Here is a 144179-nt window from a genome sequence, read left to right on the forward strand (position 1 = left end):
GAAAAAAAAATGCCACTGCTAACAGCAGCCAACACACAGCTATCAGTGGCCCTAATAAGGACCTTTGGGGGGTCTTGAAGCCTACACTAACTACCAATTCTTTCCCTACAGCAGCTCCGGTATAAACAGCACTGTCCCTCATCTAACTCACCAGGCATCTGAGGCGAGCCGCGGGAGGGGCCGACTTTTATATTAGGCGAACACCTGATCTCGCCAGCCACTCACAGCAGGGGGGTGGTATAGGGCTTAAACGTTGCAGGGGGAAGTTGTAATGCCTTCCCTGTCTTTCAATTGGCCAGAAAAGCGCGCTAACGTCTCAGGGAAGGAAGTGAAAGTAACCAGAACACCGCATGGTGTTCGTTACGAATAACGAACATCCCGAACACCCTAATATTCGCACGAATATCAAGCTCAAGCTCGGACGAACGCGTTCGCTCATCTCTAATAAAGACCTATCAGCTTTCTGTCTATTTTGGCATTTGTCATAAAATAACAATACTAGAGCGTCTTTTCTTGGAACTCTGCATTGTCCAGATCCTCTGTTGTTCCTCGTAGAAATTTATGAATAAATTGCTAACTGAATGTTAACAGCTGGAGGTTGGTGGTGGCCCTACATAGTCTGTTATTGTCCAATCAGTGCTCAGAGTCAGACTGTGTAAGGACCTGTCCCTTCCACAAGCAGAATACTAACACCCAGTAGGCAATTTTTTCATCTATATTCAGGAGGAATTATGGAGGAACGACACAATACTAAGTTCTAACATGAGATAGCCCACAATTGTTATTTAATGGGGAATACAAGTATTTACTAAGGACGTTCACATGCAGTGGAAAATAGTGTGGATTTTCCATGGCAGAAAATCTGCACCAAAATCCAGATAAAAAAATGTGTCAAAATCCATGCCGTTGGTGTGGATCTGCAGTAGATTTCCCTTTTTCAAATGAAATCTATTGTGGATTTGTATCAAATTCGCACTAACTGCATGGATTTTTATGTGCTTTTTGTTGCGGTTTTGATGTCGAATTTGATAAGGATTTTCTGCAATAGAAAATCTGTCCAATTTTCTGCTATGTGTGGACATACCCTCATCAAGATATAAAAGAGATTTGTAGTAGTGTCGGCACTCCAAATAGGAGAAAGGTAATGAACAATGCAAATACAAATAGTGCATAGGTGGACTCACCTGGTGTGGGGCTTGTCGGATGACAGGGCTCCACACCTATGGTCCAAGTTGGCCTTCATTAGTCACCACAGGCACGTACTCCCGTCACACACAAGCCACAGACATGGGATTTGTATGAGATCTGTATGAGAGCCAACTGCTGAAAGAGCAGCTTGGGGCATGAGTTAAAAGGAATGAGAGGCTCTACAGTGATATCATCTACCTCATTAGCATCCTCAATTGGAAACGCTCAGACAGTGATTTCAGATTAAAGTAAAGGTCTTGCACTATAAAAAAAAAACACTTTGCCAATGTGTCCTTAACACACTTAGTACAGCGGTATTGGTAGCTTAGGTAAAAAAAAAAACATGGTGACAGGTTCCCTTTAATATTATTACTCTATTTATTTAAATGTGTACAGAAATAATGATCTGTCCTTACTACTCAAATTCCAGAAATTAAAACTAAATTACAAATTCTGTTGTACACCGAGGAATGTAATAAGTTATATGTTAACACAGATACTGCTGCCAATCTCAAATCTGCTGTGGAAGAAAATGAAAGTTAAAAATTTGAAGGAGTATATGTCAGATCAGATTTTGGGGACTTGTCCATCAAACATTAGTCATTTTTTGTTTGTGATTAGTCCAGTGCTTCGTTAGATCCATCACCTAATGGCAAGTCTTTTGCTAGTTTCACATAGTTTTAGCATCTATATTACTACCCCAATACCCAGCCCTCCCATTATTCTAGTCGACTACGCTATTTCTTTATTCTAAATAATCAGAAATATATGGGATTTTTGTCAAAAGGGCACCAAAGTGGTGTCTGCTTGACTAATGGCAGTAACATAGTATGTAAGACAAAAAAAAAGACATATGTCCATCCACTTCTGCCTATTAACACCCCCCCCCCCCCCCCTAATGTTGAACCAGAGAAAGGACAAAAAAACAATGAGGTAGAAGCCAATTAAGGGAAAAGATTCCTTCCTGACTCCAATTTGATAATCGGAATAATCCCCGGATCAACAACCCTTTTGAAATTAGGAATGATTATAATATATAATATTGTATTGTTCAAGGAAAGTGTCCAGGCCCCTCTTGACCTTTTTTTAATGAATTCACCATTACTACACTCTCAGGCAGAGAGTTCCACAGTCTCACTGCTCTTACAGTAAAGAACCCCCTTCTATGTCGGTGTAGAAACCTTCTTTCCATTAAATGGAGAGGGCGCCGCCTTGTTACAGTCACAGTCCTGGGTATAAATAGATGATTGGAGAGATTACTATATTGTCCCTGATACATTATACATTGTTATTGGGTCGCCCCTCAGACGTCTTTCTTCTAAACTAAATAATCCCAATTTTGATAACCTCTCTGGGTATTGTAGTCCGCCCAGTCCATTTATTACTTGAGTTGCCCGCCTTTGTACCCGCTCAAGCTCTGATATGTCCTTCATGAGTAATGGTGCCATACCACGGCATCATGTGCCACCCATATGCAGTCCATGTGTCTGTATTTTAACTTACGCGTACCCCCTGTTTTTCACGCCACGTCTTGAGGCCCATTTGGTTCCATTCAGAGATTCCTTCACAATGCTGTTTTCGGCACTTGTGATTGAACCCCCAGCAAAAATCCCACAGTGTGTACAAAACAATCTTTGAATGCTCCCTAAGAAGGTAATTTAAGTTTACACCTGAACATTTACTTAGGGCACTGCAAAAAAAAAATGAGGATCCCAAAGGTGTGGTACCAATCTCCTACTGATCTGCAATAAATTGTCATGGATGGACTATCCCATGGTAACACAGTGGTTAACATTGTTGTCTTACAGCACTGGGATCCTAGGCTTGAATCAGACCAAGGACTACATCTGCATGTAGTTTTTATGCTATCCCTTGTGTGGTTTTCACCCATATTCCAAAAATATAGTGATATGTTAATTGGCTTCCTATGAAATTGACAGTAGTGGATATTGGGGGATGAGTGCCTAGATGGCAGCCACTTCTCCACACAACAAGAATTTCCGAGCTGCACTTTAAAAGACTTATCCAAGTTTTAAAAATTGATGGACTATCCACAGAATAGGCCCTACTTATCCCCCACGGTCAGTTGATTGAAGAGTCCACAGCACCTGTCCGAGTATGAGGATCCTGTTCATACTCAGAATGCAATATTTTTCTCTTATAGTAGCCCTACTGAGTACTCATTTAACCCCTTGAGTGGCGGGTTTCTTACCACCCTGTCGTACACACCAGGGCAGGTTTTTTAAATGGGCAAATCATTTAATTTCAACTAATTTTCCTGTCGTGTTCCAAGAGCCATAACTTTTTCATTTTTCGATCGACACGGCCATATAGGGGCTTGTTTTTTGCGGGACAAGTTGTACTTTTTGATGGCATCATTTTTGGGTATATATAATGTATTGCATAACTTTTGTAAAACAAATTGTAGGGAGATTGGGGGAAAAAAAAGAAATTCTGCCATTTGTTTTTTTGATTTCATTTTTTCAGCGTGCAGAATAAACAATGTCATAACATTATTCTCTGAGTCACACGATTCCAGTGATACCAAGTTTATACAGTTATTTTATGTTTTGCTATTTTTGTACATTTAAAATATTCTTTTTCTTAAATGTTTGCTTTTGTGTCGCCACATTCCAAGAGCCGTAGTAATTTTTTTTCCATTGCCAGAGCTCTAGAAGGGCTTGTTTTTGCGGGATGAACTCCAGTCTTCATTTATCTAATTTTTTGGAACGTGTAAAACTTTGATCGCTTTTTATTCCATTTTTTCTAATGGCAAGATTAACAAAATCTGTAATTCTGGCATGTTTCTTATTTTTATTTTTCAGTGCATTCTCTGAGCAGTATACATAATATATTAAAGTAATTCTACAGGCCAGTACGATTATGCCAATACCAAATTGAAATAGTTTTGTTTCTTTTTCATGACTTTCACACTTAGTCTGAAACTGTCAGTTCTCCTGAACTGCTTCTCGGCACTATTCAGCCGGCGGGGCTTTAAAATCCCCGCCTGCTGAATGAGTTACCTCTGATTGGTCACAGCCTGACCAATCAGAGGCAGGTTTCACTCACACAACCATTCATGAATTCATGAATGGGTGAGTGACTGCTGCCTCTCATTGGCTCAGTGGGACCAATCAGGGGTAGCTCCCGCTGAATAGTGCCGAGAAGCAGTTCAGGAGAACTGACAGCGGCCGCGGCAGAACTCCGGCTGCAGCGGAAAGGTGAGTATACAATTTTTTTTTATTTTAACACATTTTAGGATGAATTGCAGGGAAGGGCTTATATATTTAAGCCCTTCCCGACAATTCATCCAGCGCTCGCCGGCAGCCCATTGCTTTCAATGGAGACGGTTGTATTGCCGGCTACATTGAATTCAATGGGCAAACATCGTTCTTCTCTGCCACAGCTGTTACAGCTGTGGCAGAGAAGAAGGATTTGTATTCTATATGTTCTCAATGGGGTCGGCGCTGCTGCTGCCAGCCCCATTGAGCGCATATAGAGAAGAGAACAGGAATCGCAGATCGCACATAGGTGCGATCTGCGATTTCTCTTCTATAATTTATCGGACGAGCGCATAAAAAGCGCTCATGTGTCCGATACCATTGCAAAGCAATGGTTTTATAAAATCGCCGGACGCATGCGCATGCGCAAATCGCGGCTAAAAACGCCCGTCTGACTAAGCCCTAAAAAAAAAAAAAAAAAATGTAATACAAGTTCAAATCACCCTTCTTTTGCCATATCTATAATTTAAAAAATCTAAATCATAAAAGAAAAATACATATTTGGTATCGCCGCGTCCATAAATTTTCGATCTAATCAAAGTAGGGCATTATTTACCCTGCACAGTGAACGTAGTCCGAAAAAAAAAATAAAGAACGCCATAAATGCACTTTTTCAGTCACCCTGTCTCCCAGAAAAAATGCAATAAAAAGCGAACAAAAAGTCGTATGTATTCCAAAATGGTACCAACATTAACTACAGGACGTCCCACAAAAAATGAGCCCTTGCTCAAGTATGTCAAGGGAAAAATAAAAAAGTTATTGCGCGCAGAAGATGCAGCAGAAAATAATTTTAAAAAATTAAATTTCTTTGAAAAAAAATACAAGTACTACAGCAAAAAAACTATACAAGTTTGGTATCGTAGTAATTGCACTGACCCATAGAATAAAGTTATCATGTCATTTTTGTTGCAGTTTGTGTGCCGTAGAAACAAAACGCACTGAAGAATGGTGCAATGTCATTTTTCTTTCATTTTATTCCACTTAAAATTTTGTAAAAGTTTTTCAGTACATTATATGGTACTTTAAATAGCAAGATTGAAAAATACAACTCGTTCCGAAAAAACAAGCCCTCATGAAACGATGAAGAAATAAAGGAGTTATGATTTTTTAAACGGGATGGGGGGGGGGGGGAATAGAAATGGTGAAAAAAGAAAAAAAGGGGCCATTAAGGGGTTAAATAATGTACTAACTTCCTTCTCTGGGTCATTACGACGCAGGGGTATCACATGTGTAATTTTATTTTTAATTTTTCACAAAGTAAAGGGAGACAAGTGTTTTTGTTTTTATTTACTTTTTTTTTTTAAACTTTTTTTTGTCCCTTTAGGGGACTTCCACAGAGACCCATCGGACCCCCTGATCACACTCCGAGGGGCTCCGATGGTGACAGCCCTTTACATGCTGCAGTCACAGACTTCAGTATGTAAAGGGTTAACACAGCAGAGATCGGAGGTTTTCTCTGATCTCTGCTCTAAGAGCTGGCGCCTGGCTGTCATCTGACAGTCAAGCACCAGCTCTCCCTGTCACAGAGACCACCGGCTTGCTTCTGACAAGCCGATGGTCTCTATGGCAACCTGTAAACAAAGCAGGACTTTAGAAGCAGGAGATTGCCGGCAGATCAGCAATATCTTCCTGCTTCTAAGTTTTTTAATGTCCTGCTTTGTTCTCTGTGGGACTGTGCAAGCAGAGCACAATGCCACAGCTTGTGGCATTGTGCTCTGCTGCTCCCATAGGGATACATAGCCCGGAAGTCTTCCGGGCTATATCGCTACAGACAGTGGAGCTTGTCCCGGAAAATTTACGGGCCTGCCACTCAAGGGATTAAGTAAATAGGAACATGGGCTATACAAGGTGTAGTCAAAAATACTGATCCAGTGCTACATCTCAATATTGATGTCCTATATTGAAATAATAATAGGAAGACATGGATGCGCTAGATAATGGTATGACACATAGACTTCTGGGGGCCCCCAAACATGGATTTCAATTTTTGTGCTGTCTCTAAAAGTATTACTGAATGTAAGGAAAGGTAAGTTCTGATAGTACGGCCTACACAAAAGTGTACTCTAAGTGGCTCCCTGCTGTGATATCATCCATTTCTAATCAAGCACACTATTGTTATTTCAATATCGGTCACCAGCATTAAGGGTTCTGTCACGATTGGCACTGAGATTCCATGTTTTGGAAATCCTGCCACAATTGGCTTACATTTCCTTGACAATGCATACTAGAGGAGTATTTTATAGCCCATACACATGCTTCAGCGAAAATTCTAGTAAATAAATGAATGCACTGCAGATTCTACAATTCACAGCATGTTCATTATTGACTTGGATTCTGCATGGCAAACCTGCAGATTAAAGCTGTTTTCTAGCTTTTTACTATCAGTGTTATCCTCATGATAGGTCATCAATGGTAGATCCGTGGTCCTCTGCCACTCAGAACTCCTCACTGATCAGCTGTTTAACAGGCCGGTGTTTTAATGCATAGAGCTGATATGTGCCAAAAACAGACAGTTCTGTACATATAGTAGTGGCCCAGCGTGGTACTGCAAGCACATCTCCAATTTACTTTAATGGTAACTTGACCTTGTGAAACCACTAGTAATCAGCTGTAATCAGTAGAGGAATCCAAAGCAAGTGCCCACTGTAGGGAAAAATAAGCATTTTGTAGGGCCCATGCAAATCCATGCACTATTCCTGTAATGCATGAATGTGCTGGATCCTCTGCAGCAAAAGATGCTTGAACATTTAGCTATATTTTTTTCTGTAAAAAAAAAATTACAAAACAAATGTAGGAAAAAACACCAGTGCAAATAGAGCCTTAATGAACTCTTTATTCCATCATACTGAGGAGGTGACTCAGGTTTAGTCAGACCGAAAACCTAAAAATATCTGTCTTCAGGTTCTGAATAAGGATTTTGTTGTTAACCCATTAAGGACCAAACTTGGTCTAGAGCTTTAATCCCGGCCAATAGTAAAAAATGCGGCACGGGATTAAAGCTCCTGCAACCTAGCAGGACCTGGTTGGGTTCTTGGCTGTCAGACACAGCCGAGGACCTGAAGGAGAAGCAAAAGTAGTTTTTAACCTCTTCTGCATTCTCCTGTACAAGTTACATAGTGCTCCGTGTGTGCTTTGTAGAAAATGCAGGAAACAGCGGTGCCATTTTCTACATGGAACCTGGCTGTCATGTGATCACCAGCAACCCCCATCATGTCAGAGCTGAAAAGTCTTAGCAGACCCCTGACCAGCTTTGACAGTGACTACTGTCACACTGGGGCTCCTATGGATACTTCAGTTATAGTGGAAAAATGTAAATAAAAAAAAAAGAAAAATACAGTGTAAATGTCCACCAGTGGTCTTATAGGATGTCATGGGGGATATACCGTAGATGGTAAAAAAAATTACAGAATAAAATAGAACACAATCAACTGCCAATGCCAACATAAACCATTGTCCTATCCGCCCTGTAATCCGAGATTAAACAAATTAATATCAAAACATCCAAAACAAAATGACAAACTCATTCCTATACTTTATTTTAATCTAAAAGAACTGCAAATATATATTTTTTTGCTTTTTGTACACATTACACCTAATAAAATAAGAAAACTGAAATCATTTTCAGTGTAAAAAAGGTAATAAAATAAAGCTCTGTATGTGAGGAAAAAAATACAGGAAAAATAATTTTAGCAGGCCAGGAAAAAAAAAAAGAGGGCCATAAAACCAGCACATAGGTAAAATCATAAAAAATGTCTAGTGAAATGCTCAGGCCTTTAAGGGGTTACGTTTTGTTTAAACATACCCTTTTGTCTCAGTGTGATCTACTGTAACAATTTTAGCCAATTGATGCTGTTATGTTTGACCATTCCTTACAGTAAAGATTAGAATAGTCAGTAAAGTCAGTTTAACTTTTATACAATTGTTACAAACATGTTTTATTTACCTTTGTGTTTTATTTACTTATTGTATATACTCGAGTATACGCCTAGTTTTTCAGTACATTTTTTTGTGCTGAAAAAGCCCCCCTCGGCTTATACTCGAGTCAGGGAAGGCTTAAAAAAAAAAAACCCTCCATACTCACCTCCCAGCCGGTGTCTGTATCTCCGGCGGCGGTGTGGCAGGCTGCTTGAATTCTCTCCGCTGTCGTCCCCCGCTGTCCTCTTTGCTCGGTTCTGTCATTCCCCGCCATCAGCACTATGTAAGTAAGAGCTGTGATTGGATTGAGCGTCAGCCAATCACAGCCGGTGCTCGATCATTCACAGCCAATCAAACTGCTTTAGAATTCTCCCGCTTGTCAACTCTTTGCTCGGCTTTCAAATTCCCTGCCGTCAGTGCTGTGTAAGTAAGCTCTGTGATTGGCTGGCGCTCAATCCAATCACAGCGCTTATTTACACAGCACTGACAGAGCCAAGCAGAGAGGACGGCGTGGGATGACAGCGGGGAGAATTCAAGCAGCTTGTCGCACAGACACAGACGCTGCCTGGGAGGTGAGTATGAAGGTTTTTTTTTTTAACCTAGTATATACTCGAGTATAACTCAGCTTATGCTCGAGTCAATAAGTTTACCATTTTTTTTGTGGTGAAACTTATTGTCTCCGCTTATACCCGGGTCGGCTAATACTCGAGTATATACGGTAGTTTCTATTGAAATGTTTTCTTAAATATTGTATTGACAAACAACCAGATGTATCCAAAACAATTTTATTTTATAAATTTGTATTTTGAATGAATAATCCCAATTGTAGCTACATACCGTAAATATAAAGAGAGATTACAATCAATGTCTATCTATATCTAAGTTTACCTATCTATAATTTTTGTCACGTAAATAAGGAGAAACATAATTTCATAAAGCATTTTGATACAGTAAATTTCTTCCAAGAAAAAACTCGTACAGCATCTTTCACAATTGCTGTGCCCTATAGAGAAAGATGTAGAAATGGAAGCGTAAGTACTACAAGACCTAATGAGAAGCTGCAGACCATTCAATTATCCTAAGAAGTCTATCTTTTTGCTGTTTGATTGACAGCTAATTATTGTGGTGCCATTTTTTTGGCCGTGGGATTTAATCTCCCAGATGGAAAGCAAATCAGTTGGTCCTTGCATCACAGCTGAGGTATAGTTTGGCTCAGATTTAATTTATTCTTTTAAGCCAAAAGCGTCTTGTAATTTTAAGGTACAAAAAATACCATTTTCTGACTTTAAGCATGGAAGTGAAAAGCACCAGTCAGACTTACAGGTTTTATGATTTTCTGGGGAATATTGACACAATTTGATATGCAACTCTCTCAAGTAATGTCATATGTGGATGATTCCCATTTTGAGATGTAATGGTGGCATTTTGACTTGGGAGCTTTTTGTAATGGTTAAACATGAGGTTGGAAAAGCATTAAGTTGGATTGTAGAGAGGAACGAGACAAATCTCTGAACAACACAGCGCAGGGAGGAATCAGTCACAATTTTAAATTTTCTGAGCTTTTCAAAACATGTCAGTTCCCAAGTAGGTTTTACACCAGGGATATAACAACAATCCTTTTACTTACCTGTACTACTGAGATCTATCAATTATCCTTGTGCCTTACAGTTCCTTGGCCAATTTAGGTATTATCCAACCATGTACAAAATGTAACATGCATAACCAAGCGATATCCCATTCTAACTATATTCTCTGCAGCAGAAAGTCATATAACAAGAGAAGAATTAAAGTGTTTAGTGGCTAAAACTTTGTAATTCCCTTCTTGTAAGTTGTTGTAGAAGACAACACCTTTTTCAAAACAGTGCATACCGTTTAAGATTGTGTATAATGTTGTTCACACTTGAGTGCATCTAAAATATGAAACTTTCATTGCTCATCATCGGTTCATAGAAAGGCGAATACTATTAGGAAAAGTCTACTATATTTAGATGAGTTATGCAAAATTGATTGATTGAAACATTTTGATAAAGCACAGAGAGTGCAGAGAAAAGTTATGAAATAATGGAAACAAAGTAAGATTAGGTATCTACACAATATGATGCCCATACGGAGGTGAACTGTAGGGTAGGTTAGGTAAAGTCACCTACTGCAAGCACCAAGTCATGACTGATTCCTAGGGTGACGTCACATCGTGACATTCTCTTGGCAGACGGTTTGCGGGGTGGTTTGCTATTGACTTCCCCAATCATCTTTTACCCTCCACCAAGCTGGGTACTCATTTTACCGACCTTGGAAGGATGGAAGGCTGAGTCAACTGTGAGTAGTTCAGTGGTGGCCAAATAGTAGACCATGATTTACTGGTAGATTTCAGTGTATCCAGTGTATCTTGATATTGGACAACCCAGCTGTTCCTTCTGTAGAAGTGGGAAAACTGCCTACTGCTTGCAAAAAAAAATGCAAGAAAGGGCCATTGATTTTATGTGCAAATACACCATGAGTGTGTATGTTTCATGCATCTTTACTGTATATTTGTGCAGTCCCATTCAATTCTATGGTCTATTTATGTCCATAGTTTGGGCCAAAATAGGAAATGCTGCATTTTTTTCACGTGACCGAAAATCATATGAAAAATGCACTTTTAAACAAGCCCATTGAAATCAATGCACTTTATTCACTCTGTATTACACGTGTAAAAACTATGTGCTTAATACGCTACGTGTAAATGAGCCCTAAGGGCTCTTTTACACCGGCGACTGCAATATCGGGCCTTGATTCATGGCTCGATATCGTACTTTCCACCATATGAAAAACCCATGGTTGCAAGGCATTTTCACATGAAGGGGATGAAGGGAAACCTCGCCGCGGCTGTCACAGGATTGCCGAGTTTTCTAATTGCTTTCAATGGGGCTGGCAATGTCGTGCATTTCCCAAAAAAAGAATCGCGATGCGGTGTCATGCAGGAAAACATTGCTAATGTGTATGAACTCATTCAAAATAATCGGTTTCATATTTGTGCAACTCGTAATGTACAAATCTCGCATGCTTTTCTCGTAAGTGTGTAGGCACCCTAAGGCTGGGGCTTCATGACGCTGTTTCTCATGCAATGTGTTTCAGTGTAGATTGAAGTAGACTGTTATTTTATGAGATTTTGCAGCACAGAGAATTGCATACAATTTTACATGCCATTTTCATATGTTTAGAAATGGAGGAGTCGTCTTTAAAAATAGAAAAAAATAAATAAAATTGCATTGTTATATTGTTTAAAATCATAATCACACAATATTACAGGCAATTTTTTAAATATATAACTCTGTGGGCTAAAAACTTCATGTTGAATTTTCATGATGAAGATAATGCTGATTGGTGGAGGTGGGGGAGCAGCAGGAGGTTCAGTAATCAAATGTTCCTATGCATCCCCCCCCCCAATCACTATAGAGCTGACAGTGTGATAAGGATCGCATGTTTGCTCCATAGCTCCATAGCAGCCACCCTTAGGAACAGCTGATTAGAACTGCTCAATAGTAAGTGCCAGAGGGAACTGCTGCTCCTCCCCGCCTCCATCAATCAGCTGTAAGTACGGGCAACTCTGCTAGCTACATAGTGGGGAGAGCTGCCTGTAGGTACAGCCGATTGATTCCTAGTTGTGCACTAATTTATACACCATACCACACCATAATGAGACATGCCATGCAGGGTAACTAAAAACTTCAGTGACAACTAATTGAATTATCATTACATTGTCACTCAGCTCTTCCAGGATTTGGAACACCAACTGCAGAGTTATGCAAGCATTTATTCCACATACATCGCTATAACTAGCCAAACATGGCATTCAGGGCTCCTAGAAAGCTGGGTGACAAGTAATAGGAACACCATTACATTTACACTCAGCTGTCTGTGTATCCTGAATGGCAGGTTGACCTAGTGGTATATACTTCATTCTGAGGTGGTACTACTGTTCTTTATTCCTCCTGTAATACCTCCCTCACTGCCTGGTCTGGGGGAGGTCAAAATATATTTATCCTATTTTCCTCCTCTAAAACTGAGGTGCGTCTTAAGGCCCATTTACATTGGACGAGTGGTGGGCAAACGATGCCCGACACTCGTGCCTGTATCCCCGGGCCCAGCACGGGAGCTAGCACAGCTGGCTCGCACACGGAGCTGCCCCGGCCCTCTGCTGGCCACTCCATGTGCGAGCCAGCTGTGCTAGCTCCCGTGCTGGGGCCCGGGGATACAGGCACGAGTGTCGGGCATCGTTTGCCCACCACTCGTCCAATGTAAATGGGCCTTTCTAAAGCAAAAAATACAGTACATGTGGATTTTAAAATAAAATTTGGTGTGGATTTTGAGGCAAATTTTACACCCAGGTCAATTAACACAGTGGATTTTTTCAGAAATGAATGTGTAAAAAGAATTTCTCAAAATCCCATTTACTTTTCTCCTATTGTAATCCTTAGAGTATCTACCACTTGTGAACACACCCTATACCTCCAAACATAGTAAACAGTTTAAATTTAAAAAATAGTACCCGCACTATATTATGCCCAGTATACAGTCCGATAGAAGTTTATTACACAATTATACTTAATGTAGATGTATTTATATATCAGTTAGTTTTAAAGAAACCCCATAAGGTCTCGTCTTGACAATGCAGTCTACCCTTACTTTTAATATATACAGTAGCTGTTTACCTCTGGATTAGCTCAGGTTCCGTCTCAGCGGAACTTGGTAGCCCAAAACTGTACACTATATCGGGCAGAGCTAATAGAGGTAAAGCTTTAATCATGTGTATCGATGCTTCTTTATGGCACCCATTAGCCACTAAAGGCGTTTAGCTTTGGTTTCTAAAATTCAGATCAACATCTATGCAGTTCCTCTATCCTTTCAATCTCGTGTTCAGTTGACTTTATCCCATTTAATGTGTATCTAATACATTTCTAAACACGGCTTAAGGTTAAAACCTTATTTCTGCTCTACATATCATTTGACATTTTTCTCCCCAAATTCTAGTTGCTCAATCTCTCTAGCCTCTAATATTTTGCTTCTTGAAAAATTGACTTATGTAATTTAGCATAATTTGCAAACATGGACATTAATAAGTAATTAATAAAAAAACATTTTAAATAACAGGTTCTATAGATATGGCCACTGTAAACCCCCTTTAGGACTGAAAGCAGTGCTGGCCACCCATACACATGAGATTTTTGGAGATCCTCCCATACGACCTATGGAATACACAAATCATGAGGTGACCAAAAAAAATGTAATCAAAACCATACTTTAGATGCTTCAACATAAACACTAGAGATGAGCGAGCACGCTCAGATAAGTCAGTTACTCGAGCGAGCCCCGCTCTTCTCGAGTAATTGTATTCTTGTCCGAGTGTACTCCGGGGGGGCGGCGGGGGAGAGAGTGAGAGAGATCTCCCCCCCCCGAGCATGCTCGGACAAAAATGCAGTTACTCGAGAAGAGCGGGGCTCGCTCGAGTAACTGACTTATCCGAGCGTGCTCGCTCATCTCTAATAAACACCTTTTGTTCTTATTAAATTTGCTCACTGCTGATATTCTTTCACCTGTGGTCACCCGAGATGCTTTCCCAATAGTCTTGAAAGATATTCCATATTGCTGCTGTTCCTTCACTGTCTGGTGCAATCAATTCCGAATAATGGGTTCAGGTCAAAATTCCCAGCCACTTTCTCCTCAGATGGTCATGTGATCTCAGTTCTGACCAGCCCAGATCTACTAGTCAGTTTCTCAGCTTGTGTGATGCTATTGCATGGACCCTCCCACATAAACTGCCTAGATGGGGACACAGTGATGCTGATTACACAGGTCCTGTCACAAAGTTATAATAGAGGAGATCACAGGTCATCCTCCTGACTGTATACTTACAGTCTGTAACTTATTTAGGTGAATTTAGAATACAAGTGGTAATAGCAGTGTTGCAGGGATAATACAGGCTGTAGCTGGTCATGTGATAGTGTGTTGATGTATCATGGGATTGATGTGAAAGTAATATCAATATGGTGCATCAGACAGGAGGACAGATGGGACCTCCAGAGTGTGACAGGCAATCAGGTGAGGGAGGGATGAAAATGTGTTTTTGATGGAGTACCCCTTTAAATACCCTATGTACAGTCCATATTTATCTATATACAGATGGCCTGACATTCACTGTGGACCTCCTTGATGCAGGGGTATAATAACAAGCCTCTTCTCAGCCTAAGGAGACTCCAGCCTTGCATCGGTCTTTTTTGAAGCTTGTCCCACTCGAACTCGAAGATATTGGAGGAAAGTTGCCTTACTGGTCCTGGCACTCCACTCATGTGGCCCCTAGGGGCTGATACGTGGGCCAGGACTTCTGCTGCTTTTGAACCCCGCAGCACTAACTATTCTCCAGCTATGTCTTCCATCAATGGAGTCAGTTCAACCTGGCAATCATGAGGAAGGTAGTCTCCCTCGATACCATGAGCTCCACAGATGGTCTTCTTACAGCAAGTTATCTTTCCTGTGCAGCAGCTATATTGCACTGTGGCCATTATGTTTTTCAGCAGACTGCCCTGCTCCCATCTCACACTCTCCAACTGCATGCTTCAGACTCTGCTGCCTCACTCTAAGGACGTAATAAGTGGCCTCTGCCCCTTCCCCACTGCTGTGATTGTTCTCTAGCAGCACATGTGGTTTCTACCACACTGTTCTCCGCTTACTGTTGTCAGCCCTGAAAAACGGTAACATACATGGTGGAATAGTGCACAAAAATCTTTTTTTTTTTTTAAACCTGGGCTCCAACCGCACCTTACAATTTCTTTGTAGTAATTTACAATGAAGAGCTTCTTTAATGACCTTTAAATAGTTAATGTTGAGTGTCTACTACATGAAGCAGGCCTGGAGTATTTTTGAGTCTGTTGTCCCTAATGCAGTTGCCCTGTGCAGAACACGTTACTATTGGCTTGTCTTTCCTGTGGTGATCCCTTTGAAAGCCCACTTTATCATAGTACATCATAGTTTTTGCCACTGAACTAGAAGGCAGTCTTCATTTGAATCCTAGAAAGCTTGCAGCAAGTTCAAAATGCGTGAGCAATGGGATTTAAATAAACTTCAATTAGGAAAAATGCTTTAACACAACTGGAAGGGACTGTTTCTTTGTACACCTGGATGGCTCTTGATGTCAAATCTGCATTGACCATGTACTTACGGAGGTTACTTTTTACCTGCTCTGCATCTTGAAGAATCAGTAGAGAAGATAATTAACAATAATTCCTCTACGCCCGATGGTAGAATCTATTCCCCAGGGTTTAGATTAGTATTGAATTATGTTGATTCCTCTCTTGAAGATTGATTATATCCATACACAAAGCGCTCTTCTTGCGGTCTCATTACATAAATATGCTATACTATAATAGCTAGCTCTTTCATTAGCATTTCAGAATAGCTAAGTATATTATTACGAGCGTACAGACTATAGAGGCAGATCAAGTTGCTGCTATGAGAGTCAATCTTATCACCATGTCCACTAGATGGGGAAAATCTGAGTAGAGATGCCTCTTTTCAGAGGAACTGCATTGATAGAAACCATGGAGGTTGGGAATTGGCCCAAGGGCTATGCAAAGGGCATGAATGGGGGAACAAACACAGGGATCTTCCCTCCAAGCCACAATAATAATCAAGACCATGATTAGAGAGACCTTGTACACCATTGACTACGATGGTTGATTAGAAGTGTGATACATAAAAATGCTTTAAAACTCGTGTCTATCACAAGCATAAAGGACATTCTGTTTAAAAAGTGTCGCCAATCTGATTTACTCATTTTAGAACATTTCTAAGATGTTTTATTATAGAGGCATCTCATTATGCACCTTCTACGCAAGTGAGAAGAGGACCCGACCCACTCAGCTAATCAGAAGCAATTAGAGGGCCTATGTGACACCTTTGATCAGTGAGGACTGTGATGCTCTAAAATAACACAGACACACCATTTTCCTGATTAATAAAAAAACACAAATACAAAATTTTAGCAACAATTTATTTGGGATAAAATATCAAAAATCTCCAGAGAACTGAATGGACTTTGGAAATAACATCATTTCTCACACCACAGCATCACTACATTACAATATCCGTTACAACGTACTGTTTGATTTGCATTACATAAATTAAAGCTACATCACTATCAGTATTGCATGTAATTGTATGGATTTTCTTGGCCAAAGATTTTATCGATTGATTAGACAACAATTCTACGTATAGAGGGAGTCACTATTACCTTAGTTTGTGCATAATTTACTCTTTGGAGCGTGTGGATAAAGGTGAAATTCAACAAATGAACACATTAAGCCTGAAAAGACACAACCAAAAGGATTTACAAGAACGTCATCCTAAATGTGGATAAAACCGATAACTGCAGTTGCCTCTGGTTGGCAAGATATCTTTAGGTTCTGAGCATACCAGCACTGTTGTGGGGTCCAATACATTCTTTTTCTATAAGAAAGCTGAAGAATGCAATAAAACAGCTTGTCGTTTCCATAAACTCTATTAGGGCATATAGACTTCATAGAGGAGGTCCCCTATTCAGTCCAGCCAGACCGGGCTATGCATTACATGGGAGGCTACAGCCCCTCCTGGTGAACAGCTCGTCCGTCTTCTGGGCTTTCTGAAAACGGACACGCAACAACCAGCTGAATGCCAGGCTGGCTCCAGAAGAGGATGCCTTTGTGAGACACAACTCCTTTAATCACAAGATTAACTTCTTTGTATAACATTGTTGCACTGAGCTTAAAACTGTTGTGTCTTAAAAGGTATCAAGTTGCGGGTATTGTCCAGCAAAGTATCAACTTAAATGCATGTTTACTTCACTGTTGTTCAGTCTGAATGCATGCACCGACTTAACGACAAACCATAATTCGTTTGCTTATCGTTTGACGTTCAGTTTCTGCAGGCATAAAGAGTGAACGTCAATCGGCCCATGTAAACAGGCAGCCTCTCATCTATGAATAACTGCCTGTTGACTGTGAATGGAGCACAGCGGGCAGACTGATCTCCAGCCGCTACGCCTCCATTCACTGAGCAATGATTGTCCTTATGCAAAAGCAGAGGAATGATCATCATCACTGAGATGACCGGTCAGGTATCTGTGTACAACAGGTCGTCACGTTTTCACGTTTTTATGCTTTTAACTACCTTCAGACACTTTGACGAATTTGAATCCGGCTAAGGTGCAATACATGATGCAACCCACAGAAAGAGCGGTGTAGTTTCTGCAATGCAGATCCTTTCTTTTTCTTTTTCAAATCTAAAGCAGCAAATGTAGTAATTAAAAGGGCATCCAGCAAAAAAAAAAAAAAAAAAAAAAAAAAAAAAGCTTCTTTATTCTAGAATGCAATTTTCTAATAGGTTTTGTGTAGGGATGAGCGAGCGTACTCGGAAAAGCACTGCTCGCTCGAGTAATTTGCTTTATCCGAGTATCGCTGTGCTCGTCCCTGAAGATTCGGGTGCCGGCACGGAGCGGGGAGCTGCAGGGGAGAGCGGGGAGGAACGGAGGGGAGATCTGTCTCTCCCTCTCTCCCGCCCGCTCTCCACTGCTCCCCGCTGCGACTCACCTGTCAGCCGCAGCGGCACCCGAATCTTCAGACCCGAGCACAGCGATACTCGGATAAAGCAAATTACTCGAGCGAGTAGTGCTTTTCCGAGTACGCTCGCTCATCTCTAGTTTTGTGCATTTAAGCATGTATGATAGTTGAGATCTTGGCTTGTAGTAATTGAGTGGGATCAATCATTGCTTGCATCTATGGATGAAAATATGCCACACAGGCACATGGCTGGTTACAAGACCGCTCCGTCACTGGTTCTACCGCTGTGTGATCATCACATGACCGGGATACATTGTTATTCTCTACAATGAAGGCTCCTACTGAATGACTGCAGGCAGATATCTTAAAAACCATCAGAATTTGATACACAAATTATATTACCACATTGTATGTCTTTTCTATATACAATAAATTGGCTTTAGCGTCTGAACCCAGAATATAAGCAACGTGTCCCTGCTTTTTTTTTTATCCGCAGTACAGCTGCTGTAAAGAGTGGCTCGTGCTCTGAAGACGTTACATATAATAGTGCAGTATTTTTAGAAGGGGTCACCCTGATTGGACGATTTATTCATGTTCTCCGATTGTTATAGTGGTGTTCCATATTAAAGAAGACATGTTGGCTATTTTAGTGAATATCTATACTCTCCATAATTCTGGACCATCTCTATTTAGCATTCTACATTGTGCCGTTCCTGCAAAAGATTTGGGAATAATTTGACAACTTGGTCCCTTGTCCTCACACAGTGCCTCATCACTAAATTGGAACACAATCCCAACTGGTAAAACCCAGTTGTCAATTTATGAATACATTTCAAAGAGGAATAACAGAGAATTCAAATTGTAATACAAGTGCATTCGGTATAGTGTGATGTCGCAGCATGGCTGAGGGGTGATTCACATCTGTGTTAGGGCTGTTCGGAGCAGAAAAATGGAATTAAAATGTAATTAAACGATTCCGCTCCCCCCCCCCCCCCACTGATTTCAATGGGTTTTCAAAAATACATAATGTTTTCAGTTTGCTTCTGTTCAATTACATTTCTTATTAATGGAACAAATCGAGCAGTCTGTTAAAAATGGAACCTGAAGCAAACTGAAGGCATTCTGTTTTTTGGAAAACCCACTGAAAACAGTCAGGAGAAAAAAACGAAAACATTTAATTCCATTTTAATTCCCCTTTTCTGCTCCAAAAAACAGGACAGAGACAGTAAGTTCTACTGCTGATGTGAATGAGCCTTAATGTGCTGCAGTCTTATCTTAGATATTGCAAATATTTTATATTTTCATCGTTTAGGGAATCTATGCTCTACCTGACAGTTTGGTTGTATTTACACAGGAGAGTGCGATATTGGACAGATATCACACATAATAAAACATAAGTCTGTGATTTTACAGGCGATTGCGATGCGTTTTGTGAGAAAAGAGCATTACACACTGATTTATATACAAGTTTCCTGTGTTTTTCTCATGTATATAAAAAAAAAAAACTACATGCGGTTTCAATAGTTAAAATAGAAAATTGCATCACATTCGCCTGAAAATCCCATTTACGTGTGAGTGCAAGGTTATTTTTTGGCACCAATAGGCAATTCTTGAGCAGAATAGCTGAACTATACGACATGCTACGATTTCTTTTAATCTCACAATATCGCAGCGTGAGGAAAAAAAAAATCACTTGTATAATATATATATATTACTCCATTGAACATAATAGGCTCTTTTCTTCTCGCACAGGAAATCGCCCGTGTAAATACACCCTTACACGGTGCAGATAATTCTCACTATTTGGAGTGGTGTTTCAGTTTAACTCTTTGCTATCTCCTTTATGTGGAGCTTTCACTGATTCATTATAGGAAATATCTGAAGTCGTATATTAGTTTTCTTCTCTACTAAAAAAGTACAATTACTGGACATGGAAAATTGAGTAACTTTGTAAATACCTTACATGGCTCATCTTGCAGTAATCCGGAGTTACGACACAAAGCTGCATTCACAATTTTTGATTGTTATTAAGGGAAACAGTCAATACGTTTTTAGGGAGAGTCAGTTATTCCTATATCAGATTAGCCTACAATGCCTGTTGTAAAACCTACACTTCCCAGAATGCAAATCTCTAGAGAAAACACTGTTGCAGACACTGAGCCAGCAAAAAATAAAGGTTTTCAGCTCTGATGCCTGCAAAATTCAGAATGTAGCTCTAAACTATAACACAGGCTGTAACTCGGGATCCATACAAGTAAAACAATACCGTTTATTTGCAAAGTAACTCAACTTCTGATGATAAAATGGCGCGCTATTTATACCTAGTTTTTAAAATAAAGCTCATACTAAAAAAAAAGTGCAGGCAGGCAAAATTAGGGCAATTTGTCATTGACCACTGGGTCTACTGTAATATGTCTGGCTGTTAAACGGTTGTCCTACTTTTAAACACAAACCCTCATCGGTTCAAGGAATTTTACTTGCCATCACTTGATTTTCTGATTAGTCACAGAACGGCACCAGCACTGCAGACTGCTCTTCTCCTCCTCCCGGTTATGAAATGGGAGTTTTTTCATTTAAAAAACTACAAATTCTGGCATACAAAAAACAGGAGTGGGTAGCAGCCCTCAGACACAGGAAGAAAGTACACAACTTCTGGGCACACAAGACTGAAACAGAGAATCTTTGCAGTTTAGAAAATAAAAGTATATTAGTTATTACTTAATAAAACCAAGTTTTAAAAAAATCAATGCTTAATTGTTGGCTGGTCCTTAAAGGGACCCTGTCATTGGGTTTATGCAGCCCGAACCTGGGACTGATCTGCATTGTGCCCCCCGTATATGTGTTCTTATGAAACACTGCAGCGTTTGGGGATAAACACACTTAGAAATTAGCCTGTTTGCCTTGGGAACGGAGCCTGTGAGTCTAAGAGGTGGGCCATGCTGTCTTCTTCCAGCTCACTGCTTGTTGATTGACAGGTCTCTCCCTACACACGGGTAGGGAGAGGAACTGTCAGTCGAGAGGATGCAAGATAAAGCCGGAGAGGCCGTCTCTTCATTTCAAGAGCTCTGTTCAAATAGGCAAACTTCAAAGTGTTCATTCTGAAACATTGCAGCGTTACATGTTATTACACATGTACGAGGCCATATCTGTCCCAGGTTCATGAACCCAGTGACAAGGCCCCTTCAATTTTATGTTATAAAGGTCATATATGGAAAAGTACTCTCTTTAAATGGGTGGTTCCACAGCCAGACTAGGTTGCTCTGGTAGATCAAACAAAGCATTGATTTCCATTGGAATGCTTAAAAAGTGACTGTTTGTAGAGAATGCTGTTACAAACTTGTACGGCACCCCATAGTGTCAACCTAATGTGTCCAGTGCTGGTGAGCCTGACCTGCACAACAGCAATTACTCTGTCCCAAGTGTACAAGAGGATCAGGGTGGGGTGACTAACCTACTGAACAGATTAAGTGGGTGTTCTGGAAGGGAATCACAACAATACCCTAATAAGTATATAATTGTGATATCTAGACACAGCAGAATTTAGCCCTTTGCAACCCAATTTTGAATTCAGGGTTTCCTAGGGGGCTTTCTGTTTCTGCCATTATACAATGGCGCCATCTGCTAGCTAGAGCCAGTACTGCAGTATGCGACATGCCGGAGAGGCCCTCCCAACAGAACGGCCAGTAATATACAGCAAGAATACCCGGTCGGACATCTTTCGACATCAGAGCTGTACAGCCTTCAATCAGAATGTTGGAAGATGTCGGACAGTGGATTGAAAAGGGTTAAAGGACTGCAAATGAAAAATTCTGTTTTGTGATATCCAACACAGTAAATTAATATTTGTTTCTGGGACAATTTCATTAATTACATGCAGTTTGACTATACAAATGTGTCCTTTTAGGCTTGACAAAATCCCAATGTGTTGGTCAAGATGACCAGCTTTCAATGAAAAAAAACCAAAAACATGATTTTGCGATACGCTGTCAGATGTATATACTACGTTTGTTTATCTGTGGCCACCTAGTGCTTGTGATAGCAATTACAGACAGTCAAGGGTTCTGCTAACATGTCATGACAATATACTGAATTTGCATTATGAGAAATTGGAGCCCTTAAGTACATTTGCATGAAGTTAAGGGTGGACTCATCTGTATGTTGTCACTGTTCAGCTTCAAACCCAACTTGTGTACCTTCTATACAGCCCCATAAACTGTTACTTTAAACAGCGGAGCGAAGCAGGACTCTATCCTAAAGGGTTTGATTTTTATCATGCTGTTTTTCCTAACATTATCATTTGCAGAGAACACAGGGTTATCAATATTAACTAGTGTTTTTATTGCAAAAAACCTCATGAAAGTTACATGTACATGCAACATATTGTGTACCTACGGCATGCGACTGATGCTATTTAATCTATCGCTCTACAAAAAGTCTGTATGTAGCCCCAACCTCAAGCCGGATTCAGATAGGCATAATGAGGCAGCAATTTAGCATCTATATATTACACGCCTCTGATGATCAGCAGAAGTGGGGTTTAATAGAACCATGCAAGGTTGGGGGTTTTGAGCTCTAAGTGTACTTCCACATGTGCAGTTTCCATTTAGGCAATTTTTTTCAAGCCCAAACCAGAAGGGCAACTAAACCAACAGAGGAGAAATGGAATCGTTTCTATATGTGATCAACTTCCGACTCCGACTTCCTAAACTACCGAAAGAAAAAAACTGTATCAAAACTGCACAGGTACCCTACAGTAAAATGTAGCATATAATGTGCAAGGCCAGATAGTATGGCAGCGGAATTGTTTACAGCAGATAGTCCGGTTCATTAAAACCAGGAAAGAGGAAATAAGCTTGACATTTATTTAGCAAATTCATGATAATTTCATGATATTTTCTCCATGGTAATGTCCCTCTAAGTTCAACCGTCTGTTTTATTACCTTTTTTTCAATAACAGATGGCATCATTAACTGTTGGGTCCCGAAGCAGTGCACTAACTTCCTACATTGTTTACTTGTGCTTGTAAAATATCCTAATGAGCGAATGGTGTAGAATGACGGACATTTCTTCATTCGTTTAAGGTTACCCAGCTGATTCAATCGGGCTACCATAAAATAAGCAGACAACTTTGTGTTTAAATAACAGGGACTAGAAGACATTAGACACAATGTGAACATCTCTCTTTACAAAGGGGAAAAATAGACCACCACATATTATACAATAAAAGTACCACAACACATTTACAAAATAGTTCTTCCATGTCATCCACATACAAAATACAATACTCCCAACTACAATCTGTATAATCTCATACCTCGGTAAAATAAAACTATAAAAAATCTTGTAAATTAACGACAACGCTGCCGATATAGTGCATCGAAAAAATGTAATGCCAGCTATCAGTGCCGAAGGAAAACATTTTCGAAAGGTCAAGCAGATTCCTTGGTTTCCCAAATGAGCATTTTTCGCAAGCCGTGGTGCAGTCTCGCAAAAAGGGGGCTGAATGTTGTAATTTTTTACTAAAAGAGAAGGGCTGGGAAGGAGGTGGTTTGCTGGATTCAAAAGCTTAGTTGGCATCTAACTTTGCCATTTCCTGCACGTATATGCCTATGCTTTCACTGTCAAAAAGCACAAAATACACAGTCTTGATTGAAGATGACATTGTAGACACAAAGTAGTTGGAGATCGCTCTCAGGATAAGCTGTGCGGCGGTCTGCTTTGGAAAGCCGTTCCTGCAAAAGCAATATGATGGAAGGTAAGATATCAGTTTGAAGAATCATTAGAAAAAAGAAAAAAAATACCATTGGGCTATAATCTCTGCTTGTATCTTACAGCCAATGCAAAAAAAAAATGTAAAAACGAAAAGCATATTAATCTTAAGATTTATATTAAGCGTACAATTTATATTCTGCCAATTACAGACTTTCTGCATCTGTTAATAATAATAGTGAAGTATCTAACTTAAAGCACACTAATCTTTCAGGAATATTTTAGGGCTAATGCCCATAGATGGATTTCTGCCACGTTTCATGCAGCTATTAGGTTCTATTGAACCTAATAGCTCAATGTTCACACTGCGGAATTACGCAGCGTGAAAGAAATCGCGGCATGCTCTAATTGACGTGGGAAAAGGCGTGGCCAGCTTCCATTGCAGTCAATGGAAGCCATCCGTCATGCGCTACTTCCGCTGTGAGCACAGCGGAATTTTCTCGTTATTACGCGTCATCTCCCACTGCCAGTGCGTCATGCGCTGTACTGCGCATGTGAGCCGGCTCGCCAAACAAGAGTTCTTTGGGGGGGCGCCGTGTCGGATTCCGCTGGCGGAGTCCAGCACAGCCATGGGCATGAGGCCTTAGATAACACATCTAGAAAGCATTGCAACTTTTCAGTTCATCCAAAAAAGCATTCAACACCTTCCTATGTCTGTATATTCCGTGTTAGGAGCAGCGATGGCTGTGGAATATGTTGTTATACATATAAAGACTATTCTGTTATTGACAGCAGCCCATCAATGCTCAACATGAGGGAAACCACTGTGGTGCTCCTTCAGCCACAGTCCTTGCAACAGTCTAGTCGTTACTGACTGACTGATCACCATCTTTTGAAGACTTTCCAAATCTAGGACAGGGCAGAGTAGTAATGGACAGCTGTCCTGAACAGCAGCCAGTCATTACACATCACTATGGGACCAATCACACAGTTCCTCATCAGCGATCTGTCTGGCCATTCTGACAGATAAAGAGCAAAGCTGCGGGGACATATTAGGTCATCTTCACACAATGCGTATATGCTGCAGGCTTTCCACAGCAGAAAACCCAAAGCAAATACGCTTTAAATCTACAGTGGCCAAACCTGTATTTCAAGGTTTGACATCCACAGCAGAAATAGACATGATGTGGATTTAGAATCTGCAGAGTTTTTCAAAAACGTTGCAGATTAATTGCAGAAATTTTCCACAGCATGTGAAGGAGATTTTAGAAATGTCCTCCTCATGCCTTGTACGGATAAGGCCCAATGTCCACAGGCGGATTTAAATCCACAGTTCAAGCTGCCCATAGGGAAACATGGGCGTCCACAACTGAATTAAAGCATGTGGATTTGATTTGCAGACCTTTGGGTGCGGATTGAAGTCAATGGAAGCCGTTCGATCTGCGGCCCGTCCATGGGAAAGCAGTTGAAAAAAGAACAAAAAAACTCTACTGTACATGTGCGCCGGCCAGTACTTCCGCACACATCTAGAGTAGAGACAAAAGAAGACCCAGACGAGTAAGCAGGGTCCTCAGCCGTGGGCATGGTTGGATTCTGCTGCAGGCTCCCGTGGACATGAGCCCTAATGCTGCAGAATTTTAGCTGTGATTCGGACAGAATTTCCACAGCATTTCCATCATGTGTGAAGGCAAGCATGGAAAAATTGCTGCAGACATTTCGCAAAGGAATACCCGCAGCAATTCCGCGGTGGTCAATCTGCTCCTTTGTTGTGGAACAGGTTCAAAATTCAACTTTGTATTTCATTTGTTGCTGAAAATTTTCACATGTGAAATGTCCTCCAATTTTGTAAATGTTGCAGAATTTTCACAGCAATGAATTTTGAGTTGATTTCCTTCAGTGTTTTCTCATCAAAGTATCGACCCTAAATCCATATTTAATCACCGATTAGCTTATTTTGTTCATTAATGAGCTGACATAATTATCCCAGCAGGAGGGGAACCATCGCTACTAGCATACTGGCGTACCATTCCATCCCTCCTACTGAGTGTTGTGTGGTCACAACTACTGCATACCTAATATTACATTCTACTCTACAGTCCTACACATCAAGTACCTTTCATAGCCTTCTATATAAAGGGAATGTGTCACCAGAGAATGAATCATATTTTTAAAGTTAAACATATTTTTTAAGAATTTTTGGAGATTCTCTTTAAAATTTTTCGATCTCACAATCTATATTTAAAAAAGAAAATCCTAAAATCCTGCAGTTTATACACTGACCACTAAGCCTAATAATAGGCTGAGACATCCTGTTCTGGTGAGAAAACTTTGCAGAAGTCACCACATGATTACAAGCAGGATTTCAATAAAAGGTAACATCTGTTTATAGATAACATAGGAACTCAACTTTCACAATAGGTGATGGTCACAGCTCACCTCCTCCCCTTCCCTGCACAACCATTTCTGCACATGTTGCAAAGCATGCCTTGAACACTCTCCCATTGAAGTTAATGGGTCTCCTTCTGAGTATTGTATCTGTGGCTCACGTATGTCTACATGCTGTTAACTACTGCTGTACAAAAAAAATTGAATAAAAAAAATAAAAACTACAAATCAGAAAATAGAACCAGATTAGAAAAATAAAATATGTTTCACTATCTGGTTTTAATACCTAAAAAGAAATGCACACACTCCAGGGTCAAAGATTTCCTTTAGGGGGCAAAAGGGGCTTATCACCTAGCCACAGGATCTGATCGCTGGAGACACAACTGTTAGGACATCCACAATCACTTAAGAAAGTGACTGATCCCGCATGCACCCTGCTGCTCCACCGAGGACCCAAAGCTCCTTAAATGAATGGAACTGCGACTATGCATGCACGCTGCCGCTTTATTTGTTTCAGTGGATCTACTGGAGTTCAATTTATTTGGAGAACCATTCTGGCAGTGGGTGCGGTCCCAGCCGTCAGACCCCCACTATTTGTCAGTTTTCACCTAGCCAGGGCATAGGTGAAAACGTCAAAAACATATCAACTAACCAGAACATACCTTTAAGTTATGCTAATGGAAGTCCAAGAGATGAATATAGTTAGGTGCAGGGACAGCGATAATAGTTTTCATAAATTAGCCTCTGCACATCAGTACAATTGAGTTGAAACCAGATGTGGCTAAGGTATAGAAACTCAGCTTTAATTAAAGATGTTTAACCAAAATACAGACAGCCATACATGCCCATGCCATAACGCTGCCTCCAAATCAAGGGGTATGCTTTGGATCATGAGCCCATCCTTTCCTTCTTCATTACATGTTCTTCTCATCATTATGGGACACATTCTTCTGGTTTCATCTGTCCAAAGAATCTTAGACTTCTTCCAGCAGTATTGCTGATTTGGCTGCTCCTAAAGGCCCCTTTACACACAACGATGATTGCTCAAAATTCGCTTATAAACCATCTTTTGAGCGATAATGCTTGCGTGTAAATGTGCCCATCTTTCACTTTTCTATTGAATTATGATTTTATGTTCGGCATAAAATCCATCAATTGGCAGGAGAGCTGATAGCAGGGAATTCACGCTGTGTTCTCCGCGAGGAGCGCTGAAAACATTGTCTCAGCTGTCAGCCCCGCAGCAGAACAAAGGGAATGTATTCAGAGAACAGACCATCCACTGTTCTCTGAATATAGCTCCCGGCGGCTCACATGCATTAATAAGCTACTAATTGACATTAGTACCAATTAGTAGTTATGCATCTTTTGAGCAATCATCTTGGTGTGTAAAAGGGCCTTAAAGTTTCTGCTATCTAACAAATTGTTTTTTTTCCCTAGCCTAATCATGGCCACCATTACTTGCACTGACACCTGTTTGGACAGCATATTGAGAGTTCCCATTAATAGCCAACAAATGCAAATTCGATACTTGAAATCAACTTCAGACCTTTAATCTCTTATGCAATATTGAGGTAACAGGCTACACTGGATCATAAAACTGCTCATCAGTCAAATGCCCAATTACTTTTGAGCCTGTTAAGATGGAAGGATTATGTAAAAAGGCGGTAAACCCTGTATGGTTAATGCAATATCTTTGTTAACCCCCCTCGAATTAAAGTTGAAGGTCTAAATTATTAAAATTGTGAAACTGTCCATGTGCTTCTGGACCCAAATGTATTTCTGCTGTTTGGTCAAAGTATCTAGATACTGAAGGTCTGATGCAGTTGTATACACGTAGCAATTAGAGATGAGCGAGCATACTGGATAAGGCAAACTACTCAAGCGAGTAGTGCCTTATTCGAGTACCCCTGACTGCTCGTCTCTACAAGATTCGCCTGCCGGCGCGGGTGACATGTGCGTTGCGGCGGTGAGCAGGGGGGAGCTGAGAGAGATCTCCCCTCCGTTCCTCCCCGCTCTCGACCGCTGCTCCCCGCCCCCTGTCGGCACCTGAATCTTTAGAGATGAGCGGGCAGGTACTTCAATAAGGCACTACTCGATCGAGTAGTTTGCCTTATCGAGTATGCTCGCTCATCTCTAGTAGCAATCAAATGGAGTGCACAGGATAGCCACCGGTTACTTCCTTCAGTACGAAAAAAACATTTAACTTGTCAAATCTGCTGAGCTTTGTTTTAACTTCTTTGGGAAAAAATAAATGAATGACAACCTCTACGTCACAGGCAGCTACCTGGAGACTTAAAGGGGTTGTCTGAGTTATGCACCAGTCATCTAAACGGGTCCTCCATGACGTAAAATAACTGCAGCCGATATTGTCCCTCGCAGGTGGCTCCGGGTCTCCCTGCTGACGTCGTCTTTACAGGCTGCGGTCAACTTGAGCCGCCACCAAACAAACTGTTGAAGCTAACAACAGTGGGGGACCTGTTGAGATGCCCTTAATATGACTCAGACAACCCCATTCTGTCAAACGACCAGTGGAAATACTCTGTGAGCGTTCTGGAGTAAAAGAATCAAAAACGTTAAAATTTTCCATTTTTGGAAAGAACCTTTTTTCAGCAAAACATTTCTATTTAAGTTTCAACATTCGAAATAGAAAATGATACCGTCATTTAAGTTATCATGAAGAAAATTATAGAAAGTGACAGATGGGCTATTTATGATGGATAAAAATGTAAAAAGAAGGTTTTTAAAGTACAAATGTGGGATTTGTACCAACACTACACATATAAAAGTACTGTGCAAAAGTTGTGTTTCATTTCAGCTATGTGAACATAACTCTTTTTTCACTCCTTGAAGTAGAACATGATTTATTTGATCCTTCTGCCCAAAGCATAATCCTATTCTGCAGTTATAAAGAGGAATTAAGCCGTTTCTGTTGCTTTCAGAAGTCTTGTCTGCCCGACAGATGTTTTCAGTTCAGCAGCTGCACCACTAAAAGTACTGTATATTGTTTTCATAATGCAGTTTGACTTTGAGTTCTTTTATAAATAAGCTTATTTTTTTAAATGTATCTTGATCAACATAGTCTATAATGGGGCAGTTCTACTACTCCAGTGGTAAAAGCCAAACATGTCAGACTTTTATGTTGCCAATTTGAGTTACTGCAGCCAAAAAAACATTACAATGCTTAAAACTACTTGCCATGTGGATGATGACCTCATAGAACATAGACCCTAGAACTTCATTAATTTCAATGCAATGAATGAAATTGTGGCTAAATCCATATCAACATCTACAAGAAATTCATGTGTGGACTGCAGATTTGCTGCGGGACTCACCGTGTTGGCACTACTATGCTTACCGGTATAAGGGCAAGGACTAACATAAATTCCAAGCAGTTGGAAAATGCACAATGCTATATGGGGTAGCCTTACTTACAGTTAGTTTAAGTGTAATATTAAATAGCCACTACCCCTCACATATTGTAGGTGGGAGAGTGGGTGTTCATGTAAATACATGAAACTTTGTAATACCACGTTTCCCCGAAAATAAAACCCTGTTTTATATTAATTTTGACCACAAAAGAGGTGCTAAGTCTTATTTTCAGGGGGTGTCTTATTATACTTACCTAGCAGGCTCATTACAGGTCCCTCCTCCCCACAGAAGATCACTTCCAAGTTCCGGGATTCAGAAATCCCACCTCCAGAAAGCAATGGCTCTGATAGGTTGTTGAGGGCTGCTCAGCCAAGCAATGCAGCACTCGATGAACCAATCACAGCCATTGCTTCCTGGAGGTGGGATTTATGAATCCCGTAACCAAGAAGTGTCCTTCTGAGGGCGGCCAAGAACTGCAAGAAGAGCGTTGGAGCTCCGGAGAGCATTGGGAGGGACCTGGATCGAGACTGCTAGGCAATGTACTGTTTTTTTTTATGTAATGCAGCTAGGGCTGATTTTCGGGGTAGTCTTATATTTCAAGTCTCCACAAAAATCCCGAAAATCAAGCTAGGGCTTATTTTCAGGGTAGGTCTTATTTTTTGAGGCATGTGGCATTTCCCAACAGGGAGAAGTGGCACCTTACTCAATATGCAGTAGCCTATAGTTCCAGTTTTCCTGCTTGTAAGCTCTCTGTAAATCTTCAGAAACCTCCGTAGCTAGTAAAATGTCGGTCTTAGTAACACAGTAACAGAAAACACAGAGGAGTGAGATAGGAGAGAGTTGTGGAACTCACGCTATGGCAGGACAGAAGAGGGCAAACTTTAAATGGTCACCTAACACAACAAAAGTCATTGAAAAAGCCAAGTTAAAGAGAACCTATCACTTGAACCATGATTTCCACTTTATTCTAAAAACCAATTGGCCTAAAAAAAATCAATTGTCCACTTTATTCTAAAAATCAGTTAGTGGAATGTAAACCTAAAGTACATGCTGTGAGCAAAGGTGGTGAAGTAGAAGGGTGTCAAATAGTGATGAGCGAACTTTTGAAAAGTTTGTTTCGGTCCAAATAAGTTTGAACTGAGCCAGAAGTTCACCAGAACCCCTAAAACTGGTGTATAACACGGTCTAATGGCCATAATAGTTCTATATAATAGTCAAAAAATCTTTTGAGCGACTTTTGAGCGATAATCGTAGTGTGCCTTAAGAACAAGGTGATCGCTCAAATGTTGAGCGATCACTTTGCGCGCCAAGCGGGGTATGCAGAAGACAAGCGGGGCCATTTGTCTTCTGCATCCAGCTGTTCTCTGCTTGGAGCGCCCGGCTGTTATACAGCCGAGCGCTCTGAGGGGGGTATTTAGAACACAACTGGACAGCTGTGTTCTTCATACCCCGCTTGTTTTCAGGGAGTGGGATACAGCTGAAACAATAGCATCAGCTGTATGCCGCTGTGCATTCCTGATAAGTCTGATCGTTCAATTTCAGCATGCTGAAAGAGAACGATCAGCAATTCCCTAACGAAAACTGCATGATGTCAGTGCAGTTAGCCACAACGATTATCGCTCAAAAGATGGCTTTGAACGATTTTTGACTGAAAATCGTTGTCTAAATCAGCCTTCACATTTGCCTTCTGCACTATATCAGATACACTATACATTTTTACAGCATAGCTGGATAGAAGGGTTGTGATTTTTTTACATTTGAAATACATTTCCATTTATTATCTTGCAGAGATTTGCCACAAGGTTTTCTGTGATAGGGCCGTGTTTCTCATTTGGCAAAATGTTTTACCATATTATAATAGTCATAATTTGCCAGGTTGCTCCTTCAATTAAAATTGATGAAAACCCTATATGAATTTAATATTAAAGGCGTGTCCCCATCTTGACGCTCAGGTTTCATTCCATAGTACTTGTCAAAATAATGTTCTTACCCATTGAAACCTTTTTTTTTACTTGTCTCATTCTCCTCATGGTCTTATAATGACATCCAAGTTGTTTACGGCTTGTTTCTAGTTTTTGACCACTACTGCAATGGTGGCCCATTCTTGCGCCATTCAAACTGCAGTACTTGTATTATAGATAGCTGTGATCTCAGAAGCATATGCGTTAGTTCTCTGCCTAGCCATCTCTCTCCTGCTCTACTTAGGTCTACAGGATAGCTTCTAAGTATAGCGCTGTGATGATGGAGAAAAAGGAAGATCTACTCAGATTGCAACCAGTGCAACTGAAGAGTTGTGTAACAAACTTATAAAGATATGAGTTATAAGCCATGTACAGGAACCACCTTTTCTTTAACACTAGTGTTGAGCAAACTGAACCAGTAGAACCTGGTTTCGGGTTGAACCTTGAGAATAGTTTGATTTGGCATGAACCTGAACCCAGCTCTTAGCAAAGTTCTACTTGAAACGGGGTTCTACTGGTTCGGTTCCCTCAACACTGGTGTATACCACTGTCTAAGAGGCACAAAAGCCCTGTATAATTCTCAGAGTATTATATAGAACTATTATGGCTATTAGACCGTGTTATACACCAGTTTTAGGGGTTCTGGTGAACTTCTGGCTCAGTTCAAACTTATTTGGACCGAATCAAACTTTTCAAAAGTTTGCTCATCACTATTTGACACCCTTCTACTTCATTACATTTGCTCACAGCATGTACTTTAGGTTTACATTCCACATAGTATCCAGCATGGTTTCCCATAGTCAATATTAGTTCCTGGCAACTTCCCTAATCCACACTGTATACTCATTGTATCTAGGCATAAGGAACTATGAACATCATTGTCGGTTCTTCTTTTCATAGCTTTCTATGAGTGTAAGTTAGATTTGCATGAGATTAAATGTTTTCAATGTAGCAGGCACGATGATAAAAAAAAGAACTGGAATGCAAAAAGTTGGAAATCACCTTATAAATCAAAAGGTATGGATTGCTAACAAACTGATATGCAAAGATTGTATCTAAAAAGCGTAGCTTCATATATGATTTTTTGGCTAATAACATTATCATTACATTGGATCCTCATATATATAAGCAAAATGTAGATGTGAAGGAGCACTTATAATGTGCCCTAAAGTGCATTATAAGCTTTTAGTGACTTACTAGCTCAGTGCATGCAATTTTTTTAGCATATGGAGCTTCTGCAATTACCATGGTAAAGTTCGGGTGACGGCGCGGGTGAGAGGTGAGTTGCGGCAGTCAGCGGGGGGGGGGGGGGGGAACGGGGGGAGCGAGGGAGAGAGAGATCTCCCCTCCGTTCCTCCCCGCTCTCCCCTGCAGCTCCCTGCCCGCCACCGACACCCGAACTTTTTCTCTCGAGCGGGCAGGTACTCGCTAAGGGCAATGCTCGCTCATCACTACTGTTTACCACTAGATATTTTAAAAGTAAAAAAAAAAAAACAATTCTAACAATTTAAATAACATCCTGTTAATCTATCATGCAACAAAAAAAGGTCAGAAGTGGATAAAAAGGAAAATTATTGATAGCTCCACAATGACAAGTGGCTTGTAACAAGAGGACCATAACTTTATTGCTTTCTAACTTTATATTAAGTGGTCTAATGACCCATGGCAACATAGTATATATAGTACAAATACTTGTATATTAGTATAGGTGTGTCAATGTCCTCACGTGTATACATATGCATGCCTCCTCGGATCTATTTCATTATGCCTGAGGAAGAACCCAGAGTAGGTTCGAAAGCTTGCTGTAACATCATGTATTTTTGTTAGCCATTAAAAAGGTATCATATCTAGAAGAATTCTTGGCTTCTTTGCTGGGAACAATCACATGATGTCCTCATGTGGACACTGGTGTGCACTTATGTAATATAGGTCCCCATTGCCTGCCTTAGAACCCACCTCACGCTGCTAAGGGCCACCTGGTAAGCACACATTTGTATTGTATTTGTATGCATATGACTGTGTATTTATGTTTGTGTGGATGTCCATAACCTAATATCCATAATCCAAACCCTGTACATTGCATTACTTATCTTGATTGTGAGTTGTAACATTTCTTATAGCCCAGAGCTGTATTCACAATTCTGCAAGTTGCAACTGGAAACCATGAATGCTTCATAGACACAAGCTGAGCTCCAATAACGCATTCGCCTTTGTTGCACTTCTACTTTTAAAGAAATACATTTTCCTTCATTAAATGAAGAGAATACAGTGCCATAAAACTATCAGTTCTCAAAATACAAACTGTCACTGCAAGAACAGATACAGAACTGGAGATTTCAGCTCTGAAGATTGCTGAATTGTGAGTGCAGCACTTGACTATAAACAGGTGACAATCCAGCACTGCACAAGAAAGCACTGCTATGCAGATTAGCGCTCGTTCACGCCTGCCTTATAGTTCGCACCAGTGATGTTCCAGTGTCAATTCACGTTTTATGTGTACAAGTATAAGGGCTCGTTCACATGTGGGTTAGAGCTTTAATAAGTCTTTCCTTCTCGCTGTTCCGTTTTTGTAGCAGAGAAATGGAATGAAAATAGAATTAAACCTTTTTCAAAAAATAGAAAGCTTTCCGTTTGCTTCCATTCGGTTAGGTTTTCATTTTTAATTTATTTAATTTAAACGGAGCAAATAGCGCAATTGGCTCAAAAAACAGAGAAATGGAAAGCCCTAATATAGGTTTAAACCAGGCCTTATATTTGTACACAGTAAAACGTGCATTGACACTTGAAGATCGCTGTATTATATCAGGTCACAGTAAAATGTCACTCACCTTCCACTGCCAATCGAAGGGAAAGCAATCGATTTGATTTTTTTCTCATCTGCCAAAGCCAAGCAGTTCTTCACTGTCTTCTCCAGCAGCTCTTCACACTTGTCAGAGCCCCAGCTTGGGCTGTTGCAGTGGATTACAAACTTTGCAGGCAATCCATGACCAGAACTCACGGCAGCTGAGACACAGATGACAAGAAACATCAATGTGAGAAAGCCTGGACTAATTGTATATCTGTACAATACTTTGACAGCTCATTCATTTCAATGGGACGTACTATATAGAACGCTTCATTTCTCCCAGGGTGGCACTGGATTTACTCATAGATTACAGTTGATAGTTGTGGGGCAAAAGAAGCTTAATACACTAACAAAAAAAGCATTGGCCAAAGTTGACAACCCTTTTAAGACAATGTACTTTGAAACATCCAGTAACAAAAACATGCAACTCTATTTGCAAGTAGAATTAAGACTTGTACTATCCATCTATGTGCCAGTAGAAGAACAAAACTATAGGCCCATTTACACGCAACGGTTATCGCTCAAAATTCGTTCAAACAACTGCAAATGAGCAATAATTGTTATGTGTAAACGCTTGCATTATTCAGTTTTCTTCTGAACGATGATTTTAAGGTGAGTTTAAAATCCATTGTTCAGCTGCAGATAGATAAAGTATCTCTCAACAGACCGCATGTTGTGTTCTCCACAGGAGCTAGAAGTTTACATTGTATTCTGCCGACAGCCCCAACGAGAATACAGCTGTGTGCAGAGCCCAGGTCCAAGAGGCTCTTTTACACGCAAATGAAGATGATAAAGTGTTAATGGACATTAGTGTACATTAACACTCTGTGCAAAATGATTGCTAAAATATTCAATCTTACAATTGTTTGAAAGATTACCTATGCATGTAAAAGGGGCCATAAGAGTGTCTTGCAAAAGTATTCCCCCCCCCCCCTGCTGTTTTTTTCTAGTTTGTTACATCACAATCTGGAATTAAAATGGATTTTAAATTTAGATTTTATGTAACAAATCTGACAATAGTCAAAATTCTTCCAGCGGGGGGGGGGGGGGGGGGGGATTTATTTATATTTATATATATTATATATATATATATATATATATATATATATACATATACACACATACACACACACACACACACACACACACACACACACACAAACACACACACACACATATATATACACACACTGAAAAGTTGTGACTGCATATATTCAGTCCCCTTGCTATGAACTAAATAAGTTTTTGTGAAAAAAAAATCAACCCCCGAAGTCTCATAATTAGTTGAATAAGACCCCCTATGTACAATCAAAGTGTTGTATGACGTGTCAGGTGATGTCAGTATAAAATACCAGTGTTCTGAAAGGCCCCTCAGTCTACAATGCCACTAAGCACGCAACATGATGACCAAGGAGCTCTCCAAAACAGGTCCCAGATAATGCTGTGGGCAAGTACAGATCATGGTTGAGTTATAACATTACTCCAAAAGTTGAACATCCACAGAAACATCACTAAATCCCCAGTAACACAATGGATAGAAAATGTTACATTTCGGTTTTGTTTTTTTTTTCTTATTGTTTATGTCACAGTAAAAAATATTTTGAACCTTCAAAGTGGGTGGCACGTTGTGTGAATCTAATTGTACAACCCTCCAAAAATCCATTTTAATTCCAGGTCTTAACGCAACAAAACAGAAAAAACACAAAGGAGTGTGTGAGTACTTTTATAAAGCACTGCATTTGGATAGGCGGTGAAAAAGACTTTCAGGTACTGACTGAACCCAAAGGCCATCTTAGGACTAGGATTACTTGTTTTATTTCTATCAATACTGGTCACCTATTGACAATTTGTGATGCTGTATTATATCATGACAAACACTAAAGCGACATTTCCATCTTATAAAGCTATAGTATATACCACAACAATACGAGATGAGTGAACATCCCTGTGGTTTCTTCCCAGCCCTCATACTGTGAAGGATCAGCAGCCCTTTCTAGCACTGCGTCTCCTTAATACTGAAGATCACAGGCATTGTGGGAGTTGGATCCCCATAAACAGTAAGTGAGAGCATAATCTGGAGATATGCTATCACTTACTATCATGGAAATACCTTTTTAAATAATAAGTCAACTTGAACAACTCTCACATGTGTCAATGGTGCCCATGAAAAAAGCAAAAATCCTCTGGCTTCAAGGCAGACCTATAAACGAAATATACAGGTAGCCCATTTCTAGTGTCTTCTTTCATTTCCTATACATGTTCAGCAAAACCTTTCATTGGAACCATACTATCATTGAGATACTTAACATTGACGAGAACTATCTTAGTCTTTACTTAGTCACTTGTAATACATCATCCTAATGAAATCTTATCCATGAACTCCCACTGGACTATACTCTCAACAGCCCGTTACATCGGAAACAGTATCCTCTCCTTCTGACCTGCATTAAACTAAAGCACTTCTAGCTAGAAGGAAGGTTCAGATTTATGGGAGCATGGCAGATGTTCTCAGAGCTCTCTAGGTAATAAGTTGCCATCAAATCATCTGCTCATGCAACCAAACCAATATATTTCCCCCTGTAACACAAATTATCCGTAATGACTGTATGCCTTTGATGCCCCTTGGTCTACACAAATCCTCGTTGATCAGGCATGCCCCATTATTCTATGCAAGTGATTTATCCTGTAGCCATACCCACATGTGTGCTAACTGTAGTCTTTCAAAGATCTCAATTATGAAATTTCTTAGCAAACATGGTCGTAAAATCTTATCGAAACTGTGATTTTCACAGTTCCACTTCACCGCTCCGTGTCATGATACATCTGCAGCTTTAAAGTTAAACAATTCAAGACACTGCTGTGCAATAAGATTGCAATATGTGCACATAATTGAAAGCCAGTGTTCATCAGATCAACATCTTTCAGGAGGTGACCAAAATACCTGCTTTTATTTGCTATGAACGCGCTCATTCCTTCTACGTTATTGCTTTTCTTTTTCTGCACAGACATAAAAGAGCCATCATCAAGGACCAAAATTAAAGTGATTTCAGGAAAACCCGGGTCACCTATAAATTTCATAGAGTAAAAGGAGTACCACGAACAATTGTGCAGTTGGGCGTTGTTCTCCAACATATTGAAGAAGTTGAGCTCTGGACATTTCCAATTTGTTCTAATTTATGTTCCACTGTTTCATTTGGCATATGGAGAATGCTTCATAAATTCAAGAGAAATCTAATAAAACAACCTGACATTTCTGTAATCAGATGGGGAATTATATGCAAAATGTGGCCAATATGGCAACTAAAGCGTTTCACCTTAGCACTACAACTTTTCCTGCAGACTTACAAGTTATCCGTGGTGTGTGTCTGTGAAGTTTTCTGGTCCTTGGAAAGAGCACATACTTGTAAACTCACAGGTTAACAAAAAGCAAGCAGTGCTTCATGTGCTGCGTAAACCATTATCACAGTTGTAGAGGGAATTAGGTGAAAGAGTGAAATCCAATTCATTGGTTCCATGTAACAGGTCCTTATATACAGATGTGTCCACCGTTGCCTTGGCTTGAATTTCACTAACTCCAATATCTCGGGATTGAAAAACAATTTATTCTTGGGCTATTCATTAAAAAAAAATATGCTAGGTGTATACTTTTATTTTTTTAAACAGGGAAGCCTAGGATTACGAATAGCTGATGTGTGGCTTCTGTCAAAGGCATCCTTCAAAAGTAGACTTTTCTCCCTTCTCCAACCACATAACTGAATAATGTCAAATTATACGCCGAGTTAGGGGAGGACACTTGTAACTCGCTGTCTGTATTTGCTTATTATTTAACTACTGTTAAGATGTTTATACAGAGGTCTACATTTACTTAACCCCTTAGTGACCAAGCCTGTATGCACCTTAATGACCAAGCCAATATTTGGAAATCTGAAATGGGACTTTAAAAACACAGAATAACTCCGTAAAGGTTTTGCATATCCCAGTGATTCTGACAATGTTTTTTCGCCACATGTTGTACTTCATTTAGGTGGTAAAAATAGTCCAATAGAATTTGTGTATATTTATTAAAAACACCAAAGTTGGGAAAATGTAAAAAAAAAAAAAAGTCATTTTTTTCACATTTTCAATTGCAATATCTCAAATATGTGCAAACATACAGTACAAATTTTTCATAAGATATATATTTCCATTTGTTTACTTTAATCTGGACACACATTGGAAAAACTTGTTTTTTTAACCATTTAGGAGACGTACAAATTTAACATTAATTATCAACATTTTGAGGAACACTTTGTTTTCCTGCACCAAGAAAAGTTAGCAAAGGCTGATAGGTGTCAGAATGATAGATAGCACAACAAATGACCACATTTTAAAAACTACATCCCCTAAAATATTCACTGGGGGGTGTCATGAGTATTTTGATGCCACAGTTTTTTTTTTCAAGAGTTAATGCAATTCAGAGGAGAAAAAAATCAAAATATCATTTTTTTGCAAATATGTCATTTTAAAGGCAGTTTTTTCTATAGTGCATATAAAAATGAGAATTTACCAAAATGGATACCCCTGTTTGTCCTGTGTTCAGAAACATACTCATTGTAGCCCTAATGTTATGTCTGTATGCACAACGGGGCCCACAATGAAAGGAACAGCCGGTGGCTTTCAGAACAGAAATTTAGCTTGAAGGCTTTTAGGCCCCATTGCCCACTTATAGAGCGGCCAAAGCAATAGAAAACCCCCACGAATGACCCCATTTTGAAAACTAGACCCCCTTAACGAATCAATCTAGCCATGCACTACATATTTTGACCCCACAGTTTTTGACTGAATCTAAGCAAAGCAGAAGGAAAAAAATACGATTTTCATTTTTTGGGCAATTGTGTAATTTTAAAAAGTTTTTTTTTGTACAGCACACATCTGAGTAAAGACTTCCATCGCAAAATGGATACCCCTGTTTGTCCCCTGTTTAGAAGCATACCCATTGGGCCCCAATCTACTTACAAGACACATGGCTAGGCCTATAATGGAGGGAACACCTGTTGGATTTCAGGGCACAACTTAATAAATTTTAGGCCCCATTACTCACTTGCGCATTCCTAATAATAATCCCCCCCACCCTTTTTTGCAGTCCCCAAATCTTAGATAAAAGTAACAATGCAAACGGTGTGGTATTTCTGAAGACACGGGATGAGTACATGGGGCAATAAAATCGTGTATCCCTCCTCCTCTCATGCTTTTTTGGGGGGTATTTCTTGACCTTAGCGGCAGGTATGGGGTGAAAAAAGTGGCGCTCTGTGAGGCTTCGTAAGCCTGCTGAGGTGCTGTGGTCTCACACAGAAGGCGCTCAACAAGCTGCTCCTGGAACTGCAGGAAGGCGAGCGTTCCCGGGGGCTTCTTGTAAATTATGCATTACAGGTAGTGATCTGAATAACGCCAGGTTCACACTGCCATATGTGGAATCCGTTTGCAGAGGCCCACAGCGGATCCCAGCTGTCAGCCTGGCCGTGGCCCTGCGGGGACAAATCTGGGGACCTTGGATATGTAATTTCATCTCCCCTCACGGATACGATCCGTAAGAGAAGATGAAACTTTAACTTTTTGAAACTTTTTTTTAATACTTTTTAACTTTGCACGATCACCTTAATCCAGTGGATAAGGGTGATCATGTGACCAGGAACAGCATACGGCTGACGTAATGACACCTGGCGAGCATGTGCAGAAGACAGCCATCAGGTCCTGGAGAACTAGATCACAGCGGGACATTGCGGTGGATGGGGTAAATATGCTTAGCTGCCCTCGTGGATCCGATCCGTAAGGGCAGCTGAATCTTTTAACTTTTTTACACTTTAATGCGATCAGCGCCATCCATTGGATAGCGCTGATCGTATGACCAGGGTGAGGGCTTCCCGCGGCCCCCCATGACAGCTCCAGGTTGTCAGCTACCTCCGGTAACCAACAGCATGGAGCTGTCATGTCCACAGCCCACTTGGCTTTAATCCCCAAGGGAAGCATGTTTTTACATCCCTGGTAATTAAAGCCCACTAAAGCAGGATGTAAAAAGGCAATGGGGTGGTCACTAAGGGGTTAAAGGGTAACAAAACTTTTAAAAAAACAACTTTTGACATGTCATAGTAACATAGCAGGAGTGTTTTGACTGGAAGTGGTCCAAGTACTGAGACCTCCACCGATCGCTGAAATAAAGTGCAGAAGCGCTCATCGGAGCGCTATGCCCATTTGGCCATTTCCCTCACTGCTCAGAGCGGTGTATAGGCTCCATAGAAATTCTACGGACCCCGTACACCACTAGCAATGACAGCCAAACAGGCACAATGCTCAGCTACCTTTCAGTCATATCTACTGACATGTCAAAAGTTTTTAAAAAGTTTAGTTGCACTATGTTAATTTAAAAGTATAATTATAATCAGCTTTTACAAGTATAAAAATGATTTATATTAATTAGGCAATTGTTGAAATCTCCTAATAAGTTGATATTATCAAAAAAGTGAATCGCAGGCTCCAGATGCATTTTGCGGTTGAGTCTACAGGGCAGATCCAATGAGTTTCAAATGCCTCATAGTTTTCCATAATACAGGCATCTAACACATTCTATAAACAGTGCCAAAGGCAGAGCATCACTTTACGTTCATCTATGCTTTCCATTGCCATTTTAGGGATTGCAATGTGTTATTCAATTACAGTAGAGATCTATAGGACTACAACGTGTAAAGCCATTACCTCCAGCTACATCTAAAGGTCCATTCTTTTTCTTCAGTTCAATGACGGCTTCCAAGAACTCTTTCCCTCCCTTCTTCTCTAAGGCATTGCCTAAATAGAAACATGTATCAATTATATAGAGACTTAGTCATATTTATTATATTACAATGATCAAGCTCGTGTCCGACACATTTATCTATCTTGGTTTGTCATAATGTGTTAATTACACAACAATACTGACTGGTAATTAAATGAAACCACCACCATTAGACATAATTCAGCTCACAGGTCTCAGGATTTGCAGTGGAAATTAATGAGCAAACCTCACCCTGGATTATTGCATGAAGATCAAGTAATTACAAATTGTAAATTACACTTACATTATAAAGGGTACAATCATCCATAGAAATGAGGCTGGAGTTGATCAGATTCAGAAATGTACAACCTCTTACCAGGCAATGGACCCCTTGATTCAAGCAACACTGGGATCTTCTTGCATACAATTAAGATATAAGCCTTCAGTTTTCATGTTGATAGACATAATTACCTTGTGGACAATAAACAGGCCTTGTACATATGAAGGTGGGCCATGTACAACTACTCTATATCTGTGAGCATGTTTTATGCAGAAGTTGGAGGTGGGGATGAAAGAATAACCATCCAGACCAATAGCTGTCATGTTCCAAATAGTAGCCAAGGAGATCCAGAGATACTTGCCCGGCTAAATGCTCCAATAACTCTGTTAAGAAGATTCAGCAGCAGTCTCCACTAGATACCGACTGTCAGGTAGGGTATATTGCACAAAGAACATAAGAGGAGCGGTGCATAACATATTCAGCGACTTCCAACTAAAATAGGATGGACACTGCCACTAGATCTTCTTAAAGCCCCCAGAGAAGGCGGGCATAAAAAAAAGGCATAAAAAATTATCAAGCCTTAAAAATAATAAAACTTCCCAATAAACATACTTCAACGCAGATCCATGCTATACTGCACTTTTTTAACAGGCTGCAATAGGTTTTATCAGTCTATTCTGTACATTTATCAACCTATTCTGTACATATTTTTTACAAAACCCCTCTTCTGCTATACAGTTAGGTGAAGGCGGGGTTGAAAAATCTGCATACCAGGCATAACATGGGAGGGTGCTCCATCCATGTGTCTGCTCCTGTTCTCTCTAGAACAGCTGCAAACACAGCTGTTCTTATATGACAGTTTGTCGTCTTTCGCCCCTGATGTTTTACTGCTCTTCCCGCTCATATAATACAGTTACCGATTGCGCAGGCGGCTTCTCTCTTCACAGTGCTCGCTCCCCGTCAAACCCGATGCGCTGACAGGGTCTCAATGCATTGGGTGTAAACTACTACATGTCACAGCTTGATGCACTGAGCCCTTGTCAGGGCATTGGGTCCGGCAGGGAGTAAGCACTGCGAGGAGAGAAGCTGTCTGCAGAATAGAAGGGCTCCTCTCCTTCATAACATGACACTGGGGAATCGCAGCATATGAGTGAGGAGAGTTGTAAAACACTGGGGGTGATGGGATACAAGGCTATTAAAAATATTTTTTTTATAATACAGACATGAATAAACTGTAATATGGCAACAGTTGTGTCTGCAGCTGTTCTAGAGAGAACAGGAGGAGACACGTGGATGGAGCATCCTCTACTGTTATACAGCTCAGTGAAGACAGATCTCTCAGCTCCATCTTCACTTAGCTGCATAGCAGAAGAGGGGGTTTGTAAGAAATATTTACAGAATTGACTGATAAAACCTATTGCAAAAATGCTTATAATCACCTATTCTGTACATTAAAAAGTGCAGGTACTCTTTAAGCAATAGTGTGTGGTCAGGTTCTCTTATTGTCCCAAACAGCACAAAAAAACAGGTTATGAAGGTGTTGCATTTACAAGGTAAGCGCTCCCTCCACCCCTTTCTGCAGTGATTGACAGGTTGTCTGTGTACTTGCAGATACATGACAGCCTGTCAGTCATAACTGAGAGAGGTGGGAAATAAAATAGACTACATAAACTACAGTTTAAAACGGCTATTAACCAAAATGGTATGATAACACTTCAAACTCCTGTAAGTAATCCGTCAGACACAGTCCACACATTAAGACTTTCTCTTTCAATCTTCAACACAACAAAATTCTAAATTAATAGAAGTCTGAAGGGTAAAGAGATGCATTATCAATTTTGCAGGATAGCCAATATATAAAAATATACAAGAATATGTTGATCCCTAAATTGTTAAAAGTATGCAATGACTTACCAGCTGGCACCCCTCTTCTTAAACAAACCTTAGAGAGAGTTATAGTTCAATTACTCCCAAAGTAGTCAAAAATACTGAATTATGCCCAAGCTATAGACATAGCTTACTGTGTAATACAGACCCTACAGGGTGGCTTAAACGCTTAGCGACAACGATTGCTACGGTCCTCAATAATTTGATTATTTTAGCCGCCTTCACGTGGCAGAGCTGGATTCCACATGCGGGTGCCCACAGTGGAATCTGGCCCTGTGCCTGGCAGGCGTCCACGCGTAGCTGCAATATCAATTGTGGAAGGGCCACGGGCCAGACAGCTTCCATTGACTGCAATGGAAGCAGTCTGAGAAATCCGCAAAAAAAATATAGCATGCTGCAATTTCTTTTCAGCGGGCCGAAAATCATAGTCGCTGTTTGCTTGTGTGAGTGGACATGGGGATGCTCTACTTGTTTGAATTTGTGGCTAAAACTTACCTCCGCCTCTCTCCCTCCCATTCATATTGCCCTTGAAAAAAAGATTGTGCCCTCTTTACTTTCTTTAGTACTCAAAAATAGTGCTGTCAAAACAAATCAAGTTTCAAGTAATGAGGGACAATTAAACTCTGGCAAAAGCTTAATAACTCATTGGGCTCAAAAGATGTCCCATCGCCCTTAATGCTCTTAGCTATGATCCCCACTTAGCAAAATGGACTCCCTAACAAAAAATAATGACGAGCTGGCTAAACTGAATAACTCTTTGATAAAAGATCTTGGTACAATCGAGTCTCATTAGGACATCAATTTTTTGAATCCTGTGAAAAGTGGGTTAAACTTTCCAGCATTATCTACCTTTCTGCCAGGCCTGTAGAAACTTCTTACCAAGTCTGGGCTAGCCCACTCAAGATCTAATCTGGCTAATCTTATGCCTTCCACTTCCCTGGGCTCTAAATTAATGTCTAGTATTTACTCTTATTGCTGCAACTCAACACAGGAATCATATTATATAAGGGACTGGGAGAATGAGCTCAACAGTAGATTGACTCCAAAACTGAAAATCTGTGAGAGAATGTAAGCACAGGTTCGAACTGTGTCAAAATTCAAGAGAATTTGTTCTAAATATGACACATTGGTCTAAAACCTACTTTTTTGAAAAGGGCAAATCTTAGATCTATGTTGGAGATGTCATCTTCATCCTGGGGCAATGTCTTATATATGGCTGACCTTCCCTAACATCTCTCCATTTTAAAATGAAGTCCGAAAAAAAAGAATATTTGTAAAAATAGAGCACACACAATAGGATGGCATTCCCCGTTTTCCGCAAACCACCTGCCACTTGAGGTAGGAATAAAATCAGGGATTCCTCAGAGGTGAAAACATATTCTTAGGGGTTCCTCCACAGTAATACGGTTGGAAACCACTACTTTAGGCCGTTGAGTTGTTTTAGACCAGCTTTCAGCCTAGTGAGTACATGTGAAAGCCGCAATATTTCATACAGGAATAATTTAACATCAACTACAAAATAAAAACATAAGACTTAAATTTTACAATAAAAAAACGTTAAAATATCTATAATTGCTATATTATTTGTAAAACTGTGAAGATGGACGGAGAGAAGAGCTTCCAAGTACAGTGCAAGCCATAAATGTAGTTACAATGAATATATTTTAATGTTATTGATTAGCTGGAGGATCGGACCTCACGGGGTTTGTTCCTAGTCTATAACCATGGAAGCGCATTGGCCGGAACAGAAGTTGTAGACATAAAACAGCAGTATATTTTTTTATTTTATTTAAGATGTATTGGAGCAATAATATAACGGTTACAAAAGTGCACATAGACTTCTAAAATCAATTAATTTATCCGGCTCGGGTTACGGCAAGTGTAAAATGAGCAGGAGCAGACCCCAATGTGCTGGGCGAGACGGGCCATTCAGGAATGTTTAGATAAAGAATGAATGGACGTGGTGCTCCTTGGTATTTTATTAGCAGATGATGTGCTGACGTTATTTGCCTTACATAACAGCTGCAAGGATTTGCATCACAGTTAAATATACATTCTTCCCTCCTGAGAATACCCATATTATCACACCATTCACGAAACAGCTCTCAGAGGTCACTGCGACAGGGAAAGGCAGTGGAAGAAGTAATTCCGACTACGTATTGGGAAAGGTAGACACCTGTTCTTTCTGAGTTCTCAGCATTTCTATTCTTAACGCTAAAAGTTGACTTGTTTTTAATTAAAAGGCCCCATTAAATCTTTTAGATTAGGAAACTTAAGGGTAATGACTTCTAGAAAAAAAACAACACCAAGGTGGGAATAAATAGGGTTTTCACAGTCACTACTCACAATACATAATAAAGTACATTATTAAAAAGACAGACGTGGAGATATGCTAAAGGGTGTTAGAGGGATACATGGATGTGTCCTGGCTGTAGTTGGGCCGTTTGCTAGTGTGTTTTTTTAAACTTGTATTTTAATGTTCTTTTCTAGACTACTGGCATATACACTGAACAGACACTTATTAGAAACACTCATCTAGCAGTGTGCTCGGTCTCCTCTGGCCTTCAAAACCGCAGCAGTTCATGACGACTTACTGCACTTACTCATTAGGTGATGAAATAGTGCTGCATGAACATTGGCGTAAACGGGCTAAATAGCTTCATGCAGTTGCTGCAAATTAGATGGAGATACTGGCATTCTCTGAATATATGGTGGGAAGAGTTCATTGATTTATGCTGCTTGTACCAAATTCTGACCCTCCCATCAACATATTGCAAATGAAATCTGGGATCATCTGGCTATGCAATAATTGTCCACTGCTCAGTGATCCCAGTTTTACGCTCGTTTGCCTACTGCACTCTTACCTTTCTGTCTCCCTTTGTGCTTATTCCCATGAGCGTATTTCGGCTGCATTTTCATGGCCGGACGGTATACGCGACCATCTGATGCACTGTATTCGCATCAGTTCAGATGGACGATTTTCTGGTGCGTAAAAACAGCTGGCCAGAAAAGATAGTGCATACGGTGCGCATTCCTGACACCCGGAAAAGATATTCCTGGACCTATTTTTTCATCTGGAATACACCAGCGTCTTAGACTCCTATGGGGGCCTATGAGAGCTGCTGGAAAAAGGAGGTGGGGGGGATTTAGCAGCATCTCTGCTAAACTCTCTCCCCCCCCTCCGCCGGCTGTTGGACAGGGATGGGAGATTAGAATTCTAGCTACCACCCCGTCCCCTCTCTTTGCCGACAAGGGGTGGAGAGGGGGAGGGAATTTAGTCCCTTAAATGCTCTCCCCCCGTCCGACGGTATTCTGCGTGCGGCATATACTCGCCACACCCGGGCCGTCTGAATGGGCGCATAAACGGGAGATGCAGCCAGGACTTGGTCACGGCTGCCTCTCATTCATGCGATTTTCGTCCGAGCTGCGACCATGACAATGCCGGACGAAAATGACAGCACCCATGTGAAGGAGCCCTCAGACAGTAATGGCACTCAAACTGGTTGTCTGCTGTTATAGCCTATCTTTGCAACGGAACAAGTTGTGCATTCTGACATATTAGTTGGAGCACCAGCAACGTAGTTGACTGCAATTTTCTTGCCTGTGCACTACCTTGTCGTTAGAAGAATTCTTGACATCCTCTGCTGACCCCTTCCAGTGACAGGGTTCGCATCCCCAGGATATCATTTTGTTGGATGTTTTTCTTCGATCACACTTTATGGTGAACACTAGAAGTATTCCAGACATATTCACTTGTAAGCTTAAGAGAGATGGTTTAGTTTGGGCAACCCTTTCTAATAGAACAGATACACTCCTCGGCATAGTGGTCAATATTTGCTGCAACTAAGCCTCTAGGTTGAGAAGACATGTAAGCTGCTGAAGCTGGCGTCCCAGATGATCTCTGGCAACTGGGCAGCCATGGAAGCGTGACAATGTTGTGGAGACATTCCTGTGATCCCCTTGTGTGTGCGGTCGGGCAGTATCCTGCTGAAAAATGCCTCTTGGAAGTTGCCATGAGAGGAACACATGTGGCTGCAGGATGTGCTGAACATATTGCTGAGCTGTCATTATCCCTTGTACCATTATTAGGTGTGACATGACTGTCGTATACGATAGCTCCACCAGAGTATCACACCAGTATTGGGGGCAGTGTACTGCTCCACAGCAAAGGCAGGATTGAGATACTCACCCCAAGGTCTCAAGACACAAACACAGCCATCGTCAGTGCCCAAACTAAACCTGGATTAATAGCAGAAGACAACCCAGTTTCACTCTGCAACAGTCCAGTTTAGTTGTGCACGGCTCCACTGCAAAGAGAGGCAACGATGGGTGGATGTCAAAGGCAGTATACGTAATGGCTGCGAGACCAAACTTTCTTCAGCCAAGCGCCTGGAAATGGTTCCAAATGACACAAGGGCTTGTAAGAATGATGCCACTTGTCTCAGGATGGGGACAATGAAACAGTTGGAGCTGCTCATGCTTGTTGGACGATGAGACAATCCTCTCTACTGGTGGTCCGTCGAGGGTCTTCTTGCACACCCACTGGTCACACGCCTCTTAACAATCTGGTCAGAATGGCCCAAAATGGCGGGCAATTTGTCGATATGAGCATCCAGCTTCTCGCATTCCAATAACGTGTCCAGTCTTAAACTTTGTTAATTGGGCAAAATCTCGTGTGTTGTAGAGGCGTCCAGTGGTCAAAAAGCTCTACAGAAGCTGAAAAAGAGGTCCATTACACACATGTAGCTTCTGAGAGCCTATTTATAGGCCAAGGGTGGAAGCACTTTTAGGGCCTCAGATGGTAAAACCGTTCATTTAATTACACTACAACTCTAATAATTTGCATATCTACCTCATATGTAAATGTATGCAGTTTTGCAGCAAAACAACAACTCCTTCTAGGGCGTGGATTTTTTTCACAAAGAGTGTAAATATCATAAAGGAGGTCTTTCGCTTGGAAATACCTTTGGAGAACTTAGGATAGTCAAAAATTTAATGGTTATACATTTGTTTGAATGGGTCCTGTGTAAGCACCCATAGATACGAAAGTAAAAAAATTACTTGCAGGCTATCTTCAGCCACTACTGGAGGGACCATGAGAGCCTTATGTAGACAGCTCCAATAGTTCATTGCCTTGGCTTTAGCATACATTCCATCCACCGAGTCAACCTACTTACACTTTGTTACAGTTAATTTCTGTGATCAAAACTTCAAAGGATTGAAATAGCTATAGCAGACTCTTACTGACTAGACTGATAGTATGAGGTTTGGATGATAAAAGAAAATTTACTTGCAACTAGATATGAGCGAAGCAAATCTGTAGATCCAGAATTCGGGTTGAACTTTATTAGACGTTTAGTTGGTCAAGAACCCGAACCCCAAGCGATCAGTTTCAGCCAAACCTAAAGTTCATAAAAACCCTTAAAACTAGTATTGAACACTGTGTTTCAACCAAACGTTTCAATTAAAAGCCGACTGACACCTTTGCTTATCTCTACTTGCAACTGATCTGTCATAAGTTTTCTTCCCAATATTGCTGGTCCTGCACTCATGACTTTTGCTAGTCGCTTACTGTTATAACTGAGTTAAATGGCTAATGGTATGTAGTAAGCTCCTATTAAGCCCCCCTTTAGCAGTGGATGCAGGTAGCCAGTATATAATCTTTTAAATCTATATAAAAAGGGGATTTGGAGCTCTGAATCAGAAAAATTGAGCACGCTATGGAGCTATAAAATGAAATTAGGGTAATCAGTGCAGAATGTCAAATCCATTTAAACTGTATTTTTTAAATACAGAAATGCTCTGTTCACATCACACTTTATAGCAGCATCTATGTTTTAGGCTATTTTTTCCAATTGCAGTAACAGATGGATAGAGAAGGATATCCACTACAATAACATGACAAGTGCAAAACCATGCAACCGTGATATGTGGACATGACTAAGACAACCTCCCAGAGTTTGGATGAAAACTTTGAATTTCCACTGAGGAAGCAGAGGATGGTGAAGAACTGGAATGGAGAGGCAAAGTAAAAAAAAAAAAGGTTTTTTTTTTTTTAATTTTACAGTAATTGAACTAAAATAAATAAATGTAGTGTTGTACCATTGGGTTTCTGGCAAGAAATTAAAATTGCTGTTCTTTGCAATTTTCTTTTCATATTTTTCATTTTGTTGACTTAATAATGGGTTCTGAATGAGCACATCTTCTCGGTTATAACCTTCCTTGGGTGAGTGTTGTACATCAAAAATTTTACAGATGAGTGAGCTGAAATTTAAAAGGTTTCCGTACATTACACTATTCCCTGTTCTGTAGCTTTGGTGATTTTTCCAATTGACATCAACTGGGAAAGCAACATGTAAAACACAGCAGCAGAAACATATGTATATTTTTTCAGAAACCTGGGGAACAAAATGGGTAATAATTAGAGATGAGCGAGCATACTCGTCCGAGCTTGATGCTCGTTCGAGTATTAGGGTGCTCGAGATGCTCGTTACTAGAGGCGAGCACCACGCGGTACTCGTCTCGATTAAACGAGCACTGACCATTGAATTCAATGGAGCCGGCAATACAGCCGGCTCCACTGAAAGCAATGGGCTGCCGGCGTCTCAGGATGAATTTTCGGGAAGGGCTTAAAAATATAAGCCCTTGCCTGAAAATCATCCTAAAATGTGCAAAAAAAAAAATAAATAAATAAAAGATGTCAGCATAAAGATCGTTCTCCTCTACCACAGCTGTAACAGCTGTGGCAGAGAAGAATGATGTTAGCCTATTGAATTCAATGGAGCCGGCAATACAGCCGGCTCCATTGAAAGCAATGGGCTGCCGGCGAGCGCGGAATTAATTTTCGGGAAGGGCTGAGAGCTGCCCCTGATTGGTCCCTGCGCTGAGCCAATCAGAGGCAGCACTCAGCCATTCATGAATTCATGAATGGGTGTGAGTGAGAGCTGCCTTTGATTGGTGAGGCTGTGACCAATCAGAGGCAGCTCATTCAGCAGGCGGGGATTTTAAATCCACGGCTGCTGAATACTATTCAGAGCAGTTCAGGAGAACTGCCGGCCAGACGAGGCTGAACTCCGGCTGCAGCGGAAAGGTGAGTATACATTTTTTTTTTTTTTTTTTTTTTACACATTTTAGGATGATTTTCAGGTAAGGGCTTATATTTTTAAGCCCTTCCTGAAAATTAATCCCGCGCTCGCCGGCAGCCCATTGCTTTCAATGGAGCCGTCTGTATTGCCGGCTCCATTGAATTCAATGGGCTAACATCGTTCTTCTCTGCCACAGCTGTTACAGCTGTGGCAGAGGAGAACAATCTTTATGCTGACAGTGCGGGGGGGGGGGGGGGGCACTCTTGCCGCTATTGTGGCTTAATAGTGGGACCTGGGAACTTGAGATGCAGCCCAACATGTAGCCCCTCGCCTGCCCTATCCGTTTCTGTGTCGTTCCCATCACTTTCTTGAATTGCCCAGATTTTCACAAATGAAAACCTTAGCGAGCATCGGCGATATACAAAAATGCTCGAGTCGCCCATTGACTTTAATGGGGTTCGTTACTGGAAACGAACCCTCGAGCATCGCGGGAAGTTCGACTCGAGTAACGAGCACTCGAGCATTTTGGTGCTCGCTCATCTCTAGTAAGAATTCAATCAAAACTGTTATTATTTGTAGCTCTGCCCACGGCCACAACTCTTACTGGCACCAGGTCCTCCGTATTTAAGGTCAGGGTAATGGGGGTTTACCTGGTACCGTGTGGTCTTGGCAGCTTAGTTTTTAATTCTCACAGCAGTCAGTCAAGCAGATTATCTTATTGCAGGTGCACATATAGGACATAAATGTAATATATAATCTATATAAGTGCCAGGGCATAAATACAGTGTCCCCGAAAATAAGACCTACCCCAATAATAACCCTACCCTGATTTTTTTTTTCTTGGGGAGGGGTGGGTGGTAATAAGCCCTAGCTACACTAGATAAAAAAAAACAAAAAAACAGCAATACTCACCTAGCCGGCGCCGTCAGGGTCCCTCGTGCTGGTCACTGGCGCTGTGGCAAGCTGCAGAGTGTAATTCTCAGTGTTGACACAGCACTCTCTTGCTGGTAATGGCGCTTTGAATACCCCGCCTCCAGCAAGTGAGTGCTGTGATTGGATCACGAGTACCGTGGCTCAGCTAATCACAGACGACGCTCGATCATTCACATCCATTCAGGGAATGACATCCCTGAATGGCTGTTGTTGGTTCATCGAGCACCAGCTCTGATTGGCTGAGCAACTACCCTCGTGATCCAATCACAGCACTCGCTTGCTGGAGGCGGGGTATTCAAAGCCCTGTTACCAGGAAGAAGGTGCTCTGTCAACACTGAGGATTACACTGCAGCCTGCCGCAGCTCTAGAGATCAGCGGGAGGGACCCAGACGCAGCCGGCTTAGAGAGTGTAAGACACCCCCTGAAAATAAGACACTGTGCCTCTTTTGGGGCAAAAATTAATATAATACAGGGTCTTATTTTTGGGAAAACACAGTAGCACACAATTCCAATGATTAAAGATGCTATGAATGTAAGCAAAAAGCTGCCAAGAAGACATCGGTCAAGACAAATCTCCCTCATATTGATGTTATAGATGGTAGGATCCAGTGCAAGTAAAAGCATCAGGGAAGGAAACAACTGCCACACTGCAATCAAAAGCAAATTCATTGAGAGGATTACAAAAGGAACATAAACCCATCACCTATACATATAAACATGGAAGGAGCCATTTCATGATCAGAAGAAATATTCCTGTGAGTTAAAGGGGTTCTCCCACTTCTAGCTGTTTTCAGAGGGCACTGTACATTACGTAGTGGCCTAGGTTGGTACTGCAGGTCGAATCCTATTGAAGTGAATGGAACTAGGTCTGCAGTATTAACTAAAGCCTCTGTGCAATGTACAGAGCTGTCTGAAAAAAAGCTAGAAGAGAGAAAAGCCATTTAATATCTCAGGCTTGTTAAGATAGAAAGTTGCAGTGATTTCCCAGGAGTATTGGTTCCGAGGATGCAGGCTGGTTTCCTGTATGTGACATGCATTTGTTAATCTCCTCTTGATTAGATCACACTTTGGTAAAAGGCATCAATGCAATACGGATTTGGTTAGCTGGAAAAATTAGTAAGATGTTACTCCTCTGTAACCATGCATGCATATACGAAAAGCTGCAGCACTAAACTTTTCATTACCTACTTCACCACCGGTGTAGAGGTCAGAGCCTGTCGGATGAACGACAGCATCACTTTCGAGGGTGGCAATGTCAGCCTTTACAACTTGCAACTATAATAGGCAAACACATGTACGTCAACCACGTGGGGTAAGGAACACAAAGGACACATAGTATGATTTTACCTCTTGCCTGGTCATCCTACCTTAGAGGCTCAGGGAAGAAGAAAAAGTCATCCAGCTAGCTTTCAGATATAAATCGCAGCAGATCTAAGGTCATGTCAGCCATTCGTACCTCATAATATGTTCAGAGCGGTTTAGTTGATTCATCTTTGGATTCACATTTAGCTATTGATTACTATATTGGTCCTGAAGGAAGGCAAGCTGGTTGTAGGATAAGGCATTATAACCACGTCTTTAACCTTTAGGGTACATTCACATGTAGCAGACTTTGTTGCGGATTTTGAGACAGTTTTTGATGCAGATTTGCTGGCGACTTAACCTTTTCAGTTGAAGGTGTGAATTCTGCTGTGGATCTGCATCAAAATCCACATTGAAACCTGAACCAATGGTGCAGATATTGACATGGATTTCAGTTCGGATTTTCCGCTGCAGAATAGCTGCACCAATTCCACTACATGTGAATGTCCTCTTAAGTCTACTTACTTGATTCTTTCACAACATTGTACCTTTTTAAGAGGACCAGTCACTGATTAACGCACAGACATTATTCCTGAAGAGCCATTTTATTTAGTGCCAGAAACGTTCACCATTTAAATTATTTTGGCCACTAAAAGTATATATCACCATACAATGGAGCTACAGAATTTTCTTAAAAAGGACCCATTCGATCTCCTGACACGTCTCTTTCAGTAAGTGCTTGATTTCCCTTTAAAAAAAATAAATCTTTTTTTCTGTATTGTACTTGTCCCTCTGTTGTTCCTCCTGGAAATCTATAAATAGATTGACAGATGGGCATTACTATTCTGCATGTGAGCAGGTGTGCCCCTACACAGCCTGACAAGGTCTAATCCGTATCAAGGACTGCAGAGACAAACCCTACTGGCAAGGGAAATGATAATGACCTATGTCCAATAGATTCCTACATTTCCAGTACGAAAAACTAGAAGTGCTGAAAATGCGGTAGAAACTCCAGAATTGTTATTTCACTGGTGATGAGTGAGCTAGAAACTGGAGAAAGCAGACAACGAGAAACTCAGCACTACCAAATCATTCTATTCTATGGGTGATGTTTCAATGAAGATGCACCCAAGATGTTTGGGGTCTTTACTTATGCAGGATGTGGTCTATAAACATCAGACCTTTTAGCATTTGTCAAATACCTAATGCAGTATCATTGATTGAGAGAATGTTACCAATGTGTGAATGGCCTTTTTAAAAAGGAGTACTGAGGTTGTGAAGAACAACTATAACAATATTAAAGAGATTGTCCCACTTCTAGCTGCTGTCAGACAGCTCCGTACATTGCACAGTGACCCAAATTGGTACTGCAGGCTGAATCCTATTGAAGTGAATGGACTGCAGCACTAACATCAACCAATGCACAATGTACGGAGATGTTTGAAAACAGCTAGAAGCGGGACAATCCCTTTAAGGCTAGCTTCACTCGTCACAGTAGTGTGCTGCTGTGTGGTCACAAAACGAAAGGAAAAACAGCATCTGATTTACTGCAAACCGCCACAGTCCCATGATGTGGCTATTGGCCATGCAATTTGTACAGGTGAAACATATTTCACGTGTAAAGAAAGACATGGTGTGCGGCCGTGCAGCGTATTACCACAACGTGTGAACTCGGCCCAACTACAACCAGCTGCATTACCTTAATTAAAAACGAAGTGGAAGGGAAAAAAATGCATTGTCAGCCCCTGCAGAAAATTTCTCAATTTTACTCATGACAAGCCAAAATATATTAGGCTATTAGTGATATTCAGTTGCCATCTTCTATCAAGCTTTCTAGATCACAGATCGTGGAGGGATTGTGCCAAGTTTTCAACTTACCCACTATTCAGAATAGAGAATAAGTGTCTGATGGTAGGAAGTCTGATTGCAGGGACCCTAGCTAAGCACAAGAACGGGGGTCCAGTGTCGCGAGATTTCCGCCGGGAGAACCGCCGCGGTTTAAGCCGCGGCGGCTTTGAAGCGGTCCGGACGCTTGCTTTTCCGTTGCAGCCGGCGCTCCCATAGAGGAGAGCGTGGCCGTGACATAAATAAACAAAAAAGAAAAGGTAAATAGACATGCTGCTTATTTTGAAACCGCGGCTGCGGCGGCCGCGGTTTCAGCCGGAACTACTGCAGCGGATTAGCCGTCCCGTGTGGACGAGGTTTCTGAGAAAGCTCGTCCACATGGCTGGCTAATCCCGAGATTAGCGGCCGCGGGCGGATCTGCTGCGGCAAAACTGCGCCAAATCTGCCCTGTGTGAACCCAGCCTTAAGGAAAAAATCTGTACAAATTCCACGCGGAAATTGACATACAGTGCAGACTTTAAATCTGCAGCGCATCAATTATAGCACCAGGTTCAATCTCTTCTAATGGTGGAGTGAATTCTGCTTTAAAATCCGTACCAAATGGTGTGCATTTTGATGCATAATTTGTGCTGTGGAATGTTCGTTGTAGACATTCCACAACAAAATCCACCCCGTGTGATTATAGCCTTAAGAGAGAATACTAATTATGACCTCTCCTCAGGATAGATCATCAATAGTTGATCGGCTGGGGTCCATCACTTGGGACCCTGACCGACCAGCTGATTATAGTGACAATGCCGCAAATACACAGGGGTCGGAGTGGAAGTCTCTACTCTGACCTCTGTGTAGTGACCGGCGCTTGTAATTGCAGACATGGCTCCCATTGATTTCAATGAGAGCTGCACTTGTAGTTACAAGGGCCGGCCACTTGACAGAGGTAGGACCAGAGACTTCCACTCCAACCCCTGCATATTTGTGGCATTGTCACCATAACCAGCTGGTCGGTCGGGGGCCCCAAGTGATGGACCCCAGCCGATCAACTATTGATGACCTATCTTAAAAATAAGTCATCAGTAGTATTCTCCCTGGAAAATCCCTTAAAGCTACATAGCCGAGTACACAGCCACCGAGATGGACAGCCCTTCTCCTTTGCCTGGCACACATCAGTACACATTATCATTTTGTAGTAATGTTGCTTGCTCTTAGACGAGTTATAATTTATTTCCTTGGGCTCTCTTATCTTCTAGGACTTTGCTGGAACATATCCAAGTGTTTCTTTGCCGGCTCCTTTGAGAAGATGAATGCAGCTACTTGTAAGGGGGACGGCTCCTTATCATTGCATTCATGGCCAGCAAGTTTCTCAGCTGTAACGCATAGCTGAAAAGGAATAGACGGGCTTTTAAAGAGTACCTGCGCTTTTACCACGGGCCGTTTTTGTCTCCTTCCGTCTCCTTTCATCTGCCAGAAGGAGCTAAAAACAGAAGTGCTCCAAGGGTGCAGGTACTCTTTAAATATGTTTTACTATTAAAAGCACCCTAAATTTGTTAATTATTAGGGATGAGCGAGTATACTCGCTAAGGCACTACTCGCTCGAGTAATGTGCCTTAGCCGAGTATCTCCCCGCTCGTCCCAAAAGATTCAGGTGCCGCCGCGGGGAGCTGCGGGGGAGAGCGGGCACGAACGGAGGGGAGATCTCTCTCTCCCGCCCGCTCTCCCCTGCTCCCCACCGCAACTCACCTGTCAGCTGCGGCGGCCCCTGAATCTTTAGGGACGAGCAGGGAGATACTCGGCTAAGTCACATTACTCGAGCGAGTAGTGCCTTAGCGAGTATACTCGCTCATCCCTATTAATTATACATAATGAAAAAGAATTAAAATCACCTGCTCTTCATGTAAAAAAAATAATAATTACAGTTACACCTTAAAGGCGCGTCACTAACTTTTTCCAATCCACTGGTCAAACATTGTCATTGAAGCCTGTACAGTTCGATGCCCGAAGACGATACTGTGATGTCCGTCATGTACTGCAGTACTGGTTTTAGCCAGCAGATGGTGTTGTTGTATAATGGCAGAAAGAGAGAGCCCATTATGGAAACCCTGAATCCAATGGAAAGGGTAAAGTACGTTGTGTCTACACCAGTAGTAGAATTTTTATAACAAACCCTAAACTAGTAACGTTGACTGTTTTTTCTTCAGCTAGAAGGTAAAATTGAGAAATGATCTTTTGCAAGACAGACTGCAAATAAATACCATAAGCAAAAAGAGAGAACACAGCAGCTAACAGTGTGAGATAACTCTAGAACAGAATGGCAGAATTCGTTCACCATATTCGGGAATGCCCATCTTTAGAATCGCTCCCTTTAGAAGCTCTACAAGTAATCCTGAGACTCCCTACTGACATCACAGCGCCATTATAGTAGACTGTATCCTGTGTATAAACTATTATAGAGGTTCTAGATTTATCAAAACTGGTACAAAAGAAGGATTGAGAAGTTGTCAATAGTAACCATTCAGATTCTACCTCTCGTTCTCAACAGGCCCTCCTGATTGCTTTCTGTGGGCCGCTCCTCGTTCTCAGCATTTTTCATTAAAGGAGCTGTCCTAAAAATTAAGTTATTTTCTATCCACAGGATGTGGGATAACCATCTGACCATTGGGACCTCCATCAGCACTAAAAACGGGGGGCTTAAAGGTCCCCAAATAAATGGAGCAGTGGTCACACATGTGCACCGCTGCTCTATTAATTTCAATGGAACTGCCAGAATTAGTCAAGTGCTTCAATTGGACTATCTCCAGCAGTCCCAACTAAATAAATGGAGCTGCGGTGCACAGACTCACTCACCACTCCATTTATTTGGGACCTTTAGGACCCCTATTCTCAAAATTGCTGAGAGCCCCAGCAGTCAGACCCCCACCAATCAGATACTTGTCCTGTATTCTGTGGATAGGGGGTAACTTTATTTAGTGGAACAGCCCATTTAATCTTCCATGATGATTTCTCCATTCACAGAACACAGGCTTCTGTTTCAGGTACCTTTATGTTACTGACAGGGCTTTTAAAAGGGAGCAATTAAAATATACATATTTTTCAAATTGTCTATAGTGTAGTCCCCAAGTATAATACTCCAAATAGGTAGTTAATTGTAACTAAAATAGATCCATTTGGGTTATCCAAATTAAACAATTTTGAAATCTAGAATTATCTCACAACCATTAGCCATTACAAAACCCAGGTCCCATTTACCTATATCATCTTTAAGGTCAATGTCAGCATTGGTAGGGTTGATAACAGCCTCCACCTCAAATCCGGCTAAATTACTGATTTCACTGTGAATAAGGTTCAGCTGCAAAGAAAAGCATGAGCGGGGAAGTAGTAAAGCAGCGGGAAGAGATCAGGATAGCAGCAAAGTAGCAAGCGACAGAGCTGGATGCAAGGAGATTACAAATACAAGACAGGTTACGGAGAGAATACTGCTGCGCTTAGTATGCTGACTGCTCCTAGGAAGGAACAACTCACGCATCTGACAGTCAGCATATAGTAACTCTCCAATAGCCTCAACAAAGTCATGCAGTGCATTACTAGGAGCTGGAGGTCATGAGCACTGGGTCTCCAATAGAAGAACCCGACCATCTACCCGTCAGATGTGTGTATTTATAATTGTACTGCTGTTATTACCCGCGCTAATCTCCTATAATGATCCAGATTTAAATTTTAGAGCAAACATCAGGACTGGATATTATTGGCTGGCTTAAGCATATTTAACCCTTTAATGACGCGGCCCTTTGTTTTCTTTCATTTTAGTTTTTTCCTCCGCCCTTTTAAAAAAATCGTAATTCCATTATTTATTCATTGACGTTGCTGTATGAGGGCTTGTTTTTTACATGATGAGTTGTATTTTTCAATGGTACTATGAAATGTACTGAAAAACGTTAAAAAATTCTAAGTGGAGTAAATTGAAAAAAAAAAAAAAACGACATTCCGCCATCTTTCAGTGCATCTTGTTTCTACGGCGCACAAACTGCAACAAAAATGACCTGATAACTTTATTCTATGGGTCAGTACTAGAGATGAGCGAGTATACTCGCTAAGGCACATTACTCGAGCGAGTAGTGCCTTAGCAGAGTATCTCCCAGCTCGTCTCTAAGGATTCGGGGGCCAGCGCCGGTGACAGGTACGTTGCGGCGGGTAGCAGGGGGGAGGGAGGGAGAGAGAGAGATCTCCCCTCCGTTCCTCCCCGCTCTCCCCCGCCGCTCCCCGCCCCCCAAATCTTTAGAGACGAGCAGGGAGATACTCGGCTAAGGCACTACTCACTCAAGTAATGTGCCTTAGCGAGTATACTCGCTCATCTCTAGTCAGTACGATTACTACGATACCAAATTTATAGTTAAGACATTTGATTTTTTTAAATTATTTCGGCGTCCAATAACTTTTTTCATTTATGTGTCGAGGTAGTTGTGCGAGGGCTCATTTTTTGCAGGGGTTCCCTTTAATATATGTTGGTACCATTTCAGAATACATACAACTTTTTGAACGCTTTTTACTGCATTTTTTCTGGGAGACAGGGTGACTAAAAAGTGCATATCTGGCGTTCTTTATTTTATTTACATATAGCCAGAGTGGCAAAAATTGATCTGTAAAAGTGATTTCCCTTTTAATTAGAATATATATCCTGGTTCGTACTTTGCCTATATGCATTGGAAACTTAGGCCCAAGGAGAGCTTAGTCGATTAAGGCTGGGTTCCCACAGGGCGGATTCCCGATGGAAACCCTGCGGTTTGGACGCAGCGAAAAACTGCAAGATTTCCGCCGGGAGAACCGCTGCTTCAAAACCTGCGGCGAAAACCCCGCTCTTCCGCTGTGGCTGGCGTTACCATAGAGGAGGCCAAAGCGGAAAAAAAAAGACATGCAGCGGTCGGCAAATCCGCGCCACAGCGGCAGCTTCTGCCGGCTTAGCCACAGCAGATTTGCCGTCCCATGTGGACGAGATTTCTGAGAAATCTCTTTCACGTGGCTGGCTAATCCCGGGATTAACGACAGCATGCTGATTTGCTGCGGCGAAATCCGCGTAAACCCAGCCTTAGACTGGGTCCCATATGAATAAGGGACGTGGCAGATGGGCCCACATGTTTTGATCTAAAATGCACTAGGAACCTTGCATTTTTATGCGGTTAGTAAATATAACATTTATGCAATGTGCAATGGCTTACATGCACCTGTGCATTTAATTCAGTTGTAGGAAGGTCTGACTGAATTTGTTTTTTGTTGCATTTGGACATAAGCCTAAGTGGCCGGCTCCGGATGACAGTTTCAGCATATCATAAGTCTCATTTCTGCCTCACTTTGCTGTTAATTGGTGGTCTCGTATATTTATGTATTTTACACTTATTATTTTTAATTTAATCTACAGGGTAAAGTCCAGCAGAGTGGAGGTCCCTGTAGTAACTGCCTGATAATATTTCTGCTTAAATCATATATATATTAGACAATAGCACATACCTTTTGTCCAAGGAAAAGACTTTTGGTGGAAAGGATTGTGAATCCATCTGCTGGGGTCCCTTCTGTTGTGCTGTCGGCACTTGCAGCTTTGCTGACTTCTCCTTGCTTCTTCTGAACACATACAAAAATATAAATAGTCTACTAGCTGCACCTTAGGGATATATAATCACAGAAATCACAAACTAGAAACTGAGAAGCCTGAAAGAATCAACCAACTTGGTGGATAGATGAAAAGATGCCGATTCTTGAATAGCTCATTTTTAAGTCGATTTCAATGGAATCCCTTGCAGTAAGCCACCGATGGTCTGTACTTGCATGCTGGGACTCGTAAGTCGTGCGATATAGGCGCATGTAAGTGAGTGCCCAGTCAATAATGAGGGGGGGGGGGCTAGAGTGCGGGCAAGTATGATGGAAATACATTATGGTGCTGTGGGGATGTGACTGATTCACTTTAATCTAGAACCATCATTTTACCACAGCTCACAGCACAAGAAAACACTACAAGATGTTGAGTAATTCATTGCCCCTTTATACACCAAAGGAAGGCACATCATACCAGTATTAGAATTCTTTTTAATAAGTAGTCTCTCTAATTATTGTGTTTTAGACAATTCATACTGACTAATACATGCAGACTAATGAGGGGCAATCACCCCAAAACAGCTGTCTGTGTATGGTATTCTGGCTTTGGCTCACAATTTCCAGTCATGGTTAGACTTTTTAAACAAGTTTAACCCCTTAGTGACCAAGCCTGTTTGCGCCTTAATGACCAGGCCAAATTTTGCAAATCTGACATGTGTAACTTTTACATGGAATAACACCCTAAAGGTTTTGCATATCCAAGTGATTCAGACCTTGTTTTTTCGCCACATGTTGTACTTTATGTAGGCGGTAAAAATAGATCGATAGAATTTGTGTATATTTATTAAAAGCGCCAAAATTGGGAACATTTTGAAAAAAAACCTGTCATTTTTTCACATTTCCAACTGCAATATCTCAAATATGAGCAAACATAACATAGAAATTTTTGATAAGATATATTTTTCCATCTGTTTACTTTATCCTGGGCGCACATTGGAAAAGCTGTAGTTTTTTTTTTAACCATTTAGGGGGACGTACAAATTTAACATTACTTATTAACATTTTGAGGAACACTTTATTTTCCTGAACCAATCCTAGATTGCAAAGGCTAATAGGTGTCAGAATGATAGATACCCTCACAAATGACCCCCATTTTAAAAACTACACCCCTTAATGTATTCACTGAGGGGGGCCGTGAGTATTTTGACCCCACAGTTTCTTTTCAGAAATTAATGCAATTTAGACAAGAAAAAATAAAATTTCATATTTTTGCAAATACGTTAATTTTAAACACAGGATTTTTTTTCTATAATGCACATGAAAATGAGGATTTACACCCCAAAATGGATACCCCCGTTTGTCCTGTGTTTAGAAATATACCCATTGTGGCCCTAATCTTCTGTCCGTATGCACAACTGGGACCAAACCGAAAGGAGCAGCCGGTGGCTTTCAGATCAGACATTTTGCTTGAAGGCGTTTTAGGCCCCATTGCCCACTTGTAGACCCCTTGATCGGCCAAAACGCGGAGGGCCCCCACAAATGACCTCATTTTGAAAACTAGATCTCTTAGCGAATTTATCTAGCGGTGTACTGCGTATTATGACCCCACAGTTTTTGAATGAATCAAATCAAAGCAGAAGTAAAAAATTGCGATTTGATTTTTTTAAATCAATTATGTCATTGTAAAAATAGTTGTTTTTTTCTACAGCACACATATGAATGAAGACTTTCACCTGAAAATTGACCCCTCCTGTTTGTGCCGTGTTCAGAAACATACCCATTGTTGCCCTAATCTTCTGCCTGTATGCACAACAGGGCACAAACCGAAAGGAGCAGCCGGGGGTTTTTAGAACAGATATTTTGCTTGGAGATGTCTTAGGCCTCATTGCACACTTGTGGGAACCCTTAATCTGCCAAAACAATAGAGAACCCCCACAAATGACCCCATTTTAAAAACTAGACCCCTTAATGAATTCATCTAGGGGTGTACTGCGTATTTTTACCCCACTGTTTTTGAATGAATTGAAACAAAGCAGAAGGAAAAATTAAGATTATTGTTTTTTTGGCAATCGTGTCATTTTAAAAATAGGTTTTTTTTTGTACAGCATACATAGAAATAAAGACTTTCACCCCAAAATGGATACCCCCGTTTGTCTGGTGTTCAGAAACATACCCATTGTGACCGTAATCTTCTGTCTGGAAGAACAACGGGGCCCAAACTGAACGGAGCGTCAAACTTTAACTGTCTTAACTTTTACGTGATCGCCATTATCCATTGGATAATGGAGATCACGTGACCGCTCACCTCAGCCCCCCCCCCCCCCCCGTGACATCTCCACGCGCTCGGTTACCTTTAGTAGCCAAGAGCCAGGAGATTTAAAATTTTCTCTTGCCCTCACCAGCTTCTGCGCTTGCGCCTGCCATTTTGCGCATGCGCCAAAACTGGGGAAAGGTCCGCGGATAAGGATCAGGGGACATCACCGGTGCCTTGGTTAAGTAATTTCACCTCCCCTCACGGATTGGATCCCTGACGGGAGGTGAAAATTGAGCTATTTTTTACTTATATGTGATCGTCATTATCCATTGGATTACGGCGATCACATAACTGGGAAAAGTGTACCATGGTACCCCATGAAATCTCCAGGCTCTTGGCTACATTTAGTAGCCAGGTGCAGGGAGATTTTAAATTACCCTGCCAATCTGCGGCTTTTGCGCCTGCGTCCGCCATTTAGGCGATGGACGCGTGCACAGAAGCCAGGGTAAGGTCCGCGGATAAATCCAGAAGCCTTAGGTACCTAATTTCATCTCCCCTCGTGGATATGATACAAACTTTTTTTTAAAAACTTTTTAAAGTTTTTTAAACTTTTACATGATCGCTGTTATCCATTGGATAGCAGCGATCATGTGACCGGGAACCACATACAGCGGCTCCCGGTGACAGCTCCCTGCTCTCGGCTACTAAAACTTTACCCTTTTTAAACTTTTCAGTGGCTTTAACGCGATCGCGTGACCGGGGGTGGGGTCCCACGGCCCGGGATGACAGCTCCATGCTGTTGGCTACCTCCGGTAACCGGCAGCATGGAGCTGTCACGTCCTGAGCCTGCAGGGCTGTCATTCCCAGAGGAGGCATGTTTTTACGTCCTCTGGGAATTAAGCCCAGCAGGCCAGGACGTAAAAAGGCAATGGGCTGGTCACTAAGGGGTTAACAGTGACTTGTAGAAATGCTGCCTTCCAATAGGTAGCGCTGCAGAGATATTGTTCCATCTTCCCATTTGCATATTTTCCTGAGGAGCACAGATGTCTTAAAAGGTGTGAGGAGACTTATAAGTGCTTTCCGGGGGAAGCAATACCCTTCCTGGCCCACATCTATGGGCTTCTCACTAGCCAAGCCAGAATCCTACTGCACATTGTTGAGGGGCAAACACCCCGAAACAGCTGTCTGTGGATGGGTTCTGGCTTTGGCTTACAATTCCCAGCCATTGTTACAAGACTTGCTTAAAGAGGTTAACATCGACTTGCAGGAATGCTGTAATCCAATAGGTGACGCTGCAGAAGTATTGCTCCATCTTCCCATAGATAATTCATAGAATCATATAGAACTTACATTTAAAGAGATCTGTCATTTCTCCTGACATGTCTGTTCTGGTAAATGCTTGCAATCACCATGAAATAAAAATTGTTTTGTAGGTGTCATTACTTTGTTAAAGGGGTTGTCTCACGCCAAAACAGGTTGTTTTTTTTTCAATAGGCCTCCCGTTCGGCGCAGGAAAAACCCAAAGGATGGGTTAAAAAAAAAAAAAGATATATTACTTACCCGAATCCCCGCTCTGCGACGACTTCTTTCTTCCTTCTCCAAGATGGCCGCCGGGATCTTCACCCACGATGCACCGCGGGTCTTCTCCCATGGTGCACCGTAGGCTCTGTGCGGTCCATTGCCGATTCCAGCCTCCTGATTGGCTGGAATCGGCACACGTGACGGGGCGGAGCTACGATGACGACGCGGGACCAGCTCTCCGGCACGAGCGGCCCCATTCACAAGGCAGAAGACCGCACAGCGCAAGCGCGTCTAAAAACGCCAGAAGACAGCGAATTTAGACGGATCCATGGCGACGGGGACGCCAGCAACGGAGCAGGTAAGTGAATAACTTCTGTATGGCTCATAATTAATGCACGATGTATAGTACAAAGTGCATTAATATGGCCATACAGAAGTGTATAACCCCACTTGGTCCTTTTACACACTAACATAATCTTTCAAGTGGCCAAAATATTGAAAGATTTTGTGATGTATTTGCATAAAGTGTTAATGGACTTAATGTCCATTAACACTATCATCTTCATTTGCATGTAAAAGGGCCTTTAACCCCTTAATGACACGACCCAAATGGGCTTAAGGATGCAATGATTTTTTGCGGATTTTCTTCTCCATTTATCAAAAGTCATAACTTTTTTATTTTTCCGTCGACGCGGCCTTATAAGGGCTTGTTTTTTGTGTGGCGAACTGTAGTTTTTATTAGTACCACTTTTGGGTACATAGACTATATTGTAAAACTTTTATTATTATTTTTTATGATACCAGGTAGACAAAACGCATCAATTCTGCCATAGATTTATTTTTTTTACAGTGTTAATCATGCAGCATAAATGACACAATCTATTTTTTCTGCGGGTCAGTACGGTTACAACGATACCAAAATTCTTACATTTTTTTTAGGTTTTTCCACTTTTCTGCAATAAAAACCCTTTTTTTGGAAATTTTTTTTTTCTAAAATCACTGCATTCAAAGTCCTGTAAAATTTAAATATTTTTATGTATGGGGCTTTGTAAGGGCTTATTTTTTGCGAGACGAGCTGTAGTTTTTATTGGCACCATTTTTGGGGTACATATGGTTTTTTTGAATCACCTTTATTGCGATTTTAGGGAGGCAGAATGCTAAAAATTAGCATTTTGCGTCAGTTTTTTTTAACGCTTTTTTTCGTGCACAGTCAAAAGCATGTGCAGCTTATTGTACGTGCCGTTACGGACAGGACAATACCAAATATGTAGGGTTTTAATTTTTTTAACTTTTTTTTATGCTAATGGGTTTTTTTACTTTTTTTTAAATTCATTTTTTTTTTTTAAACACAACTTGTGTCCCTCTGAGGGACTTACAACACTGCCCTGATGATCGCTGTGATAAGGCATGGCAAGGCTACTGCCCTGCCTTATCGCTTATACAGCAATCTCAGGCACTGGCAACACAGGACGCCAGTATCTGGCGTCCCGTTGCCATGGCAACAGCCCAGGCTCTCTGCGATTATATAGCGCGCTACCTCTGTGAACCCTTCAAATGCTGCGATCTACTGACAGCTGGCTCCCGCTGCGGGATAGCGCGAGATCATATGTGATCTCGTGCTATCCCTATGACGTAAGGGTACGTCATTTTGCGGGAAGTACCCCGTTCCCATGACGTACCCTTATATCATGGGGAGGGAAGGGGTTAATCATCACCTTTTTCCTCCAGGAGTTGTTTGCGGAGTTGGGCGGGTGTTTGAACTAATGTTCAGCTGAGTAAACATCTGCCAGCAGATTCTATTTATGCGGAGCTAAAACCCATCTTTCAAACGAAAAGTGCAGGATGCCCGCATTTACATCTAACGATTATCGCTCATTTTCGGCTGTCTGAATGAATTTTGAGCGATAATCGTTGCATGTAAAAGGGCCTTTACCTACTGGAAATGTATGAATAAACAGACAATTGGGTTTTATCATTCATCCTGTCACCAGAGTGTTTCCCTACACAGTGTAACAGTGTCAGAATGTGAAGGGACAGGCCCCATCGAGGAACGTAATGGTAAAGCACTATTGGCAATCAACTCATAAATTTCCAGAAGGAATAACAAAAAGTATAAGGCAAAGTTCTAAAAACATACGTTTCAAAATTGTTCTTTTATGAGGAATGGAAGCATTTCCAAATAGACACATCAGGAGAGCTGACGGCTCCCTTTGAGGAAGTCCAGAACATAATGGCCTCCACCCTGCTACTTAACATAATTATGTACTAATATCTTATTGACTATCATCACCATAAGAGAAGTATAAGTGACATACCTTGGATTTTCTCACCCCCTTTTTGGCACCGGGCTTCTTTGCCATTGACTTTTTGAGTGAAGTAGCTTTGGCTTTCTTTGCTGGTGGTGGTGTGATAATAGCTTCCAGTTTTCCTTTGCTTCCCCGCTTCTTTGCCAGCAGCTCAGGGTGAATATTTGGTAATACCCCACCACTTGCTATTGTGACACCTTTTAGCAACTGAAAAGACATTTAAATCAAGTTAGCATGAAATTTCTCTAAGAATTAAATATAAAACTGCTCCTTAAAACAAACCCAAGGCTTTGATAAGACCGCCAGTTACCCAGAGCGGATTTTCAGTTCCAATGTACATTATGCACACATATCATTTTCTGTATTGCCAATATTGCTCTTCTTTTAGCTTAGGAAACCCTTTTACACGGAACGATTATTCTTCAGATTCTTGCTGGATCACGGGACTCTGAAGACAACCGTTCCGTGTAAATGTCTGCACAATCTAAACAGCGAACGATACTTTATTGATCGCTCGGATCGTACAGGCATAAAAGTCGATTGGCCTGTTTATCTATGAATCTCGGCCTGCTTACTGTGAATGGAGGCGGCCAGGAACAATCTCCGTCCTGCACTGCCTCCATTCACTGAGTGATGATCGCTCCTGTGTTAAAGCGTGATTGATTATCGCTGGGACACCTGCCAGCCACTTAAGCAGTGGTCTTGTGTACAAACACCCTTACATATTATGTCACTTATAACAGTAGTTAATTTTGCACTTACTGCTCGAATTAAGGATAGTAGTTTGTAACACTAGCCGGGCTATCAGAAATTTATGCCCAACCACTTTCTATGTTCTCTATCTGCCTATTGATCTAGTTTTCTCTCATAGCCAGACCCCTGTGCCCCACTGCATCCTGGGAGGTAGGAATGCAAACACCTTTTAGGGTTTCCATTTCTTACGATAGAGGTTCTGGTCTGGGTGAATGCCGATATTACATGATAAGACAATATTGAGGAAAAATACACATTCCTACAAAAATGTTTTCTTGATAAAAAAAAAACAAAACAAAAAACTTCAAAATATTATTTTATATATATATATATATATATATATATATATATATATATATATATATATATATATATATATAAATAATAATCTTTATTTGTATAGCGCCAACATATTCCGCAGCGCTTAAATAAATATATATATAAAAAATAATACATAATACGTCAGAGGAGCCACTTCTAAATGCATACACTATGTACAGTCCAAACGTGACAGACTTACTGAGAGCTTAGACGTTTCAGAAGCCCCCCTCAATGAGGATAGGGACATTGTGATGCAGGACCTGTATGACACAAAGCCCCCACATTGTAATCTGCAGAGACATCACATAGCAAGTTCATAGCGCTATTTTCTGCTCAAGCTGGACCCCAAGGCAATTCTTACAATCATTCTAGATTAGAGTTACTAAAATTGCAAAACAATAATCCCAATCTACAAATGTGCATAACATGTTGTGGGGATAGAAGGCTTTACATTATCTGCACATTTACTGTTTATTTCCTGCACTATACAAATTTTTGCAGATCGTGGAGGTTTCTAAACATATTTACAGGCGTATGCAAGCAGGAAAATGAGAATTATACACCGCAGGGAGGTGTGGAAGAGACCACTTTCACTTAGGCCCCCAGTCCACGGGCGTTGCGGTATCCCGCGGTGGTTCGCCGCCGCCCGGGAGCAGGAGCCAGCAGACAGATAGGCTGACCGCGGAGAATCGTGGCAATTCGCAGCATGCTGCGAATTGCCGGTTGCGAGCGGAGAATCGCAATGATTCTCCACTCATGGACACAAGGCCGGCGCTTTCCATAGCAATGCTATGGAAAGCTTCAGACAGCGTGATTCGCCGGCGATTTACTGCCAGCGAAATCACGCCCGTGGACAGGGGGCCTAAATAATATAGATCACAAATATACTACTGACTTCTGAAAAAGAACCATAACAATTTATTCTTTAAAACATCATTATTATGTAGGCGGTCGTTTTATCTATAGACTGACCTTTGAACAACTGCAGATCAGGAAACATTTTTAAGGGTGTGAATTAGACAACACTGTATGGAATATGTATTTTTGTACATTTTTATCGCTCCAATTAAATAAAAAAAAGTGGTGAACATGTGGTCTCGAGACCGAAAAAAACTGTAAAACATGTAATACCTGAAACTGCTGTGAAAGTAGATACTCTACACTGAGCTATGGACTGTAATTTGTGATTAAATTATGATATTTATAGTTCTACTCAGATTTCTAAAAAAAAAAAACCAAAAAATCAAAAACCAAAAACCTGTTTAGCCGTTACTGAACATTAAATATTTTATTGGAATCACTTAAATGTTGGAGAATGTTTCTTAAATAATGAAATCCAAATAGTTTATCAAAAGCGAGTTGATGACTAATACAACAGCGCCATCTAGTGTTCAGCAGTAATTCACACTGTGCGCCAACACTGTTTAACCCCCCAATCAATCACATTGAAATTGAAAAAGTCCTGCTGAAAATCTCTATCTTTTTAAATCACACCGTAGATTTAAAAATGTACGTTTCATATAAATATAGCTGGCGCACAACTGAGGTGCATTTTAAACTCTTAGCGGCATAACCAATTTTAGTCTTAAGGACCAATAAAATCCACCCTCCATGTTTTAGCAGTCATAGCTTTTTAACTTTTGCCTTTTTTCAATGTAGTTGAATGAGAGCTTGCTTTTTGGTGGAGTAGTTGTTTTTACATTGGGGCCACACTGATTGTGTGAACCCATCTATGGTTTCTGTCTTGGGATTCGTCTGCAATGCTTGCCAGAATCTTGTTTTACAAATAATAGTCAGAGAGGTAGGTATAGGTGTGTGCGTCCCCTTGGTCAGATTTGAACCTACAACTCCAGCACTGCAATGCAGCAGCGCTAACCACTGAGCCATCAAACTTGTCTGTTCTGCTCCAGAGAAGAGGGAAGAACAGCAAGAATAAACACAAAGAGGGCATAAAAAAACATTCAGATGTTGCATTAGGTCAGACTACTACAACTACACCTGGATGCTGTTTTTATGTTCTTTTTGCAGTGCTGGAGTTATAGGTTCAAATCAGAGCAAGGGCCACATCTGGAAGGGTTTTTTAGGCCCTCCTTGTGATTATTCTTGTTGTTCTTCCCCTCCTCTGACAAGTTTGATGGCTCAGTTGTTAGCACTGCTGCTTTGCAGTGCTGGGGATGAAGTTTCAAATCTGACCAGGGGCAACATCTCAGAGTTTTTCAAAGTCCATACAGATGCTATCCTTGAGGGGATGTGAACCTCGGACCCCAGCAATGAAAGGCAACAGTGCTAATAACTGAGCCACATTTATAGAAAAACACACGTTTGTGAAGCTGGTTTTTACTCCCAGAGTCATTCCATGTCAAGTGGTCTAAAACAAGAAAAAGTCCCCACCTTCATATCTCAGATTTTTTTCACAATTTGAGCATTACACTCAGGAACCATTAGCTGTAGGAACCTAAAACTGTGGGAAATTTCTTTTGATACCATGGGTGTGTAACACACAAATTTTGAACAAAATCTGAGATATGAAGGTGGGGACTTCTTGTTTTAGACCACTTGACATGGAATGACTCATTTATTTTCTTTATAACAATGTTTACTTTTGCTGTCAACTCCCTAACCGTTTACCTGGAGCTGCACTCTGGCTTTGGGGAGAAGACAGTGTTTACCTACCTGAGTGATATGCCAGGCAGTGTGACTGCAGATGAAACAGCGACTCTAAAGGCATTAATGGCGTTTCAATTCATTTCAATGGGAAAAAGTGCTTTGACATACGAGTTTTTTGGCTTAGGAGCTCTGTCACGGAACGGATTAAACTCGTATGTCAAGGCACTACTGTACTTCTCCAATCCCGGCCGCCCCAGATTACAAGCAAACAGGATTCCTTTTAACCCTTTTAACCCTTCTAGACCCTCCGATGGTCTGTATACTTTCACAAGCTGAACTACCAAAGGTTTTTTTCCCCCAAACCTTTTTATGCTAGCCACGTACTTTGATGCAGTACAACAACTTCTCCTTAATTATACAATCATAGTATGTTAGGCTGAATGAAGACAATGTCCATCTAGTTCAGCCTGTTTCAACCCCCCCTCTTGTTGTTCCAGAGGAAGGCAAAAAAACCCCCGATGAGGCAGAAGTCAAGTAGTCCATTGGGGGGAAAAATTCCTTCCTGAATCCATATTGGCAGTCAGAATAATCCCTGGATCAACCTTTGATAGTTCCTACCTGGCTGTAAGACCCGGAACTACAAACCCGCTGGTCACCTAATGCCTATATCCTGTAATATAATAGTGCTCTAGAAAGACATCTAGTCCTCTCTTAAACTCCTCTATGGATTTTGCCATCACTATGTTCTCAGGCAGAGAGTTCCACTGTCTCACTGCTCTTACAGTAGAGAACTCCCTTCTGTCTTGGTGATGAAACCTGCTTTCTTCCAGACGAAGAGGATGCCCTCTCGTTACCGTCACAGTCCTGGGTATAAGCAGATCATGGGAGAGATCCTTGTATAGTCCTCTAATGTATTTATACATAGTTTATATAATGTTACATAATTTATATATAGTTATTTGATCACCGCTTAACTCTTTCCAATCCAATTTGTATCCTGGCTTTCCAAGGGTGCTTACTCTTTTTCTGCCATTATACAACGGCGCTAACTGCTGGCTAAAGCCAGTACTGCATGAGGTGACACGTTGGATAGGCTCCGACAGCAGAGGGGCTGGCAATATACAGTAAAAGAACCCTGCACAAATAAACGGGGTTTCAGCCGCACTCACCAATCTTCCAATCATGGATGGAGTGGAACCAGATGTCAGAAAATCAGCTTGAAAAAGACCCATGCTACGGGTCTAAACAGCTGTTGCTGTATGCTATGACCAAGGAATGAAAACAAAGGTTATTTATGATGAAGAAGAAGTGGTGAGATTATAATTGCCATACACCATTGATGCTGCTCTTTTATGCTGGAATCTCAGTAAGAGAACGCTGACAGACGTCTTCCAACATCGGAGCTGAACAGCCTTAAATCATAAGGTCTTAAAATGTCAGACAGTGGATTGGAAAGGGTTAACCGTCTTTTTTCCAGGGTAAATAATGCAAATTTTGTTAGCCCCTCTGGGTATTCCAGTCCCTTCATTCCATGTATTAGTTTAGTTGCCCTTCTTTGAACCCCCTCAAGTACTGCAACATCTTTCCTCAGCACCGGTGTCATTACTATTAATATCTTCAAACTAAGAGTGTTGCGCCATCACCACCCATCTTTTACTTGTGCTCATCCATGCAAAGGCCATGGAGAAGGAAATAGCCAATTAACAAAATATAGTTTAGGGGGGTATCCTGGAGACTGGGCAAAACTTCTCTAGCGTTAAAGCCACTCCCACACATGTGTTCAGTTAAGCATCACTCAGAACCGCAGTATTTTACAGCGATTTCGAGCGGTGTTTTTGAACGCATGTCACAGCGTTTGATCGCGCTTTTTAATGCACCCTACGTTCGAGAGCAGTTCTGAGAAGCCCCGTTAAAAATCAATGGGAGTGTTGTACTGCGATTGGCTCGGGACGCCATGCTAATTGCGGTAAAAAGCAGTGTGTGTGAGAATGGCCGTACACCTATTACCTTTATTCCAAACAGTCATCTAAATCATCAAACTGAACCCTGGTGCCTTCTTAGCCACCCTGCACCACCGCTGCTCCTAGCCACCCTGCACCACCGCTGCTCCTAGCCACCCTGCACCACCGCTGCTCCTAGCCACCCTGCACCACCGCTGCTCTTAGCCACCCTGCACCACCGCTGCTCTTAGCCACCCTGCACCACCGCTGCTCTTAGCCACCCTGCACCACCGCTGCTCTTAGCCACCCTGCACCACCGCTGCTCTTAGCCACCCTGCACCACCGCTGCTCTTAGCCACCCTGCACCACCGCTGCTCTTAGCCACCCTGCACCACCGCTGCTCTTAGCCACCCTGCACCACCGCTGCTTTCCAGACTGTTGCAGATTTCTACATTGTTATTTAAAATAGCTGCTGAGAAGTACAAAAACTACATCTCCCACAATGCCCCACTGCCAGTCACCGAGGACTGCATATTTACGACTGCGAGAACTGTGACATCATTACTGCTGAGCAGAGCATACCGGGCCGTAACCACTGGATATCAATGGAGAACTAAGCAGGATGAGGGTGGGGGATAGAGCACAGGTAAAGCAGCATCTTTGCAGCTTTGTAAAACAGATTTAAGCAAAATGACAAAGAAGAAGAATAAAGTCACACTGACTTCTCTTAGCAGTTCAGTTCCAACTCCTTCGGATGTCCTGCATCTTTACTCCTGGCCGCTGATCACACTCTTGTCTATCCACATAATATTTTCTGCCCATTGTAATCAGCTGCAGAGGAGTACAGAGATTGGCGAGGGGCCAGTAAGGCTAGCTACACAGAGATGAGCGCGATATTGTGCTTGGGAATGTGCCATGTCCCCCCTGATGAGAGATGTTTTTGTGTCAAAAACACCTCTCATCACTTCAGGGAGAATCGGCAAATTGTCCTCATTGTTTCCAATGGGAAACCTCCCATCGCATCGCATTCGCATGCGCCTCGCACAATGTTTTTTCGGCCCCATTGCTCCCTGCTTGGGAGACTTCTCGAGGAGTCTGAACAGAGAGCCACTGTGTAACAGCAACTCCCGTTCTGGAGGACTTTTTATACAAGGAAGGCCATTCATCGGCCATTTGGATGCTCTACTTTCAATCCTGTTTTTGAATGGAGCACATCACGCACACTCTGAGTAAGCTCCCCCGTGAAGTGTGCTCCAGCAATGACGAACAGCCAGAGCATCATAGCTCCCGGCAATGATGAATATGCTTACAGTATTATCGAACAGGCAATCTATGGAAGACCTAGGCACCCTTGTTAGGCCTCCGGGTGTCATAACTACCCATGAGCACACCACTATTGTGTCCCTCTATCAAACTCCTAAGGTGACGCAGTTCCTACTGACATCACCATCTAGAGCTTTAAGCACCCAGGTTGAGAATATGGCTGTCAATCACAGCCGCACATCTGTGAGTAAGCCAGCGCATGGCTCAGCACCATCTGTGGAAGCATTTGGACATACTTGTACATCCAAATTTTAGATAACATTCATTACTTACTCACCTGATTCAATTCCTCATCATTTGCTATTGCAAGAAGAATGTGCCTGGGAGTGACTCTTCCCTTTTTATTATCTCTAGCAGCATTTCCAGCCAATTCCAGGATTTCCGCTGAAACAAAAAAATATATATTATGAGTACGAAAGAAAGGACCATCAGAATAACATCTGCCCAATGAGGGAACAGGAAAAAGGAGGTTCCACTTTCAGGATCAGAGCAGAGGGCCTCACTTTGGTAGACTCAGGCTATTGATGGACTGTATATCATTGATGACAGCACATTTCAAGGATGACCATTAATATGAATAGCCGCCATTTAATACACAAGTATTTATTTCTTAACCCGAGTGACCACACGTTTTTACTTTTTTTTTCTTATTTTCGCTTTTTCCTCCCCCCTTTTAAAAAAAACGTACATTCATCGACGTAGCTGTATCAGGGCTTGTTTTTTGCAGGACGAGTTGTATTATTCAATGGTGCTATTTAATGTACTATATAATGTACTGAAAAACTTTAGGCTGGGTTCACACGTGGTGGATTTGCCACAGAAATTCTGCGCGGAGTTTCGCCGAGGCAAATCCGCATGCGGCCGCTAATCCCGGGATTAGCCAGCCATGTGGATGAGATTTCTCCGAAATCTCGTCCACACGGGACGGCAAATGAGCTGCGGCTAAGCCGTCAGAAGCTGCGCGTTACGGATTTGCCGACCACAGCATGTCCATTTTTTTTTTGCCGCTGCGGCCACGCTCTTCTCTATGGGAGCGACGGCCTCAGAGGAAGAGCAAGCGCCCGGACCGCTTCAAAGCCGCCGCGGGTTTTGCAGCAGCGGTTCTCCCGGCGGAAATCTCGCGGTTTTTCGCTGCGGCCAAACCACGAGATTTCCGCCGAGAATCCGCCCTGTGAGAAACCAGCCTACAAAAACTAAGTGAGAGAAATGCAAAAAAACAACATTCAGCCATTTTTTAGTGCGTCTTGTTTCTATGGTGCACAAACTGCAACAAAAAAGACCCAATAACTTTATTCTATGGGTCGGTACGATTACTACGATACCAAACTTGTATGGTTTTTTTTTTTGCTGTACTATTTTTTTTACAGATATTTAATTTTTTAAATTGTTTTCTGTCTCCATCTTCTGCGCACAATACCTTTTTTATTTTTCAGTCGATATATTTGTGCGAGGGCTCATTTTGTGCGGTACGCGTCCTGCAGTTTCTGTTAGTAGCATTCTAGAAGACATTGGACTTTTTGGTCGCTTTTTATTAGATTTTTTCTTGGCAACAGGGTGACCAAAAAAAGCGCATTTCTGGCTTTTTTTCCCCTTCGGACGACGTTTACTTTGTGCGGTAAATAATGTGTTACTTTTATAGATCGGTCTTTTATGGATGCAGTGATACCAAATATGTATTTTTGTTTTATTATTTAGTTTTTTTTATTGTAAATATGGCAAAAGGGTTTTTTTGAGCTTTTGTAGCTTTTTTCTTTTTACATAACTAATAAAACTTTATTGTTCCTATTTTTACTTTTTCTTTTAGTCCTCCTGGGGGACAACAACCAGCAATGCTTAGATCGCTTATGCAGTATGATGTAATGCTATAGCATTACATCATACTGCATTCTGACGGGCAGCATATCAAGCCACCCCTCGGGGATGGCTTGATAAGCATTCTGCTATGACAGCCCTGTGGCCTCTCAGAAGGTTCGCAGCTGCCATGACACCCACATAGCTCCCCCGATGTCACCGTGGGGAGGGGGGCCATACTGGACCCCCAAACATCGATAGGGGGATTTTAATGCTGCTGTCAGATTTGACAGCGGCATTTAAAGTGTTAACAGTCCCGATCGGCCAAAAGGGGATGTTGCACGCAGGTGTCAGCTGTAATATACAGCTGGGTCATTCCGTGTCACTTCAACCAACGCTCCCGGTCGACCATCTCAGATTTCAATGAAACTTTGCACAAAGATAGACCCTGACCCTAAACTAAGATAGCCAGAATATTAGGCTTCAAAGTGCTTTGGTTCACGAGCTACAGGTCTTACTCTAGGGGGTTGTCATGTGATTACAGCGCGCAACCTGAAAAAAGTGGCGATTTCAATCCAATGCCAAGCCAGTTCTAATGACTCTAGAGCAATGAAACTTCACACACTAGGAGAACTTTTGGTGCTGAATCCAGCTAAGCTACTCAGACTGCCACTCTTATCATCATTCTGCCACCATTGCATGTCAAAGTAGCTGAAAAATTCTATCGCGCAAAATAAAACTCATATTTTAAGCAGTAATAACTCATAATCAATGCAATCCAACTCAGCTATGAATTTATCAATGTGTACTCCATAGAAATGTTTCTCATTATTCCCATTATGGACCCAAAAGGATGCATAGCTCTTAAGATACAATGAGTCAAAAATGGCAAAAAACACTTTTTTGCAAATTTTTCCCTTTTTCAAAGGCGAAAATCGGAATGTACTCCATTTTTATTTTTTTTCATTTTTGTTCTATTTGGAAGAGAATTTTTTGCTCTACAAGATTCGATGTTTTTCATTTTGTTCCCAGACCTTCTAGATGGGAAAATATCAATACCTGTGAAGGTCCTATGCACTCGCGGAGGTCAAATAATAAAATAAGTGTAAGTTTTGCATGGATGTATAATTAGTTTAGAAATCATGAGAAGGTAAATTATTTTTGGAATGAGACAACTTTTTGTGCTCAAGAAACGTATGTGATCAAAAATTGCATGGCGAGTTCAGGTGAGCCCCAAGCTTTGGCCTAAGATGGTCAGAATATCATTGAGTGTTGCATAATGATTGTGGTATATTACAGTGATCACTGGGCTTATTTAGCACTCTATCCATATTGGATACTAAGATTATCTAAGGCTAGCATTTGTGTAATAAATAACTAGTTCTGAACTCGCCATGCAATTTTTGATCACATAACTAGTTATTTATTACACAAATGCTAGCCTTAGATAATCTAAGTATCCAATATGGATAGAGTGCTAAATAAGCCCAGTGATCACTGTAATATACCACAATCATTATGCAACACTCAATGATATTCTGACCATCTTAGGCCAAAGCTTGTGGCTCACCTGAACTCGCCATGCAATTTTTGATCACATAAGTTTCTTGAGCACAAAAAGTTGTCTCATTCCAAAAATAATTTACCTTCTCATGATTTCTAAACTAATTATACATCCATGCAAAACTTACACTTATTTTATTATTTGACCTCCGCGAGTGCATAGGACCTTCACAGGCATTGATATTTTCCCATCTAGAAGGTCTGGGAACAAAATGAAAAACATCGAATCTTGTAGAGCAAAAAATTCTCTTCCAAATAGAACAAAAATGAAAAAAAATAAAAATGGAGTACATTCCGATTTTCGCCTTTGAAAAAGGGAAAAATTTGCAAAAAAGTGTTTTTTGCCATTTTTGACTCATTGTATCTTAAGAGCTATGCATCCTTTTGGGTCCATAATGGGAATAATGAGAAACATTTCTATGGAGTACACATTGATAAATTCATAGCTGAGTTGGATTGCATTGATTATGAGTTATTACTGCTTAAAATATGAGTTTTATTTTGCGTGATAGAATTTTTCAGCTACTTTGACATGCAATGGTGGCAGAATGATGATAAGAGTGGCAACCTGAGGAGCTTAGCTGGATTCAGCACCAAAAGTTCTCCTAGTGTGTGAAGTTTCATTGCTCTAGAGTCATTAGAACTGGCTTGGCAATGGATTGAAATCGCCCCTTTTTTCAGGTTGCGCGCTGTAATCACATGACAACCCCCTAGATTAAGACCTGTAGCTTGTGAACCAAAGCACTTTGAAGCCTAATATTCTGGCTATCTTAGTTTAGGGTCAGGGTCTATCTTTGTGCAAAGTTTCATTGAAATCTGAGATGGTCAACCGGGAGCGTTGGTTGAACTGACACGGAATGGCCCAGCTGACACCTGCGATGTATAGAGGGAGATAGCAGCGCTATCTCCCTCCATACATGTCCTGCAATGGCAGGACGTAAAAACACAATAGGGTGGTCACTAAGGGCTTAAACTCTTTATTTTTCCAAAGCATAAATATTTATATTATTATTCTGGTGGTATAAACGCGGCCATAGCCTGCAAGAGAGCATCAAATGGTATATATTGAAAAAGTGACAACAGATAACCCACAACTACCTAAATCAGCGGTTACAGATTCACTGTCCCAGACTCTTGGCATCATGGATGTGGCTGCTGATGCAAGAACTTTGGACTTTGACGCTGCAGCCTCTGGCCGGCTGCAGCGCTCACCTGACTTCTTCCTAGCCTTATCCTAGAAGCCAGCGCTGGGGCCGTGGGAGCGGCTTAGCTGCTTTGCAGGGGGCCAAGGAGACATGTAGACAAACATGTGGATGTGCGTGTAAGCATTATATGGTACAACACAGGGTGTATACAGAATACATCAAGCTACAGCCTGCTCATTCTCCCCACGGGCAGGAGCGTCTTCCTGGGATATTACATAACACTCTTTACTTACATTTCCCAAGAAGAATTCATGAAGATTGAGAATATAATCCACATTTTTTTTGTATTTTTTTTATTGCAAACTATAAACTTGTATTTATTAGGATACCAGAAACCTCTTTAACTGAACTCATTGTTTCCAAGGTCGTACCAGAAAACCAAAAGCTATAAAGAATACTGAAGGGTTAATGATGATATAAGATCACTGCTGTCAATTTATTATTCCTTGCAGGATGCAAACAGACTGAAGTATACAACAAACACAATGTCAGTGAGTCATGACTAATGCTGCTAAGGCCCGGCTCACACCAATGGGTCGGATTCGGCATACAGGAGGCCCGCAGCGGATTCCAGCTATGAGCCCAGCCAGTAACCCTGCGTACCTCATTGAACTGTATTGCAAATGACCACAGAGGCACGCCGGCGGTCATGTGCAGTTTTTTTTTTGTTTGTTTTTCCCACGCTGTTGCTTAGCAATGATGTGGGCACCCGCAGCCGATACACATACTAGTAATTATTAGGAAGTTATAGCACCAGTGTTTCTGCTGGTGCAATGCGCCACACAGCTGTGTTATATGTACGTCCCACACACAGAGCACTTCTACATACAAGAAGAATCAGAGGCTGCACAGCACTGGAGTTGAAGGCCCTGTGATGACGTCACCATTATGCTCCGCCCCTGATCACATGACACAGAAAAAGGTCATAGAGCAGCATACAGGAATTCAACAGCTCTTGGTTATATCATCAGATGTAATCGTTTAATAACTCCACATGATTAAAACATGACGACATCAAAGGTCCTTCATCCGCAGTGAGGGAGTTACATGCTCCGCCCCTTATTACATGACGGTGACAATATCACATGTCCTACATCCTTTTGCAGATTATGGGCGGACTACAAACCCCCTGCAGCCTCAGTTGCTATGGAATACTGTCGAACAGCAGCCGTGTGCGTACAGGACCTGTGATGATGTCACCATCATGTGATCAGGGGTGGAGCCTGTAAGTCAAGCATGGACAGACAGGTGGTCATTAGTATTTTGATGGGCTGCAGGTCTGATGCCTCCAATGGAGGTCGTCCACGTAGATTCAGCAGCAAAATAGAGCATGATGTGATTTTTCTTACACAATTCTTATCTGCGAGTATAAAGGAACAATCTATAGTAAATGCCTTTCAATGCCCACGCTTTACTGCAAATCTTCCGTGCGGACAGCGATCGCGGTATCAGCAATAGAAATCCGGTTGTGAGAGACTGACCTAATACAGATTGCATAATCATAAGAGGGTGTAATTCTAATCGCACTAAACTCCTCGCCAGCAATGAGAGATCGGAGCACTTAAAAAAAGAGAGGCTAGAAGCGCAAACCGCGCTCCTTACTTCTTTTACCCCTGTCCTGATACCCACATGCGGCATCACACATACGCATACTCACCGGTCAGATATTCCAGCACAGCAGCCATATACACTGGGGCTCCAACTCCAATTCTGTATTTGGGGTGACCTTTCTTAATGTAACGCAGCATTCTTCCCACCGGAAATATGACGCCTGCCTTTGCGGACCTTGAGGTCTTGGTGGTCTTCTTTTTTCCACCTCTGCTTGACATCTTGATTGTGTGCTATATAGCTGTGAACACATCGGGACGTTATTAATACATAACAGTAACATAAAAGGCAGAGTTTTATCATGTATTATGCAAACATCAAAAACAGGAAGTTATTTTTGATTCTACTCCATTACTTTAACCCAACAAGTCATGCTACAAACTACCACAAGGTCTGGGGAGCACAGCTTCTCCTTGTGGGGACCACCAGGTTAACATAGGGGGTCTTACAGACCAGACAATGCTCCCTGAGAAAACAAGTATGCATATTAGCTCTCATCAAGGAGGAAGTAAGCGGCCTCTCTGGTACAACCTATTGGGTAAGTTTGCTATACAGCATGCAGAAGGATAACAGCCAACGCAGAGCCTTCCCCACTAATTTGCAGACAGTTGTTTCACGGTTGTTGCCCTCGTGAGTACAGTGCAGGGTACTGGTGGGCTAGGGGAGAGGGGGAACTAGAGATTTCTTCCCTCAGCTTTTCCCCCCTGGCTGAGAGCTGCTTTGCACACCCAGGAAGCATTGCCTGGCCTATAAGTCTCCATAGGATATACTGGAAGTCTACAAAAGAAACTGGAACCCCTACGCCTCCACCAGGCCTTTCACCTCACCTGCAACTAAGCGGGGGCATGTTACAATGGAGGTCAGGCTCATTCAACCCAATCACAATGTTGCCATTTTATTTTCTTTAAACTCACATTTGGTTAGACGGGAAACCCAAAGAGCACATTTTTTTTTGCATTTACAATACAATTTGCAAAAAAGTTAACTAAGGGTGCAAATCCACCTGCAGATGATTCGCATTCAACAGACTAATCCAAGTGTCGCTGTCCAACGTGGAATCCACATCATGGTTTCCACGTCCCACTGGCCCCTATGGTAATCTGCGCTGTAGTTTGTAAAAGAAAACCGACATGTCATTACTGATGTGGATTACCCCGGGGAATCTGAGTCTGGTAGCTGCAAATCTACAGCCTCGGTCCACTCTCAGATTTCTGCCATGTTAATCGTGTCATCTAAGGCTAGGGGGGCAGACTTGTGGTAAACAAAAGCGGCCATATTACATCTGCAGACAACAGACGTTTAGTCATACATGTGCAGTACCGTGTGTCATCCATGTGTCACAGATGCAGTCTATGTCCCTGTTTTTTTTACTTCCACATCAGCAAAAAAAACTCGGTGATGTGTGTTGCCACACAGAATATTACGGGTCGGTCCGTATGTTGTCTGTGTGGAGTTAGTTTCCTAAATTGGACGCCACAGGGAATAAAAAAAACAAAAAAAAACGCTAGTGTGCTGAGGGCAAAAGAGAGATTTCTTATGTGCTTTTCATCCCTTTTAAAGGAATTTGACACAATTTAAAAGGGTTTTCCGGGCACAAAATCCGCAAATGCTGAAATCTATGTGCCGCTAAGGAGCAGAAATCTGTACTTGTCCAGACCGTCTCCTTTGTCCCTGTGCAGCCGCTGTGGTTATCGGCATCACGTCCGCAGTAACACAGCAGCAGATGCTTGCCTACAAGTTCCAGCATGAGCAGCATAACCCCGCTATCCCGTGCTCCGCCCACCTGCCACAGACCACTTCCAGGTGCATTGCTGGGATCCCGGATATTCCACCAACCTATATTATTGCAGAAGAAGAATACTAGCGATCGCACTGCAGAATGCCACACAACTGTCACATGCGGGCGGCGAATTATGTCGTGTGCAGCAGGAAGGAGATTTATTGACTCAAACAATATTTTAACCGCATAAAAAAACAAACAAATGGAATTTATATTTAACTTCACCGTGTTGTTTTACATGTAACACGGGATACATTGCATCACAGCTAGGGCTTCAATTAAACCGGATTCCCGCGCACGCACGCGTATTTATGCACGCATGAGCGCAGCGTTTCTATGGCACGAACAGTGCTTTTTTGTTCGTGCATCGGCGTATTTTATTGTACTTCTTCTGTGCCCACGGCATGTGCATTGGCACCCAGAACAAAATACGTAGCGGCTGAACAAGGCGTGCGTCTTAGTAAATTTGCTGCATTTCACTCCAATGTACTTTGGCTTAAGAGTAGCGCGTAAAACACCAGTTTTAGTTCATTTTCCCCATAATAGTCTGCCACGTGTGAATGCATCCTAAATAAACGAGGAAGCGTTTAGACGGATGAGTTTCATGCGATATCAGTCTGATGTCGCATTTGCAAATATGCAATTTTATCCTATTGCAAGAAAAACGCACCGCAATTAAATCGCAGCAATTGTGATTTTCTCGCACGTGAAAAATGTGTGTCAAAATTCCTACTCCTTAGCCCGCCTGCAGACGGCTGGGTTGGATCCCACTGTGGGACCGGACCCGAGCCCCTGCAGAGACTAGTTTGGCGCTCACCTCACCCGCGGCTCCGGCTCTTTGATGTGCAGGCTGCCGCCCAGCCGGCGCATGTGTCGAGCGGAGCGGGTGGCCCAGGACTGACATTTCTGTGCGGGCCTCTGCGAGACCCGCACAGAAATAGAGCATGCCGCCATTTGTTTTCCGTATGCATTTTCACGCGGACAATTCGCGGCCGTCTGCATATGATTGCGTATTGTAATGCAATCCTATGCAGGCGGGCAGGGGTGGAAATTCTGCAGCAAATCCGGCTGCAGAATTTCCGCCCATGTGCAGGGGTCCTTAGAGGAACAACAACTGCATCACGCTGGCATGAAACTCGCACAAGACTATTTATTTTTCTAGCTCCCATAAGGATGAATGGGCGATATCATGCTAAATTAATACGTGCTGCAATTTTTCTCTCGCATCTTCTCGCAGCGTTGCGAAAGAAAGATCGCACATGTCACTGCCTCCATTAAAAATAATGGCCTCTTTTCCCGTGCATGGCACAACGCACCCTGAGGTTTACACAGTGGAATTTGCCACAGCTCAGACACTGAATCCACATCAGCTTTGTGTCCAATGAGCGCCCCATTCACTGAGGCCGAATTCACACCAGCATATGCGAATTTGCGCACTCATGATCATAGCGTTTTTGCGGAACAAATGTTTTTTGCGTGTGCACTAGCAAATTGTACTGTACTTGAACCAGATTCACACGAGTGTACGCGTATTTGCGCACATGAGTGCAGAGTTTTGGCAGAACAAACATTGCTTTTTTTGCACGCGCATCGCCATATTTTACTGTACTTTTTCACGCACAAGTTGTACACATTTGCGAGCACAAAGAAATATACAACGATGCTTCCAGCCATAATTAGTCTAATGATTTCACGATATGTTCTTTTTCCTGCACGATTCCGCAGTATTACACGCATCTCCTAACGCGTGGTGCGTGCATTTCCACTGAATTCTACGGGGACTTTTGGTGCGCAGGAAAATAGAGCGTGCTGCATTTTTTTGCGTGACTGCAGAAAAAACAGGCGTATGTGAACCAGTAAAATCAATGTCTTCTATTCAGTGTGTATCGCATGCGCAAATTTTGTGTGCAAAAATATGCATGCAAATACGGTCGTGCGAATTCAGCCTTAAATGTTGAAATGGAAATAACGCTTATTTAATGTGGATGTGCAATGTCTCTGATGCAGAATTGGCACCAATTTCACGATTTCAAATCTGCGTTCAAATCTGGGGAAAACAATAAGTGATGTTGTTTCCCCGACAACACGCACGCGCCCGGAGAGTCTGACCGCCGCTTCATGAATTCACTGTCCAAATTTCACTACCTAAATTTGACCTGAAAATTAATCAGCCAGAAAAACGTACAAAAAACTTAAGATATTACATCTCTGAAACGAGGGCCTTCACCTCCAGAGCTGAACTCTCCGCAACGGTGTACATTATATATAAGCTGCACTAGGCCGGGCTAACACGGCGCACACCAAACCCGCTTGTGAAGGCCCACAGCGGATTCCATCTGTGACCCTGCGCACGGCCACAAACCACGGAGAAATGATACCACCTTTTTTTGGGCTTATATTTGCCACGCCATAATTTAGCGATGGCGCCAAGACCTGTGAAGTGACGGCTACGGGCTGCGGACATGGAGCACAATGGGCACTATGTCGCAGATACCTGTGGTAAAATAGAAGAAGCCGCTTTCCGTTTTCTGCAAATTACGTAATTCCGTCTCGCTAATGTGAAAAAAAAGGTAAAACAGAACGGCTTCCTTCTGCTTCATTCTGTCTGGTTTTCGGATGGAAAAATAGCGCAGTCTGCGATGTCATTTTTCCGTCTCTAATAAAGCCCCGCGGAACCTTCCTGTTTGCTTTTGGGTTTTTTTCCCCAATTCCATCAAAATCAATGGGGGGAAAAAAAAACAGATCAGTTTTTTTCTGTTTTATTTCAATTTCTTCCAAAAACGTTGCAGCGAGCCGGAGACCCTGAACGCCCCCAAGAGCCTCTGCTGGCAGGTGCAGCCAGGAGACTAGTGAGGAGGGCAGCAGCTGTCACAGGGGGCTCCTGTACACTAGGGGGCATCACCATGACAACCTGCCCCCCTCCCTGCACTCAGAGACCAGGCACGGCCGTTACTTACAGCTCCCAGTAATATGTCTGCTGCTCTCACTCCCTGCATGAACTGGAACTACTAGGCAGCGGCGGTCCCCCACAATGCACCGCAGCCCGAGGCGTCACATCCCATCTTGTCCTGTGCAGCGAGGCTGACAGGAATGCTGCACGGCGAGGAGCGCAGCGGCTGCCTGATGGCGGCGGATGTAAGGCTCGTCGCCATTGGCGCGCCCGCCTGGGCTTCCTTGTCACACGCAGTCCTGCGCTATTGGGTGGCTGCAGCAGTCATGGCGGGCTGTTCACCTCTGCACACCGCGGACGGCTCTGTAGTCCTGGTGGGCTGTTGACCTCAGCACACCGCGGACGGCTCTGTAGTCCTGGCGGGCTGTTTACCTCAGCACACTGCGGACGGCTCTGTAGTCATGGCGGGCTGTTTACCTCAGCACACCGCGGACGGCTCTGTAGTCATGGCGGGCTGTTTACCTCACTACAACGCGGACGGCTCTGTAGTCATGGCGGGCTGTTTACCTCTGCACACCGCGGACGGCTCTGTAGTCACGGCGGGCTGTTTACCGCAGCACACCGCGGACGGCTCTGTAGTCATGGCGGGCTGTTTACCTCACTACAACGCGGACGGCTCTGTAGTCATGGCGGGCTGTTTACCTCTGCACACCGCGGACGGCTCTGTAGTCACGGCGGGCTGTTTACCTCAGCACACCGCGGACGGCTCTGTAGCTATGGCGGGCTGTTCACCTCAGCACCCCGCGGACGGCTCTGTAGTCATGGCGGGCTGTTTACCTCAGCACACCGCGGACGCCTCTGTAGTCATGGCGGGCTGTTTACTTCAGCACACCGCGGACGGCTCTGTAGTCATGGCGGGCTGTTTACCTCAGCACCCCGCAGACGGCTCTGTAGTCATGGCGGGCTGCTTACCTCTGCACACCGCGGACGGCTCTGTAGTCATGGCGGGCTGTTTACCTCAGCACACCGCGGACGGCTCTGTAGTCATGGGCTGTTTACCTCAGCACCCCGCGGACGGCTCTGTAGTCATGGCGGGCTGTTTACCTCAGCACACCGCGGACGGCTCTGTAGTCACGGCGGGCTGTTTACCTCAGCACACCGCGGACGGCTCTGTAGCCATGGTGGGCTGTTTACCTCAGCACACCGCGGACGGCTCTGTAGTCATGGCGGGCTGTTTACCTCAGCACACTGCGGACGGCTCTGTAGTCACGGCGGGCTGTTTACCTCAGCACACCGCGGACGGCTCTGTAGTCATGGCGGGCTGTTTACCTCAGCACCCCGCGGACGGCTCTGTAGTCATGGCGGGCTGCTTACCTCAGCACACCGCGGACGGCTCTGTAGTCATGGCGGGCTGTTTACCTCTGCACACCGCGGACGGCTCTGTAGTCATGGCGGGCTGTTTACCTCAGCACACCGCGGACGGCTCTGTAGTCATGGGCTGTTTACCTCAGCACCCCGCGGACGGCTCTGTAGTCAGGGCGGGCTGTTTACCTCAGCACACCGCGGACGGCTCTGTAGTCATGGCGGGCTGTTTACCTCTGCACACCGCGGACGGCTCTGTAGTCATGGCGGGCTGTTTACCTCAGCACACCGCGGACGGCTCTGTAGTCATGGGCTGTTTACCTCAGCACCCCGCGGACGGCTCTGTAGTCAGGGCGGGCTGTTTACCTCAGCACACCGCGGACGGCTCTGTAGTCACGGCGGGCTGTTTACCTCAGCACACCGCGGACGGCTCTGTAGCCATGGTGGGCTGTTTACCTCAGCACACCGCGGACGGCTCTGTAGTCATGGCGGGCTGTTTACCTCAGCACACTGCGGACGTCTCTGTAGTCACGGCGGGCTGTTTACCTCAGCACACCGCGGACGGCTCTGTAGTCATGGCGGGCTGTTTACCTCAGCACCCCGCGGACGGCTCTGTAGTCATGGCGGGCTGCTTACCTCAGCACACCGCGGACGGCTCTGTAGTCATGGCGGGCTGTTTACCTCTGCACACCGCGGACGGCTCTGTAGTCATGGCGGGCTGTTTACCTCAGCACACCGCGGACGGCTCTGTAGTCATGGGCTGTTTACCTCAGCACCCCGCGGACGGCTCTGTAGTCATGGCGGGCTGTTTACCTCAGCACACCGCGGACGGCTCTGTAGTCATGGCGGGCTGTTTACTTCAGCACACCGCGGACGGCTCTGTAGTCATGGCGGGCTGTTTACCTCAGCACCCCGCAGACGGCTCTGTAGTCATGGCGGGCTGCTTACCTCTGCACACCGCGGACGGCTCTGTAGTCATGGCGGGCTGTTTACCTCAGCACACCGCGGACGGCTCTGTAGTCATGGGCTGTTTACCTCAGCACCCCGCGGACGGCTCTGTAGTCATGGCGGGCTGTTTACCTCAGCACACCGCGGACGGCTCTGTAGTCACGGCGGGCTGTTTACCTCAGCACACCGCGGACGGCTCTGTAGCCATGGTGGGCTGTTTACCTCAGCACACCGCGGACGGCTCTGTAGTCATGGCGGGCTGTTTACCTCAGCACACCGCGGACGGCTCTGTAGTCACGGCGGGCTGTTTACCTCAGCACACCGCGGACGGCTCTGTAGTCATGGCGGGCTGTTTACCTCAGCACCCCGCGGACGGCTCTGTAGTCATGGCGGGCTGCTTACCTCAGCACACCGCGGACGGCTCTGTAGTCATGGCGGGCTGTTTACCTCTGCACACCGCGGACGGCTCTGTAGTCATGGCGGGCTGTTTACCTCAGCACACCGCGGACGGCTCTGTAGTCATGGGCTGTTTACCTCAGCACCCCGCGGACGGCTCTGTAGTCAGGGCGGGCTGTTTACCTCAGCACACCGCGGACGGCTCTGTAGTCATGGCGGGCTGTTTACCTCTGCACACCGCGGACGGCTCTGTAGTCATGGCGGGCTGTTTACCTCAGCACACCGCGGACGGCTCTGTAGTCATGGGCTGTTTACCTCAGCACCCCGCGGACGGCTCTGTAGTCAGGGCGGGCTGTTTACCTCAGCACACCGCGGACGGCTCTGTAGTCACGGCGGGCTGTTTACCTCAGCACACCGCGGACGGCTCTGTAGCCATGGTGGGCTGTTTACCTCAGCACACCGCGGACGGCTCTGTAGTCATGGCGGGCTGTTTACCTCAGCACACTGCGGACGTCTCTGTAGTCACGGCGGGCTGTTTACCTCAGCACACCGCGGACGGCTCTGTAGTCATGGCGGGCTGTTTACCTCAGCACCCCGCGGACGGCTCTGTAGTCATGGCGGGCTGCTTACCTCAGCACACCGCGGACGGCTCTGTAGTCATGGCGGGCTGTTTACCTCTGCACACCGCGGACGGCTCTGTAGTCATGGCGGGCTGTTTACCTCAGCACACCGCGGACGGCTCTGTAGTCATGGGCTGTTTACCTCAGCACCCCGCGGACGGCTCTGTAGTCAGGGCGGGCTGTTTACCTCAGTACACCGCGGACGGCTCTGTAGTCACGGCGGGCTGTTTACCTCAGCACACCGCGGACGGCTCTGTAGTCACGGCGGGCTGTTTACCTCAGCACACCGCGGACGGCTCTGTAGTCAGGGCGGGCTGTTTACCTCAGCACCCCGCGGACGGCTCTGTAGTCAGGGCGGGCTGTTTACCTCAGCACACCGCGGACGGCTCTGTAGTCACTGCGGGCTGTTTACCTCAGCACACCGCGGACGGCTCTGTAGCCATGGTGGGCTGTTTACCTCAGCACACCGCGGACGGCTCTGTAGTCATGGCGGGCTGTTTACCTCAGCACACCGCGGACGGCTCTGTAGTCATGGCGGGCTGTTTACCTCAGCACACCGCGGACGGCTCTGTAGTCACGGCGGGCTGTTCACCTCAGCACCCCGCGGACGGCTCTGTACTCATGGTGGGCTGTTTACCTCTGCACACCGCGGACGGCTCTGTAGTCATGGCGGGCTGTTTACCTCAGCACACCGCGGACGGCTCCTGCCTGCCCGTGTGCTGCTCTCCCAGCGCCTCCAGCTATATCCCCCAGGCTGCTCTTATCACTCCGGCCTCACACACACACTGGCGGATTAGAATTGCGAAATCCGCAATTGGCAACCAGGGGAAGGACTGCAGTTCCAGCTGTCTGCACCTTCACGCACACATGTGGCTCCTGTGCAGCCGGGCTCCATGGATCTCTATTAGAGATGAGCGAGCATACTCGCTAAGGACAATTACTCGACCGAGCATTGTCCTTAGCGAGTATGTCCCCGCTCAGGAGAAAAGGTTCGGCTGCCGGCGCGGGTGAGAGGTGAGTTGCGGCCATGGGGCGGGAGAGAGAGTTCCTCTCCGTTGCTCCCCGCTGGCAGCCGAATCTTTGCTCCCGAGTGGGCAGGTACTCGCTAAGGGCAATGTTCAATCGAGTAATTGCCCTTAGCGAGTATGCTCGCTAATCTCTATGGAAGCGAATGATCCGCAATTCAATTGCGGATTTGTAGGTAGATACCTTGCTGGTTGCTAGGAGACCAAGCAGGGAGGCGGGGGAAGGCAGTCACTTTGGCCTTGCAACTTTTTCCTTTCTGCGCAGACAATCTGCAGTACATCTGCGTGGAAAAAAAAATTACATCTGCGATTGCTGGTAAGCATTTAAAAATGGGGGAAATCGGATACGCTGCGGATTTGGGCTGCGGATGCTCTGTAATTGTCTTTTATTTTTCATGTGGGAAATCAATTAAGCTATGTGCTCTATGAGCTCCCACACGCGTGATCCGCACTAAAATGAAGCATGTCCATTTTTTTTCATGCTCCAGAAATTTTTTAATTCACTTTTAAATACCATCCGCGGGTATTTATCTACCCGCGGGTGGTCAATGCATTCCTATGGGGTGCGGATCCGCTTGCGGGAAAAACGCAGCAGATTTTAATTCTTATTTTCCCCGTGGGCATGAGGCCTAACTAGCAGGTCTTCTGCTGCAGAAATTCACACATGCCGTGGACATGAGGCCTTAGGCCTCATGTCCACGCGGAAAATCAGGCCCGCTACATGGAGAATCCGTAGCGGGGACCCTCCTGCCCCGCGGACATGACACATTAAAATAACAATTTAAAAGAATTACCTCACCCGCAGCGGACCGGGCACCTCTTCTCTTCCTTACGGCCGGATCTGCTTTTTCGGCCGGCGGATGAACTCGACACGTCGGCAGCGTGTCGCGCGGATGCGCCGGGCACATCCGCTAAGCCGAAGCAAGAAAGATCCGGCCGTGAGGAAGAGAAGACGTGCCCGGTCCGCTGCGGGTGAGTTATTCTTATTTTAGGTCTCCCGTGGATCCGGACGGCTTCCATAGGCTTCAGTAGAAGCCTGCGGGAGCCGTCCCCACGGGAGACCCGCACGAAAATGGAGCATGTCGCGTTTTTTTACATGCTCCATTTTTTTTAAATTCACTTTTATTGACCATCCGCGGGTATTAAAGTTAAAATCTACCCGCAGGTGGTCAATGCATTCCTATGGGGTGCGGATCCGCGGGCGGGAGAAGAGTTAAAATCCGCTGCGGATTTTAATTCTTTTGCCCGTGGACATGAGGCCTTAGGCTGGGTTCACACAGGGCGTATTCCCGCCGGAAATCCCGCGGCCGCAGCAAAAACTGAGATTTCCGCCGGAAGAACCGCCGCGGAAAAAGCCGCAGCGGATTGGCCGTCTCATGTGGACGAGATTTCTGAGAAATCTCGTCCACATGGCTGGCTAATCCTGAGATTAGCGGCCGCGGGCGGATTTGCCGCGGCTGAATTCGGCACGGCAAATACGCCCTGTGTGAACCCAGCCTTAAGGCTTCTACCCACTTGCGGGTTTTTTTACGCTGCGATATTGCTGCGTTTTTTAAATGCAAATGGCAATGGGGCGTTCTAACTTTAAAAACACATCGCAAATTTGTGCTTAGCAATTTTTGAGTGACGCGTTTGTAACATTAGAAAGTTCCATTTACAATCGCATTAAAAAAACGCATGTGTGGGAGCCCTTACTCGCACGTTAGAGTGTCCGCATGCACTATCTTGGCACGTATTACATGCACACATATGCTGAGATAGTGCATTTGGATTGGTGGCACGCATGTCATTGTGTACTTGCTGTGCGTTGTTGCTCACGGTCGTCTGAGCCCAGCGTAAGGCCGGCTGCACATGAACGGATATTGGCAGTGGAATCCGCAGTCGGCGTCCGCATGGAGGATCCGCAGCAAATACTGTTCAAAACATGCTATGCAAAAATCGCCTTTTCCTTCTGTGAGTGGAGGAAAAATTGCAACGTGTTCTATTTTGCTGCGGGCTCCACATGGACAGCGTCTATTGAAGTCAATGGAATCAGTCAGACCCGCATTGACATTGTAGATAGGCCGCAGGTACCTGTGTCATCGCCTAGCGACAGCACGGAAGAACAAATACTTTTTAAAAATTCCGTACTGCGCATAATTAACGGCGAGCCACTGTAGTGATCTGCATTACAGAAAAGACCAGGTACGCAGCATTGCCAGCCGCGGTCAGAGCTGTGTTCCGCTGCGGGCTCGCGCATGTGGAATCGATCGCCTGTGTGCAGCCGGCCTAAGACTGATTTCACGCAGCCAAGAAAATGGCACGTCTAACTTTGGCATGTTCTAACTTTTTGTAAGCTGATTTCAATGAGCGCTATAATGCCTCCTGTTCTGTGTGATGTGAGGTTTCACACTGAAATCAATGGGAGACACTTCCAATCCCCTGTTGTGCATGAAACTCGTGTGAGAGAATCAGAGCTTCACCGTAGCAACGTGAGGTGGTTTTGCTTGAAAACCGCCTCGCATCCGGGGGTACATCGTACGTTTACAGCCCGTCATTGCACTCGCCCGTGTGTAGGCACCTAAGGGTAATTTTATATATATTGCGATAATTGACGTAATAAGTCGCTCGGGCGGTCTGTTTAACACAAAAATAAACCATTTTATTATTTTTTTTTACAGTTTGCTGTACCAGTGAATGAGAATGTCTGAACGATTGGTGTTTAAACGAACGATAAGCGAATGAGCTAATGATGATTTTCATACTTGACTCAAAAGAATAAGTGAATGAATTAGCGATTGATCATTGGCGGTGTTTACATGGAATGATTATCATTCATATTTAACCTCTTCCCTCCACAAGACGTAAGGGTACGTCATGGCAGCGGGGTACTTCCCACAAGTGGTCGTACTCTTATGTCCTGTCATTAAAGTGTCACCTCAGCGACACAGTAGTGATGACTGCTGACATAGTTAGCAGCTGATCACTACTTGCGGATTGGGGACCAATCACAGCTGTCCCTCCCCCACGATTGCTGTGATTGGTCAGTGAAGCGTTCACTGACCAATCACAGCACGGCAGCTGAGTTCACGCTGTTTACCGTATGGACTCTGTCTGCAAGCACCGCAGTGTCTTTCCGGTGCTTGTAGAGAGAGCACCTTTTGTCAAAAGTTGCGATGTGTAGTGTAGTATGTGATCAGTAGTGTAGTGTTGCTGTGATCTATAGCGTGTGATTAGTAGTGTAGTGTAGCTGTGATCAGTAGTGTCAGTTTAAAAAAATAAAGTTCCTGTTGTACTCCCATTTCGTAGTCACCCATCCCGTCATTAGTCAATGTAGTGTTAGCGTATCCATCAGTGTAAAGAAATACAAAAAGGTTCCTGTTGTATTCCCATTTCGTAGTCACCCATCCCGTCTTTAGTCAGTGTAGCGTGTAGTCCGTCAGTGTAAAAACAAAATAAAAAAATACAAAAACCGTGTGCTTAGTCAGTGCAGCTTGTGCTCAGTGCAGCATCCGCGTATCATTCAGTGTAAAAAGCAATACACCACAAAAGTTTCTTCTGTATTTCTGACCCAATCCCATGGTCACCCCATCCCAGTGATCCCGCAGTGTCCTGTCCAATAAAAGTTTTTTTTGTGTGCAATAAGTTTTTATGTTACTATGGCCTGCAGGAGGTGTACTGCAGAAGAAGCGTATGCACTGATTGCATCTCAGTCAGACTCGGATAGTGGGGATGACCTCACTTTTCTGGCATTATCCGCTTCCTCATCATCAAGTGAGTCTGAACTCCCTGTACCACCGAGAAGGCGTCAAAGGACTGCCACTTCGCCCCCCCTCCCCAGCGATTACCTAAATTATGATCACTTATATAAAATCAGGCCTGTAATAAAGCATTTTAATTCAAAGTTTGCCCAGGCATATACCCCAGAGATAAGAATATATGTAGACAAGTCCGTGGTGCGCTTCATAGGGAGGCTAAAATTCCGCCAGTACCTGCCCAGTAAGAGGGCGTGAAAATGTACAAGCTGTGCAAAAGCATATTGGGGTACACCCACAAGTTCTGCATTTGAGGGAAAGGACACCAAAATTGAGGCCCTAGAATGTTCCCCCGTGCTGGAAATAGCATCCACTGCTAGACCAGGGTTACTATCTGTACCATGATAACTTTTATACTAGTGTCCTCTTGTTTCAGAGCCTTGCTTCCAGAAGAACAGTTGCATGTGGCACTGTTTGAAAAAATGAGAAAAGCCTCCCTAAGATGCTGATTGGGCAAACGCTGAGAAGGGGTGAAAGCCAGGCCCAATGCAGCGACAATGTATTGTGTGTCAAATATAAAGACGAGGGATGTCCTTATATTGACCACAGTATACGGCCACAGCAGTACCCCCTGCCCAGTATGAGGTACCATTACAGAGACTCCAAAGCCAGACTGTGTCCTTGATTATAATAAGTACATGGCAATTGTTGATCTATCAGACTAGGTACTGGAGCCGTATAATGCCATGTGGAAAACAGGTATGGTACAAAAAACTTGAATAGATGACACTGTATAATGCCTACTTGCTGTATTGCAGGCCAGAGGGAGACCTTCCTTGAATTTCAGGAGGAAGTCATCAAGGACCTAATATTTGGGGACCAGGAGGTGGGGGAGCAGCCCAGTACTTCTGGAAGCGAGGCAACAGGGACTGTACCAGGGCAACACTACCAGTGAAATTCCCTCCACTGCAAGGAAGTGAACAACCCAAAAGAGGTGCCTAGTCTGCTATAAACAAGAAATAAGGAAAGGCACCCTATACCATTATGAAACGGGCCCCACACAACCCAGCCTGTGTATAAATTTTTATTTTTATTTTATTATTGCCCTTGCAGCTTACCCTGATGTACTCCCGACAGCTTATACATAAAGCCACATGCGAAGTCCTTTCCTTTTGAACCCAAACAACAGTTTATATCCTCATATGGGGCATTTCTGTGCTTGGGAGCAATTGGGTAACACATGGGGTACATTTTCCCCTTCTGCCCGTGGTAAAAATAAAAATCAGCCTAAAGCTAAATATTACTGGAAAAATTGGAATTTTTCGTTTTTAAATCAAATTATTAAAAAAAATTCCTCAAACACCTATGGGTTCAAAACACTCAATACACCCCTTGATAAATTCCCTGAGGGGTCTATTTACCAAAATGGGGTCAGTTCTTGGGGGTTTCCAATGTACTGGTACCTCAGGGGCTGCAAACACTACATGGGGTCTGAAAATTATTCCAGTAAAATTTGCATTCAAAAAAACAAATAGCACTCCTTCCTTTCTGAGCCCTGCCATGTGCCCAAACAACAGTTTATGTCCACATATGAGGCATTTCTAAAAACTGCAGAATCTGGGTAATACATTCCAAGTTTTGTTTCTTTCCTGACTCCTGCTGTTTTATAGAAAAAAAGATGGTTTTAAATTGAAAATCTGTAGGAAAACGGAACTGTTTTAATTTCTGATGCACTTTCCTTTAATTCCTGTAAAACCTTTAAAGGGTAAATAAACTTCCTAAATGCCTTTTTGAAGGGTGCCGATTTTAAGAGGGGGAAATTCATGGGGGGTTTTCTGATATACAGGCTTTTAAAATCCACGTCAGAACTGAATTGGTCCTTTAAAAAATTTAGATTTTGAAATTTGCTAGGAAATTTGAAAAATTCCTGCTAAATTTATATACTTTGTGGAGTTAAAAAAAAAACACTTAAAAAATTATTGCAGTATAAAGTAGGCCAATAGGAAATGTTATATATTAACTATGTTGTGGTGTTTGACTGTCTTAGGGCTTATTCTGATGTGCGTATATCGTCTAGGTTTTCATGTCCCTCTCTGCTGGGGGAGAAGGTGGGCTGGGGGCAGTGCACTTAGCTCTGCCCCTCCCATTGCAAACAGTGGCAAGGGGCTGAGAGGGGGTGGGAGCTCAGTTCACTGCTCCCGGCCCGCCTCCTCCCCCTGCAGAGAGGGACAGCGTATATCGGCCAGGCGTGAAAACCCGGCCAATATACGCACGTTGGAATAAGCTCTTACAAAGAGAAAAATTCAAAGTTTGGAAAATGTAATTATTTTTTTTTTCAAATTTTCAGTAAATTTGGATTTTTTTTTCCTAATAAGTACAAAATTTATTGATGCAATTTTTACACTAACATAAAGTACAATATGTCACGAAAAAACCCTCTCAGAATCACATTGATAAGTAAAAGCATTTAAACGTTATTACCACATAAAGTGACATGTCAGATTTGAAAATGAAGGCTTGGTCCCTAAGCCCAAAATAGGCCATGTCCCTAAGGGGTTAAACCATCCAGCGATTTTATTTTTTTAAATTTGTTTATTTTTTGATTGTTCAGTATAAAAGCACGTTTAGCTGGTGGGAGTCCCTCCCAGCTCTGTAGGTTACAGGCCTGTGTCACATGAGCTATGTGTATGAGGTCATTCTTCCATCCTGCTTACACAGCAGGTACATCGTTGGCTTGTTGAAACAAGAAATCGTTCACAGTCGCTGTATAAGCGGAGAGGAACCAAACGATCACTATTTATACTGACGGTAAGCGAGCGTGCCAATGATGATATATATGCCTGCCTCTCGTTCGATCATTGGCTTCGTTTACTCTGACGATTATCCTCTATTTTTCCTCTAGTTTCAACGATTTAATTGAACGATAATTGTTCCGTGTAAAAGGACCTTTACCCTTTCACTGCTGGAAAGGTGTCATGCCCCTCACAGCAGTGAGGACTGTTAGAAGCTTAACCCCTAAGTGACCAAGATTTTTTGCTTTTTTCCATTTTCGTTTTTTTCCTTCCCCTTGAAAAAAAACCGTAACTCCTTTATCCATCGACATAAATTTTAAGGGCTTGTTTTTTGCAGGACGAGTTGTATTTTCCAATGGTGCTAATTAATGAACCATATAATGTACTCAAACGCATTTAAAAAATTCCAAGTGGAGAGAAATGCAAAAAAAAACAACATTCCGCCATCTTTCGGTGCGTTTTGTTTCTAACAAAAATGACATGATAACTTTATTCTATGGGTCAGTATGATTACTACGATACCAAACTTGTATTTTTTTTTTTTGCTGGACTACTTATATATTTTTCAAAGATATTTAATTTTTTAAAATTATTTTCTGTCTCCAACCTCTGTGCACAATAACTTTTGTTACTTTTCCGTCAACATAGTAGTGCAAGGGCTCATTTTGTGCGGTACGTCCGGTAGTTTGCGTTGGTACCATTTTTTTGCATGCATACGACTTTTTGATCGCTTTTTATTAGATTTTTTTTTCTTGGCAAAACAGGGTGACCACAAAGCGCATTTCTTTTTTTTTCGGACAACTTCACTGTACGCGGTAAATAATGCGCTACTTTGATAGATTGGACTTTTACGGACGTAGCGATACCAAATATGTATTTAGGCAAAAGATTTTTTTTTACTTTTTACCTCTTTTTTTAAAAATAATTAATAAAACTATTGTTCTTATTTTTATATTTTCTTTTAGTCCCCAAGGGGACCACAACATGCAATGCTTTGATCTCTCTTGCAGTATGATGTAATGCTATAGCATTACATCATACTGCGATCTGACAGGCAGTGTATCGAGCCGCTACACAGGATGGCTTGATAGGCATTCTGCCATGACAGCCCTGGGGCCTTTCAGAAGGACCCCGGCTGCCATGACACCCACACGTCTCTCCCGATCTCATCGCAGGGGGGGCGTACGGGACCCCCGAACATCGTTCGTGGGATTTAAATGCCGCTGTCAGATTTGATAGTGCCATTTAAAGGGTTAACAGCACTGATCGACCCCGTCGCTTGTCGGGGCTGTTGCCCATGGGTGTCAGAAACAGGTGAGACCCGCATTGTATGGAGGGAGATCACAACGGCAGGATGTAAAAACACAATAGGGTGGACACTAAGAGGTTTTATAATTAAAGGGGTTGTCCCGCGCCGAAACGGGTTTTTTTTTTTTTCAACCCCCCCCCCCTTCCCCCGTTCGGCGCGAGACAACCCCGATGCAGGGGTTAAAAAAGAACACCGCACAGCGCTTACCTGAATCCCCGCGCTCCGGTGACTTCTTACTTACCTGCTGAAGATGGCCGCCGGGATCTTCTCCCTCGGTGGACCGCAGGGCTTCTGTGCGGTCCATTGCCGATTCCAGCCTCCTGATTGGCTGGAATCGGCACGTGACGGGGCGGAGCTACATGGAGCCGGCATCCTGCACGAGCGGCCCCATTGAGAAAAGAAGAAGACCCGGACTGCGCAAGCGCGTCTAATTTGGCCATTAGACGCCGAAAATTAGACGGGCTCCATGGAAACGAGGACGCTAGCAACGGAGCAGGTAAGTGAAAAACTTCTTATAACTTCTGTATGGCTCATAATTAATGCACAATGTACATTACAAAGTGCATTAATATGGCCATACAGAAGTATATAGACCCACTTGCTGCCGCGGGACAACCCCTTTAATATAAAAACTTCCAACAGCTGGGCCTGATATAAAATAAAAAAATAGATAATACCTCTCCTTTAACCTCTGAAGCAGAGCAGCTCACGCTGCCCCAGTGCCATTTTCCGGGTAGACAGCCAGACTTAAGCACATAGCTTCACCGTCGACACTCCTGACATCAGTAATCACATCCTGGGCATCATGATGCCAGGAGTTTGGGGACGTGATGCTGCAGTGGTCAAGTTATTCTGTCAGGCCGTATACGCAGAAGCTGCTCTGGTGCAGTGTGAGCGTCTCAGCTCCTCTTCGAGGGTCCAAGGAGAGATATTCTCTACTTTTTTATTTTATAATGGGCCCAGCTGCTGGAAAAGTTTTCATGTTAATGATAAAACCCCTTTAAAGTAAATCTGTCACCTATTTCTAGCCCATAAGACTCACTGAATCCGGGGATGTAAGTTTTATACTTACTTTCTCTGTCGTTCCCCCTCTGTCAGCGCTGGAAGCTGCTGCTGCAGTGCATTGAGCAGCGCCGCCCGCTGTGATTTTATTATGGGTGGACTACTTATCAGCACCGCTCAATGCACTGCAGCAGCGGCTTCCAGCGCTCACAGCGAGGGAACGACGTGGGATGTAAGTATAACACATCCCCGGACTCAGTGGGTCACCTACCTTTAGCCCATAAGCTTAGCTTGTAGAACTAAAAGTAGGTGGCAGTCTCTCTCTAAGGCCGTACTCACATGAGAATATGCGTATTTGCGCTGTATATTTGCGGAATGGGTGTTGCGTATTTGAGCACACAACTGCGTTTTTTACTGTCGTTTTTGTACGCACAACTGTGAATGAACTGATTGAAATCAATGGATTCTAGTCTCTGTGTACCGGACCCGCACGTTTTTCGGGCACAGATACATCGTGTAAATCCGGGTTATTCAGTGTGAACAATTCCAGAGCCAAAGGCAGGTATAGGACATATAGCAGGCCCTGAGGGGGAAGCGTATTACACACTGAGCCCGCAGAGGGATTTCTGACAGACGACTGCTCAAGGTCTTCTGCAGTGACAGGAAGAAGGCATCACATTATCATTTGTAGGTTTGTATGGGTCTTCAAAACAGGGAAGTGCAGTCTATGGAAAGCAGCCTGTCAGTTTATTACATTCACTCCAAGCCATAAGTTGAAGGGGGGGGGGGGGGGGGGGGGGGGGAAACCTTCATTATGTTTGGTGGGAGTTCTAGGGAATTATATATTAAAGGGGTTTTCCAATTAGATTGATAGGTAGTGGTGTGTGTGTGTGTGTTATACAGTCTTATTACAAATTGGCTTCCTGATTTGAAACCCTCATAACTCACATTTAATGACACTCAGATACATACATTTGATATCAATGGCAACAGAAACCCAAGAATTTTCATTTAGCAAAAGCCTTATAACAGTAAGACTGCCCTTGTCGTCCATAGCATCCAATCACAGCGCAGCTTTCATTTCTCAAGTTGTTGCTATGGGGAACTTGGACAGTCTTACTGGCAGCAAGCAGGCAAACGCCTATAAAGCATGTTGTGCAAGCTCTGGCCACTCATTCAGCTTGGACACCCAGAAGTCAAAGGGGCCAATGCCATGTCTGAGTCCAGCGACGTGCAGTCTGACATACTCGTGGAGCATCATGGATAAGTGCTGCCTCTGACTGTCAGTCCTACTCTGTGCTTTTGCTGCAGGCTGCGATGGGCTAAAAAAACTATGCCACACCTCACTAAGCTGTAGAAGCATTAAATAGATCTATCTAACCACTCAACAGAACTACCGTCGAAGACTCTTTGATTAGCATTTACAATACATCAAAAAATAACCCCCCCCCCCCCAAACAAGAAAACAGTCTCACATTATCATCACCCAACCTCTCAACATTTTGTCAGATCAATCATTCTTTATCTTTTTGTAGAATCCCCCTATGAATTTTTCCATAGATTTCCGGCAACCGGGAAATCATTTCATTTGCTGCAATTCCAGTTCCGGATTGGAGTATCTACTATTTCTGGCATCATTTTGCACACCTGTGATGTACTATTGACTATGCTTGTCCCAATGGTGCTTCCTGTGCCCCAAACTGCGCAATGGTGTTCAGTCACTAATGACTATTTGGAAAAAACAGGCTTTCCAAACTGCGTCGGGACTCTAGACAGGAAACATGAGAGTGCGTAAGCCACCATACTCCGGCTCCCATTTTTTTTAATTAAAAAAAAATCTTTTCTATTGTCCTGTTGGCAGTGGTGGACAGCAATTGTCAGTTTGTCGTCGTGGACATTGGGGCGTACGGGAGTACGGTGGATGCATTCGCATTCATGTCTTCCCGTATGGGGCACTGACTGCAGTCAGATGAACTTGGAATGCCTCCACCGCAGCCTCTACCTGCGACTGAGGTGCCATTTCACCTTGTTGCAGATGCAGGCTTTGCTTTTTCTCAGCAGGTTATGAGGCAATTTCCCCGCAGATGTCTCTCCTGAGGATCGAAGGCTTGTCTAGTGAAAGCTCGCAAAACGGTTGAGCGGGCCTTCAGCATCCCTGCTGCATAATGGTGGATTCTAGCAGGAACTATACAGTTGGCCCCGGACAATGCAGTAGCCTTAATTAAGTCATGCATTGTACTGCATAATTTTCTGAATATTAATGATGGCCAACAAGAGCTAGACAGCGAGCATCCTGCAATGCGGACTAGCCCACCAGGCGCTGCAACTGTAAGGGGGTGCGCAAGCCCCTTAGCCGCACGGGTATGTGCCACGTTTTTTTTGGGTTGTGTGAAGGGCGGCTGTTTCCCGACTTGGACCGATAAATCTGCAGCACAGGGAATTAGATGGTGAATATATACGCGGAGTCGGCCTGCCAGGCACTGGTCCAAACCCCCTAGCGCAAACGCGTATGTGGTGTGTGATCCGACCATGTGCAGGCGACCCTAGTCGACATGCACATGGTCGTACTAGCACTGTGGGATCCAGAGCGGGTGTTCGTCTTTAGGTCGCACTGTAAATTCAGCCCATATACATGCTAGCAGGAATTGTTTTCCCATGTTCCAAAACACAAAAGAACTTACTTTTTTCAGTGACAGCAGGGCATTTGTACAGTGATCTATTCTGAGATGGGCAATGCACAAACTGCTTCCATTGAAGCCAATGGAAATTGTCTGTATTGCAGTCATTTTCTGCTGTGCACACTGTAAAAGTGTTATGGTATCGGCAATCCTTACTGCACTTGCCTGCCAGCACATCCACAGTACATAATGCAGCTACAACTGTCACCTCGGACAGGTATGCTGCGGTCACCGGTGGTGCAATGGGTTGCATTGTGCTGCGAAAATTTTGCCGCAGTAATCAAACATGATCGTGTGCATTTGGACAAAGAGATTGTCCACACTTCTACGGTGCTGCATTCTGTCCACCGCAGTACTAGAGCATGGTCATGGGGAGAAAAGAAAAAAAAGGATAACAGCGATCACGTGACCGGGGGTCACAAACCACGGCCCCCCATGACAGCTCCAGGCTCTCGGCTACCTCTGGCAGCCGATAACAGGGAGCTGTCACACACAGAGACCCCGGGACTTTAGGGTGACAGCTTGAAAGATGATGATTTAGCAATTTAGGCCTGGGCTACAAGGACACTTTTTTGTAGCGTACCTAACTCACTATAACTATTGAGCTACAGGTGCAATCCACAGGAATAGGTTAAGTTGTATTCAGTCTTGTGGACTGCAGCCATCACTCGACAAAAATAATCTCTGAGCTCTTTCAATAGACTCTGTGTTTTGTTAAATAGCATTTCAGCTTGTGCTGCATACACTGGGGGTGAGCAGTCATTTGATTAACATCACAGGCAGGATTATAATGATAGGTAACACCTGTATTATGTAGCTGGAGAGAGATATTTGAGGTTTACACCACCGACAATAGGTGATCAAGACAGCCCAGCTCCTCCTGACCTCTGCACAGGGCATGGCCCACAAGGCTCTCCATGTAAGTCAATGATTCATTTCTTATCTGTTCTTATTTCTCCAGGTGCTGTCAATAAAATCTCTACAACCGCAGTTCACATCTCAGAGCAGCAGCACATATGAGATGGCTGCCTCAATAATAATCTATATATATAAAGGCGAAAGCCCTCGCTGACCGAATCACTCGCAACTAATTTTCTACCTTCTCGATGTCGTACAAAAATGAAATTTGGGACAACGATTATGTAGATCCTAAATAGAAAAAGTAAAGGGGTCACAACTTGATTATTCAATTCTAATTGCAAAAGTAAGTGACCTCCTATGTTATGTAACTAATAACACACATCTGTACCACACAAATGTGAATTATTTTCTATGAACATTTTTACGTCGTAATAGAAAAAGTAAAGGGGTCGCAACTTCAATATTCAATTCTAAGGCTGCCTGTCCATGGGTGATTGTTCATTGCATTACCCGCAGCGATAATTCGTCCGCGGGTAACGCAGTGAACGCTTTCCATGAACGCTATGGAAAGCGCAGCTCCCTGTGCACGAGCGGAGAATCATAGCGATTCTCCACTCGCGGGATCTAAATTGCGGCATGCCGCAATTTGCCGCGATTCTCTGCGGTGAGCCTATCTATCAGATAGGCTCACCGCAGAGAACTGACAGCGGCCACCCTGCTCCCCCGCGGCGGAATATCGCTGGTGATATTCCGCAACGGCCGTGGACAGGGGGCCTAAGTGTGAAAAACTGTGTGAAAATCACTGATACAAGAGATAGTTATTTTCTCAGAAACCATAAAGCCTAGGGAAATGATTTGTATGCTGAGGAGAATCTACCGACCCTCTATGTGTATATACTGAGGAGAATCTAACCTCTGTGTGCATATATTGAGGATAATCTACCTAACTTCTATGTGTATATGCTGAGGAGAATCTATTTCACCTCTGTGTGCATATACTGAGGAGAATCTACCTGACCTATGTGTGTATATACACTGAGGAGAATAGAACAGACCTCTGTGTGTATATACTGAGGAGAATCTGACTGACCTCTGTGTGTAAATACTGAGGAGAATCTATGTGTGCATATACTAAATGGCTGTAAAGTACATAAGGCAGCGGCCATGGCCTGCAGGAAGCATGCTTTTAACCCCTTTAGGACATGGCCTGTTTTGGGCATAAAGACAGAACAATTTTGTGGGGATTTTCATCTCCACTTTTCAAAAGCCATAAGTTTTTGTTTTTTTCGTCGACCTTGCCGTATGAGGGCTTGTTTTTTGCAGGCCTAACTGTGGTTTTTATTGGTGCCATTTTTGGGTACATAGACTATATTGTAAAACTTTTATAATTTTTTATGATAGCAGGGAGAGAAAACATATAAATTCTGCCATTTTTTTACTGCGTTAATCCTGCAGCATAAATGACCTACATTTTTTTTCTGCGGGTCAGTACGATTACAATGATACCAAAAGTCTTATATTTATTTTTTTTCCCACTTTTCCAGAATAAAACCCCTTTTTTTGGAAATTAATTTCTTTTTATAAATCGCTGCATTCAAAGTCCTTTAACTTTTTTATTTTTCCATGGATGGAGCTTTGTGTGAGCGTGTTTTTTGTGTGACAAGCTGTAGTTTTTACGGGTTTCATTTTAGGGTACATACGACTTTTTTGAACACTTATTGCGTTTTTTGGAAGGTAAAACAAACAAAATAAGCATCTTGCCTCAGTTTTTTAGGTTTTTTTTCAATGCTTTTTGCCATGCAAGATAAAAAGTGTGCTCAGTTTGTTGTACAAGTTGTTACGAATATGACAATACCAAATATGTGGGATTTTAATTTTTTTTTATACTAATAGGGGAAAAAAGCACAAAAAAGAACGTTTTTTACTTTTTTTGGTACACTATTTTTAACCCCTTAACGACCAGCCCATAGTGTTTTTACGTCCTCCCGAAGTGGGCTTTATTCTCTGAGGATGTAAAAACATGTGTCCTGCAGAGAATAGAGCCCCTCGGGCTCTGGACGTGACAGCTCCATGCTGTCGGTGTCCGCAGGTAGCCGACAGCATGGAGCTGTCATCCCGAGCTGCGGGGACACCCCCCCCCCCCAGCAATGTGATCGGCGCTATCCAAATGATAGCGCCGATCGCATAAAAGTTACAAAAAGTTCAAAAAAAGTTAGATTCAGCTGCCCTGATGGATCCGATCCATCAGGGCAGCTGAAATTACTCACCCGGGTCCACCGCACTGCTCCTCGCTCTCCTGGTCCTCCGGGCCCAAAAGAAGGACAGGTGGCCCGGGAAATTTAAAATCTCCTGGCTCCCGGCTCCTGTAGGTAGCCGGGAGGCAGGAGATGTCAGCGGGGACCGCGGTGAGCGGTCCCCGGTACCGCGATCGCCGTTATCCAATGGATAACGACGATCGCGGAAAAGTGAAGAAAAAAGTAAAAAAAAGAAAAGCTTCACCTCCTCTCATGGATTGGATCCATGAGGGAAGGTGAAAATACTCACCCCTCTTCCTCCGTGTCCTCCGGCCGGTGTCGGGACCCTCCGCTGGCTTCTGCGCATGCGCCGATGTAGCGCGCATGCGCAGAAGGCCGGCGAGCCCGGCAAATTCAAAATCTCCCTGCACCCGGCTGTCACAGATAGCCGAGTGCAGGGAGATATGACTGGGGACCGCTGTATGCGGTTTCCAGTCATATGATCACCGTTATCCATCGGATAACGGTGATCGTATAAAGTTTAAAAGTAAAAAAAAAAAAAAAAGTTTAAAAACTTAGTTTCATCTCCCCTTATGGATCGTATCCGTAAGGGGGGATGAAATTACGTACCCAAGGTCCCGTATTTGTTCCCTGGTGGGATGTTGATCCGTGGACCTTACCCCAGCTTATGCGCATGCGCCCGTCAGCATGATGGCGGACGCATGCGCAAAAGTGAAAGATTGCCCAAGAAATTTAAAATCTTCCTGCTGCTGGCTACCAAAGGTAGCCAAGAGCCTGGAGATGTCACAGGGAGCTGCGGTATGCGGTTACTGGTCACGTTATCACCATTATCCAATGCATAATGGCGATCACGTAAAAGTTCTTTAAAAAGTGGAAGTTTCATCTCCCCTCACCGATGCGATCGATGAGAGGAGATGAAACATCTTCTCGGAGGCTTCCGCATTTGAATCCAGATGCGATTAGACTCCATGGATCCTGCCGGCTACTGGGTATGCGCCCGCCGGTAAAATGCCGGACACATTCGCAGGAGCCGGGGAGCCCAGGAAATTTTAAATCTCCTTGCTCCCAGCGACCAATGGTCGCTGAGTGCTTGGAGCAGTGACCGGTGGCCTCGTTGAGCGGTCCCCGGTCACGTGATAAAGTAGCGATATAACAGGCCAGTCACGCATGACCGGAGAGGAATTACGGGTTCTGCATGCGCTTGATCAGCGGTAATCCACGGATCAATCACATGCATTGGATTACACAATTCCCCCCAATTAGCGGGTCGGAATTACGTAATCCACTCGCAGAAACAGAACACGGCATGCTTTATTTTACCGCGGATATCCGCGACCTAGAGCCCATTGTGCTCTATGACCGCGGATATACCCGCATATGTGAACGGGCTGCGGGTACCCGGGTCATCTCTAAGCGACGGTGCGGGAAATATAAACAAAAAACGGTGTACTGCACATGACCGCCTCTGTGAGTAGGCAGTTATGCGCAGTACATTACGCAGCCATACGCAGGGTCACAGCCGGGCTCACAGCTGGAATGCGCTGCGGGCCTCCGCAAGCAGATTCCACATACGGCCGTGTGAGCCCGGCGTTATTCAGACCGCTACCTGTAATACGTAATTTACAAGAAGCCCCAGGAACGCTCGCCTTCATGCAGTTCCAGGAGCAGCTTGTTGAGCGCCTTCTGTGTGAGACCGCCGCACCGCAGCAAGATTACAAAGCCTCACAGTGCCACTTTTTACACCCCATCCCCGCGGCTGAGGTCACGAAATACCCCCAAAAAAGCGAGAAAGGGGGGGGGGGGAGATACCTGGTTTTCTTGCCCCATGTGCCCATCCCAACCAGCCTCCGTAATTACCCCGGTCTTTGGACATAAAACGCAGTTTATATTATTACTTTTATCTAATATTTAGGGAATGCCAAAAAATGGGGATGGCGGGGGTGGGGTGGGGGGGGGATTATTTTTAGGAAGTCAATTTTTTTTCCGTATAAGTGGGCAATGGGGCCTGGAATTTATTCAGTTGTACCCTGAAATCCAGCGGGCATTCCCTCCATTATGGGCCTAGCCATGTGTCCTGTAAGTAGATTAGGGCCACAATGCGTATGTTTCTAAACACGGGACAAACGGGGGTATCCTTTTTGGGGTGAACGTCTTCAATCCTATGTACACTGTACAAAAAAAAACCTGTTTTTAAATTGACAAAATTGCCAAAAAAAATGAAAATCGTAATTTTTTCCTTCTGCTTTGCTTAGATTCATGTAAATACTGTTGGGTCAAAAAACCCAGTACACCCGTAGATGAATTCGGTAAGGGGTCTACTTTTCAAGAAGGGGTCATTTGTGGGGGTTCTCTATCGTTTTGGCCGCTCAATGGCTCTACAAGTGGGCAATGGGGCCTGGAATTTATTCCGTTGTAGCCTGAAATCCAACGGGTGCTCCTTCCATTATAGGCCTAGCCATGTTTCCTTTAAGTAGATTAGGGCCACAATGGGTATGGTTCTGAACACGGGACAAACAGGGGTATCCATTTTGGGGTGAACGTCTTCATTCCTATGTACACTGTACAAAAAAACCTGTTTTTAAATTGACACAATTGCCAAAAAATTGAAAATCATATTTTTTTGCTTCTGCTTGGCTTAGATTTATTCAAAAACTGTGAAGTCACAAACGTCATCGTTCCACTAGATGAATTCGTTAAGGGGTCTACTTTTCAAAATGGGGTCACTTGTGGGGGTTCTCCATCGTTTTGGTCACTCAAGGGCTCTACAAGTGGGCAATGGGGACCAAATCTCCTTCAAGCAAAATTTCTGTTCCGAAAGCCACCGGTTGCGCCTTTCATTTTGGGCCCAATTGTGCATACAGACGTAATACTAGGGCCACAATGGGTATGTTTCTGAGCACGGGACAAACAGGGGTATCCATTATGGGGTGCAAATCCTCATTTTCATGTGCATTATAGAAAAAAAGTCCTGTCTTTAAAATTACATATTTGCAAAAATATGAAATTTTAGTTTTTCTCTTCTAAATTGCATTGACTCCTGAAAAAAAACTGTGGGGTGAAAATACTAATGACACCCCTCAGTGAATACGTTAAGGGGTGTAGTTTTTAAAATGGGGTCACTTGTGAGGTGTTCCTCAAAATGCTGAAAAGTAATGTTAAATTTGTACGTCTCCTAAATGGTTAAAAAAAACGAAAGTTTTTCCAATGTGCGCCCAAAATAAAGTAAGCGGATGAAAATATATATCTTAGCAAAAATTTCTATATTATGTTTGCACATATTTGAGATATTGCAGTTGGAAATGTGAAAAAATGATGATTTTTTTCAAAATTTTCCCAATTTTGGCGCTTTTAATAAATAAACACAAATTCTATCGGTCTTTTTTTTCCGCCTAAATAAAGTACAACATGTGGCGAAAAAACAATGTCAGAATTGCTTGGATATGCAAAACCTTTCTGGTGTTTTTCCATGTTAAAGTGACACATGTGAGATTTGCAAAATTTGGCCTGGTTATTAAGGCACAAACAGGCTTGGTCACTAAGGGGTTAACTTCTCTTTACACTTTTTATATCCCTGTAGGGGACCTGAGCCATAGCTGCTATGATAACGCTTTGCAGGACTTCTGTCCTTCAATGCCTTATCGCTTGTTTTAGTGATCATAGGCAATGGCAAAGCAGGACACCCGTAGCTGGTGACCTATTGCCATGGCAACCCATTTGCCCTCTGCGACTACATCACAGATGTTCGATGACATCACAGAGGGAGCGCGTTTCCTCTTTGAGCCCCTTGCATGCCGTAATCTACATAGATTGCGGCATGTAAGGGGTTAACAGTCAGGGTCGTTGTCCTGATGCACCTCCGCTGTTGCAGCGGGAGGCCAGCTATCAGTCATAACCGACTCCCAGTGCCGTATGGCACGGGATCTTTTCTGATCTTGCGCTATCCACATTACATAAGGTTTCATTATTTTGCGTTAATCACCCCGCTGCCATGACGTAACCTTACGTCACATGGTGTTAAGGGGTTAAGGCTAAGAAGGTGCTTCAACCTCCAGTCTGGGGGTTAATTTGAAGGGGCGTTACTCTTAAGGGTAAAAAGTGAGGAGAATGTGAGAGGTGGCACATTCTGCAGAGGGACATCAGTACATGCAGAATCTAACACTCCTCTATGTATATACATGTTTTATTACTTGGTTCCCCTAATATAACCACAACATAAAATTTTCCCTGCGAACAAGTAAACACCTGTACCAAATTAAAGGGGTTGTCTCGCGAAAACAAGTGGGGTTCAGCACTTCTGTATGGCCATATTAATGCACTTTGTAATATACATCGTGCATTAAATATGAGCCATACAGAAGTTATTCACTTACCTTCCCTGCGCTGGCGTCCCCGTCTCCATGGCTCCGTCTAACTTCAGCGTCTAATCGCCCGATTAGACGCGCTTGCGCAGAAGGGTCTTCTGCCTTCGGGTCTGACCGGCAGCAGCGGCGTTCTGGCTCCGCCCCTTCTACGCGTCATCGCGTAGCTCTGCCCCGTCACATGTGCCGATTCCAGCCAATCAGGAGGCTGGAATCGGCACACGTGATGAGGCGGAGCTACACCATGACACGCAGAAGGGGGCGGAGCCAGAACGCCGCTGCTGCCGGACAGGCCCGAAGGCAGAAGACCCTTCGGGTCCCGGGTAGAACCCCAAGGAGACCGGGCCTCCATACGATGTTGGCGCTGTCATGAGCCCGGGTATCTTGCTGCCAACTGTCCACTTACCGTGGAACCAATGGACTGTGACTGCCCAGCGGAGGTCGATGTTCGCATGGCCAGTGTGTTCTGCAGAGACTGCGTCCGAGACTGATCGACCATTATGTCACCTAAAGGTGAATGACTTTGCGGTGACAGCTCTACTGGACTCAGGGAGCTTGGTTACGCTGGTGCACTCCAGCCTGGTCGATCCCACAACCTTCACCAGCCATCGCATGGGGGTTGTTTGTGTGCATGGGGACACCAAGGAGTATCCTATTGCCCTTGTACGACTTGATACTCCGTGTGGACTTGCCACCCATGAGGTGGGCATCGTAAAGTCCTTAATGCACACCGTGATCCTCGAGAGACTTTCCCCTATTTTGGGACTTGTGGCGACACCGAGGGTCGTCTGCAAATAAGGTTCATGATAATGCAAATGTGTATGATGTGTGTCCAGAACCGTTTGACCCTGAGGGTACGGTTCCAGCAGTAGGGGTGACCCAAGAGAATGGGGATAACTTTCCCTTAACAGTACTAGCGGGTGAGACGGAGGTACAGGACAAAGTGGTTGCTATGCCTGACTTAGAGGTCTCACGTGCCAATTTCGGAACTGAGCAGCTCCAAGACCCCACCTTAGTAAAAGCTAGTGAAAATGTTAAAGTAATAAATGGGGAGCCTCAATTCCCAGGGGCTGATACTGTGTTTCCACACCTTGCAGTCAACCAAGAATTGTTATATCAGGTTGACAAGGTCCGTGGGGAGGTTGTGGAACAGCTGGTGGTACCTCAGTCTTATCGCAGGATGGTCTTAGACCTGGCGCACAAGCATGTGCTGGGAGGTCATGTCGGGAGCGAAAAGACTAAGGAACGCATCCTTCAGCGTTTTTTCTGGCCTGGGGTACATGGTGATGTAAAACGGTACTGTGTGTCGTGCCCGGAGTGTCAAATAACAGCTCCTATGCCCCATTACCGGAACCCCTTAGTGCCCTTGCCCATCGTAGAGGTGCCGTTCGAGCGGATCGCTATGGACCTAGTTGGGCCCTTGGTAAAGTCTGCCCGGGGTTACCAACGTATATTGGTGGTTGTAGACTACGCCACCCGTTACCCCGAAGCCGTTCCTTTACGCAATACGTCATCCAAGGGAATGGCAAAGGAACTACTTCACATGTTCTCCCGCACGGGCATACCAAGAGATCCTGACGGACCAAGGAACCCCCTTTATGTCAAAGGTCATGAAGGAATTGTGTAAGCTGCTGAATATTAAGCACTTACGGACATCTTTGTACCACCCACAGACGGATGGCCTGGTTGAGAGATTTAATAAGACCCTAAAAAGCATGCTAAAAAAGGTAGTCAATAAGGATGGGAAGGACTGGGACTGTCTGCTGCCATATTTAATGTTCTCAATCCGTGAAGTCCCACAATCCTCCACTGGGTTCTCTCCCTTTCAATTAGTTTATGGTAGACATCCCCGAGGGCTCCTTGATGTAGCTAAGGAGACCTGGGAGCACGAGTCCACCCCCTACAGGAGTGTTATTGAACACATCTCCCTCATGCAAGATCGAATTGCGGCTGTCATGCCCATTGTTAGAGAACATTTACAGCAGGCTCAAGAAGCCCAAAGCCGGGTATATAACCGGTCCACCAAGGTGAGAACCTTCAACCCTGGGGGGGTACTAGTGTTGGTGCCCACCCTAGAAAGTAAATTCCTAGCAAAATGGCAAGGGCCCTATGAAATAATTGAGAAAGTCGCAGAGGTAAATTATAAGGTATACCAGCCAGGTAGACGGAAACCAGAACAGTTGTACCATGTAAACCTAATTAAGGCATGGAAGGACAGAGAAGGCCTGACTGCAGTGAGCACCCCCCATGGTGCGGTCCCAGAGGTGTGTGTATCAGGGTCCCTGTCCAAATCCCAACAAGAGTCGAGGGAATTTATACAACGTAATTCAGATGTGTTCTCTGATATACCAGGGCGTACTGGTGTCATAAAACACGACATTATAACAACCACGGGTAAAGGTTCAGTTGAAACTGTACAGGGTTCCAGAAGCCCGCAGACGAGCCATCTCAGAGGAGGTCAAGAAAATGCTAGACCTCGGAGTAATTGAGGAGTCGAAAAGCGAATGGTCCAGCCCTATCGAGCTGATACCAAAACCTGATGGCTCTCTGCGCTTCTGTAACGACTTCCGGAAGCTAAATGACGTGTTAAAATTTGACGCATACCCAATGCCGAGAGTGGACGACTTAATTGAGAGACTGGGGCATGCCAGGTACTTTTCCACTCTCGACCTTACTAAAGGCTACTGGCAGGTTCCCCTTACGGACAGCGCGAAAGAAAAGACTGTGTTTGCCACACCAGAAGGGTTGTTTCAGTACATCTGCCTACCCTTCGGTTTGCATGGAGCCCCAGCAACCTTCCAAAGATTGATGGATATCATACTCAAACCCCATCGTCAATATGCGTCAGCATATTTAGATGATATCATCATCTTTAGCGAAGACTGGGACAGCCATCTACCCAAGGTACAGGCAGTACTGAACTCCCTTAGAAGAGCAGGGCTCATAGCAAACCCAAAGAAGTACGCCCTGGGTCTTGAAGAAGCCCGATACCTGGGGCATATAATAGGTAGGGGTATTATAAAACCCCAGGTCAATAAAGTTGAAGCCGTTCAGAACTGGCCACAACCCACAACTAAAAAGCAGGTGAGAGCCTTTTTAGGCATTGTAGGGTACTATAGGCGGTTCGTACAAAACTTTGCTAGCATAGCAGCGCCCCTAACAGACTTGACCAAGAACAGTAAGTCAGTCATGGTCAAGTGGAACCCTGACGCAGAAAAGGCGTTCCAAGAATTAAAACGGGCCCTCTGTAAGCGTCCAGTGTTAGTCACACCCAATTTTAAAAGAGAATTTATTGTCCAAACAGACGCGTCCGATGTGGGACTGGGAGCAGTTCTGTCCCAGGAAGTAGAAGGAGAGGAACATCCCGTAATTTATCTGAGCAGGAAGCTCACGCCACCGGAAAAAAATTACAGTATTGTTGAACGGGAGTGCCTAGCCATCAAGTGGGCCCTGGAATCCCTAAAATACTACCTGCTAGGTCGGCACTTCAGGCTGATCACAGACCACTCCCCCTTAACCTGGATGTCACAGGCAAAAGAAAGAAATGCCAGAGTCACTAGGTGGTTCCTGACACTTCAAAATTTCAGTTTCTATGTTGAACACAGGGCAGGAAAGCTACAGGGCAATGCCGATGCCTTGTCAAGGACGCATTGCATGGCAGCAAAAGGTGTCCGACCCCACAGGCTCGAACAGAGGGGGAGGGTATGTGAGACGGTGACCGGCAAGGTGCTGGAGGGCAGGTATATCTCGCCTAGGATGCTCTCCTATGCTGCTTTGGGGAGCGCTTGGGCAGATACGTGCCACCGAGCAGCCTGGGCTCGGTGGAGGAAGCCGGCAGTATAGTGTTAGTAGCATTAAGCTACTAACACGTTGTAGCAAGTAGGTGGCTCCAAGCCGCATAATCCGGGCCGGCTTTTCCTGGAGTGACCAAAGTGAAGGGTGGGATGGTCACTCCCACGTACCAGGTGGGGCTGGTACCAGGCCTTATAAAGCCTGGGCCTACAGGGCCAGGAGGAGAGCTGAGACCTTTGCAGGTCTGAGAGTCCTGGCTGGCTGTGTGCAGGAGCCATTTGTTTACCAGTACGTAGACAGGGACGCTACCTGTTTAGTAAGTGCTCGGACGAGCAGGATTTACGTTATGTTTGCCTGATGTTAAGGCCTGTATTTTGCTTTTGTTTGCTTGGAAATAAACCCAGGCAAAGCCTGGACTAAAGACTTTATCATATGTGTCACTGTCTCTGACTGCTTATGCCCAGGTTGCTACTGATCCTAAACGCTAATCCCTCACAACCCCCATAATGGCCCCAGTAGTAAGAATATCCCCCATAGTAGTCCCAGTAGTAATAATGTCTGCAATAGTAGTGTCTCCAATATTATTAGTGACAACCGTAGAGGTCCAAGTTGTAACACTGCCCCCTAGTGGACCTCCAACCTCGTAGCAACCAAACAAGCATTTTATCCACTGAGTCTATAGACCTACTCTGGCCACTGCTGCTGTCATCTCCCCCTGACCCATCCCCTGCCATTTTCATTTTTGTGCCACCACTGCCCCTTTCAGGTCCTGCAGCCTGTTGCAAGCAGGCTTGTTCTGCAGCACTGAATAAACCCATTGGGGTTCACAGTATAAGTTCACCTATTAGTATGCTTTTGGGTGTGTGTGGGGGTGGAACCGGAGTACCCAAATAATCATGCAGAGCGCATACAAACTCCATGCAGATGTTGTCCTTACTGGGATTTGAACCCAGGACCGCAGTGCTGCAAGGCAACAGTGCTTACCACTGAGCCTCTGTGCTGCCCCAAGAATATATATTTTAATTAGAAAAAAGTTAGATGATACATTTCCTTTCAGATGGATGATTTTCTTAAGGGGTGACCAGTGGTCACACACTGTAAAATGTTTTGCTTTCTTCATTACGTCTATGCACTATGGGCAAAAGTTAGGTTCAAAATTGTTTTACTAATGAAACGGTTACAAATCATCCCAAACAGACAATGTGTATGAACTGAATGGTTCATATAAGTATAATTCATAGCGAGCCATCAGGTGGGAATTAAAATTTAATTTAAAGTGTAGTATCAGTGTAATGGTGGCAAAAGTGGTGAGTTATGTGATTAACGGCTGTTTTCTTTCACCTTTACAAGCATTAGGTTTTTACTGTTGGAGGAAATTAAGGCAGAATTGTAGCAGGAAATTCCTTGTAGCCAGGTGTTTCTGGTTATCAGATGAATAATGTGTCCAGAAGTCATGAGGGAGACTTTAATATTATGACGGGAAGATTTGCAATCTCCATGAATATGCAGCCTAGAGTATCCCTTGGACAGCTGTGACATAACTTTATGGTGGAGGAGTAAAGAATTCATGTTGAACTAAGTAACAGGTATAGCCAGCAGAGATAATTTTATTGCTATATTTTAAAACTGACTGAAAGCTAAAATGTGTATTTTATTGGATTTTTATGAATTGAAGAAACCAATTTCATAAAATTGTGAAGTTCCATATGGCTGATACAAATATGTCACTCTTAATTTAAAGTAATTAATTTTACTTTTGCTTTTTCAATAGCACTAGATTTATGGCAAGATTTTTAGATCGTCCTCTATCAGATAGCCAATATTGAATAAAAGTTTTAAAAAAAACACTTTCTAATAAAGTCTATCTTTAAAAAAGTTGCATCAAAGCCTTGTAAATACCTGTTGCAGTCACAAAGTTGCTTAATATTTTGGACAGGCCATTCAGATCATGGAGCTATATCTTACTAACATTCATCAGAAATATCCAAGTTTTTCCAAAGTATTATGATCGGTCAGTAAGAAGTAATGAACAATTAGATCCTAATACCACTGGATGAAGCTCATTTATTAAAACCATATTGACTTGATGTTTGCTACGCAAATAAAATGTTTAGAAAAATAGTTGTAAATGTTTTAGCATGGCAAGATGTTAACTCACTGGAGACACAAATTCACTTGCAATTACCAGCTCTACAAGTTGAGCAGAGGATTCGCTGTCCACGACTTGTTCTTCCACGTTTTGGGGACATGGCAACAGTCAAACTGGTAAGCACTATTTTTTATATCAACTTGATATGATCTTCGCTTAGCAATGCTTGACTCTCCCTCGCGGCACTGTTGGCTGAAGCACAACAGCGCCGCTAGACATAACATAGGAACTTTGACCTGGCCTGACAGATCACTCAATGTATCAAACTCAAAATTTATGATTTTACGGCAGTGGTGAGGTTGTAAGGAATCTAATGACACCAAAATCATCCACCAAAGGTCATGCAAAGGGGTCAAAGTGTGGTGCAAGAAAAAGTCTATAGGCTTTTTTATATTAGATGTACTATTCCTACCTGTGCTCTTGACTGCTCTTTCTGATCAGCTGGTTTCATACACAGCATGTAATTGCGTCTTTTTGTGAGAATATTTACAAACATAGTGTTTTAGTGGTTTGGGGGTCAGTGGCTTTTTAAATGCAGCATGTTATGACTTTTTCTGGCCTTTCTTTTTCATAAGCTGCTCAACAGAACTTCAAAAACATCTGGAAAAGAAATGACATTCACAAAATAACCCAAATTTAAAGAAATGCTATAAAAGATGCAGGTAAAAAAGCTTCAAGTTACAGACATAATTTACAATTCAACAAAAAAGAACACTATGTTAAAGAGACCTGAGGCCCTTCTCAGTGACTGTCCTCCATCAGTGCTACTAATGGAAACATTCATTAGTTCTTATTGGATGAGAACCAATTATTGATCTGCACATTTTTCATTTCCCTTTGTTATGCAATGGACCAGGCACTATTCTGGTTCTTTACACAATGAGGAACGTAAAAATAAAAAAAATGGTTGAATTCCTTTTTTTACACATTCCGTTATAATACAAAATTTACAGAAATTTTATGTTAAATTGTACATTCTATAAACCTCAAAATTGTAGCAAAAAAGTCTACAACTTTATCTGCAAAAAATGTACTAAACAGCTTTGTAGGATCTAAAGCTTAAATTTATGATTAATAAAATGTAGGACATAAAATTCTGTCACTGTAGGACAAAATTAACTCATTCCTTAATGGGGTTGTACAATGAAAATTATTGTTTATAGTAAAATTGAGTACATGATTATAAACATATTTTGTTTTTGCATTTATATAAACAAGTTTATATTCCTAGTTATTTCAGGACTAAAGTTACAACAGCGCCACCTGCTGTCTCTGTTCTTTGTGCACCTTAGTGATTGTTTCAAGGTGGTCACACATGCTCAGTCTTGTTTCTCTTATCACTTGCTCAACATCTCTTCTGACATCAGGGAAGATGCAGCAACTTTAAAAGCATCCACACTTCACACCAGGGATCCCTCTACAGATCCAGCGGAGCAGAGAAAAAAGCAAGACTGAGCAGGTATAACAATTACTGACTGGACACAGAATAAATGCAGCAGGTGGTTCTATTCTTACATTAGACCTGGAATATCAACTTTTTAAAATCAGTGTAAATAGAAAAAATGTTTAAAAGTGTTGTTTATATTATGCTTTACACATTTCAATGGGTTACACATTTTCTAAATATACTTAGGAGGCAATGTCCTCCCCCCCTTTTTTAAATATATAAACATTATTTTTATTTGTACTCAAATCAGAAACTGATGGCTTCAGTCACTGCCAGCACACTTTTACTGCAGTTAGTTCTATCCTAACTAGTAGGGTTAATATCTCCTGTCCTGACTAGTTAAGAATAATAATCCCTGCTGATGTTAGCTAAGGTAGTGGCCAGTGATTGACAGCTCTGTCAGCCAACCAGTTGGTTCATTAATTATGTCAGCCACTGTGCTGTCTGTGTTGATTGACAGCACTGACAGCCAATCAGCTTTTTCCCTTTTCCTATATAATCCGGCTCTTCCTGCCAGACAACAGACAGGTAAACTGCACCCTCCGTTTACCTGTCTGTTGTCTGGCTGATTTCTTCTGGTTGGTTCCCTGTGTTCATGTTTGTTTCATATTCTGTGTATTCTTGTCTTTTATTTGCTAAGCAGGGGCGTAACTAAAGGCTCAGGGGTCTGGGTGCAAAAGTTCAGCTTGGGCCCCCTTCCCCCGTACCCATATCTAAATCGTGCTGAATACAGCTGCAAAACGAATTTCCATACACGATATGGCTCATTGGCGTACTCTTTCCAAACATGACTCATTTCATGCACTACATGAATATTTGCTTGTAGCCCCTTAGGCCACTCTCACACAGACAATCCTTTTTACCGCTATTAGCGCTGCGTCCCGAGTGCCATGCTAACTACGTTACAACGCTCCAATTGATTTTAATTGAGTTACTCATACCTGCGCTCGAACGCATGTTTCTAACGCCCAGATTTTTGAGAGCTGTCTGTTCTATTTTTGCACTGATGGGGTGCATTAAAAAGTGCTGTTAAACGCTGTACCTCGCGTTCAAAAACGCAGCTCAAAATTGTGGTAAAAAACGATTGTGAGCTGCGTTTTCTGAATACATGTGTGAGAGTGGCCTTAGGGTGTGTTCATGTATTTTCTTGTACTTTTGAACCACAATTAAGAAAAACACAAACAAAAAATGTTAAAATGTCTAACCCCTAGCAACTTCTGGGGAAAGAACAGCCAATGAGCCACCCTTGAAAAAAGTGTATAGTTACACAGTATCGGGAACTATACACTTTTTTCAAGGGTGGCTCATTGGCTGTTCTTTCCCCAGAAGTTGCTAGGGGTTAGACATTTTAACATTTTTTGTTTGTGTGTCTGTAAGCTAGGACTTTGACTAAACAGAATCCTTTTTATGTAAGACTGTAATTAAAAGTTACGTTTTAGAGTTACCTGAGAACCCTCACTGTGACGAAATAAAGAATTATCCAGGTGTTCCCCCTGCTACTGCGAAACAATTAAGAAAAACACTTTAAAAAACTGCATGCGAAGTTCAAAGACCACATACGTTTTTAAGAAACTGCATACACTACTAAAAAACGCATGTGTTTTTGATGCACTTTTTTAATCATGTGTAAAGTGTGCAATTATATACAGTTTACACAAGGAGATGAATAACTTATAACAACCATAGATAGATAGATAAGCCTGGCCGAACCACTTCTCTGTCTGAGAAGAGCAGTAGGGCACACAGACATACAGCGTGACATTATTATCTTGCTCTGCTCCATGTCATGCAGTGTGTCTGCCTGCCTACCTCCCTCCTTCTCCTCCTGTGCTTCAGCTTCCTCTCCAGCTCGCACTGTCGGCTGCACCATAGGAATCCCATGGCTGGCAGTGTGACCAGCCGTTAATGCACTGTATGTGCATTTGTATATGGTCGAGAGTGGCTTCTGGGCCCTCTTAGCACAGCTACCCCGTCGCCAATGCAACCCCTACAACCACTGATCGTATACCAGTGGTTGTCAGTTACTGTTTGTCTACGGTTTCTGTACTCCAGTTCCCCTCTGACTCTGGACCTGGCTTTGTGCAAGTAGTGGGGTCATTCCTTTCAGGACAGGTACTCTACTTTGAGGCAGGTTCTCTCACAGGAGTTCAGAGTGTCCTGCTCTGATCATTACATCTTTGTTTGTCCTGCTCCAGCATCTAAGCCACCTTAGGAGCAAGCATACACACCTATACTTGCTGCTCCGGTACCATATCACCCATGGTTTTATCAGCAGTCCAGGACAAACGTGACAGTACTTTTATTAATGATTATCCACTTTATTGATCACTGATTTGGTTACAGGGTTTGTTATTTTCATATTCATGATTCCATTATAATATGTACGCCTGAGAACATAATTTTCATGATGAAAGGCAAGAAGATACAGTAAACCTCTCTATTTATATAGAAATCTACTCTAGTTCATGGCTAGTGTTGAATTTTATGTAAGTGCAGAGACAGGCTTGCAGGTTTTTCTGTTTACATTTTCAGACATGTGGACAATGTAAATTGCATTGGCAAAGTATTTTAATGTTCCATGGAAATGTAGTAAAATGATAGGACAACTTAACCAGAATTTACCAATGCTACATGATTTTACTCAATCTTAGGATATAATCTTATTTAGATATTTCTATGACTTATGCAACATTAATATCTACAGTGATTATGTGAATTAGTTAAGATCTTTGAATGCAGAATATACCCGTTTGTCTTATTTGTCTTATGGGACCATCTGTCTATGTGAAATTACCTGAGGACAACATATTGTATTTGGTGCCAAAATCAAAGCTGGACATCTGAAGGCATGCCAATTAGCAATGGACTTTCTCTGCTTCCATCCATAGGATGGGAAGAAAGAGATGGGGCATGACCCCCGCAGTCCCTGGTGTCATAAGATCAATGGTAAGGCTGAATTACATTATATTGCAAAGTATTCTTATGCGACATATATGTTTGGTCTTCCATTTATTCTATGACTGCATTGTAAACAACTTTTCACAGTTAAAGGTATTTTTCCACTATGGGACTGTTTGGACTGGTTTGATGCTTCAGCTTTTGGGAAACCTGAAGGCATATTCACTTCAACGAAATACCAGCAGCCTTTAGCCCAAAATCTGTCTGCCTCTGCCAGAAGACTGGAAATTGGAAGTGGTTGGTCCTATCAGCCAGATATTGATTGCAAATTAGCATGTTCTTCATGGAAGTGTGACCCATCTAAAAGTGTTTTCCAATAGAGATGAGCGAGCATGGTCGTTTAAGACTGATGCTCGATCGAGCATCGGTCTTGTCGAGTAACTGCTTACTCGACCGAGCACCATGTGAGGGGGGGGGACCAGGAGATGTCACCGCGGACCACAGTGAGCGGTCCCCGAGTCCGTGATCAATGATAGCGGCAATCGCGAAAAAGTAAAAAAAATAGGTTAAAAAAAGTTAGTTTCACCTCCCCTCATGTATCAGATCCATGAGGGGAGGTGAAAATACCCCCGGTCCTCAGTGGTGTTGCTATCCCCCGGGACCTGAAGTCCCCTTCTGCGCATGCGCGCCCGATGTCAATCAACGGGCGCGCGCAGAGAGGGGCTCAGGCCCCGGCAAATTCAACATCCCTCTGCTCCTGGCTACCAGGAGCAGAGAGAGGTCCACGGGGACATGATCACTGTTATCCAATGGAAAAGTTAAAAAAAAAAGTGTAAAAAAGTTTTTACAAAAGTAAACAAAGTTTGAAAAAGTAAAAAAAAAGTTTAAAAAGCTGACGTTTCATCTCCCCTCACGGATCATATCCGTGAGGGAGGATGAAATTACGTACCTAAGGCCCCTGGATTTATCTGCGGACCTTACCACAGTGGCGATCACGTAAAAGTAAAAAAAAAGTTAACGTTTCATCTCCCCTCACCGATGCGATCAGTGAGAGGACATGAAACTTTTTACTGGAGGCCTTTGTATTTGAACCCCGACGCGTTCCTCCTCCGTGAACCTTCCTGAAATTCTGCGCATGCGATCGCCGGCAAAATGCTGGACACGTGCGGGAGGCGGGGAGCCAAGGAAATTTAAAACTCCTTGCTCCCGGAAAGCCTGGAGCAGTGAGCGGTCCCGGCTCACATGAAAAAAAAAAGCGTTCTACCTTAGGCCAGTCTCCCATGACCGGATAGGAATTACTGATCCCAAATGCGTCTGATCTGCGGTAATACGCAAATCAATCGCATTGGATTACAAAATTTCGCTCACATTAACGGGTTGGAATTACATAATCCACTCACAGAAAACAGAATGCAGCATGTTCTATTTTACCGCGGATATCAGCAACACAGAGCCAATTGTGCTCCATGGTTGTGGATATACCTGCAGACCATACACAACTACATTGTATACGTATTCAAATAAAGGTAAGGATCTCACCTATGTAGCATGTTATGTCAGCTCCCGTCTTATATTCCTTGCTGTGTCCTCTTTTCAGCATGAAGAAAGCAGTCTTTCATCCATACCGCTCGATCCTAGGCGGTTTCTTGACACAAGTGCATTTAAATGATAGGAGCGTGGATGCATAGAGATAAAAGCTTTCTTCTCTCTTTATTCAGTATGTGCCCATCATAATAAGGAAAATACAGACGTCCTGAGGACGCGTTTCAACCTTCTCAGGTCTTGAAGAAAGCTTTTATCTCTAAGCATCCAAGCTCCTATCATTTAAATACATTGTATACGGGCTGCGGGTACCCACGTCATCGCTAAGCGGCGGCGCGGGAAATAAAACAAAAAAAAGGTGTACTGCGCATGACCGCCTGTGTGAGTAGGCAGTTATGCGCAGTACATTACGCGGCCATATGCAGCGCCATGGCCAGGCTCACAGCTGGGATCCCCTGCAGGCGTCCGCAAGCTGATTCCACATACGGCTGTGTGAGCCCGGCGATATTCAGACCGCTACCTGTAATCCGTAATTTACAAGAAGCCCCAGGAACGTTCGCTTTCCTGCAGTTCCAGGAGCAGCTTGTTGAATGTCTTCTGTGTGAGACTGCCGTACCTCATCAAGCTTACGGAGACTCACAGTGCGCCACTTTACAGCCAGTCCCTGCCGCTGAGGTCAAGAAATACCTCCCAAAAAGGATGAGAGGAGGGGTAATACCAGATTTTATTGCCCCATGTACCCATCCCAACCAGGCCCCCGTAATTACCCCTGTCTTCGAAAAAACCCCACACAGTTTACATTATTACTTTTATCTAAGATTTGAGGAAGGCCAAAAAGGGCGCAGAGTGTGTGTGTGGGGGGATTATTTTTAAGGAGTCAATTTTTTTTGACTCCACAAGTGAGCAATGGGGCCTGGAATTTATTCAGTTGTGCCCTGCAATCCAACGGGTGTTCCCTCCATTATAGGTCTTGCCATGGGTCCTGTAAGTAGATTAGGGCCACAATGGGTATGTTTCTAAACACAGGACAAATGGGGGTATCCATTTTGGGGTAAACGTCTTAATTCCTATGTACACTGTACAAAAAAAACTTTTTAAATTGACACAATTGCCAAAAAAATGAAAATCGTAATTTTTTCCTTCTGCTTTGATTATTCATTCAAATTCATTCAAATACTGTGGGGTCAAAATATGCAGTACACCCCTAAATTAATTTGTTAAGGGGTCTAGTTTTCAAAGTGGGGTCATTTGTGGGGGTTCTTTATCTTTTTTGCCGCTCAATGGCTCTACAATTGGGCAATGGGGCCTGGAATTAATTCTGTTGTACCCTGAAATCCAATGGGTGTTCCTACCATTATAGGCCTAGCCATGTGTCCTGTAAACAGATTGGGGCCACAATGGGTATGATTCTGAATACGGCACAAACAGGGGGATCCATTTTGGGGTGAAAGTCTTCATTTATATGTGTGCTGTACAAAGAAAACAGTTTTTAAATTGACACAATTGCCAAACAAATGAAAATCGTAATTTTTTCCTACTGCATTGCTTAGATTTATTCAAAAAATTGTAGGGTAAAAATTCTCAGTAGACCCCTAGATAAATTCATTAAGGGGTCTAGTTTTACAAATGGGATCATTTGTGAGGGTTCTCTATGGTTTTGGCCGCTCAAGGGCTCTATAAGTGGGCAATGGGGCCTAAATCACCTTCATGCAAAATTTCTGTTCTGAAAGCCACCGGCTGTTCCTTTCATTTTGGGCCCCTTTGTGCATCCAGATATAAGATTAGGGCCACAATGGGTATGTCTCTGAAGACGGGAGAAACAGGGGTATCCATTTTAGGGTGCACGTCCTCATTCATGTGTGTACTGTACAAAAAAGGCTGTTTTTAAAATGACAGAATTGCCAAAAGAACAAACTAATAATTTTTTCCATCTGCTTTGCTTAAATTCATTCAAAAACTGTGGGGTCACAATAGGCAGTACACCCCTAGATGAATTCGATAAGGGGTCTAGTTTTCAAAATGGGGTCATTTGTCAGGGTTCTCTATGGTTTTGGCCGCTCAAGGGCTCTACAAGTGGGCAATGGGGCATAAAAGGCCTTCAAGCAAAATTTCTGTTCTGAAAGCCACTGACTACTCCCTTCATTTTGGGCCCCGTTGTGCATCCAGACATAAAATTAGGGCCATAATGGGTATATTTTTGAAAACAGGACAAACAGGGGTATCTATTTTGGGGTGCAAGTCTTCATTCATATGTGTGCTGTTAAAAAAAAACTGTTTTTAAATTGTCAGAATTGCCAAAAAAAAGGAAAATCACAATTTTTAACTTCTGCTTTTCTTGAATTCATTCATAAACTGTGGAGTCAAAATGGGCAGTATATGCCTAGATAAATTCGTTAAGGGGTCTAGTTTTCAAAATGGGGTCATTTGTGGGGGTTTTCTATGGTTTTGGCTACTCAAGAGCTCTACAAGTGTGCTATGGGGCCTAAAAGGCCTTCAAGCAAAATTTCTGTTCTGAAAGACACTGTGACTACTCCTTTCATTTTGGGCCCCGTTGTGCATAGAGACATAATATTAGGGCCACAATGGGTATATTTCTGAACACAGGAGAAACGGGGGTATCCATTTTGGGGCGTCAATCCTCATTTTCATGTGCACTATAGAAAACAAATATGTCTTTAAAATGACATATTTGCAAAAATTTCTGAAAAAAAACTGTGGGTTCAAAATACTCATGACCCCCCTCAGTGAATACATTAAGGGGTGTTTTTAAAATGGGGTATCTATCATTCTGACACCTATGAGCCTTTGTAATCTTGGCTTTGTGTAGGAAAGCAAAGTGTTCCTCAAAATGCGGAAGAGTAATGTTACATTTGTACGTCTCCTAAATGGTTAAAAAAAACTGAGTTTTTCAAATGTGCATTCAGAATAAAGTAAACAGATGGAAATATATATCTTAGCAAAAATGTGTACAGTATGTTTGCACATATTTGTGATATTACAGTTGAAAATGTGAAAAAATGACAATTTTTTCAAAATTTTCCCAATATTGGCACTTTTAATAAATAACCACAAGTTCTAATGGTCTACTTTTACCACCTAAATGAAGTACAACATGTGGCGAAAAAACAATGTCAGAATCACTCGGATATGCAAAGCCTTTACGGAATTATGATATGTTAAGTGATACATGTCAGATTTCAAAAATTTGGCTCCGTCACTAAGGCGCAAACAGGCTTCGTCACTAAGGGGTTAAAGAATCTCTATTCTCCAACTTTGTTAGGCATTACAGAAAATGTTTCAGTGCTGAATTCTAGCCACAGAAAGCTTCAACAAATATTAATAGTGTGAGTGTCAATACTTTTTTTTTTTAACCATTAGTTTTTTATTGGTTTTATCTTTAGTAAGTATACAGCAAATAACAGGAATATGAAAACATTATACATACTTTTCAGAGAATGCAACTAAAGAAATATAACTTCTGTACTTATATCTGGTTGATACTTACAACAAAATAGATCTAATTAACCTCTGCGAATAGTAAACACAGTAACGTAGCCCTATTTTTTTTTGCATATGTAGGCCTTAGTCAGACAGGCGTTTTTTGCCGCCATTTGCGCATGCGCATGCGTCCGGCGATTTTATAAAACCATTGCTTTGCAATGGTATCGGACACATGAGCGCTTTTTATGCGCTCGTCCGATAAATTATAGAACAGAAATCGCAGATCGCACCTATATGCGATCTGCGATTCCTGTTCTCTTCTCTATATGCGCTCAATGGGGCCGGCGGCAGCAGCGCCGACCCCATTGAGAACATATAGAAGACAAATCCTTCTTCTCTGCCACAGCTGTAACAGCTGTGGCAAAGAAGAACGATGTTTGCCCATTGTATTCAATGGAGCCGGCAATACAGCTCAGCGCTGAGCCAATCAGAGGGCAGGTCTGACTCACACCCCCTTCACACCCACTGCAGGCCGGCCGCGCGGAACTCTGGCTGCCGGGAGCAGGTAAGTATATATATATTTTTTATTTTAACACTTTTCTGGATGAATTGCAGGGAAGGGCTTATATATTTAAGCCCTTCCCGACAATTCATCCCACACTTGCCCGCAGCGCATTGCTTTCAATGGAGCGGGCTGTATTGCCGGCTCCATTGAATGCAATGCGCTGGACAGCTCTGGCCCGTTTCTAATGAAACGCGGCTAGGAGCAGATTTTCGGGCGATTTTCGGGCACCGGTCACGCGATTTGCGGATGCGCATCCGTCATGCGATCCGCAAATCGCGCGAAAAAACGCCCGTCTGACTAAGGCCGTATAGAGAGAAAGAAAAGGAAAAACAAGAAGATAGTAAACATATAAATGTTTATGGGGGGGGGGGGGAAGGGGGGTGAAGTGGTCAACTAGGGAACTGCTGGAGCCATGGGTTCCACTTGTTTAGATAGGCCGTAAATCCTCCATTCTTTTGGGCATATAATTTCTCATATATATTGTGATCTGATATTGTCTGGATTAAATCTGATATAGTGGGAGACACCTCAGTCCTTCATCTTCTTGATATTAGGAGTTTGGCTGCGAGGAAAATGTGACATGCGATCTTTCTCGATTGGATAGGAAAGCAATTGCTATCTAGTAGGAGAATCGCTAAACTCGGGGATTTAGTAATAGTTGATTTTGTGATTTTCCTTAGAAGTGAGAAGACATCTTCCCAGAACAGCGCAAGTTTTGGGCAGCTCCAAAATATGTGGTATATGTTACCCGAGAGGCCACACTGTCTCCAGCAGGTGTTTCTTGTATTAGGAAATGCTCTAGCTAAGGCGTCCGGGGTATAATACCATCTGGTCAATACTTTTATGTGGACCTCAAGGACATTTGCGTTAAGGGTTGACTTGTTAGCCCATTCAAACGCAGAGATCCATTGGTATGGTGTATTTTTCCTGCCCATGTCTCTCTCCCAATTGAGAAGGTGAGCTTTTACCAGAGAGTGGTAGCATGTTCTCACTAGGGATCGCGACAGCGGAACAGAGTTATTAAGAATCTTTAGGATCTCGTTTGGTGTCTTCACTTTCCAAAGTTGAGAATCTTGTAGGAGGGAACGAATCTGGAGATATTTAAAGATTTCTTCGTTTGGAAAAGAGAAGCGTTTCGTTAGAGTATGGAAGGGGGAGAACATCATCTCCCTGTATTGGATCTGCTACGTTTTTAATGCCCCTCTCCTCCCAAGAATTCAAGCGCAGGTTGGGAATAAAAAATTCAAGGGTAGCGAGAGACAGCTCAATGTCGATTGACCCTGGATGGTCTTTAGTTTTTTGTGCCAGCCAGTTCCATGAATGAAGGGATGCTCGCATTGGCGGGGATAATGAGGATAGATGCTGAAACGGGGGAAGTGTAGGAATGAGGGAGCTAAGAAGGGAATCCAGGAGGAGGGGTTTCAAAGGCTTATTATCCAGAAACTGCGATTCAATTTGAAGCCATCCTGGGCCCGCAACTCCCCTTGCCCATAGTCTGATTTGGTTATTGTTGATCGCGTGCAGATAGGACCGAGTGTCAATACTTTTGAAAACCTGTAAAGCTATTACTAAAGAGTGCAAATAATTTAGGAGTTTAATGCGTATATATGGGATAGTAAGCAGACTTGTATCATAATGTGTACTTTTTGAACATAGGCTCAAACTGTCTGCTTGCATGCCACTTTGTTATAGTGTCTGTGTATAGCCTGTAACTGGGGCTAACATGTCAACCCCACTTACTGGGGAGGTCAGCAATAAAAAAAAAATCGATGTATTGTTAGATTCTCCCTCCCTCCGCACTTAATGTCTTTTTTGAACTTATATGTTTATTATGTGTGAAACAAAGAAAAAAACCAAAAAATAAGTGAAGTGACCATAGCTAGGCCAAACCACAGTTGTAACGCCCACCTATGATGACCCGGAACCATACATCCTTTGTATAAAAATTACTAATTGATATTTTTTGAAAATTTCAGACGAACAAATACATAAAGAACAGGTCATTTAGACACATATCGCGTTTTATGGATATTCCCCCTGATGGATATATCACCCTTATTTTGTCCTTGATGCACACTTTTCATAAATACCCAGGGCGTGCACACTAGGATTTATCAGTATGTAGGTGTTTAAACTGATCCTATAGTGAACAGTGACCAGGGTGAATATCCATAAAACCGTTATGTGTCTTAATTAGTGGTTCTTTATGTATTAGTTTGTCCGACATTTTTAATTTTTAAATAATATCAATAAAGTTAGTTCTTTTAATTCTTTTTCAGTGATTCGCTCTAGTACAAGAGTTTTCACTGCCTCTGTGAATTCACTTTGTGCTATTAAAAAAAAAATATAAAACATATTTATTATAGCATCATTAAAAAATCCTTATCGAAGCAGACGGAAAAAAGGGTAATGATTTACATGATTCAAACCAGGCTCTTATGCTGGAAGAACCCTTGTGTTCTATAAGGGCCAATGCCCACGGACGTATTTGCACTGCAGGATCCAGAGTGAGCGATCGCCTCCGGAGGCGAATGCTCACTCCAGATTCCGCAGCGAATACTCCCCATAAGACATGCAAGGAAAACGCTTTTCCATGCCCACGAGCGGAAATCACCGCGATTTTTCACTCGCCAGGAAAAATCGCAGCATGTCCTATTCTAGTTCCATGCTCACACGGACAGCTTCCATTGTAGTCAATGGAAGCCGTCCATCCTGCTGGAAATCGCGGCGGATCTGCGTCATCACCGACACATTAGTAGAGCAGAGAGAGAAGACGACTGACAGGTACATTGGGGTCAATGCCAGGGCACAGGGTTTGATTACGCTGTGAGATTTTGCAGTCAGAATCCTACCCGGCCATAGGCATGAGGCCTAACGTGATGCCTGCAGTTTGGACAACAGGTTTGGGCTAATAGATTCCCTTTAAAGGGGTTAAAGAGCAATACAAATCTACAGATTTTTTTAAGAAATTTTTTTGAGCAAAAAAGAATTGTTGCAATGTCACAAATGTTAAATAATGATACTAACTGTCATAAAAGATAATTGAAGCTGATAAACAATTTTAGATACAAAGAGCTCAAGTTCTCTCTTTTTTTCAAATTACATAATTACATACAGCGAACATACTCATCCAAGCTTGATGCTCGCTCGAGTCTTAGGGGGCTCGAGATGCTCGTTACTGGAGATGAGCACCACGCATTACTCGAGTCAATTCCATTTCCTTCCCTGCATGTTTAGCGCCATTTTCTGGCCAATAGACATGCAGGGAAGGCATTACAACTTCCTCCAGTGATGTGCCAGACCTATCCCACCCCCCTGCAGTGAGTGGCTGGTGAGATCAAGTGACCGCTGAGTATTTAAAGCGGTCCCACCCGCAGCTCGCCTCAGACACACGCTGGCAGAGATTAGGGAAAGTGCTGTTCCTGCTATTCCTGCTGTAGGGAGAGTGTTAGGCTACTGTTAGAGTCTTCAAGAACCCCAACGGTCCTTCTTAGGGCCACACCTGACCGTGTGCATTACTGTTATGGCTGCTGGGAGCAGTTTTGCACATTTTTTTTTTCATCTTGGGCTGTGCAGGCTATAGCGTTCTCAGTCTGCAGTCAATTATACAGAGTATAGGGGCAGTACAGGTGAGGCAGGGACAGTGGTAGTGTAGAATCCTGTCAACAAGTACCCCCAAAAAGCTCCTTCTTAGGGCTACCTGTAACCGTGTACATTTTACTGCGTGGCTGCTGGGAGTTGCCTCACTATTACCCAGCTAGGCCTTTTTGCAGCCTTGCATATTATTTTTTTGGGACTGCAGTGTGCGTTACATAACCGCTGTTAGCCTCCAACTGCACGCCAATAATTGCATAATTATTCAGACCGCTCTGTGTGTGCCTGCAAATTCACGCACAGCGTGCGGCGACAGCCCCTGATAGAGGGAAAGACATATACGCGCTCTCTAGGCTGTTAGCTTTTTCAAAAAAATTTGAAAAAAAGCTCCTTCTTAAGGCTACCTGTGACCGTGTGCATTATACTGAGTGGCTGCTGGGAGTTGCCTCACTATTACTCAGCTAGGCCTTTTTGCAGCCTTGCGTATAATTTTTTTGGGACTGCAGTGTGCGTTACATAACCGCTGTCAGCCTCCAACTGCACGCCAATAATTGCATAATTATTCAAACCACTCTGTGTCTGCTCTATTCATAATCCACCATGCTGAGGGGTAGGCCTGGAGGATGTGGACGTGAGCGAGGATGCGGAGGTCCAAGTGAGGGTATGGGCATAGGCCGAGTTCCTGGTCCAGGTGAATCGCAGCCGGCTGTAGCCGGATTAGGAGAGTGGCAAGTTTATGTGGTCCCCAGCTTCATATCACAATTTTTGGGTCCACGTGGTAGACCTTTATTACAAAATGAGCAGTGTGAGCAGGTCCTGTCGTGGATGGCAGAAAATGCATCCAGCAATGTATTGACCACCCAGTCTTCTACGTCGTCCACTGCTGCAACTCTTAATCCTCTCGCTGCTGCTCCTCCTTCCTCCCAGCCTCCTCACTCCATGGAAATGACACATTCTGATGAGCAGAAAGACTCCCAGGAACTGTTTTCGGGCCCCTGCCTTGATTGGTAAAAAATGGTTCCTCTCTCAGCTGAGGAGTTTGTCGTGACCGATGCCCAAACTTTGGAAAGTTCCCGGGATCCGGGGGATGAGGCTGGGGACTTCCGGCAACTGTCTCAAGAGCTTTCAATGGGTGAGGAGGTCGATGATGATGAGACACAGTTGTCTATCTGTGAGGTAATAGTAAGGGCAGTAAGTCCGAGGGAGGAGCGCACAGAGGATTCGGAGGAAGAGCCGCTGGACGATGAGGTGACTGACCCCACCTGGTTCGCTAAGCCAACTGAGGAGAGGTCTTCAGAGGGGCAGGCAAGTGCAGCAGCAGGACAGGTTGGAAGAGGCAGTGGGGTGGCCAGGGGTAGAGGCAGGGCCAGAGAGAAGACTCCCCCAACTGTTTCCCAAAGCACCCCGTCACGCCAAGCCACCCTGCAGAGGCCTAGGTCTTCAAAGGTGTGGCAGTTTTTCACTGAGAGCGTGGATGACCGAAAAACAGTGGTGTGCAACCTGTGTCGTGCCAAGATCGGCCGGGGAGCCACCAGTACCAGCCTCACCACCACCAGCATGCGCAGGCATATGATGGTCAAGCACCCCTCAAGGTCGGACGAAGGCTGTTCACCGCCTCCGGGTTGCACCACTGCCTCTCCCCCTGTTCCCCAACCTGCCACTCAGATCCAACCCCCCTCTTAGGACATAGGCACGAGCGCCTCTCGGCCTGTACCCACACCCTCACCTCCGCTGTCCTCAGCCCCATCCAGCAATGTCTCTCAGCGCAGCATCCAGCTGTCGCTAGCGCAAGTGTTGGAGCACAAGCGCAAATACGCCACCAAGCATTAAACATGCACATTGCCAAATTGATCAGCCTGGAGATGCTGCCGTACAGGCTTGTGGAAATGGAGGCTTTCAAAAACATGGTGGCGGCGGTCCCACGCTCCTCTTCAACCCCAGTCGACACTATTTTCCCAGTGTGCCATCCCAGCCCTACACCAACACGTCTCCCGCAACATCAATCGTGCCCTCACCAACGTGGTAACTGGGAAGGTCCACTTAACCACGGACACATGGACAAGTACTGGCGGGCAGGGCCACTATATCTCCCTGACGGCACATTGGGTGAATTTGGTGGAGGCTGGAACCGAGTCAGAACCTGGGACCTCACATGTCCTACCCACACCCAGAATTGCGGGTCCTTCCTCGGTTCTGGTATCTGCGGCGGTCTATGCCACCTCCTCTAAACCCTCCCCCTCCTCCTCCTCCTACGCAACCTCTACCTCTCAATTAAGAAAAGTGAGCAGCACGTCACCAGCAGTTAGTGTGGCGCAGCGCGGCAGCACAGCGGTGGGCAAGTGTCAGCAGGCCGTGCTGAAACTACTCAGCCTAGGTGACAAGAGGCACACGGCCCCCGAGTTGTTGCAGGCTCTGACTGAGCATACCGACCTCTGGCTTTCGACGCTGAGCCTCCAACCGGGCATGGTCGTGTGTGACAATGGCCGTAACCTGGTGGCGGCTCTGCAGCTCGGCAGCCTCACAAACATGCCATGCCTGGCCCACGTCTTCAATCTGGTGGTTCAAGGGTTTCTGAAAAACTAGCCGCACTTGTCAGACCTGCTCGGTAAGGTGCACTGCGTCTGCGCACATTTCCGCAGGTCCACCATGGACACTGCCACCCTGCGGACCCTGCAACATTGCTTTAATCTGCCAGAGCACCGACTGCTGTGTGACATGCCCACACGGTGGAATTCTGCACTGCACATGTTGGCCAGGCTGTATGAGCAGTGTAGAGCAATAGTGGAATACCAACTCCAACATGGGCGGTATAGTGGGAGTCAGCCTTCCCAATTCTTTACTGAGGAGTGGGCCTGGATGGCAGATATCTGCCAGGTCCTCGGAAACTTTGAGGAGTCTACCAAGATGGTGAGCGGCGATGCTAAATCATTAGCGTCACCATTCCTCTGCTATGCCTGCTGAGAAGTTCGCTGCAAAGCACAAAGGCTGACGCTTTGAGGTCAGAACAGGAGACAGGGGAAGAGAGTATGTCGCTTGATAGTCAGACCACCCTCATGTCTATACCTAAGCGCGTTTTGGAGGAGGAGGAGGCAGAGGGGGTGGAGCAGGAGGAGGAGGGGAAGAGACAGCTGGGCCCACTGCAGAGGGTACCCATGCTGCTTGCCTCCCATCTGTTCAGCATGTATGGCCTGTGAACGAGGAGGAGGAAGATCCTGAAAGTGATCTTCCTAGTGAGGACAGCGATGTGTTGCATACTGGTACCCTGGCACACATGGCTGACTTCATGTTAGGCTGCCGTTCTTGTGACCCTCGCGTTAGACGCATTCTGGCCACTACGGATTACTGGGTGTACACCCTTCTCAACCCACGGTATAATGAGAACCTTTCCACTCTCATTCCCGAAGAGGAAAGAGGTTAGAGAGTGATGCAATACCACAGGGCCCTGGTGGACAAACTGATGGTAAACTTCCCATCTGACAGCGCTAGCGGCAGAAGGCGCAGTTCCGACAGCCAAGTAGCAGGGGAGGCGTGGAGATCAGGCAGCATGTTCAGCGCAGGCAGGGGAACACTCTCCAAGGCCTTTGCCAGCTTTATGGCTCCCCAGTAAGACTGCGTTACCACTCCCCAGTCAAGGCTGAGTCAGAGGGAGCACTGTAAAAAGATGGTGAGGAAGTACGTAGCCGTCATGCCTCAGCTCCATACAACTATTGGGTGTCAAAGCTGGACACGTGGCATGAACTTGCGCTGTATGCCCTGGAGGTGCTGGCTTGCCCTGCCGCTAGCGTCTTGTCAGAGAGGGTGTTTAGTGCAGCTGGGGGAATCATCACGGACAAGCGTACCCGCCTGTCAACTGCCACTGCTGACATGCTTACACTCATAAAGATGAACAAAGCCTGGATTTCCCCAGACTTTTCTTCTCCACCAGCGGAGATCAGTGGAACCTAAAGATTCTTGTCACTGCAGCCGCAGATAAAAGCACTCTTCTTTATCACCGGGAAAACAGGGCATTTCTCTTCGTCAATCTGTCTCTGACATTAGTCCTCCTCCTGCTACTCCTCCTCCAGAAACAACATGTCATCGCACTGAACTGCCAATTTTTCTGTGGCCCAAAAGGCTCATCTACATCTACCAATGTTTTTACAATTTTGCTACATTTCAAAAGTATTGAGACTGTAACATGAACCAATTTTTTCAAGAGGGCTGCCTCCATGCTCTGTTACAAATTAAGCAACAGTGAGCTGTATCTTTAAAAAAATATTTATGGGTTTCACCTGCCCTCTCGGTTGATAAATTTTTCAGAGGTACACTTGTACTCTTGGTACACTAATTTTTGGGCCCCACGCCTACACTCTTATCCAACTAATTTTTCCAGCCTTCACCTACGCTCATGGTATCCCAATGTTTCAGAGGTAGAACTATACTATTACTAGAGAAATTTTACTGGGGTCTGCCTGCCTGCCTATACTTCTGCTACAAGAAAGTTACAGGGGTCTGCCTATACTCCTGCCACTTACACGTTACAGGGGTCTGCCTATACTGCTGCCACAAGGATGTTACTGGGGTCTGCCTATACTGCTGCCCTGTTAATTTTCCATGGGTTTGCCTAAACTGCTGCCACACGGATGTTACTGGGGTGTGCCAATACTGCTGCCACGTTAATATTACAGGGGTCTGCCTATACTTCTGCTACAGAAATGTTACTGGGGTTTGCCTGTACTGCTGCCACGTACATTTTACAGGGGTCTGCCTTTACTTCTACTACAGAAATGGTGCTGGGGTCTGCCTATACTGCTGCTACAGAACTGAAACTGGGGTCTGCCTATACTGCTGCTACATAAATGTTACTGGGGTCTGCTTATACTGCTGCTACAAAAATGTTACTGGGGTCTGTCTATACTTCAACAACAGAAATGGTGGTGGGGTCTGCCTATACTGCTGCTACAGAAATGATACTGGGGTCTGCTGATACTGCTGCTACATAACTGTTGCTGGGGTCTGCCTATACTTCTGCCACATTAATGTTAATGGGGTCTGCCTATACTGCTGCCACTTAAATGTTACAGGGGGTCTGCGTATACTTCTGCTACAAAAATGGTATTGGGGTCTGCCTATGCTTCTGCTACAGAAATATTACAGGGGTTTGCTTATACTGCTACTACAGAAATGCTACAGGGGTCTGCCTATACTGCTGCTACATAACTGTTACTGGGGTCTGCCTATACTTCTGCCACGTAAATGTTATAGGGGGTCTGCTTATACTTCTGCTACTAAAATGTTACTGGGGTCTGCCTATACTTGTGCCACGTAAATGTTACAGGGGGTCTGCGTATACTTCTGCTACAAAAATGGTATTGGGGTCTGCCTATGCTTCTGCTACAGAAATATTACGGGGGTCTGCTTATACTGCTACTACAGAAATGCTATAGGGGTCTGCCTATACTGCTGCTACATAACTGTTACTGGGGTCTGCCTATACTTCTGCCACGTAAATGTTACTGGGGTTTGCCTATACTTGTGCCACGTAAATGTTACAGGGGGTCTGCGTATACTTCTGCTACAAAAATGGTATTGGGGTCTGCCTATGCTTCTGCTACAGAAATATTACAGGGGTCTGCTTATACTGCTACTACAGAAATGCTACAGGGGTCTGCCTATACTGCTGCTACATAACTGTTACTGGGGTCTGCCTATACTTCTGCCACGTAAATGTTACAGGGGTCTGCCAATACTTCTGCTACAGAAACCTTACAGGGGTTTGCCTATACTTCTGCTACTGAAATGTTACTGGGGTCTGTTTATACTGTTACAACAGAAATGTTACTGGGGTCTCCCTAGACTTCTGCAACATAACTGTTACTGGGGTCAGCGTATACCTTTGCTACAGGAATATTACAGGGGTCTGTGTATACTATGGGTGCATTAAGTCTTCCCAACGCGGTGTTCTACCTATCTGGCTAAAAAAAAAACACGATTGACTAGGGCATGGATTGTGGGCCGAGGCCAACATGTATTTCCTGTCACGTAACCTCAGCTATCCGGGGCACTGCAATGGGATTTCTTTCTGTACCGTCTGCGTGTTCCTGCTAGCCACCCATGCTGTGGGTGCACACAGACTTGCCATAGCGGAGTTGTACCTGCCTGGCACTTAAAAAAACAAAAACAGAATGTCTAGGGCATGGAGTGTGGGCCGCAGCCAACATGTATTTCCTGTCACGTAACCTCAGCTATCCGGGGCACTGAAATGGGATTTCTTTCTGTACCGTCTGTGTGTTCCTGCTAGCCACCCATGCTGTGGGTGCACACAGACTTGCCATAGCGGAGTTGTACCTGCCTGGCACTTAAAAAAACAAAAACAGAATGTCTAGGGCATGGAGTGTGGGCCGCAGCCAACATGTATTTCCTGTCACGTAACCTCAGCTATCCGGGGCACTGAAATGGGATTTCTTTCTGCAACGTATGTGTGTTCCTGCTAGCCACCCATGCTGTGGGTGCACACAGACTTGCCATAGCGGAGTTGTACCTGCCTGGCACTTAAAAAAAAAACCCAGAATGTCGAGGGAATGGAGGTGGGCCGCAGCCAACATGTATTTCCTCTCATGTAACCTCAGCTATCTGGGGCACTGCAATGGGATTTCTTTCTGTACCATCTATGTGTTCCTGCTAGCCACCCATGCTGTGGATGCACACAGACTTGCCATAGCGGAGTTTTACCTGCCTCGCACTTAAAAAAAACCCAGAATGTCTAGGGCATGACGTGTGGGCCGCAGCCAACATTTATTTCCTCTCACGTAACCTCAGCTATCCGGGGCACTGCAATGGGATTTCTTTCTGTACCGTCTGTGTGTTCCTGCTAGCCACCCATGCTGTGGGTGTATACAGACTTGCCATAGCGGAGTTGTACCTGCCTGGCACTTTTAAAAAAAAACAACAGAATGTCTAGGGCATGGCGTGTGGGCCGCAGCCAACATGTATCTCCTCTCACGTAACCTCAGCTATCTGGGGCACTGCAGTGGGATTTCTTTCTGTACTGTCTGTGTGTTCCTGCTAGCCACCCATGCTGTGGATGCACACAGGCATGCCATAGCAAAGTTGTACCTGCCTGTCACTTTTAAAAAAAACCAGAATGTCTAGGGCATGGCGTGTGGGCCGCAGCCAACATGTATTTCCTCTCACGCAACCTCAGCTATCCGGGGCACTGCAATGGGATTTCTTTCTGTACCGTCTGTGTGTTCCTGCTAGCCACCCATGCTGTGGATGCACACAGACATGCCATAGCGGAGTTGTACCTGCCTGGCACTTTTAAAAAAACCCAGAATGTCTAGGGCATGGCGTGTGGGCCACAGCCAACATGTATTTCCTCTCACGCAACCTCAGCTATCCGGGGCACTGCAATGAGATTTCTTTCCGTACTGTCTGTGTGTTCCTGCTAGCCACCCATGCTGTGGGTGCACACAGACTTGCCATAGCGGAGTTGTACATGCCTGGCACTTTAAAAAACAAAAACAAAACAGAATGTCTAGGGCATGGCGTGTGGGCCGCAGTCAACATGTATTTCCTCTCACGTAACCTCAGCTATCCGGGGGACTGCAATGCGATTTCTTTCTGTACCGTCTGTGTGTACCTGCTAGCCACCCATGCTGTGGATGCAGACAGACATGCCATAGCAAAGTTGTACCTGCCTGGCACTTTTAAAAAAAAAACAGAATGTCTAGGGCATGGCGTGTGGGCCGCAGCCAACATGTATCTCCTCTCACGTAACCTCAGCTATCCGGGGCACCTCAGTGGGATTTCTTTCTGTACCGTCTGTGTGTTCCTGCTAGCCACTCACGCCGTGGGTGCACACAGACCTGCCATAGCGGAGTTGTACCTGCCTGGCACTTTTAAAAAAAACCAGAATGTCTAGGGCATGGCATGTGGGCCGCAGCCAACATGTATTTCCTCTCACGTAACCTCAGCTATTCGGGGCACTGCAATGGGATTTCTTTCTGTACCGTCTGTGTGTTCCTGCTAGCCACCCATGCTGTGGATGCACACAGACATGCCATAGCAAAGTTGTACCTGCCTGGCACTTTTAAAAAACCCCAGAATGTCTAGGGCATGGCGTGTGGGCCACAGCCAACATGCATTTCCTCTCACGCAACCTCAGCTATCCGGGGCACTGCAATGGGATTTCTTTCTGTACCGTCTGTGTGTTCCTGCTAGCCACCTATGCTGTGGGTGCACACAGACTTGCCATAGCAGAGTTGTACCTGTCTGTACCCAAAACACTGACAGACTTGGGTAGGGTGCAGAGTGCAGATGGTTTACCTCTTGCGTTGTCGATGAGGTATCTGACACCCAAACAGAATGAGTAGTGTGTGGATACATAGAGTCCCCATTGCTATGTCACTCACAGCACCTTGGGCCACACAAGGTGTTTGCTGGGAGAGAGGCTGACCCAGGGCCCGCTCATATACTGCCCACACCGAGTATTGCTGCATTGTGGAGATGTGTAGAAGTGCTGGGCTGGCAACGGAGTCCCCTTTATGCCCACGTTTGCAGCTCCTGACGGAGGTGGCAAAGGATTGGAATGAAGATGGAACGTCAATCTATTATCAATTCTCAACAGCATTGTGGGCTATCGCCCACAATTTCAAAGAGGGTCGCTGCCTGGCCCTGCCAACCCTCTGCAGTGTGTGCCTCCGGTTCCTCCTCATGACAGACACACTTGGCTTAATAGTGAGACCGAGGAACCTGAGATGCAGCCCTGCATGTTGCTCCTCGCCTGCCCTATCCGTTTCTGTGTCGTTTCCATCACTTTCGTAGGTTTTGCAGATTTTCACAAATGAAAACCTTAGCGAGCATCGGTCATAGACAAAAATGCTTGAGTCGCCCATTGACTTCAATGGGGTTCGTTACTCGAAACGAACTCTGGAGCATCGCGGAAAACTCGACTCGAGCAACGAGCACCCGAGCATTTTGGTGCTCGCTCATCTCTAGTGGCTTACAAATATAGAATACCTCCAATAAGGCTCTATCTAAAAACTCATGAGCTCATGTAATGTTAATACAAAGTAAAAGAATAAAGTGATTAATGTATCCACTTCCCCAATTAACAGTACTTTCCATAGCTCCCATTCATACTTGCTAATTTACCCTCCAACCTGCAAGTCTTGTTAACATAGGTGGTAAACTCAGACATCAGAGGAACCCTAGATACTTTCCAAAATTGTGCAATCAAAGCATTTGCTGCTCCTAGCACATTTAAAGGCCCATTTACACGGGACGAATGTAGGGCAAACGGAGTGTCCAGCAGGGGAGCGGGGAGGCTGCAGTAGATTTCTCTGCTCATCATCCATCATTTATGCAACATAAATGATGGATGATGAGCAGATCGCTCAGTGTAAATAACAGCCGTTCCGTACTGAATGGCCGCTATGTTAGGTCAATGGAGAAGGGCGGGGAAGCGCGAGAAAATAAATCTTCTCCAGCCGCCCTACATGTAGTAGTGCTAAGGAGCAACTCCATATTATTGTAATACTAATTCAAGCATCAAGAAGGAGTTGTTGGAATTGAATGATACTTTCTATGTGTGATTGTAAAATTGATAAAAGTAAGTAATTACAATATCAGAGCAAAATGATTATTTATTTCGGAAATCTGAACCCTTGAAGGGGGACTCTAGTACCCTGTTGTACCACCTCTAGCTTGGATATAAGATGTGATATGGGCAGGCATGGAGGCATACGGGTTCTTTATGGTATCCTGTGGCACATCGCTCCACATTTGCTGTAACTGAGCTTCTAGATTGTTTAAACTCATAGGCTGTTGAAGTTGGCATTTCAGACAGTCTATTGGTGATAAATCTGGTGACTGGGCAGGCCATGGAAGTGTGTCAATGTTGTGGAGACAGCCTTTCTGTATGTGTCCGAGCATTATCCTGCTGGAGAATGCCTTTTGGAAGCCACCATGGAGGAACACATGTGGCTGCAGGATGTCCTGAACATATCACTGAGCTGTCATTGTCCCTCATATCACTACTAGGGGTGACCGACTGTCGTATGCGATGGCCCCCCCAGCCTATCACACTAACAGTTTGGGCAGTGTGCCGCTCTACAGCAAAGAGAGAATGTAGGCATTCACTCCTAGGTCCCCAGACATGAACATGGTCATCGTCAGTGCCCAAACCAAACCTATTTCATCACTGAAGACAACCTGGTTCCCCTCCACAGCAGTCCAGTTTTGTTGATCATGACACCACTGTAAATAGAGTGAGTTTCAATGGCAGTACACGTAATGGGAGCCATGAGACCAAATGTCCTTTAGCCAAGCACCTGGAAATGGTTCCAAGAGGCTCCTAGAGTTGGCCTGTAACAATGATGCCACCTGTATTTGGATTGCAGACAATGAAACAGTTGGAGCTGCTCATGCTTGTCAGACGATTAGACAATCCTCTCTACTGGCAGTCTGCTGTGGGCATTCTAAACCCAGTTGCTTTGTGTGCCCTCATGTATCCACTTGTCCCAACACCTCCTAACAGTCTGATCAGTATGGCCAAGTTGACAGGCAATCCTTCGATTCAAGCATCCAGCTTCTCGCATTCCTATAATGCGCCTCCTCTCAAATTCTGTTAACTGGGTGAAATCTCTTTCATTGCATCATAGGGGCATGTCTAGTGGTTAATATGCTCTGCACAAACGGAAAATGATGTCCACTGCACACAAGTAGGTCCTGAATGCTTTTATAAGCCAAGGCTGGAATCACTTTTAGAACCTCAGGTGGCAAGACCATTCATCTAATCATGGCACAACATTTGTATATCTGCCTGAGATGTAACTGCATGCAGAGTTTTGCAGCAAAACCTCATCTCTCTCTAGATGCTCGACTTTTTAAACAAAGAGTGTATTTTCAAGAAGAAAGTTTGGTTCCAAAGTAAATACTTGGACAATCCTAAAAAAGGTGTTTCAAGGTTCCTTTGCCATTAGAGAATCTTTAGCATTTATCTGAACTCGTAGGATAAACAGCAGCATGGTGTGAGATACCAACCACAACAGAGAAGCTTCCTTGTCAACTCTAAATGAGGGACTTGTTATTTGTATAGTGAAAAAACGTATTGTGCAGTGCTTTCAGGTAATTTGTTTATTACCACATCGGCAACCTCGGTACTCATTTTACTGACCTCGGAAGGATGGAGGGCTGAGTCAACCTTGAGTCGGCTACCTGAACCATGCAGAGATTGAACCCTCAACCTTGAGGTCGTGAGTGAAAGCTTAGGCCTTATGCACACGGCTGTGTCGGGCTCCGTAAGCGGAATACCGCATGACGCGCCGGCCGTGTCACATGTTGCACCAGCGGTGTCACATGACGTGCCGCCGGTGTCACATGACACGGCCGGCGGTGGGCGTGGCACGTATTAATGCTATACTTCCGCTGTGCTACAGCGGAAGTATAGCGTGACGGGCGGCTTCCATTGACTACAATCGAAGCTGTCCACGCGTACTCTTGCGGCAGATAGAACATGTCCACAGGGATGGCTTGATAGGCAGTCTGCTAAGGCAGCCCTGAGGCCTTTCAAAAGGCCCCCGGCTGCCATGACACCTGCACGGCTCCCTCGATCTCATTGTTGGGGGGATTTAAATGCCGCTGTCAGGATTGACAGCGGCATTTAAAGCTTAATAGCTGCGATCGGCCGAATGGCCGATCGCGGCTATTGCCCACGGTTGTCAGCTGTAGTAAACCCCACGACCTCTCTGCATACATACCCCGATGCTCCAGGACGTAAATGTACGTCCTGGAGTGGGAAGGGATTAAAGAACCTTGCCATATATCTGAAATTGAAATTATCCTTGCTGTGATCAAGTTAATAATTTAGATAAAGGTTATCACCTGTAAAGGTAATTCAGGCAGTCTGAAGGGAATAATAGATTTAGAAATTGTGTTTCCATGCTATGATAGCACCCTCAGTTTTAATATAAGTAAATTGAGCCTGGGGTCACATGGGTCGTATTCCCGGAGGAAATCTTGCGGTTTTGCCGCAGTGAAAAACCACAAGATTTCAGCCGAGAAAGTGCAGCTTCAAAACCCACGGCACTTAGTCATGGGTTTTGGAGCGGCTTGGCCACATGCTTTTCTGTTGCAGCTGGCGCTCCCATAAAGAGGAGCGAGGCCGCAGCAGAAAAAAAATAGATATACTGTGGCCAGGGAATCCGCAATGCAGCGCCGGCTTTGCCGGGACGGATTGGCTGTCCTGCGTGGACGAGATTTTTGACAAATCTCATCCACATGGCTGGCTAATGCCAGGATCAGCAGCCACAGGTGGATTTGCCGCAACGAAATTTCGCACGGAATTTCCGCAGCAAATCTGCCCTGTGTGAACCCAGCCTTTGGGACAGAAATTCACAGAGTTAGTAGCCATAATACAACATTGGCAGGTATAGTGTTTGGAAACAATGTTTCCATATTTACCCAATGCTTTGTGATGGAATTGGCTTTCCAAAGTCTTGCCGGGGACGTGGTCGTATAGCAGTAATAAAAAATTTGTGGTAAACCTAATCCATCTTTATGGCTGGGAAGATATAAAGTGTGGGCTGTCACACTGGGATGTTGCCCTTTCCAAACATGTTTATTAAGAAATTTTTGTGGTTTTTGAAAGCAAGACACTAGAACAGGGATAGGGAGATTCCTAAACATATATGTAGGATTTTTCGAATTATTAGCACCTTTTGGTTGCTATTCTGCTGACCAAAGATGCTTCATATTTAAGAAAATTGGTTAAATCTTGCTTAATATCTTTGAGTAATAAAAAATATATAAATATTGGTTAAAGTGGTTGTCTCGCAGCAAACATCAAAATTTTACATTACCCCATTCCCCCTGTCACCCCCCTGGCATAAAATAGCAATTTAAAGCGGTTTTTAAACCGCTTGCTACTCACCGATCCGACGAAATATGGAGTTATAAAAATCTTCTCCCTAAGATGGCCACCGGTCCTTTCCCAGGGATGCACTGCGGTTTTCTCCCATGGTGCACCGCGGGTCTTCTCCCATGGTGCACCATGGGCTCTGTGCGGTCCATTGCCGATTCCAGCCTCCTGATTGGCTGGAATCGGCACATGTGACGGGGCGGAGCTACGATGACGACGCGGTGACCAGCTCTCCGCACGAGCGGCCCCATTCACCAGCCAGAAGCACGGACTGCGCAAGCGCGTCTAAAAACGCCAGAAGACATCAGAATTAGACGGATCCATGGCGACGGGGACGCCAGCAACAGAGCAGGTAAGTGAATAACTTCTGTATGGCTCATATTTAATGCACGATGTACATTACAAAGTGCATTAATATGGCCATACAGAAGTGTATAACCCCACTTGCTGCCACGAGACAACCCCTTTAATATTAGGCAGATTGGCTGTCTGCATGTTTGGGATATGGTGCTTCTACCCGCCTTCTTAAATCAGTATATCAGTAAGTATATGGCTGCTTTCTCAGATTTTTTTTGTCTGTTTATATTTTCCTTTTTTGTGATTTTGATTGATGTTTGTGTTCGGGCTCACAAGAAAACGAGGATCCTTGATTTGGGTTGTGAGCTCCTGTGAATAAGGCCGAAGTCTTGCAAAGTTCAGCTTACTTTTTGCTTTCCTCATGATGCAGGAGCGCTAGAAGAGATATGTGATCCAATTCTATCAACAGGGACCCACAAGGGAAGTCGCAGAGAGACGATTTTTATGCCAGGGCATTGCAGCTAATGAATGTGCAGTTTATTCCATGTGCAGTAGGCCACTGCCTTCTTTTTTCATCTATCACATTTATAAGTCTCTACAGTTTATGTCATAAGTTGCATTCAGCCTAGAAAATATTAATTTAAATATAATGTCAATATTTATATATCCCTTCAAGCACAATTTTCTTATTCTGTTTCTGAATGCTGTACATGAAGACTAGTGTGTTCAGTAAAACCTCTCCACTACTACATATTTATTAGGCCCCTTCACTGGCGTAACTATAGGGAATGCAGAGGATGCAGTTGAACCTGGGACCAGGAGCCTTAGGGGCCCCATAAGACCTCTCCTCTCCATATAGTGGGCCCAGTACTATGAAAAAAAGCATCAAATTTGGGGGCCTCATGATAGATTTTGCATTGGGGCCCAGAAGCTTCAAGTTATGCCTCTGGGCCTCCTGTTTTCCTCATATCATCTTCAGGGCTCCTTCACACAGGTGCTACTATTTTCGGCTGGCTGCATCGCGGCTGCATCTCCTGTTTTCATGCTTATTCAGATGGCCAGGCTGCTGTGTATATAGATGGAATACTGTCAGCCGGGGGGATAGAGTTCAGCTCTGCTAAACTCCCTCCCCCTCTCTGCCCCTTGCTGGCTGCTGGCCAAGGGAGGGGCGGGACATGGTGGGAACTTAGCAGAGCTAGTGTGCTAAACTCCCTCCCTCTCCCTCCCCAGCCTATTAGAGCTGCCGACAAAGGGAGGAGGAGGGACTTTAGCAACGCAAGCCGCTGCTTAACTCCCTCCCACCTCCCTTTTCCGGCAGCTCTTATAGGCTGCCATAGAACCCTAAGCGACCGGACTGCATATTCCGGCAAAAGTTAGGTCAAGACCTATCTTTTCTGGCTGGTGTAAAAGCGGCCGGCTGGAATGCGCTCCGTATGTGCTATCTTTTCTGAACGGCCGATTTTACGCACCAAAAAATTGACCATCTGAATGAATGCATTGGAATCCAATGCTTTAGATGGTAGTGATTTTCGGCTGGCATGTTATCGCAGCAAAATAGCCATGATAAAACAATTGTGTGAAGGCAGCGTCAGACAAACATAGATGCAACACTTATTAAATGCTTCACTTTAGGTTTCTGGCATATAAAAGTTGCACATTTTGGCTCACACCATCCTGTATGCCAAAAAGTGGGGGACCATTCGCCATTCTATGCCAGCCCGGCTTAAAAAAAAAAAAAAAAAGAGTAGAGGAGCTTAGAATTAGGGAATGTGGTCCCTCTTAGGCTGTTGAATTTACCATAAATTATTGCAGCTCTTAGCCAGTGTAGAATTTATATGTGGTACATGGACGGCTAGAAGATACACTAAATGTATGAAGAAGCTTTCATATAAATACACAATCTTAGTAAATCTGCCCCATTATGTGAATTTGAGCATTATTCTGTGTAGTACATTTTATAATGGTCGTGCAGCAATGACAATTATCTGGCATTTGTCCAGAAGATGGCGCTAACTCATTTCAAACTGCTATTGCTGTAGTCAGTTTCATTCAAAGGATTCTAGATTGTGTACATTTTGTTTCCTTTTGTTTGTTTCTAAGATCATTCAGTGATACTGTTCTAAAAACAATCAGATATGATAGATGTTCTTGGCTGACTGTTGGCTGCTTCACTGCTATCAATATGGTTAGATTATTTTAACACAGCAGTTTTGTGCCTCGTTGTAGTAGTACTGTAGTAGCTGACTATGCTTACAAGTGCTGACTGACCACGAGCCAGTCGGTCAGCTCTCATTCATCATGTCTAGACAGGCAGATTATCTGCGCTCCTATGATCTGCTATCATTATTCAGCCGCGTTCTCCCTGTTTACTAGGGAAGACTTGCAGCCAACTAGCAAGCATTTTCATACTTGGATGAACAAGCCGATCAGCCAATGAATGAGTGTTTGCTCCCTTGTCATTTGATCATTTGCACTTTTACATGGCCTCAGGATTGATCAAACGTTATCAGTCCATGTAAATGCCATGTAAAAATAACTGTTATAATCAGTTTGCTTCTATTCATAATCCTCATTTCATGCAGTCGCTACAGTGTATTTTTCAGTAATAGTATGTTCGGTTCCCCATTTGCCCTGCTGACTTTTTAAACAGTTTTCATTTATCACTAGAGATGAGCGAACGTACTCGTCCGAGCTTGATGCTCGTTCGAGTATTAGGGTGTTCGAGATGCTCGTTACTCGAGACGAGTACCACGCGATGTTCGAGTTACTTTCACTTTCATCTCTGAGACATTTGCGCGCTTTTCTGGCCAATAGAAAGACAGGGAAGGCATTACAACTTCCTCCTGTGATGTTCCAGCCCTATACCACCCCCCTGCAGTGAGTGGCTGGGGAGATCAGGTGTCACCCGAGTATATAAATCGGCCCCTCCCACGGCTCGCCACAGATGCATTCTGCCAGAGATCAGGGACAGTGCTGCTGATGCTGGAGCTGCTATAGGGAGAGCGTTAGGAGTTATTTTAGGCTTGAAGAACCCCAGCGGTCCTTCTTAGGGCCACATCTGACCGTGTGCAGTACTGTTAAGGCTGCTGTGAGCAGTGTTGCACATTTTTTTTTTTTTGTATATCGGGCGTGCAGAGCATTGCGTCCTCAGTCTGCAGTAATATTACATAGTATAGGGCCAGTAGTGGTGAGGCAGGGACAGTGGGAAAGGTGAAAGAGATATACTGTCTATATAGGCAGTGGGCTTTTTCAAACAAATTTGGGAAAAATACTATCTTTGGGCTGCCTGTGACCGTCTTGAGTGTACTGCGTCTCTGCTGGGGGTAGTAGTCCTAATTAATACGCAGCTAAGTGTTACAGCAGGCTTGCGCAAAATTGTTTCCTGGCTCTGCGTTGCCCCTTAACTTCACCGCCGTCATCCCGTCCAGAGGGAAACAGTATACATATATACGCTGCCTACAGTATCTGTCTGCTGTCTCAGCTCAGCCTTTAAAAAAATAGAAGCAAAATACTTAAGGCCTTCTAGTGGCCTTTGGACACTTGACTGCTTCTGCGCTGTGAATTCCACTAGCTCAGTCATACGCACCTACGTCTCACTACAGGCTTGCGCAAAATTCTTTCCTGACTCTGCTGTGCGTTCCGTAAGCGAAGTCAGCCTCCAACCACAGGCCAATAAGCGGCACATTTAATTACAGCGTTCTGTTTCTGCACTACTGGTAATACACCATGCTGAGGGGTAGGGGTAGGCCTAGAGGACGTGGACGCGGGCGAGGACGCGGAGGCCCAAGTCAGGGTGTGGGCACAGGCCGAGCTCCTGATCCAGGTGTATCGCAGCCGACTGCTGCGGGATTAGGAGAGAGGCACGTTTCTGGCGTCCCCACATTCATCTCACAATTAATGGGTCCACGCGGTAGACCTTTATTAGAAAATGAGCAGTGTGAGCAGGTCCTGTCGTGGATGGCAGAAAGTGCATCCAGCAAACTATCGACCACCCAGAGTTCTACGCCGTCCACTGCTGCAACTCTGAATCCTCGGGCTGCTGCTCCTCCTTCCTCCCAGCCTCCTCACTCCATTACAATGACACATTCTGAGGAGCAGGCAGACTCCCAGGAACTGTTCCTGGGCCCCTGCCCAGAATAGGTAGCAGTGGTTCCTCTCCCACCAGAGGAGTTTATCGTGACTGATGCCCAACCATTGGAAAGTTCCCGGGGTCCGGGGGATGAGGCTGGGGACTTCCGGCAACTGTCTCAAGACCTTTCAGTTGGTGAGGAGGACGATGACGTTGAGACACAGTTGTCTATCAGTGAGGTAGTAGTAAGGGCAGTAAGTCCGAGGGAGGAGCGCACAGAGGATTCGGAGGAAGAGCAGCAGGACGATGAGGTGACTGACCCCACCTGGTTTGCTACGCCTACTGAGGACAGGTCTTCAGAGGGGGA

At 43.8% G+C, this 144179-nt stretch overlaps 1 protein-coding gene across 3 annotated transcripts; it reads right to left on the bottom strand.

Annotated features, from left to right (window-relative positions):
- Positions 1-23116: 23116 nt before the first annotated feature.
- On the bottom strand, positions 23117-84138 carry MACROH2A1 (macroH2A.1 histone). Of its 3 annotated transcripts, none has more exons than XM_066591063.1 (9): positions 84120-84138; positions 79157-79348; positions 73218-73324; positions 66006-66203; positions 59835-59945; positions 57582-57681; positions 40952-41041; positions 34206-34380; positions 23117-23685 (listed from the first exon to the last, which is right to left on the bottom strand). In XM_066591063.1, exons 2-9 carry the CDS (start codon positions 79326-79328, stop codon positions 23520-23522), a joined length of 1119 nt encoding a protein of 372 aa, XP_066447160.1. In that variant the 5' UTR covers positions 79329-79348; positions 84120-84138; the 3' UTR covers positions 23117-23519. The 3 variants fall into 3 exon arrangements, with proteins under 3 accessions (XP_066447160.1, XP_066447159.1, XP_066447161.1); XM_066591062.1 differs by lacking the exon at positions 84120-84138 and adding an exon at positions 83845-84011; XM_066591064.1 differs by lacking the exons at positions 57582-57681; positions 84120-84138 and adding exons at positions 52376-52466; positions 83845-84003.
- Between the last annotated feature and the right edge of the window lie 60041 nt (positions 84139-144179).

Source organism: Eleutherodactylus coqui, chromosome 2, assembly GCF_035609145.1.
Source record: "Eleutherodactylus coqui strain aEleCoq1 chromosome 2, aEleCoq1.hap1, whole genome shotgun sequence".
Taxonomy (NCBI): Eukaryota; Metazoa; Chordata; class Amphibia; order Anura; family Eleutherodactylidae; genus Eleutherodactylus; species Eleutherodactylus coqui.

Coding starts and splice junctions, on each gene's coding strand:
- MACROH2A1 (XM_066591063.1), bottom strand. CDS start 79,328: ATGTCAAGCAGAGGTGGAAAAAAGAAGACCACCAAGACCTCAAGGTCC. Junction 66,204..73,217: donor ATGATGAGGAATTGAATCAG/GTGAGTAAGTAA, acceptor ATGTCTTTTCAG/TTGCTAAAAGGTGTCACAAT. Junction 57,682..59,834: donor GTCTTTTCCTTGGACAAAAG/GTATGTGCTATT, acceptor TTTTCTTTGCAG/CTGAACCTTATTCACAGTGA.